Here is a 115,094-nt window from a genome sequence, read left to right on the forward strand (position 1 = left end):
AGCTCAGCAAGATTGAGATGGAAACGTGGAGGCTTGGAGTATCTCAGAAGTACTTTGTTACGTCCCTGTACTGTTATGTAGTACGGCGGAACCAGTAAAAGACAAGGACAATGCTTGCATTACATAATCATCTTTAGAACGTTTTCTCATATACAGAGAATGGTAAATGTGTGGAAGGATATCATTTTTATATTTAACTCTTTGATGCACGTTTTTTTTTTTTTTTTTTTTTTTTTTTACCCGTTCTGTGCACTTATTGAACTCATTGGCTGCCATTGAACGTTCACACGCCCCTCCTAGGCAAAAGGGATTGGAAATTTAGTGCCTTCAATGGGCACTGAAACTTGATCAATGGAATGCAATGAGTTAAATGCTACGAAACTTTAGAGCAGGAGTCTGGAACCAGTGACTCGCAAGTCAGGTTTGGCTCTTTTGACGGCTTTATCTGGCTCGCAGACAAGTCTTTAACTATTTAAAAAAAAAAAAAAAGTGTTGTTATACTCCTTTGCACATTGCGCGAAACCCCGGCGGTCACTGGCAACTAGAAAGCCGGTTCGTGGTAATTTTAGTGGGAAAGTGGGAAACATACATGTCGTTGTGTCTCCCTGTTTATCAATCGCATTGGCAATGCAGATGAGGCAGAGACACTGTTCAAGTGGGGTCGCCGTATTTTGCTGTCGGAAATAGCGGCCGATGGGCGCATGTGCATGAAGTAAACTTCCCTTATTTTTAGTTTCATGTTCCGCGTATGTCAGCTAATTTTAGAAACCCTTTTGAGAATATGGCAAAAAGAAAAAAAAAAAACGTAAAGTATCGTACTTTTCAGTAAGCTTGAGAACAATAAACCGATATCCGGTTTTACAGGTGAGAGATACAGGTGTATCGATAGTAAAGTTACAATTTGACAGTAATTAGCAATTAAATATTCAATGAACCGATGGTAGAGATAGAATTCGGCTATCACGAGCACAAGAATCGGCTTCTAGTGCCTAGTTTAATGCATTGCTTAATATGATAATAATTTAGCTTTTACTTCACATGCTGCGCTTGTCATTCACCACACAGCGCACTTAGATCGAGACCGCACGCATAATATAATATGGACATGCACTACTCACAGTCGTGGTTGCCTCAACTTCCCATGCATTTCGGCAGAACCCCTACTAGTTGCCGTCAATTCCCGATCGTCACGGGTGTGTCATAACAACGCGAGAGCTAACGAAACAACTGTGTAACGCACGCTCCGTAGCATTTTCTTCACAGCTCAAAACGAAACTAGTAGTGGCAACGAAGCAAAATGCTAAAACAATGGACAGTGTGATCACCGACGCCTGCGACGTGAAGCGATTTATTTATTATTTACCCAGGAAAACAAAAGTCAGACTTTGAAGGGAGCCAGATCTGTTCGCATGGGGCAGAGCTTGTGTGAAGTGTGGAGCGGTACAGAGATCGTGAGTTTTTAACCCTGAAAAATAACCCACTACAATGGTGGAAAGGGCGGCATATTGTTTCCACGAAACGCAGTCTACTTAAACATGAACATGTGGATTAGTTGATCTTCCTCAAGAAAAATCTGCCCTTCAAAAAAAGATATGGACAGTGATGAGGTATAAGAAATGAGAAAGCACAGGCATAAGTGAATGACTTTGCTGTGTATTAGGTTAAAGTAATGATTATTGACCTGTCTGTCTAAAACGCTATGTTTTTATTCCCCCAATTATACCAGTCGTAAAGCATAATTTATTATTTATTTATGATAACACTAGCAGGATTAATTCTTGTTTTTCTAGAGCTGCTGCATATAGTTAATATTTTTGGTTTGTAAGATGTTTACGGTGAAAGTTTGCACTTAAATTACTTACCTCTTGTGTTAAAACTTACCTCTTATGTTAAAAACACCAGGAAATACAGTAATTGAATTACTGCACTTTATTGTTGTCTGTCACTGGAGTTTTATTTTATTATCAATCCCATCCAACAAAATGACGGTCATATAGTAAGCCTTATTATTATTTTTTTTTCCTTAAAAAAATAAAACAACATTGGTATGAAATTTTGTTGTTTAATTTTGCTATATTAGAAATGTGGGCTTTTTATATGTTTAAAATACTGTAGAAACACACACAACAAATATTTACTATCGTATCGTTTTCACTCTATCGAACCGTATCGTCCTTACACTGTATCGAATCGTATCGAATCGCTCGGCCTTAAAAATGTATCGTTTTTTTAATCGAATCGTAACCTGTGTATCTAGATACATATCGAATCGGCTTCATGCCAGAGATTCCCAACCCACTTTTCAGCGGGAATGGACAGAGGAATTTGCCTTTGTGGAGAGAGCAGGTTCTGCGGTGTGTCTAATACAGTATGCAATGATACAATTTCATCTTTGAAAAGGTAAACTATAAAGCGGCACTTCAACACCCGCCATACTACATTTGCATCAAAATATGACTGATCGTCAACAGTTCTTGCCTCTGTCGGCAAGAACTGTTGACGATCGTACCATCATGATGTCAAATCAAGTTGAGGCAATGAAAGTGAAGGACATAAATGTGGCTCCGTTTTTTTTTCTCTTGCTTTGGATGAGTCAATAAACGAAAGCAATTTATCCCCGTTCAGCGTGATTGCAAGGTTTTGACTATGAAAGGGACAACAAGAGGGGAGGATTTATTCAAGTCCTTCACTGAGTTCGCGAAAGTAAAAAAGTCTACCGATGGATAAATTTGTTTCGGTGTGCACTGATGGTGTTCCGTGCGTGCTGGGGAAAAACAGGTTTCGTGGCGCTTTGTGAACATGAAAAGAGATGCATTCTAAATTTCCCAACGCCTGCATGAAGCTTAACCCCACCAAGTATCAACCAGACTACAAAGCCATCAGTAAAACCATGCAGCACCAGAAGTCGCTTTAATAGTAAGAAATACGCATCATTGATTAGCACCAGCGTAACAATGTAATTATGAAGAATTCAGAGACTTATTGTAGCTCTTAGTTTTAAACATATTGTATGGCTCTCACGGAATTACATTAAAAAATATGTGTAAGGGGAGAGCCAAAAAGGTTCCCGACCCCTGTTTTAGAGTGTCACTCTGTATGTATTTCTGTTTTTATTCATTACAATTTCATTAATTTAGCTTCTAATAACAATGAATTCATTTATAAATGTATTTATGATTATATAAAATAATGTAAGGAATATTTATTAATTTAATAATATATATAATAATTATTGCTAATATTTTTTATGACCAAAAATGGTCACTTCCACACTATATTAAAGCTCTTAAGTGTAAACTTTTGAATCGCTCTCCACTGGAGTGACCCGTATCCCTGAAAGGGTTAATATACAGCACCGATAAAAGACAAGAATACAGTATAAAATTTTGAAAATTACGCTCCATTCATTTAGTATATGTTGCTGACATCTACTGGCAAAATATACACACTACATTACAATATAGATGGGCGAGAAGGGGTAAATCTGTTGCGTTCTTAATTCAATAAAAGAAAATGAAAATGAGAACAAAAGAACTTTGATGTATTCTGTAGCACTGGACTCAAAATTGCAGTGGGATTTTACCTAGGGTGCGGTACTCTCACTCTCGAGTACATGTGCATACCCTTGTGTGGAAAGAAAACACTTTGATTAAAGTAAATATACTTATTCAGTAGAATGTTCATGGCTGGGCATTCGTGGATTTATCCATTTTCAGATTTAGTTCTTCATATCCAGCATTATTTGCGAAAAAAAACCACAATGGCTCATGCAAAGCCAAAACAAGTAGTGCTTTGGCGTCCTCTAGTGGCATCTTAGTAATAGGAAATAATGCTGACGTTAGTTAAGGAGCTTTTTTTTTTTTTTTTTTTTTTTTAATTTATTTATTTATTTTTAATTATTATTATACTATACAAAATTACGACTTTGTCACCATTTTACAGCGTCTTGGTGCAAAATAATTAGGTTGAAGTGAGATGAGGAGATGCATTTAAACCAGGGGTCTCCAAACCCGTCCTCAAGGGCCCCTGTGGGTCCTGGTTTTTGTTCCAACCGATCGAGTACCGACGATTAAACCAATGAAGTTTCTGCTAAAACAAGCAGCGCCTGAGTGCAATCAACTGATAACACTTGTAAGACACCAGATTGGTGCATAGGTGTTGTCTTGTATTGTTGGAATGAAATCCTGCACCAACTGCGGCCCTATGTAGAATATTTTGGAGACCACTGATACAGACAAAAGTAGTGCATTACCAATCTTTTATTGAAGAAACGATGTTGTAAAATGCTAAGAAAACGAACTACAAATTAACAGAGCAAAATTACTGCATGCGTGACATGTGACAGAATAGGCAGTAATGAAAACCTAATCAGTAATCACAATAGTAGGCAAGAATTATAAGTCAGGGTTCACCAAATCCGGACCTCGATGCCACCTATCCAGTCTTGTTTTCCATGTCTCGCTCCCCTAACACACCTGAATCAAATGATTATGTCATCAGCAAACTCTCCAGAAGCCTGATCATGAGCCTGATTATTTGATTCAGGTGTGTTGGAGGAGGAAGACATGGAAAACAACAGGAAAAGTGGCCCTGAAATCCGGATTTGTGCTTCTCATACATAGAGAGGATTAAACTAGTTTTAAACCAAACCAAAACAAGACCGTGACAGCTTTGCCACCATCTTGTGGCCTCTCTGTGGGTAATCATAAACTTTAAAGTGGAGTTCTTCAGATTTTTGCTCTTTTCCTAAAAGCCGTACTCAAGCACAAAAGAAAAATACCTGACAAATCTTTTTAGGTACAGTAATAAAGTATTTGTGACCCCAAGCCCAACAAGTTATTGCCTTGTATACCTGTTCTACACTGGTGAACATGCGTCCTTTTAAGTGTACTTCTACCCAAATTATTTTCCTTTCCTAAATGCAATTAACCTTTTTCAGACCTTGTTTTGACAGCACATCTTTAGAACAGCTGGCTACTGACCAACACATCCTGAAAATGTGACATTGGGCTCAAGCGTGTGGCCTATTCCAGCACCGCCCTGTCTCAACACAATGTGGCCTAGATCAGCCGCCGACAGGGTGAATGCGATCAAGTTGCAGCCATGGCCTGTGACAAGGCCTGGGCATCCTAATCCCACAGCACGGTCACACTTTGGGATTTGGGGGGGTGAGCGTGCGTCATGAAAATTTGCCACCAAGACACTGACTCGATGTTTGTTCTGACTGGTACGAGAACTATATGTTAAGAGTGAGTTGAAATTGTGAACTCCTTGATCACTGTACACCGCCAGTAGGCTACTAGTGACACTGCAAAATTCTACTACTGTAGTTGATGTATACAGAATGTCCTTTAAAGAAATAATGTACTCCCCTAGTCATGCGCTTCTATAATAATCTATATTAGTACTTCATACTAGAGTCAGCTGATAGGATGGTGACAAAGAGTTCCAGTACAGAGTGGTTTTCTCAGTAGGAAAACAAAATACTTCATGGGATGAAACCAAGTCATCTATATGCAATTAAAAATACTTTTTAAATTGTGACTTCAATATGATATAACTATACATTACTTTATGTTATGAAAAAAAATCATCACACAGGATTAAGTTGCTTCACTCACTCCCAAATTTGGATAATAAAGGGTTAAGTGTGCCTATTGTAAGTCATGACCAGGAACTCCATGTAAAACAAAAACAAAGATAAAACAAGAACATTGCGTACAGACAATACATGATACAAGAAAATAGCGACACATTTCTATGTTTTGTCTAGACATGTTGTAAAGCAAACCTTACTGTCAGTGAAACTCATGTTTAATCAAAAGCATGAGGAAAAATTCTCTGTGTCAAACAGCTGAACAGGACAGGTTAAAAAAAAAAAAAAAAAACATGAGGAAAAAGGACAGAACACGTTTCTATTTTTGATCAGAGACTGACAGGCAAGTGCAGATTTGGGCTGCTACATTCTATTCTATTCTATTCTATTCTATTCAGAATTTAGTTTTAAGGATTGCTTTATGTTTTGCTTTTATTACTTTTCGATGGGAAGTGGAGGAAGTGTTTCTTGCACATTTACACTTTGGAACGCGAATTCTCGAAAAAGTACAGTACAGTGCAGTACAGTATTACCTTTTGGTGAGGGAAATTACTTGGCTCCTTCTAGAGTTAGACACACCAGGATTCAAAACTGACAGTTGGAAAAGCATTTTGTGTGTGGGTGTAATTTTGTAATGCATCACAATTTGGATTTACAGCCTTAAATTCCAGGGAACAAAATCTGGATCTGAAAACCTCTATTGTTAGATGTACTTTTTTTACCATCATTATTATCATTATTATTATCATTATTGCTAACTCTCAACTATAAGCAGAGGACCAAACACACATGAAACCTAATTACTAACTCAATAAGAGAGTTGTCCATTTTCTACCCTCCTTGAAGCTAACAAAAATCCTCAAAATAGTTATCCACACCTCTTTTCTCTTTTTACACTACAGCAATTCTACCACTGGGAAAAAATTCACAAGACAAACAAAACAAAGAAAATGCAATGCCACGGGATTAAAACAAAAATCCCTCACTTGTCTCGAGAGCAAACTAGTTATCCATGTTTAGCTTCATCGGGACCAGTCTGAAGGAGTGAAATTGTTGTACGCTTTGAAGATAGACTGATGCAATGCAGCAGATCCCCCAGTATCAAACGGATATAAAAAGGTATCACAACCCGCTCAAATGCCAGTTTTGTTTTGTTTAATATACGTATATACTAGGGCTGTCAAAACTATCGCGTTAACGGGCGTTAATTAATTTTTTATATTAATCACGTTAAAATATTTGACGCAATTAACGCAGATGTCCCGCTCAGACCGATTTAAATGACAGTACATTGAAAAGCTCACTTGTTGTTATGGAGTTTTGCCGCCCTCTGCTGGCACTTGGGTGTGTCTGATTTTATAGGCTTCAGCCCCCATGAGCATTGTGTAAGTAATTATTGACATCAACAATGGTGGGCTACTAGTTTATTTTTTGATTGCAAATTTTACAAATTTTATTAAAGCGAAAACATTAAGAGGGGTTTTAATATAAAAATTCTATAACTTGTACTAACATTTTTCTTTTAAGAACTACTAGTCTTTCTATCCATGGATCGCTTTAACAGAATGTTAATAATGTTAATGCCATCTTGTTGATTTATTGTTATAATAAACAAATACAGTCCTTATGTAGCGTATGTTGAATGTATATATCCATCTTGTGTCTTATCTTTCCATTCCAACAATAATTTACAGAAAAATATGGCATATTTTGTAGATGGTTTGAATTGCGATTAATTGCGATTAATTAATTTTTAAGCTGTAATTGACTCGTTTAAAAAATTTTAATTGTTTGACAGCCCTAGTATATACACATTAGAGTATAGTGATACCACTAAATTAATGCTTTTATGAATTAGTTTTCTGGTCAATATAATAAGCAATTTTTGCTTTGTTTTGTTTTTATCAGTTTAAAAATTATATGTTGATTTTGAACCAATCCAGATTATATATAGTATGGGGCACTGTTGTGTGCTGTTATATTGTGTTACAGTAATGACAGTTTCTCTAATTGTGAATTAATAATGGAGGAGGTGTTAATTGGAGAAGTGGCCAGTTGAAATCCCAAATGTAGGGCAAGTATCAATTATTGTAAATTATACCTTACACAGAGCAAGCATTCACAGTTCAGCAAATGTCAAGTATCCCTCAAGTTTTTGACCATATGAATTATATATAATATTTCATTTTTTGCACCTCTTTTTCAAATAAATATACATGCAGTAATACAGTGGTATGAAAAAGTATCCGAACCTTTTGGAATTTCTCACATTTTTGCATAAAATCACCACCAAATGTGGTCCGATCTTTGTCAAAATCACACAGATGAAAAAACAGTGTATGCCTGAACTAAAACCACCCAAACATTTATAGGTTTCATATTTTAATGAGGATCGTATGCAAACAATGACAGAAAGGGGAAAAATAAGTAAGTGAACCATCAAATTTATTATTTTGTGGCAGCAATAATTTCAACCAGACGCTTCCTGTAGCTGCAGATCAGTCTGGCACATCGATCAGGACTAATCTTCTTCTCGACAAAACTGCTGTAGTTCAGTCAGATTCCTGGGATGTCTGGCATTATTCGCTGTCTTTTGGTCATGCCACAGCATGTCAACGGGGTTCAAGTCTGGACTTTGACTTGGCCACTCCAGAACGTGTATTTTGTTCTTCTTAAACCATTCTGAAGTTGATTTACTTCTGTGTATTGGATCATTGTTGCAGCATCCATCCTCTTTTTAGCTGTAAAGTGTGACAGACGGCCTCAGGTTTTCCTGCAAAACATCCTGATAAACTTTTGAATTTATTCTTCCATTAATGATTGAAAGTTGTCCAGGCCCTGAGGAAGCGAAGCAGCCCCAAATCATGATGCTCCCTCCACCATGCTTCAGGTGGGGATGAGGATGTTGATGTTGGTGAGCTGTTCCATTTTTCCTCCACACATAACGTTGTGTTACTCCCAAAAAATTCAACTTTGTCATTCATTCATCAGTCCACAAAATATTTTGCAAAGAGAACATTACTGCATACATGAAGCTTAAAGTGCGTATGACACCAAAAACCATGTTTATTTCATATTTCATGCTTCTGAATGAAATGGACCGTTTGGATGTGTGTGGAAGCTCGTTTTATATATTCAATTTTTGAATCCCGCGCCATGAAACTGAGTGACTTCCGGCTTCAGCGTCGGGTTTAGGATGAATGCGAATGTATCTCACAATACAGCATTGGTTTATAGGATGCAGAAGGACTGCTGATTCAGCTGATTTTGCGGATTAATTCGTTTATTTTTTGCATCACTCCAGCCAAACGGCTGAAGGCTTTTGTAGCTGCACCAGGCAGAGGCATTGGAGGCTTTTTGGGTTTCAGAAAGTTCCCGTTCACCCCGAGATCGGCCAAGACAAGTGTGCGACAACTGTGGGACCATTGGACTTACGAGGAAGTGAGTAAACATCGTGTTTTGTATTATGTTAAATACTGGGATCATGGCACACGTTTTAATACGGACCTGCCTTACATTTTGTGGCTGACAATGCTCCTTGTCCACCGAGAATGCCACTTGGCCGACGACCGGGGTCTTGCCACACACCCCCTCGCCGGGAGAGCACTGTACTCGGCTTATTGCCCTTTTCGTGTGCCCGATGTTTTTCAACCCCATCAGAAATGACAACTTTGTGTTAAAAATGGCCACGAATACAGCAATTACAAAATAAACACTACAAATTTTCTTTAAATAAAGGACTTTTTACTTACTTTGATCATAGAAGGACATGTAGAAAAGTTCTCCTCAGACACATCCTGCCATGTTAGCTGCACAACAACTGCAGCCGCTCTCATATGACCCTCTCACTGTTTACGTCTTCGCCGTGGAGTAAAGCATTATTTTACGCCATATCCGTGTTGACCATGTGGCAACTACGCGCTCCTCGGTCATCGGCCGGTTTGTCCGGCGGTCATTGTCCTGCTGCTTCCCCGCAAACAAGCCCTCTGCCCACAGCAGGGGAACGATGAGCTTTAACTTGCTCACCCCCAGGCGGGTTGCCGATCGGTGAAGACAATTGAAAACCGCGCCATTGTATGAAATGATCTAGGCTAGTTTTGTGTGATTTTTCGCTTCGAAGACTTTGAAACATCACTCGGTACGGGTTAGCATGTCGGCTAGGTGTCACTCCTCTTGGTTTGTTTCCCAGAAAGCAGACCGACATTGAAAAGATGTTGGATAAACAATCCGCAGTCGATCTTATATCGTTGAATCAACATCACTTTTGCACCCTCAATCAATGTTGTTTGAACGTTGAAATCCTTACAAAACGTAAACGTCATTTCGATTATTAATAATATTGGAACAACGCTGAATCATTGTTATGTTTTCGACCAAAATGCTCGCTCATCCATAATTCAATGACTTTTCAATCATATTTCCCGCTAATCATAAATTAAATTAATGATAAACTATTAGTCAACATTAGTTCATCAAGTATAAAACACTGTTAACCCAACCATCGCCTGACATGCCATAGAACAACATTGTTTCATTGTCACTTGACATTGAAAATTTTGACGTCAACCATACTGAAGATTTTGTTGGAAAATCAACGTTTATTCAATGTTGGTCTGCTATCTGGGTTACATTCTCCGAAGCCGGAGCAGGGAAACGACAAAAGCCCGACTAACTACGGTGGCATAAAATATCGTTCGGGAGGTGCGACAGTAAAGTTGAAGTTGACACTTTTGACCATTATGGAGTAATTTTGCTATTTCGTGCTGAATGAATGCATTTTTATTATTTCATATTCCATTAAACACAAGACTGTTATTTATCATGACCATACCATTTATTTAGCAAATTGGGGAAAAATGCTTCGATAAATAGAATATCCTGTAAAAATATTGGAGTAGAGGGACTGAAACAATGACATTTTCCGGCTCTCTTCGTCGCATTTTCCTCGTTCTGAATTAATTCTCCCTCAATGGGATGAATTCTAAATCCGATGAAACCATGACACTGCCGACGTCATCCTCCTGTTCGGGACGCTAGAGCCCTATAATGGTAGGCGTGGCTAAACGCAGAGGCGTAGCAAGGGTCCCTGGGGGCCCTAGGCAACAAGCAACATGGGGCCCTTCTGTGTCACGTGACACACATACATACTCGCGCAGTATAATGAACACAAAGGTGCGGGGGGTGTGAGTGCGCGCTGCGTGCACGTGCAATCATCTTGGCCATAAAAGTGGCGAAAACTAAGCACTTTACACTGACTTATATGGATGTACTTACATTCGTTCATGGATGCACACATTTTACTGGGGGCCGTCCTCTGCACAAAATGCGAACCTTACGCCTATTTGAGCTCCCAGAATACGCAGTGCTTATGACGTTGGACAATAACAGGACTGGTTGCTAAGGGAACGTACGCATACCCAAGGAACCTTGCTAAAAGGAGTATTAATCGTTTAGGATTATTTTAGATGCATATATGTTATATTTTTCTTATATAGTATTCAACGAAGAACACGATAGACCCATTAATAGACTTTTTTAGGAAAAATCACCATTTCTTTAAGTAGTCACATGAATAATGAGGTGGCCTGTGAAAATCAACGTAAAACAACCCGGCAAGGACTTTCCAGAGAGTACTTGGTAAGTCACACTTTAAACAATCATGTCGTTTTAATAGTTATTTGGACTTTCTTAAACATGCATAATCTACGTGACATGGTTAGTGCTGATTGGGATCGATAACAGAATCGTTAGATAATCTGCCAAATGATTCCATGGTATTGAAACAGTCCCTAAACTTGTCACTGCGTTAGTGCAGTAAAGCTGCGTGTGCTAAATCTGTTGGCCCTCTAGGGGCCCCTGCTGGCTGGGGGCCCTAGGCAATTGCCTGGTTTGCCTAATGGGACGTGACGCATCTGGCTAAACGCAATTCTAATTCAAATAATAATGCTATTTAAGACTTTTTTATTCTGTCGTATCCACTTTAATTTAGATGTCAAGAATATTTTTTTTAAAAAATCTGTGGCGAAGTGCATCAGTCCTTGTTGGTGCATTCAAAGTTCCCACGCCGCGTGGAGGACCACCCACCAGCTGCAAGAACGCGGCGCCCATTAGCTGCGCGCACCTCATTTGCATTAACGTCAGTAAAGGCTGTAGGTCAATCCTTGCGGGTGCTTTTATTGGATGTGCCGCTGTCAAGCAGCGGCGAAGAAATGGAAGGGCAAACGCCAGGCAAGGCAGGGAAAAGACAAGCCTAAAAACGAGCTCGATGTGGCGGCTTCATTCTCGCTCGTCCCCTTTAATCATCCCGCACCGAAAACTTGCCTAATAATACTGCCTTATTTTGTGAGGGGGCGGGGGAGCACTATCCAGACGGTGGTATGTTCGTCATTTTTACAATTTGACAGCTTCTAGATACATCCTCCTTTTTTCCTCCAACGCCACCGCCAGCGGAATGAGAGAACACCGAGGAGTCTGGCGACACTGCGCCCGGGTTGTGTTCATCCTAAAGCGGGTAGCGGATGCCTGAACGCCGGCTGTCCCCTCCGCGTCCTCCACTGGTCAATTCCATTCCGGAGCTGATACATGGGGAGTCGCGTTGGGTTCCACTGGGAATGCTTTGACACAAGTGTCCACATGAATGCCGTGCAGTGTGAATATTGCAGCCTGTTGAGGATGAGGAGGAGGATGATTGTCGGCTCAGGGTTGGAACAAAACGTGGTGACAACGCGTACCCGGGCCGCCCTCAGCTGAAGTGGGCCAGCAGATTCCTCACGATCAACCTTTAATTCGTATTTTTTGGATGGCGCCAGCGTGGATAATGACGACTACTAAGGCAAGATTGCAGAGCAGAAATGGATAAAACTGTTGCATGAGGCTGCACTATATGTGTGTTTGAATGTGTGTGTTTGGGGGGTGCGCGCGCGCGTGTTTGTGTGTGTGAATGTGTGCTCAGGCCTACTTGATGACTGAAGTTGAGCACAAAAAAGCAACATGAAAAATGGTGATGTGGTACGACCGACCAGAGGAGCCTTGAGGAATCTAACAAGGCCTGCTGAACTCTGACCTAACTTTTTCCCAGCCGCCATACGAGGACTCCTGCTTTGATACTAGACCACCAATTAAGTTCATGTGAACAACAAGAGGGAGGAAATCGGCTTCCTCATCTCCTGGAGGGGGCTGAGAGGAGAAAAGTGATTATTCATGCCTCTTTTTAGAGGAATTGCAAAACTGTCTGTGTTGTGGCCCAGATGACATATAACTATTTATATATTTAAAGAGAGACTGGACATTTTGTGTCACCAAAAACAAAAAGTGAGCAAATGACACTCTGGTGGCCCTCAAAGTAAAGCACTTGCACACACAAAAAGGAGAGAGAAAAGAAGGCTGAAGTGGACTGAAGCATGGGCTGTGCTTCAAGTATTCATATCTCTGATAGGGTGGTCTACCACAGTGGAAAAGAGTCTGAGGATTCCCACTCGCCCCAGCAGACGAACACCACTCAGCATCAAGGAAATCCTGTCTCGGGACTACCCCTCAAACCTCTGAGCTGCAAGGTGAGGGAACCCGCACTCGTGTTTTCTAAATGTTTGTTTGACATTGCAACAAAGGCCAAAGGTCATTTTGGTTTGACGATTGCACGCTTTATTTCAAATCGGTGAACTCGCTCTCTGTACGTCTTTAAGATGATCTAGGTCAGTGGTTCTCAAAGTGCGGGCTCATCCAGTGCGTAGTCAAACCCAGCAAAGTTTACTCAATGGATACCATTAATGGCAATAGACCAAAGGTCCTCAAATACAAATCTTGAAGGTTCACAATTATTTTTTTCATACAAGCATGGGTCCATTTAGGTCGAAGGTGGTAGTTTTCTTTTGACCAAACAAAAATACAATGTACATTCTGATTAAATAAAAATAAATTAACAAAACCTTTTTTGACAAAATAAAAATACAAAAAAAATAATTTAAAAAATGCAAGTACAATGTTTACACATGTACACTAAATAATCGACTAGATCTGTCATTAAGGCGCAAACAATAAATATTGACAGCACATTTTGTAAAAACACTGCTTGACAAAAAAGAAAACATGTGCAAGTAGTACAATATGTGTTCACTTGTGCAGAACATACTGTAAATGACAAGCTCTGTCATTAAGGTGCAAACATAAGAATTATTGGCAGTAATTAACTGTAAAACACTGCTCAAGAAGAGAAATGGCATCAGCCAGTACTTCAGTGAGTCTTGTGGTTGATAAATCTGAGAGTGTGATTTGATTTTTGTTGTCATTTCCTCCTTTTCTTTCCCTTTGAACATTGCTGTCATCACTTCAGTCATACTCTTATATTATTTCTCCATCAGAGAACGGCTTCTTATGTTTGGCCAACACCCACGACTCTCTGAGTGAGCAGTCCGTTGCAATTTGTTATAACAATAACCTTGTTTGACTCTTGATATGGATGCCTCAACCTGTTCATTTCTTGCCTTCTCAATTCTGATTTAGGAGGAAACTTCTCTTGAAAAGAGCTGTGCTCTTTAACAATAAAGGCGCTTCACATTTTCACTTTTTATCAGAGCAATTATCTTTCAGTAGATTAAGCACATAGGTTTGGTACTCGCAGTTGGTAAAATGGACGCATATTTGTCATTCCATTCCTCATTGAAACAGCGATTCTCGTTGTTCACTTTTCTTCTCTTGGTCAACTTTGAGCATGCCATTTTGTTACATTCCGGTCTTCTACTGGTGGCATGTGTGGTATTAGTGAACGTTGTGATCTCGAACGTTTCCCGCATGCAGTGAGAGTGCCGGGGTAACACGGGGAAATAAATAAATCACGTTTGCGCACAGTATGACTCACGTTCTTGAATGAAAAACAAAGTACACGACAACATGTACAAACAAATTGCAAAGTGCCGGGTGCAACTCGTGTTTAAGGTTGCTGACACTGCTGCGGTCCGTTCAGCTACCTAGTGGCATGCAGGCTCTCTCAGCCAATCAGCGCATCCATGCACACTCTCTCAGCATATTGGCGCATCCACGCAGGCTCTCTCGGCCAATCAGAGCAGAGTATTGTCATAGCAATGACCATAGAAGTCAGAACATGGAAGATATTTGACTAAAAATGAAACTAGATTTAGCGATAGAATAGTAGTGCAGAGTGTTAGGTCGGCGATTCATACAAATGATGTATGTTGAAAAAAAGGTTGTTGTTTTTTCTTGTTCGTCCGTGGGTCCGAAGAGAGGTGTGCCATGGTCCGGTTGTGGACCGCAGTCAGCTAATTGAGGACCCCGGTGGTTGACATTTACTCCATTTCAACTGGGAGGGCAGACAGTGCTCATTCACAGTCAAATCAGGTTGAATGTCTATTGCCTTCAATGGAAGTGAATTGGTTAATTTCAAACATTACCTTTTGGGGTCGATTTTAGATTTATTTATTCCAGTTTGATAAGAATCAGAAGGTTCTGTTCACTTGTGCATTGTTCATAAAACAAAACTCTTTGTTGAGTTGGAATCTGTGTCAAAGTTTTCACTCAACAGATTTGGCCTCTACTTCACCTTCCCACTGCCTCGTGTTAGACTCATTGAATTTAAGGAGGCACCGAACTTCTTCACAAAAATGTCCATATTTGACTTGAGGGCTGATGCCAGCATCAAGTGTGTTCTGAGTATGTTGCATCATCACAAATTCTAGCAGTCCCATTTGTCTATCGGACCACGAATAATTACAGTAAGAGTGGCATAATGAGATGTGCTGCTTGGACGCCTCGAAAAGAGATGTGCTTTCCCATCAACGGGATGATCAATTTCATCCTCATTTACATGTTGTGTAAGAGCTCACACATGTACGTTGGCGTGTTTGCTGCGCAGTGGGCCGAGATGAGTGAAAAAGCGGTTTTAGGGGTTTTAAGTAACATTTACAAATCAGTTTTGCCACTGCTACAGCTATATTTTGTCTTATAGTCTACACAAGATGTGCATTTAATCCTTTAAATTGAGGGGGGGGCAGAAAATGACTGTACTGAGTCTCTAACACAATGATCTTGCAAATAGTGCGCCTATGTGCCTGCATATGTACATTTTGTTTGGCAGACTCCACTCCATTTGAGGGCTTGTGTCAAGCTGAATTTTGTGACTAAATGTCACTACTGGATGCAGTGAGACGATGTCCTGACAGATGCCCCCACGTCAGGACGCCCACTGTGCCTTTGATTGAATTAGTTCCCTGATTTAGTTAGACTAATGGCGCACAAATCTCCTTCAGATGGAAATGCTTAATCCCGAATCTATAAGGTGTCATCTTTAACGTCCTCTGTAGATCATCGCAGTGGCTGGCGGAGTTCAATTGGCGTTTAATGTGGAGAAAAGCGCACTTTCTATGTTAGATGGAGGTCATGTGTTGGTGTTACTTTTGATTTGTGTATACTGCGGAGAGGAAATCAATAATAGCTATTGGTTGTGTTGAAAAATCGTGTGCATGCCACTCTTTTGAAGCCCCTTTTAACTACCAACGCACAAGTGTCATACCCACAGATTTTTTTTTAACAGCAGCACCAAATCCCAATAGGTGATGATAGGAAGTAGAGCTGAAACAATTAGTTGATTGAGCAACTTTATGCTGGACAGGAAATGAATTGGCAACCTGAGATATTTTTAATTCATGCCACATTTAAGAAATAAGTGTCAAGCATTCCTCATCCTTTTATACCCAAATATTTAAATTTTAACCTTCTTATTACCTCCAAATTTGCTAAAAAAAATTTTTTATGGTGGTGGTGGGGTCTGGGGGGGTCAATCTTAACTGGCAAATTAGATGAGATGTAGACAGCCATCAGGCCATCCAGTGTCACAACCAGTCTGAAACCAAAAAAGCACTTAATTTTGAAAATCGGGTCGCTGCATTTACAGAGAAGAAAAAAAATACTCCATCTTGACTCCTTATCTATCAAGAGATGATGCCTCCTTCTACTGTAAACTGAAAGTGCTTGATAAATGTAGCTAGCATACGATATAGGGCTGCAGCTATCGGATATTTTAGTAATCGAGTATTTTACTGAAGATTTCATAAAACAGATTTTTTTTTAAAAAAGGTAAAGAGGCATTATAAATATACATATGAAAAAAAAAGACATTTCATCTGATATTAAACCATTTTTGACAATGAATGTCTTTATTTTAGATGTACATTGTTGAAAATAGCCAACAATTGCATCTCGGATGTGATTGGGGAAAAAAATTCACTGCTTTTACTCAAAAAACTTAATATCCTATCAAATAAAATCGTATTTCTTTACCTAAAAATGTGATTTTGCTGGATAACACACATCACTTAAAAGCTAGGTGTTTTTCCCACGTATTTCCATTTGTGTCAAGCTATTTTTAGGTTCTAGTTAAAGTTTTAAGTTTAAGTTTAAATTAAGTTGCCCTGATAAGATTTAGAGTTTTTGCAGTGTTCAAAATAAATGTATGATACCTGCTGTATTGGAGCACATTAGGCACCAGTGCTACTTGGTGTTTTATCCATCAACGACTCCCACGTTAAAATTGACAGTTAGTGTTATTATGTTTTTATTTTACACCTTTATCACTCTACAGTGCTGTGTTTTACAGATTAAATAAAGCCCGTATGAAAGACATGTTAGTAAGACGGTCATAAATAATAGAAACCTAGCCTTATACAGGGCTAATGTTATGTTAGCAAGGTACAGTAACGTTAATCTAATTTTCTAGTGCGATGTTAACTTAATTTTACCATGTCCCGAGTATCGCTCCTCCGCTCTTGTGCATTCGGTGGAGCGGGGGCTAGGTGGTGGCGCCCAGCCCGGGTTTCGGGGGCGGTCGTCGGTCACGGGTTCCAACCGGGGCCGGGCGGGGGTAGTGTAATGCGAGTGCTGTCCTACAGTGAATACATGAAACCGTGTTCGCCTTGGTCTCCAGCTTGAAAAGCTCCCACACTTTTGACATTTTCTCCTTTTTTTTTTTTTTTGGTGCCTTTCCCCTCGCTTTCGTCGGCTTCTTCGTCGTTACAGTGGGGCAAATAAGTATTTAGTCAACCACCAATTGTGCAAGTTCTCCTACTTGAAAAGATTAGAGAGGCCTGTAATTGTCAACATGGGTAAACCTCAACCATGAGAGACAGAATGTGGGGAAAAAAACAGAAAATCACATTGTTTGGTTTTTAAAGAATTTATTTCCAAATTAGAGTGGAAAATAAGTATTTGGTCACCTACAAACAAGCAAGATTTCTGGCTGTCAAAGAGGTCTTCTTCTAACGAGATCTAACGAGGCTCCACTCGTTACCTGTATTAATAGCACCTGTTTTAACTCATTATCTGTATAAAAGACACCTGTCCACAATGTTAGTCAGTCACACTCCAAACTCCACTATGGCCAAGACCAAAGAGCTGTCGAAGGACACCAGAGACAAAATTGTAGACCTGCACCAGGCTGGGAAGACTGAATCTGCAATAGGTAAAACACTTGGTATAAAGAAATCAACTGTGGGAGCAATTATCAGAAAATGGGAGACATACAAGACCACTGATAATCTCCCTCGATCTGGGGCTCCATGCAAGATCTCACCCCGTGGCGTCAAAATGATAACAAGAAGGGTGAGCAAAAATCCCAGAACCACACGGTGGGACCTAGTGAATGATCTACAGAGAGCTGTGACCACAGTAACAAAGGCTACTATCAGTAACACAATGCGCCACCAGGGACTCAAGTCCTGCACTGCCGGACGTGTCCCCCTGCTGAAGAAAGTACACGTCCAGGGCCGTCTGCGGTTCGCTAGAGCAGGGGTCCCCATCTGCCGGGCCGCGGACCGGTACCGGTCCGTGGCGCATTTGCTACCGGGCCGCACAGAAATAATAATTTAATAACGACCGCATTCTGGCAGAATTAACCCTGTGCCCCTGCTGAACACACCAATATCCCTGTCTACTCTAGATATAATACTACGGGATAGATTAGAATGTCGTAATAGAAATCCATTGATTGGACTGCTAACAGTACATCTTGTTTGTGTATATAATATATCTATGTGCGCTTGTCCTCCATAATAACGTATTGCTAGGCCGCGGGCGCAGCACATTTGTTCCCGGAAATAATTAGCCCCCACATGAGCGAAGATGACTGGAAAACAGACGTCTTTGGAGATATTTTTACGGCGAAAAGGGCACCTGACGAGCCTACAACCTTGAAGACCCACGAACTGCGAAGGAGTGGATTCGTGACCCGTTTGTGAATAAACCGAGTGATTCGAGCATGTCTGTGCAACAGTAAGATCAAGTTGTAGAGAACGCAACTGACGGCGACCTTATTAAACGTACATTTGAGACAACAACTCTACCGAGGTTCTGGATTAAAGTCATTCTGGAATATCCTGACATCGCTACAAGAGCATCGAAAACCTTGCTACAATTTCCGACATCGTATCTTTGTGAAGCGGGCTTCTTAATTAATGTTTAACGACAAGGCGAAGTCGTTAATGGCGAGAGCGGTGTGAAGTTGTTGCGTGCAGCTTACATGGCAGGATGTATCTGAGGAGAACTTTTCTACAAGTCCTTCCATGATCAAACGTAAGTTAATATTCCTTTCTTTCAAGAAAGTTTGTAGTGTTTACTTTGGAATCGCTGCATTTGCGCATTTTGCAGCTATGTTTAACGTTACGCGCATGCGCAGAACTGCACCGTTGCAATTTTGATGGATTGCAAAATTTGTCAGAACACCGGTCCGTGGAAAAAAAGACCCAAATAACACCGGTCCGTGGTGCAAAAAAGGTTTGGGACCCCAGCGCTAGACAGCATTTGGATGATCCAGAAGAGGACTGGGAGAATGTGTTATGGTCAGATGAAACCAAAATAGAACTTTTTGGTAGGAAGACAGGTTCTCGTGTTTGGAGGAAAAAGAATACTGAATTGCATCCGAAGAACACCATACCCACTGTGAAGCATGGGGTTGGAAACATCATGCTTTGGGGCTGTTTTTCTGCAAAGGGACCAGGACGACTGATCTGTGTAAAGGAAAGAATGAATGTCGCCATGTATCGAGAGATTTTGAGTGAAAATCTCCTTCCATCAGCAAGGGCAGTGAAGATGAGACGTGGCTGGGTCTTTCAGCATGACAATGATCCCAAACACACAGCCAGGGCAACAAAGGAGTGGTTTCCTAAGAAGCATTCCAAGGTCCTGGAGTGGCCTAGCCAGTCTCTTCAAACCCATATAAAATCTGTGGAGGGAGTTGAAAGTCCGTGTTGCCCAACGACAGCCCCAAAACATCACTGCTCTAGAGGAGATCTGCATGGAGGAATGGGCCAAAATACCAGCAACAGTGTGTGAAAAAGCTTCTGAACAGTTACAGAAAACGTTTGGCCTCAGTTATTGCCAACAAAGGGTACATAACAAAATATTGAGAACTGTTGGTATTGACTAAATACCTATTTTTTCCACCATGATTTGCAAATAAATTCTTTCAAAACAAAACAATGTGATTTTCTTTTTTTTTTCTTTTTTCTCCACATTCTGTCTTTAATGGTTGAGGTTTACCCATGTTGACAATTACAAGCCTCTCTAATATTTTCAAGTGGGAGAACTTGCACAATTAGTGGTTGGCTAAATACAAGTAATCAGTCCAGCTCTAATACAGTAGCAGCTTTATGCAAGCACACTGTAGATACGTATTTGTACTCTTGAAACCTGTCTAACTACTGATGGTTAGTGTTAAACTATTCTTTTGTAATGGCCCCAAGAAGCAGACTGAGGGGCTGTTTACATAGTGACGATCCGAGAATACGGCATATTTCATGTTTGCATTTACATGGTTCCGTTTCCATTTGAACGATGTCGCAATTCTGTGTGAAAACGATGTAGTATTCATGCCAGGCTCTAGGGGGCATTGCAGTTTTACTAGGCGACAGCCAATGATGCACTTTCTTGACAAAAAACTTCCTCAGCTTGGAAGACATATACCCGTTTTTTTCTTTTGCTTCAAAAGGCACAAAAATGCAAACATTAAATATATTTAAATACAATATATTATAAAATGAGAGTAAATTAAAGCCGAAGTTCCGCCATGTTTGCTGTTTTGATTTTGTAGCACGGAGTGACATCGTTCCATTCGCAATCGATTCATTCCGCTTTGGAGGCCGGAATCAAAAGTTTGCGTCTTGCGTTGCAAGAAGCAACACAGTTGTTGCTTCTTGGTGTCTCGCCGTCACCATGTATACAGGTCCTGAGCCTCCTTCTACAATAAAATCCTCATCACATTTGGTTAGCTCAGCTAGCGGAAGCATCATTTTAGCATGCTATGGACATCCTTTTTATTATTTTTCAAATGGATATGATGCTGTGGGCTTTTAAGTTAAATGAATAAAAGAAACCTTTGCCTTTAAGCAAGTAAGCGTGATGCTCGTTTGCCTTTCAAAATCCGCAAATAAGCAGCAAAGGGAGAGAAAAATGTGGTTTATAGTCCAAAAAAGCACGAGTGTGTCCCATCACACTACAGGATGAAGGCTGTGCGAGCATCATAGGCAGAGTTTGACTTTTGGGGCAGGGGGGGCACATTATGTTGATGACCCAGAAATGCAGTGTCAGCAAAAAAATTAACATACAAGAATATTTATAATAATAAGTTGAAAATGGATGTCTTTTTCTTTTCCAACATTCTTTAGGGAAATTCCAAATCAGGCTGCTTAGGCTATACTTTTCGCCAAGATCGTCATCCATTGAATAAGGTACGCCCACCAGTGTCGTGCCAATGTAGTTACCCCAGTCAAAAAATCCCCTGGTCGGAGCGCTGCACTGATTTTTGTGTTTTAGTGATGTAGTTACCTGCAAGGTTTTAAAACATGGCCCACCCATATTTGTTTTTTTCTTTTTTTCTGTCGTATAACGTAACATACGTACTGAAAGTACTGAATGTAAGAAAGGCAATGTTTCACTGTTTTACTCATAGGATGACCTATAACTGTTATTACTGTAATTCAGGTCCTGTATGGAGTTTCTCCAGTTTAATAAACGTCCATGTCCAAAATATATAACTGTGGTTCTCTTCTGGCTTCAATTAATTGTTTAAGTTGACATAACTCATAACTAATGTGTGTGTGCGTGTGCGCTCCCGCGGCCAGGGCACACAATTTTTGAGGGGGGTAACTACATTGGCAAGACACCGGTGGTCGCTCAGTTGTACAATTAGCGTCTTTAGTGGGGCAAATTGAAACTCCGCTCACCATTTTTACGGTGGTCTCTAGCGTTTAATGGTCCACAATTTCAATCATTGCTTCGGTCCTCGGGTGGTTTTGGCTAAGCAAAGCAAATGACCGTCTGAGGTGCGAGTCACATGATCTGTTCGAAAAATAATTTTGACCCATTATAAAAAAAATTTTTTGGGGGTCGTTTCATTCATTTTTGTTTAATTGCCTTACAACTTTTATAGACAATATTTTACCAGAAAAGTCTTAATTTTAAAATCATATACTGTATAGGAAAGTCAATTGCAATCAATGACACTTTTCGGCCACCAGGGCCTCACCCCCCTGGCCCCCCTGAAAATCCGCTTATGGCGAGCATGTCCTCTTCCAGCTAACTCGTAACCTACAGGCAACACAGGCACCATAAGTCCATTTGCTGTGTGCGCATGCTCTCTATTCGATAACAAGTAACCTAGAGGAAAACCGGGCACCAATGAGTCCGCAATTAATTAAACAGCCCCGATGACAAAAAACAAATAAAAAATCGGGCTCCGTGGATCAATAGATGCTGGTCCATGGTAAAAAGGTACGTAGTTTCAAGACGATCGGTTCATGAATAATGAAGAAGGACTTCAAAGTTACATCCACAAGAGCAACAACAACCTGAGTGGCTACTTGACAAGCCTTCAGTCTGTAAAAATATAATAATCACACTAGGGGTGTGACAAAAAATCGAAATGGTGATATATCGTGATATTTTGTATCCCAAAAGATTATCGATATGCTCCTGCCAAGAATCGAGATATCGTTTTAAAAAGGTGTCAATATCTAGAAAAATAAAAAGGAACAAACAAGTTGCTACCAAAATCTTCCACCATAATCGTGTTTCAGTTAACACTAAGGCTGCATTGATGGTGCTCGACGCCCAATCCATTTAGACTAGGAATGTTCATTCATTCGAAACCAGAGGCTTCACAGTCATTCTGTCTGATTTTCAGGGCACTTACAGGTCAATTGCGGTTCCTTTGGGTCATTACCAGGTCACTTCCTGTTCTGTAACTCAAAATAAACAGGAAGTGACCCATAAAGTACAGCAAAATCAACAGGAAGTAACTGAAAATCAACAGGTAAATGACCTTAAATGGCCCAAAATTACCTCATTGCCTGGCATTGGCTGCCATTAATGGCCATGGACTTTCAATCCATTTGAAGTTCAAATGGATTGGACGTCTACTAGTGATAAACTAATTCCAATTCACAGCAGAAGCTTGTTTTTCTTTTTATTAGTTGTTTGTAGAATGTCCTATAATTTCCTGACCAATGTATCTATAATTGTTGTATCGTTAGATCGTTATCGTGAGCTTTGTATCGCAAATCTTATCGTATCGTGAGGTACCAAGAGGTTCCCACTCCTAAATCACACTCTAAGACGTATGCTCTCTTGTGTATCACTTTACTGCTGTACTTTTTTATTTCTTTTATTTTTATTTTTTTATATTAAATGTCTCCAAAATCATTCAGAATCAAATAATCTTGACATGAACAAAAATTTCCTTTTGGACAAAGTAAAGCGTACAAAATACTGTATCTGTTTTTAAATGAAAGGAGTAAGAGTAAAATGTCAGGAAAAATAAATACTCATGTCAAGTACAGATATCTTCAGTACATTTGTATTTTTATTTCATTCATTCCCACCACAGCAAGGAACTTTGAGAAATAGCACTCAGTTAATACTTGAGCCTCGAGAGCTGTTTTTATGGTTTTTGGTTGTATTCTAGTGAAGAGACAAGGGAGGTAATTTTGGCAATGCTAAAATAACTCCTGGTTCTAATGGTTACCTAGGATTCTGGCAGAGTACAGTACCTCTCCTGTGGAACTCGGACTGCCTGACCATAAAAACCCAATTCAGGAAATATTGTAAACTGTGAAATAATCAGTTGTCCTAGTGCAACATTTTCAATGTTGTTTTTTTCTCCTCGTCCCAATGTGCATGTGTTCCTTGGCTTGTGTCATTATGGTTGTGAGGATTGCGCGCACATTCATCCCTGTTAGGATGATAATTATCCTCTCCAACCACACGCAGCTGGTCGTAGCCACAGTGAAGTTTCGCCTCTTACAAAAACACAGTCAAACAAATGCGCGCTGTGTGTTCGGGGCACGGGCGACCGGGAGACGGCGCGCGGGCGTCCGTAGTGTGAGAAACATTCAATAGTGCTTTGGAAGTGTGACGTGAGGCTTTGTCAAGGGTACGGTGCCATCTGGGCTGCTCTGAGAATGATAAGGCTTCAAGTACAAGGTCCTGTGATAGTGGGCATTTTTCAGAGGCAAACAGACAGACGCGAGCATTGGCCAAACATGCCACCATTTGTCCGGCCTTGACTTTTCCAGCCGGGTTGCCCTATCTCCAGATTACTTAACCAAATATTATGAGTCAGATTTTTCAAAATTAAAAATCAGTACCTTATTTAACCCTGTATAGGGCACTTGTTTACCTCATTGCTTGCCACTGATGGCACAATACATCCAATCCATTTTGATTGAGAGAGGGAGTAGTGAATGATCCCTGCCAACCCTCCTACTCAAAATGGATTGAAATGTGAGGATTTGCAACCAGTTTAAGGTAAATGGACATCTTTTGTTGTCAAGGGCGTTGACATCACATGGTTACGCTGCTGGGCTTCCAGAGTATGACTCTAGCGACATAAACATGTCATCTGTTCTACCCTTTCAATTTGAACCTGTGAGGAACATTAATGGGCATGACAGCACTGTTGATGTTTTACAGAACGAGCAAAAATGAACAGGAAAGACGGGATGAGAGGAGACAAGAGTGGGGGGAAAAATGGTGTTCTGGAAAAATGTGCTACACTGGCGAAACGTGCTACAAGAGGCGAATTTGACACCCAAGTACTACCATGCACTTTCAACTTGTTTTGTTCAGATGCATACAGACAGAACATACTAAATAAGCCTTAAGAAAATACTTAAATGTAGTAATATCAAATAAGGGTGGTTTAAATATGCTACGTGACTAATGTGGTCAATAGATCAACAATTTATGCCCAGGTCTGTTTAATTATGTTGAATGTCATTTCAAAACGAACAGCTAATTTTGTTTGATTAATATTCTTAACAATATTGTTACCTCTGTAAGTTTCAAGTCATTTCAGTGACCTTTAGGTTGTTAATAAAGGTATCCACAGATAGAAAGCCTTTTAGTGCTTAAAAGATAAACGTTATTATGAGGTAAAATAATTTGATATTGAAACCGCTCTTGATGTTTTCGTTTTTATACAATTTGTAAAATTTGTTTAACTAGTAGGTCGCCATTGTTGTTGACGTTGCAGGGCGGTGACGTCACATGGTTACGCTGTCGGGCTTCCAGAGTAGGACTCTAGCAACATAAAAATGTCATCTGTTAAACTCTTTCAATTTGAACCCAATCGTAACATTAATGAGCATGACGGCACTGTCGACATTTCACAAAACGAGCAGCATAAGCAAAATGAACAGGAAGGACGGGATGAGACAAGACGAGAATAGGAAAAAAAAAGGTATTTTGCCAAAATGTGCTACACCGGCGAATTTGACACCCAAAGTAAAAGCGCTTTCAGCTTGTTTTGTTTAGATGCATACAGACAGAACATAGTAAAGATGCCTTAACAAAATACTTAAACGTAGTAATATCAAATAAGTGTGGTTTAAATATGCTACTTGACTAATGTGGTCAACAGATCAACAGTATGCTTTAAAGATACCAAAAGAAAACACAATGCTTAAAAGAATGAGAGGGAAACGCATGCAAAAAGTATTTTGAGGCAGTGAAAGTGTAATAAAAGACTCAATAAAAAAACAAATAATAAGTACTCGCCGCTTTTAACTGATGAGCGCATGTGTTGGACGTCTCGCCGCATAGAAGGAATTGCAGTAACCCGGTAGTATTGGTCGAGTGACAGTGACAATCTACGTCATCACCCCAATCGTCCTTTGCAGGTATAAAAATATAGCACCCTACGTAGGTCAAAACATGTACTAAATATTATAGATTTTTGAATCAATGGCAATATTTTATGTGTTTCTAATAACGTATTTTAGTAAAAGACAACAATTGTAGCTTATTAGAGCCTACAAGTCTTTAAGTCCAAGGTTCCCTTTAATCATTTAAAGATTTGATTCATAAAAATATATGACATATTTATTCATGACCAATTAATGTAGCCCCTACCCATGTGACACGCTGGACGGGCTCTGGGTTCAAATTTTTTAATGTAATTGGTGCGGTTTCTAAAATATAAAAAATATGGAAAAACAACTTAAATGGTTTGGTGCCTCCACTTAGTAGAATTTATAGTATATTTACCCTACTAAGAAATAATAATAACAAGGTTTCAGTCTTTCATTAACTTAAAAATGTGTATTTTGTTTTAACTCACACAACAGAAATACTTGGAACTTGTCATTCACTCATATATAAAGACACGTAATCAAAAAAATGTACAGAAAGAAAAGAAACTTCCCACCCAAAAAAACAAAAAACAAACTTGCAGGCCTGAGTCGATGCTCCTGAACGTTGAGGTCATAAACTTAGTGACCGTTTCACTTTAACAGCAAAAAAAAAAAAAAAAGTGCACTTTCGGTTTGTCTCAGTACTCACAGTGAGATGATGTTCTTGTGAGGGAGATAGGTGGAAAAGTTAGAAGATTCATAATATAGATTCATAATATACACAATATACTATATTCACAATTCATAACATAGAAGTGACGTCCACATATGTGGACATCACATTTTAGGTCACGAAAGCCACAACATTAACATTTAAAGTCTGTCCAACATGACCTAAAATGTGATGTCCTCATATGTGAACGCCAGGTTTTTATGAAGTAAAGTTTTTTGTTGTTTTTAATTACCAAAAATCGTCACGAGCTTTATAAAGGGTGAATGAGCTTGAATCAATCACATCTGCATATTGCATGTGCCCCTGCAGTCACGTTGGCAGTTTGGCAGTGCTGATTAGGATCTAAATGTATCCCATTCCTTGATATATATTTTTTTCTTTTTTTACACTTCCATGACGCATATGCAAAGTGCGCCACATGGGAGGGAAAATGTGGAATTGGGTCACTTGAACCATGTAGCCTAAATCCATTCTGAAATGTGAAATCTGCTTCTCCACCAATGAGAACAAGAAAGAACCCTTTCCATCATGTCAAACTATTACTTGAGGTATTACTTTAGTGGCTCATTGTGTTTTATTTTAAACATTATCGTCAACTACAGTTTGACCCCATCCTCCCTTCCTGTTCACCGGCCAGCTAGTGGTTTTCTCATTTATCACCTGTGGCACATGAGTTGAATATAAAAGTTGGCTCTGGCAAACCAACGTCTAAAACAAGGACCCACTATCTTACTGCTAATTACACACACCTTAGACCCATATCTCAAGGCACAACTACACAATTCTTGTAGAGAGAGGGCCTCATCGTTCCGAGTATGTTCTCTTATGATGTGTTGCCGAAGCAAAAGCAACCTCCCAGTGTATTAAAATAGCCTTTTACAAAGAAGGCCATAGTCAGTGCTCTCCCTTGAGAAGAATATGTTTGTGTCATAAGTTCAGCATGTGATAGTTTTGCTCGATTAGGAAATGTTACACAACAAAGGTCTACATGTTTACTGTGCTGTTAGTTCTGTTTAAAGAAGACCAACTTGGCGACATTCCACTGTTGTATTTTTTATACTGTGAGAATAGCATTTTCTGAATACCAATTTATTCCACATAAAGAGCCATTGTGCAGCCTTGAACTGAAAGTTGCAGCCAAATTCAAAAGGCCAATTTCAGATTTGTCAAACTTTTGTTTCCATGTTGAATTTCTTGTACCTAAACATCCATAACAGAGACGGCATCAATTAATTCATTTTCTTTAGAGAGGGGCTACTAAACCTTAGATTTGCTATTGACCGGCATACTCAAACCTGGTCAACCTTAAAAATTTTTTTTTTTTAATGCTAGTAAATTAACTTTTTTTTTTTTCTTGGCCAAAGTCCAACAGAGTTAAATCTGAGCCACTCACTATATTGTGAGGTTGTCATATTTTGTTTTGAAGTGTATTTGCAGTTTGAAGCAAGAATTTAGGCTTTAAATGAAAGAATATTAAATTATTCAGTACCAAATGTGTTTTTTGTCATTAAATATTTTTACATAGGAATCCCTAAGGTTGCTCTAGTTGATAGACAACGTTAACTTATTTGCATTGACAGCGATAGATGTCCAATCCATTGTGACTGGGAGGGCTCAAAATGGATTGGGCCTCTATCACCGTCAATTGCGCTGAAACATGATTATTTACTGCCAAAATTCCAAGTTCAAATATATTGGGCGCGTATTGCCCTGAATAGCAGGGAATTAGTCAAAGGGATCTACAGATAGAAAGACTTGTACTCAGGGGTCAAAGTGAGCCGGAACGCACCGGATCGGCGTTCCACCATCGTATTTCTTGGCGGAACGCCGATCCGGCATTCGGTGCTTTGAAATCCCAAAAATATGACGGCAACTGTCAAAACCCATTAAAAAAAAAAACTGCCACACTGCCACACACGCATCACCAATAAGAACAATCTACTAACGTCAGATGTACATCCACAAGTGTTAACAACAAGCCTAATAAAGAGATAAAGAGCTTGTTTAGGTAGTCCGTTTTCACTGATTTTTGTTATTCATTTATTCTACATAGTTCTTCCCAACATCTCAAACTGACAAGTCACGTTGCCTGTAGCCCTTTTCACACATATATCCAGGGAAATTCCCGTATCAGGTGACGCGGGATCTACTCTCGTCATTGCTTTCACATGAAAAGATGTCTCGAGAATGAAGCAGGTTGGACGCTTTCACAGACTTGTCCCGTGTTGCCTACTGGCGCTCTCTGTGCGTGGAGGGCTGCTGGCGCAATTTTATAACCTGGACATTACGTCATTTTTGGTCAGCATTGGTTGTCACAATGTTGGTCAAATCGTTTTTGTTCCGGAGGGAGCGTTCCCGACATGTAACTGCAACCAATTTAAGGTCATCAAGAGGTAAGATCGGGGCTGAAAAATCCAGCCCGACCCGACCCGGGTCCGCGGGTATTGTAGCCCGGCCCGAGCCCATTCAATTAACCGGATTTGCAGGCCCAAGCCCGAAAAAAACCCCCCAAATGTTATGTTTTATTTGTAGGCCTGAGCCCCGGAAAAATACCAAATGTTATATTTTATTTGTAGGCCCGAGCCCGATAAAAACCTCAAAATTCTATGTATTATTTGTGAGGAGGAGAAGGAGAGGGAAGGGAAGGGATGCGCCAGTCAGACATGGACAAAGCACTGCTTGCTGCTTGGAAAAACGGACTGGTTGCATTTTGTGTGATTACATTTGGTGACAATGCCTATGCATAAACACCTGTCTTTTGTAACGAATTCTCAGTTAGCAGAGAAAAAACGCAACTTTTCTTAATGTTGAAATAGACTAAATATTTTTATGATCATTATAAATACATTTACACAACGAAATAACGCTGGAAAAGTTGGCTAAATATTAATAAAGAGACGCGGTTTTGCCGTCTTGCAGAGGTGAATATTAAAAAGAGGGCGCGTGGCATGCTCTGGCTCTGCAATGAGCATACAGCGCCTTCTCTTTTTTCCAAATTATTTATTTGATAAGTATTCCTTAGTTAACATTCATACGTCGTTTTAGTATACCTATATAAATATATATTTATTTTAAAAAGTTAGCGAGAACCCTGGCCCAAACCGAACGTATAATTTCGTTATGTTTTCAGTTTAATTTAGCTATTTCCAGCTTGCCCTTTTTTCCTGTTTAGTTTAGCCCTGCTGTCACGCACACCAGGAGAAAACCAACGCAGGCGTGGTGAGAACATGCAAACCCCACACTGGAAGGTTGGAGCCCGTGATTGAACACTTGTTGATCTCAGAATTGTGAGGGGAACGTGCAAACCACTGTGAAACCTGTTGTTTTATTGTGTGTTATATTTGTAACTGTGCCAAAAGCAGTTTTAGCATTTCGGTGGTTTTAGGAGGGTCCACCCCCCCCCCCCCCCCCCCTTTCCGGCAAGAAATTCTAGGCACTTTCACCCCTGCTTGTACTTCTTAAAAGATCAACTTTATTATGAGTTAAAATAATTTGATAATGAAACCCCTCTTGATGTTTTCGTTTTTATACAATTTGTAAAATGTGTTTAACTAGTAGGTCGCCATTGTTGTTGACGTCGCAGGGCAGTGACGTTGCATGGTTATTACCGTAATTTTCCGAATATAAGTCGCACCCGTGTATAATGCGCACCCCAAATTTACTTGTAAAATCTAGGGGAAATTATTGTACCCGTTTATAATGCGCACCCTAATTTTAGCACCAATAAATAGAAGAATACAAGAAAACAGAGCTCGTGTACTGATACACAAATGTCATTTTACTGACTGGTGAAACACAGCACAAGCATAGTTCAAAACATTACCATAAACTGACAATATTTACGGTACTAATGTGATTTGACAACTTCTCCAACTTACCAGAATCTAGGAGAAAACAAAACAGATGTGACTTTTCTTTTAAAGGCTGTTGTATAACTTGCTCGTTTCATCATGATGAATAAATGTTTCTTCCATGGATTGATACGGTAAAATGAAAGTGAGAACGTAAGTCGGAAATCCGTGAGCGCTCATCGCTGTCAACACGACAGTAACAATAGGAACTATTGTTATTTGGCTTTGTTGCCCGAGGAACTTGTATAGTTGACGGACACAGGAAGTGTGTGCGCTTACGTTTGTTATGGTCCGAGTTGCGAAGCTGCAATAAACGTAGATTCAAATGAGTTCAAGAAACTAAATTCTGTGCTTAATGAAGAGTGGAAAAAAGCAGAATTTAACACAGACGAGATCATTCGGCCGATCAGAGTGAAGTATTACCAAAACCAAATGGTGACGTCACGTACAGTAATGGTCGGCAACGGGTCGCCGCATACGTTTCTTCAACACAACGTGGCCGTGTCAATAATAAAAAATCGGTTTATATACTGTATATATGTAATATATATATATTCTGTCTACATCCAGGTACCCGTTTATAATGCGCACCTTGATTTTGGGGAGAAAAAGTGCGCGTTATATTCGGGAAATTACGGTATTATTCCCATTTTGTAGTCATAATGTATTTCTTGGTATCTCTCTGTTAATGAAAGAAAACCCCACAATGGCCACTGAAATCTCTTGAAACTTTCAAAAGTAACAACAAATAAAACATTTCTTTTTTTTTTTAATAAAAGCTAATTTATGCCCAGGTCTGTTTAATTATGTTGAATGGCAATTCAAAAGGAACAGCTAATTTTGATTAGATTTTGACAAAATTTCTCAACAATATTTTTACTTTTGTTAGTGTCAAGTGATTTCAGTGACCTTTAGGATGTTGTTAAAGGATCCACAGTTATACTTTTAGCGCTTAAAAGATGAATGTTACTATGAGTTAAAAATCATTTGATATTGAAACCCCTCTTGATGTTTTCGTTTTTATACAATTTGTAAAATTTGTTTAACTAATTGGTCACCATTGTTGTTGACGTCCCAGGGCGTTGACATCACATGGTTACGCTGCCGGGCTTCCAGAGTATGACTCTAGCGACATAAACATGTCATCTGTTCAACCCTTTCAATTTGAATCCGGTAGCAACATTAATGAGTATGACAGCACTGTCGATATTTCACAAAACGAGCAGAAAAAGCAAAGTGAACAGGAGAGACGGGATGAGCTGAGACGAGAATAGGAAAAAAAAAGGTATTTTGCCAAAATGTGCTACACCAGCAAAATGTCCTACAAGAGGCGAATTTGACACCCAAAGTACTACCATGTGCTTTCAGCTTGTTTTCTTTGGACGCATACGGACAGAACATACTAAAGATGCCTTAACAAAATACTGAAAATGTAGTAATATCAAATACGTGACTAATGTGGTCAACAGATTAACAATCTGGTTTAAAGCTACAACTAGAAAACACAACGCTTAAAAGTATGAGAGGGGGAAACATGCAAAAAGTATTTTGAGGCAATGAAAAGGTAATAAAAGACTCAATAAAAACACAAATAGTAAGTACTCAGTGTGCATGTGTTGGACGTCTCGCCTTGTGGAAGGAATTGCAGTAACTTGGTAGTATTCGTCTAATGAGAGTGACAATCTACGTCATCACCCCGAGCGTCCATTGCGCACTTGAAACATGGTGCCCTCCGTAGGTCGAAACGTGCACTAAATCAGTGTTTTTCAACCTTTTCTGAGTCACGGCACGTTTTTACATTTGAAAATATTTTTCGGCACACCATAGACAAAAATGTTTCAAAATGAATTTCTGTACAGTAGATTTAATTATAAAATATTTTCTCAATATTTATACTTACTCAGTGTGAAAATTGAGCCTGCTTAGATAAACACAAAGCCTGGCAGGCATCATGTTTTGCGGGCAGGAAGTATTAATGTCTCTGCCACAGTGTAGGACTTTCTGGATTTACGACCTCTGTGTGCATCACAAGGAACTGGTTCTTGGTTGCATGCAGGTGAGCGAGGTATTGCTCGTGTCGCGTTCAACAGCTGCTTGGATTTCTCGCTATCAGCCACCTTGCTGTCCTCGACAATATTTTGGAATGAAACAGTGACGGTCGTCACATATGGATAAAATGGAAAAGACACTTTTGTGTATATCGACACTTGATGAGTTGAATCAAATGATGTACAGATGACGTGCCGGGGTCCACATTGTTGCGTGCCGGAGTCTAAATTGTTGCGGACAGCAAGGTGGCTGATGCCGAGAAATCCAAGCCGTCCTTGAAAGTGACACGAGCAATACCTCGCTCAACTGCACGCGACCAAGAACCTTCTACCTACTCCTTCCTTCCTACTGCAACTCCACTGGTTGAAAAACACTTCCCTAAATATTATAGATTTTTAAATAAATGGCAATATTTTATGCGTTTTTCTAATAACATATTTTAGTAAAAGAGAACACTTGTGGCTTATTGGAGCCTACAAGTCTTTCAGTGTGAGGTTCCTTTTAAAATAAAAACCCACTCAACTGTACAAAATGTTACCAAAAAATATTTGTATATTTCCCTCATTGTTATCCACTGTAGTTGAGGCCTTGATGGAATCACATCAAATTACTGTTACACTAAAATCTGTTGTTTTTTTTTTTTTCCTTTTCATGGACTCTGCAAATAGTACAGTGATGTCATGTGAGCTTTACTAAGATGGCTCAAAGTTGTTGAGTGGTTTTGAAAAGTACATCATGTACAGAACACGCCATCTCTGTTGTTTCAAAGGACCGCTTCATCTGAGATTCATCACTCGTGCATTGTGTCACAATGTCAGTGTCTCTGTTGGTGCCTTAAGTGTGTTTTCGGTCTTCACATGAGGAGAGCATGTGCAGCACATTGGTTAAGTTAAAGCCACGTTTGCACGATCTTGGTGGGCTTTTATATTTTAATTAGTTACATAATTGCGTGCCTCCAATGGTGTTTTTGCACTATGAAGAAATTAGAGACTGAAAAGTAGGAGTACATAAATTACTTTGATTCAAATATTAAATGTGATCTGACAACAACAATATGGCTTCTTAAAGTAATAGCTCTTTTTTACTGAAGACGACATGTAAACATCACAGTGTGGGCGGAGCTAGTATGTAAACATTTGGATTTGGTAAACGGTTTAGCCTCCTTTGACAGCAATGACCTCAACCTAATGTCGCCTATGTTCAAGAAGAGTTTTGAATCATTTATTTCTCTTTGCAAAGGTTTTGGGTGAGCGATAATTTGGGGTATTTCAAATTGACTTGCTTGACCTCAGGACACGATGTCTCTATAGGGTTGCATATTCTTTATATTATTTTTATTAGCTTCAAGTGGTTTTAAGCCATCATAAAGTTTGATCACGTTGTGTGAACTTGGAATTTATTTTTGTGGCCAGTCTCTGCATGGGCAAAGCAGTCCTAACCTATGACCCCATTCTACCATGCTTCCATTGTTGCCTTGTAGATTTCACTGCGTGTATACTCAAGTGCACCAGTGGAAAAAAAATGTCATAACTCTCTTCTTAAATGCAGTCAACACAGGCAAAGAGGTCATAACTTCAAAACAGAACAAAGCATTTAGGCCAATTTTTTTTCGAAATCTCAAACACTGCTGGAAACACAAAATTCAAGGTCCCTGCTGAATGCCTTCACACAAACAGTTCATGTAGCTCCCAAGCGCTGAGGAAAGCTTTGTACAGCACAGCACGCTATGTTGGATGACGCTTCCCTTGGCAAGACTTTCAAAGCCCCGCACGTTTAGATTTTGTTTTATAGTCATGAATCCAATGGACAATTCATTAAGAAAATTGGCTGCTGATCTGAAGCAAATTTGCAATGGAAAAATTCCCGAGGACTCGACTTCATTTTCACAGCCTTTCTTCATTTGAATAGGCACAAAGCAGAAAGGTACGTCACTGCGTGTAAGTGAACAGGACTAGTAAAGGTATCTATAGTAATAGAAATACAGTACATCTTAATAAATGGTTTGTGATTACAATGATCTGATCTAAATAGTGGAGAAGAAAGGGTATCATCTTTCAGCCAAACTAATCCTCACCGTAGGATAGTAGGCAATCGAATGATGTCATTGTGCAGTGAGAGTGTCGGTGTGGGGACCGGTGGGCGGGGGCGGGTCAGGGATGTGGACGCCTCACACAAACACCGGACTTTGGTGTGGGAGACCGCTGTTCATTTCCTGTTTGACACTCCCAGGCAAGACAGTGTTGTAAAGGCTGTCATTGTTCATTCTCTTAGCTTTGTGGGCCCAATGACCAACTATTACTGGGAAAACCCATAAAAATTGATGGTTCAATTATATTTGAAATTATTGGCTGCCATTGAAGGAAATAGGCATCCAATCCATTTCAACTGGGAGAGGCTGGTAGCGATCATTAGATGCCCATCATAACATGATAGCTATATAATAATGGGAATTGGTTAGTGCAACAAAAAATCAGTTGTGCAGCACATAATACATTTTTAAACAGATTGGTTTGTCTTGTTTCTTGATAAAGATGTATGAGAAATATAATATTGGAAAATCCCGTTATTTCAACAGTAACAAACCAAAAAAATCTTAAAAACTCTGGAATATTTTTGATGCTTTGTTATTTTTTAAAAATAGATGAAAGAATTTTTAATAACCAATCTTTTTGACCCAATTACAATCCTCTGAAAATGACATGGTAGGGCCTTATTTCGGTTCAGGGACAGCTTTATTTATGAGCTAAGTACATGTTTTAGGTGTTAAAACGGTTGATCATAGTTAATATAATGGACACATAACGGACTGATTTCTATCAATGTGCATTCGCAGAGCTTTTCCCCCGTCACTTGACTGACGCAGTATGTGTCTGCGTGTGTGAGTATGTCAAGTGAGGTTTGTATGCCAAGATCCCAGCCGGCACCGCGGCTCATGTCACTCACTGATCTCTCATGCAACGGTGACATCAGTGGCCCTGTTTTAGCAGGTGAACAAGACGGGGGGGAGGAAGTCCAGAGATTACATAATGCTTTTTCTCTCATAGCCCTTCTCAGATGTTGTCAAAAAACAAGCAAGTTGGAGAGGTGGAGCCCCGTCAAGTTGCACGTGGAGCGTGGCCGGCGGGGCTGAAGTGGGCGTATTGTTAATTCTAATCCTCTCCTCAGGCTGCAGTGCCAGCGGAGGCAATAAAGACAGTTGGTTATGGTTCTGGCAACATAACTTTATTGAAGAATTCTCTTTTGTACGCTGGCAGTCTTGATGACATGCTGGACAGGAGGAGGAGGAGGAGGAGCCTGCTGCAATGGAAAGGTTCCTGGTAAGATTACAGTAAAGTCTTGTGTCAGTGGACTGGCCGGCGTCCCACTTTGACTTTGCCAAGCTTCTTTATCTTTTCCTTTTGCTTTATTGACCTTTGACCTTACCTAGAATGCGAGGAAGGCGACCGCTGAGCGCCATGCCGCTCATGTTTCTGACGCTGACCTACAGCTAGATGTGGAGAAAATACAATTTTTGCAAAAATGCAGTGAATTTTAAGTAGTTTTGAGAGAAAAGGAACCCAAAATTTGCTTTTCTTGTGTTGGGAGAGACGAAAATGTAATGGGAAGTTGTACATAAAACTTTACTCTGGCAATGATGCTGGGGTCTGATAGAGAAGAAGAGGTTTTAGTAAGGGGCTGCACCTGACCGAGGCCTGCATGGCTTAGGATTGTCCAGGTCTTATGGGGATTTCACAGTAATCTGGATAAGGACAGAAATATCTTGAAGGTGAACATTGGAGAAAGTGCTCTGGTTCTTGTGCATCTGTTTACTGTTCAGCTGACTACACATCCGCTGCTGGTGAATCCTCAGAATTACGTTCAACTGCCTATGAAAGTAATTAGGAGATTCGTTTCTTAAGAATTCAGTTTTGGAGCTATACAGTAGAATTAAAACTGTCTTTCAACATTTAATTTTCCCTTTTTTTGGGCCAAAATGGCGCTCAGTGACAGTATTTTTGTAATTGTAGTAAGAAAGACAAGTAGCATCTACTGTATAGGTTTACGTTTTAAGAAATTTGAGAAAAGGGCTTGATTTTTAACCATTTTGAAGCCTCATTTTATTTACTGTACTTCTTGGCAGGTTTGTTGACAACTCTTCTCTGTGGTGGGTCATATATAGAAGGCATCATTTCCACTTTACTTAATTCATTTTATTTATGTTAATTTCATTTCCAAAATGTATCCTTATCTTGGTGCTAAGCCCTGCTTAGCCTGTTAAGACTTTGTTTTTCCACTTTCAAAATGACATGAATTACATTTCTTTGGCATTAAATCAACTTTCCATGCAAAAAAAAAAGAAATTTAACCTACAAATGCTGTAAAAAATGCATGAATTTGGAGAAAAATTGTTGAGCGAACTTAAAATTTCAAGTGAACCAATTTCACTTGAATTTTCTAGTTGTGATGGAAAACTAAAAACAAAAAAAATAAGTTAATGGTTAAAACTAAACGTAAAGAAAGTAAACAAGACTTCAGTTAAGTACAAAGTAGTTTGAACTTAACATTGTAAATAAACTGGAGTTTCTCCAAGCGGGAATCAAACCCAGATAGCCACCGAAGTAGCGAAGGCCACAGAGACACCTGAGCTAAACAACGTCACTAACTGTCCAGTTGCTAGTGCGCTTTCTCGAAAGCAATGTTAAGTTTACACAACATATCATTTCACTTTCTGTTTACCCAGAAATGTAGGTATTGCCCACAAATTTTGTCATGTAGGTTAATTCGGCTGATTTAATCAAGTTAATCATATCTTAACATCTGGGTTTCCCATACATACAGTATATAAGATTGTGGCGCACCGCCACACCAAAATAAATGAGATGGCTTTTTTTAAAGGCTGTTTCAAACTAGCAGCAGCCTAGTGTGAAGGGTTTAGCGGCAACCAATTCATTGTGTATTTTGGATCCAACTTTTCGGAGAAAGTGAGTGGTGGACGGCTGTCCTAAGCAGCGTGGCAAGTTTGAATTAATTTGTGCCGAGAGGCATGCCCAAAATAGAGCCACAAATATAAATTGTTGTTTAGACGCTTTATTTTGAAGATCACATTAGTTCTCCTGTTGCAAGCTTGTGCCCGACTTCGTTAGCTCGGAGTTGGAAATCGGGAGAAAATTCCACAGAAAGGTATTTCAAATTAATGAATGGGATTCTGGTTTAAGCCTATTAAAACGACCTGAACATTGACATAACGTTTAATTTCTGTATGGTGTGTGTTTGACCCGATTCGTCGCGTCCTAGCATGGCATTTGTTCGTTGCTGATGTCGCTGCTTGTAATTTCAGATGTGTATTTTGAGGTATTTAGAAAAGATTTAAGTTGTCAATGGATGAGGGTCCGTTAACAGAAGGACTATTATTGTTGTGGTAATGTAGTACGTATTAGGCCCAAAAAAAAAAGGACTATGAGCTGTAAGTCGTACTATTGCTACGAGAAAAAAGTTGTATTTTTACGCAGGGGTATTGTACGGTAGCAGTAATCAGCTATGCATTTTACGTAGATGTACTGGAGTTGTATTTCAAATAGATCTTTGTTATGTCTCCTTGGGAAAAAATCTCATTTGTCATTCCATGAAGCAATATCGCCGTGGCACGACATGTTGAGGCTGTCCGATTCTGATGCAGCCCACCACCACAGCTTCAAAAAAATCCTAGCGGAAACCCTTAACATGATAAAATGGGTTTGGAATGCTCAAAATAACATGTCTTAAGTCTACTCAAAATCTTTAGCTAGCATGACTAATAGGAAGTTTTATTTATTTATTAATTTATTTATTTTTACAATGCATGGTCTTTATTTATGTACCCGCATTTTCATATATATTATTTATTTATTTATAAGTCGCACCTGAGTATAATTCGCACCAGCCATAAAATGCCCAACGAAGAGGAAAAAAACATATATAAGTCGCACCGGAGTATAAGTGGCATTTTTGGGGAAAATTTACTTGATAAAATTCAACACATAGAACAGATATGTCATCTTGAAAGGCACAATACAATAGAGAAAAACATGCTGAATAAGTGTAAAGTATGATAATTAGAGATGTCCCGATCGATCGGGTTCGATCACGTCATTTTCAAAGTATCGGAATCGGCAAAAAAATATCAGCCATGCCTTTTTAAAATATATATACAGTATATATTTTAATTAAATCGTTTTCTAATTGTATTTAACGTTACAGACATAATATGTTACACTCATCCAGAGTCTTTAGTTTAGGCTTAAGGTAGGGTTATCAAATTTATCCCGATAACGGTGGCAATTAATTTATTAAAAAATGTGTCACGTTAAAATATTTAACGCAATTAATGTATGCGCTGCATGACCCTCTCACTCATTGTCGCGCTCAATCTGTAATAACGCCGTTTTACCTATATAGAGAGATAAAAAGCAGCGCAAAATGAGTACAGTGAACTTTGGCAGCCTTTGGAGCCTTTTTTTAATTGGCTAAAGCCTTGCAGTCCCTCTCCCTATGATTAGAAATATCATGGGAAGCAATGTGGGGAAGCAAGGTGACAGTTGATCTTTGTCTTAACACTTGTTATTTCCCAACGCAGAGAAGATATATCAATTGTTAGCACGACGTACAGTCATGGTTCCACTACCCATCATGCATTTGGGATGGCCACAGTATCATTTACTGAAAGCTCAACAAATACACTAGATGGCAATATTTAGTCACAATATACAAAGTCACAAGTCTTTCTATCCATGGATCCTTCTCACAGAAAGAATGTTAATAATGTAAATGCCATCTTGAGGACTTATTGTCATAATAAACAAATACAGTACTTATGTGCTGTATGTTGAATAAAACTCGGACAAATATATACATTCATTTTTTTCTTAATGCATTGCCAAAATGTATATGATCGGGAAAAATTATCAGGAATGATTGGAATTGAATCGGGAGCAAAAAAAAGCAATCGGATCGGGAAATATCGGGATCGGCAGATACTCAAACTAAAACGATCGGAATCTGATCGGGAGCAAAAAAACATGATCGGAACAACCCTAATGATAATGTTAAATGATGCCTGAACAACGAAATGCGAACTTGGCCGGTATGTTAACGTAACATAGATATTAAGAGTTATTCAGATAGCTATAACATAAAGAACATGCTAACAAGTTTACCGAATCATCAGTGTCACTCCAAAACACCAAAATAACATGTGAAATTATATAATAATGTGTTAATAATTTCACACATAAGTCGCTTCAGAATATAAGGCGCACCCCCAGCCAAACTATGAAAAAAAACTGCGACTTATAGTCCGAAAAATATGGTACAACTGCTTAGTGGCGCGTCCTGTTTAGCCAGTGAAGACTTTCAAAATGAAATGAAGTACAATTCATAAGCTTTCAGTTACTTTTCATGAAAAATGCATTTTAATTATTGATTTAATCAACGTAACCACTGAAGGCCAGTTTTTCGACATCAGTCTTGTCTGATGTTTCCCGAAATGACTTTAACTAGATGATCCATTCAGCCTTGTGACAATTATCGCAATGTTGCATTTTCTTCCCAAAGCCAATAGCTTGAGAGAGTGTTTGTTGAATTGAATCCGATTAGTGAGAGGAGACGGGAGAAACCCACCGCAGTGTGCGTGTGACCCCGTTAATGCATGATTAGTTTTTTGAAAGGCCCCCAAAATTCCACCTCAGATGCAGCAAGCATGCAGGCTTTTGTGTTCCTGTGTTCCATGTTTATGGAGTGTCTGTGGCTCATCTCATGTCCCTGTAGGCTAGTGGGTGAAGGATCTGAGCAGTCTCTTGCCCCCTCCCATCGGTCGGCCACTATGCTCGGCGTCAGCCGCTTACATACACACTGGCGCCACTATGGACACAGGGTATGCAGGCTGGCTTATAGGCCGCATCAGAAGCCCAGAGAGGACTTTTAATGTCACGTACGACGTATACAAGAGACGGTCACGCTGCTAAGATTACACCACAAACACTGTGTGCACGCTTTTGTGTTTAGGATCACCACATGCAGGTGTCTGATATTTTTCTTTTCCTTGATTTGCTCACATCAACAGTCTATTCATTGCAAAATTATGGGAATTTTTAAAGTTGGAAACATTCCTTAGGAACTGACGGGAATGAAGCAGTAACTTACTAAATTGAAGGTTGGCTCTTAATAAGGAACTTAAATACAGTTCAGTAAATACATTTTGGCATAATGCTGACTAAAACAAGCAGATTTAATGCAAGTACAGTGGTTCCTTGACTAGTTTAGTTTTCCAGTCACAAGATTAATCTTAGTATATTTGATGTATTCATTGACAAACAAAATGTATTTTAAGTGATTTTTAGAATGTAAAAAGGTAGCAATGAACTCATTGACTGCTGTGGATGGTTACATGTTTCAACTGTAAACCCATCGTTTAATGGCGCCAACGGCCAGGCATCAAGGCTCTCGTCCTGCTTGTCTGTTAAATGCTGGTTTGTAAATCACGATAGGAACCAACAGAATCCAAACGGATGTCAACACATTTTTTTGTTTGAGAGCAAAGCTTTTGTGTAGAAACTACAAACTAAGCATTGGCACCTTGGCGTGTCGTGACAAATACGAAGTAGAAAAACGTCAGGAAAATGTAATCCTTTACAGAGCAAGTGACTAATTTTGTTAATGTAGAAAAACCCTAACATACATGAACGTCACATTTTGGGTCATGTAGGCCACAACCACTTGGTACAGTGGGGAGAACAAGTATTTGATACACTGCCAATGGGAAAACCCATTGGCTGTGTATCAAATACTTGTTCTCCCCACTGTATATAAGTGTGGCTTGTATACCAAATCAATCAAATTTAAATAAAAACAAGATTAATAAGAGTAAAATTTGTAAAAACAAAAGACTTTATGGCCCTAATGACTGAGTTTTTTTCCTATAGTATTTAAAGAGTGCCCTATAAAGGATTATGTTCCTTACACTCAAATAGTATGTACTATATACAGTGAGGAGCAGAAGTATTTGCACACCTTGTGATTTAAGTTCACCCTCTTAGAAAATAGGTAGTGGTCTGAAATTTCAATCATAGATGCATTTTCTTTTTTATAGAGACATAATCTAAAAAAATCCTGAACTCGCATTGTATGATTTTTTAATAATTTATTTGTAATTTACTGGGGTTCATAAGTATTTGTATTTGATAAAATCTGTGCTAATATTTCATGCAGAAGCCTTTGTACAGAGGTCAGACGCTTTCTGTAGTTCTTCATTAGGTTTTCACATATGGAAACGAGGATTTTGGCCCATTCCTCCACACAAATCTTCTCTATATCTGTCAGGTTTCAGGGCTGTCGTTGAGAAACATGAAGTTTCAGCTCCATCCAAAGATTTTTTTATTTTTATTATTAGAATGAGGTCTGGAGACTGGCTAGGCCACTCTAGAACCTTCATATGCTTTTTACAAAGCCAATCCTTGATTATTCTGGCTGTCTGCTTCGGGCCATTGTCATGTTGGAAGACCCAGTCACGACCCATTTTCAATGCTCTAACTGAGGGAAGAAGGTCATTCCCAAAAATCTCACGATACATGGCACTGGTCATCCTCTCCTTAATACAGTGCAGCCGTCCAGTCCCATATACAGAAAAACACCCCCAAAGCATGATGCTACCAACACCATGGTTCACAGTAGGGATGGTGTTATTGGGATGGTACTCATCATTCTTCTTCCCCCAAAGACTATGAGTGGAATTAATACCAAAAAGTTCCATTTTGATCTCCTATGACCACATGACTTTGTCCCATGACTCCTCTGGATCATCCAAATAGTCATTGGCAAACTTAAAACAGACCTGGACATGTGATGGTTTTAGCAGGGGAACCTTCCGTGCCATGCATGATTTTTAACCATGATGTCTTAGTGTATTACAAACAGTAACGTTGGAAATGGTGGTCTCAGTTCCTTTCAGGTCATTGACCAGCTCATCCTGTGTAGTTCTTGGCTGATTCCTCACCTTTCATAAGATCATTGAAACACTACGAGGTAGATCTTGCTTGGAGCCCTAGTCCAAGACAGACTGACAGTAGTGCTTAGCTTCTTCCATTTTCAAATAATTGCTCCAACAGTGGATCTCATATCACCAAGCTGCTTGGCAATTGCCCCATAACCCTGTCCAGCCTTGTAGAGGTCTACAATTCTGTCTCTGGTGTCTTTGGACTGCTCTTTGGTCTTGCCCATGATAGCAGTTGGATTATGACTGACTGAATGGGGTGCACAGGTGAATATAATGAGCTCAAACGTGTGGTGGGTGGGTATTTACTCCTGGGACTCCGGTGGACTTACAAAATCACAAGGGGTGCAAATACTTCTGCTCCTCACCGTATGAATACAAACTGAGTATAAGGTTGAAAGAATGACACAATTCATGGTGTTACTGACAAACCCAATGTAAAAAAATAGAACACTAATCTTGGGTAAAATTGGTAATGCGGCGGGTCGCCGCTGCGCATGGCATATTTCATAGTTGCGTATATGCAAGTAACGATCAAAAGCCTTTCTTCAGTCTTGTTTTGGATTTACTCTTAAAATATTGACGTTTCTTTTCACAAATGTGTTTTCTGCTTTTTGAAGAAAAGTTTTTGAATTAAACTATCCTACATTCTACTGCTACAGTAATCAATTACAAAAAAGGGTACAAATAAACTATTAATAACCCAACATCTCAAAACTACTTCACAATCATATTTATATTTAGAAAAATGTATTTGAAATATTCTAACTCTTTGCGGCCCTAGTAATCTTACTATATAGTGTAAAACCATGCACAAAGAAGAGACATTGCCAATTTTCTGCAAGCTATGTACTTTAAAGCCTCAGACGTCATTCAAGGTCATACAAGAGTGAATTCCAAGCCAAGTTCAGTCTTCTGTGTGAGCGTGTTTATATTCATGTATGCTTGAATTGGGCTGCTATCTAGTGAGGGCAGAAAGATGTCGCCAAACATTATAAAGGTCATAGCAGATGCTGGAAACTAGTGTGCATATAAACATGTATGTTCATTCTTTAATGTGACTGATTACATAAAACACACAGTATTGTTGAAATGTTTGAAATCTTAACCGCGTTACATCCACAAGATATTTATTCATTTTGTAATTACGCCATAGAGGTCACATTTCATGGTGTAAAAACGCTCCACTTTTCGTATTACAGAAACCTGGCATGTCCAACGAGGGCAGAAAGTCTAATTACAGTTGCAGAAAATCTTTCTTTTATTTCCTATTTTCTCTTCTCTCAATACAAATGCTTTCCTTGATGTCATCAATTATAAGGGTGATGGAAAATGAATGAACGAATGAATGAATTAAAATTTGCCAGATATGGAGGGAAAGTCTCCATAAGCTTTAAAAAAAAAAAAAAAAAAACTCCAGGTTCTATAAATTGAATCTATGGGAAAACTGCAACCACTGTATTGAGAACATTGACACAGAAAGAGAGAGCAAAAAGCAAGGATGTTCAAGGACTAATTGAGCCACAGTGGCCTGGTTTCCCTCAGCCAGGCCAATGACTCACCGAAAGTCTTCTGCCTGGCTGACTGGGAGTCGCCATATAAATGACCTGCGGACCGATGCTGCCTTCATACTGAACATGCTGAAGGCAATTTTGCGTTATATGCAAATCTGCTCGATGTAACTGTAGACTCTGCATTTCGAGTCAATCGCACTGAAACATAATCATTCCCAGTTAAATTGTATTGGATTCCCAGTTAAATTATATTGGACGTCCTATATGTATATATATATAATATATATATATATATATATATATATATATATATATGTGTATATGTATGTATATGTATATGTATATCTATGTATATGTATATCTATGTGTATATATATATGTATATGTATATCTATGTGTATATATATATATGTATGTGTGTATATATATATGTATGTGTATATATATGTGTGTATATATATATGTATATGTATATATATGTGTGTGTATATATATGTGTGTATATATATATGTATATGTATATATATGTGTGTGTATATATATATGTATATGTATATATATGTGTGTATATGTGTATATATATGTATATATATGTATATGTATATATATGAGCTGTTGCTTGTGCGACCTTGGTGGAAGGGGGACGGGTCCCGATAAGCTTTGGCTTTTTTTCCGTTCCCTTTGTCATGTCTCTTTTCATCTTCTTGGAGAAACAATATTTTTTTTTTTTTTTAATCTTTTTTTCTTCCTTTCATTTCTTCCCTTATTACATGATTTAATGCTGATGATGATGATGTTGATGTGATGATGATGATGACAAATGACAATGACAATAAATTCAAATTCATATGTATATATATGTGTGTATATATATATGTGTATATGTGTATATATATGTATATATATGTGTATATATGTATATCTATGTATATATGTATATGTATATATGTATATATATGTGTATATATATATATATATTAGGCCTGAACGATATATCGTTTAAACATCGCCATCGCGATGTGCGCATGTGCAATAGTCCCATCGCAAGGACGTGCGATAGTTTTTTAATTTCATTTTTTTTAATCCACAAACGTTTGTTTTGAGGAAGGAGAGGGGAAAAAAAGCGCACAGCTTCTCTTTCTCTCCAGCAAGTCATCGGCTCCTCCCCCTCCCCCTGCAACAGCGGAGTGGAGGGAGGAGGGGCCGAACAGCAGAGCGGAGGGAGGAGGGCCCGTTCTCAAAGTGAAAGCAAGCAATCAACACGTTGGAGGAGCAAGGAAGACTGTATCCAAAAGGAGTTTTGGAAGTATTTTGGCAAGAACAAGACTATAAGGGACAAAAAACAGCCCTGTCGACAGTGCCTCGCCATGGTTGCCTCAACAAGAAGTAATCTGTCAAACATGTGGGACCATTTAAAACGCAGGTATCTATGCATTCCTGCTACGAGCTCCCCATCAGAGGCTTTTTAGCACAGGTGGGAACATTGCTACGTGCCAACGTTATTGTCTCAAGCCTGCTATAGTGGATAAACTAATAGTCTTGGCCAAAAACCTATGAGACCCAGTTGAGAATTGCTGAGCAAGGAAGGTGGACGATATGCAGACAAATACATAACACAGCTGAAGGAATGTCTTTTCTTCTTTTAATGTGACAGCTATCAGGAAGGCAGGAAATTTGGGAGTTAAAATGGTTCTGTTATTCATCACAGTTATTTGCAGTTATTCAGTTCAATTATTTACAAGTTCAATTGAGTTTGTTTCTTTTATATTTAAATTTATTGTAAACCGTATTTTTCAAATAACTATATATAGTACAGCTGCACATAAAGTTTTGATACTTAATATTTTTGTTGAAATATTTTTACAACTTTGTTGCCGTTTTGCAGTTTTATATTGTTATATTTTGTGTAAACAACTCAGGGGACTAATGCACTTGCACTTTTATTAGTCAGATTTAATATTTAAGTTCAAATATGTTGACAACTTTGTTGTTTAACTGAGGTTTTTATGTATTGTTATAGTTTGTGAACTCTTTTGTCATATTTAATATTTTTGTTCAAATATGTTGACAACTTTGTTGTTTTACTGAGGTTTTTATTTATTGTTATAGTTTGTGAACAACTCTTTTATTTGTCATATTTAATATTTTTGTTCAAATATGTTGACAACTTTGTTGTTATTTTACAGAAGTTTTTATTTGTTATATTTTGTCAAAAACTAAGGGGACTAATGCACCTGCTCTTTTATTTATCATTTAATGTATTTGCTGCTGTTGAAGTGTAAAATATTGTATTCAATAAATGATCTATTTTGTGCAGACATGACTTCCTGGATACCTTCATACAGAAATCTTCATCATTAACAAATTAGACGGTATTATATGAATACACTGTGGTCACGGTGTGTTATGTAAAGTATTTCCAAACAGCTATTCAAGTCATTTAGTGAAAATTTCTTTTAAAAAGATAGATCTTTTTTTTTTTAATATCGCAATATAATATCGCAATATATTGCAAACCTAAAAAAAATCGCGACAATAGTTTTTTCCAATATCGTTCAGGCCTAATATATATGTATATATATGTGTATATGTAAGCCTGTCGCAATATGCAATAACTCCATTTATCGCACGATAAATAAAAATGAAGGCGATAATTTTTCCGCTGCGATTTATCGCCTCGCGTGCACGTGCGTGCGCGCGTGCGGCTGACGTGCTGTTAAAAGTTCGGATTCTTTGTTACCAACTGCGCAAAATGCATCTTCGTTCCAGGTCCGGCAAAAAATAGCGCCGGAGCCAATCATTCTCATTATATCCTATTGTTCAACGTATACCGGCCGCATCCGTGCTCCAGATTGACTCCGGACCATCTCCAGCGTGCCGGTGCTGTTGACGTGTGGGCGCTCCCGTCAGGGGTGACATTTCACTTGGGGTGGCTATTTTTTGGCACAACACCGGATATTTACAACGAAGTCCGCCAAAACATTGTTACCAACAACCTCGCTTTGAAAACGGGCATGATGAACATTGAGTGGCAAATTAAGAGCGCTGTGCTTCAAACTCGTCCTGTTTATGAAAGTCGATTATCATATGCTGGTGTTGTGTAGTAATGAGCAGACGTGACTTCTGTGGCATTTGATAACTTTTTTAATGCGCACACACACTAGATATCATGAAATAGCAAACTAGATGTGCTACATCCTATGCCATTGGCTACGTGAGCCCAGAGTGATTATGGGACACGTAGTCCATATACTACATCGCTGAATTATAAACCGCTATGACTGAATGGAAGTTAAGAAGACCAAATCAATCAATACCAGTGACTATAAATAATGCTGCAAATATTGTTAATTAAGTACGTGACACAGATGGATTCGGACCACAAATAGGAAGTCTTGCTCATGTAGTAAACCTAACTGCTAAGAGAGCTGTAGCAATCAACAGTGTGCCCCGCCTCTTTTTACAAACAGTAAAGATTGTTCTCAGCACTTTTATACAAAATTTCTTCAGATCAGTAAGAAGCACATACACTAAAATGCATGTTTATATGATGGCAATTTAATTTTTGCTCGTGAGCAAAAAAAAAAAAAAAAAAAACTAAACAAAAAATACAATTGTTATTTTCTTTTCAGAGCATCAAATGTATTGTATCGAATCGAAAATCGTCTCCCCCGTATCGAAAATCGTACCGAACCGCGACTTAACTGTATCGTTGCATTAGCATGGAACAGAATAGCAGAAGCTATGAGGGGAAAAGTTTTCATTTGCCTAAATGCTTAAGTTATTAAGTGCAATTTTATTTATTTTTCTTGAAAAACAGATTTATTTTATTCTGTGTTTCTGTGCAGTATTAATATTGTTATCTTTTACTTAAGAGGCATGGTCTATTGTTTTTAAATGTGATTTCTTAAGAAGTATTTTTGAATTTAAGAGTAAATATTTATTGCGTTTATTGCGTGTACTTGATCTATTAATATACAGTGGGGAGAACAAGTATTTAACACAACACAAGTATCAAATACTTGTTCTCCCCACTGTATACTGTATTCTCACTGTGTTATTGTAAATTGGTTTTTAAAAAATGGGGGGGGGCGCAATAATATCGCATATCGCAATAATTTATTAGATAAATTATCGCACACTAAAAAATTTTATCGCGACAGGCCTATGTATATGTATGTATATATATATGTGTATATGTATGTATATATATATATATGTATGTATATATATATATATATATATGTATGTATATATATATGTATATGTGTATATATATATATGTATGTATATATATATATATGTATGTATATATATATGTATATGTGTATATATATATATGTATGTATATATGTGTATATGTATGTATATATATATATATATATACACTGTATGTGTATATATATATATGTGTATATGTGTATGTGTAGATGTAGATGTATATATATATATATATATATATATATAAAGACAGATTTTTTTATTTACATGGCCATGTTGTGATGAAGAAAACATATGCGGCGATCCATTGCCGACCATTACGGTACATGAAGTCACCATTTTGTTTCGGTAATACCACTGTTATTGCTCGAATTATTTCGTCCGTGTTAAATTCTGCTTTTTTCACTGTTCATAAAGCACATAATTTAGTTTTTCAACTCATTTGAGTCAACCTTTATTGCAACTCGGCAACTCGGACCATAACAAACGTAACACAACACAGACTTCCTGTATCCATCAACTATATCTGTCCCTCGGGAAACTCAAACCCAAATAACAATAGTTCCTCTTGTTAGTCGACAGCGATGCGCGCTTTCGGTTTTCCGACTTCTAGCCTCACTTTTATTTTACCATGTATATATTCATGGAAGAAACATTTATTCATCATGATGAAACGAGCAAGTTATACAGCAGCCTTTAAAAGAAAAGCCACATCCATTTTGTTTTCTCCTGGATTCTGGTAAGTTGGAGAAGTTGTCAAATCATATCATTACCGTACATATTGTCAGTTTACGGTAATGTTTTGAACTACCAATGTGCTATGCTTGTGCTGTGTTTCACCAGTCGGTAAAATGACATTTCTGTAGCCGTACACGAGCTCTTTTTTTCTTGTATTCTTCTATTTATTGGTGCTAAAATTAGGGTGCGCGTTATACACGGGTACGAAAATTTTCCCTACATTTTACAATTAAATTTGGGGTGCGCGTTATACACGGGTGCGCCTTATATTCGGGAAATTACAGTAATTTTTGTTTTTTCGGTCTGTTTGGCATACTGTCCTCATGAGTTAATGTTGCTAATCAATTTGAATTTGTTTATATTACTTTTTTTTTATATTAAAAATGACACAATGTTATGCAGATGTGTACTTATAATAATAACATTTTATAGAAAGGGGGGGCGTTTACGTTTTCTTGGGGGGGGTGTAACAGACAATAATTGAGAAGCACTGCTCTAAGATCAGTGGTCGCTTGCCTTTGTGCACATCATGTTTGAAGCCTCGCAATGGCGAGCTGCTGTTGATCAATTGTTAGGTATCGTCATGCTCTCATGATTTCAGATTATGAACAGCATCATAAAGACAACTACTGGATCAAAACATCTGTTTGATCATAGATCAAACACCCGTTTTAAAAATTTCTGTTCCAGTGGTTGTTGGAGAACAGCAGGTTGTGCAACAAGTACATCAATAGTGAACAGTTAGCTTTCAAAGGTTTACTGGTCAGATGAAGTTCATCTGGAAAGGTTAGAATGCACTTGTGGCTTGAAGCTTTTGAAAAGATTCTTTAATTTTTATAAGAATTTCTTTTTCTCTTGGAGAACTACAAATACAAATTAAACGAGTTATTTGTGTTCATGTGATGGACCTGAACATGACCATTGTCATGGATGCTTTCATAGCAAATATACAAAGTAAGTACCTGCACATGAAAGTGAATAATTCTGTTTGAGCAAACAGAAAGGCACACACGCCATGTGCCACGTGCGCTGCCATCCGAGTAGCTCCGCATGTGGCAAGGTTGATGTGTCGCACCGTGCCATTGCATTTTGCTTGTCGCGCACGGTGTGAGTGAGCATTCTGTCTTTCTGGTACATAGTGTCCGCCCCACACCTGTCGCCAGGACTGTTCCGCCTAATCATGCCTAATAAGGAACATTGATTCATCCATATTGGATTCACACTTTTCAACACGAGCACACACCAGTCACATCCCTTCACTTTTGCTGCAACTAACAGGGTTCAGGAGGCTACTAGTTCCTGACACATACCTACTGTTCGGGCTCAGTGGCCTACTAGAATAGTGTAGTGTTTAGTATGGGAGAACAAGGTTGGTTGTCACAATTTTTACTCTTTCATGAGTTTTCCCATCAGCACATCTTAGAATACTAATTCCTTTATTACAGGAAGCTTAATACCTTGGGTTGATTTGACATCTTTCATTCTTCGACATTTTCTTTTTAATACAATAATTTATTATCAATCAGAGACATCCTGACACTTTGTGATAACTATCCCCATTGTGGAGATGGTTGTCAAACACTATTGGGTTGGTTGTTACTTGTTATTTGAAATGGGATTTTCTTTAAAGAAAAAATATTTTTTTAAGATTGAATGATTTTTTTGTTTTTATTTTAATAAATGGCGAAGGTTAAAAAGAATAACTTCTTACATTGCCATTTAATTAGAACATGTTTACGATGTTGTTTTGACAGAACAGAATTCATGGTTTTTGGTTTTTTTTTTTTTGTTATTGTGAAAGTACAAGAACTCCAATCCAGAATTGAACATCATTTTGTCGGATAGCTATTCACTGTCTGAAATACTGTGTCTGTTTCCAAATGCACAGAGTTTTGCATTGTTGTGTTTTACTGCCTTGAATTATTTCATTTTCGAGTCTTTTTTTTTTTTTAATTAGAAAAAAAAAATAAGAAGCTACTGGAAAACAATTCAGCTGTGGCCTGTTAAGTGACAATAAAAATAATTTGAATCCTTTGAACTGTTGATGGTGTGAGAACCATCCCCATCTAAATTGCGACGACCAACCCCAACTTGTGTTTTTTTGCTAAGAGGCGCTACTAACGGCTAGCAAGCATTTGCCAAGCTAGACAATATCAATGAAAAGTGTAACTTTGTCCTCATACTATTAATGGTAACAGTTTCATAAATAGAAAACTTATTGTGTAAAATCTCATTTAAAAAAAAAAGTAATCGCCTCTTACCTCAAGGAGATGGGGACATGCTACAGTAAAAACAATGTACATTTTTTTCACGCCGTTCTGATCGTTTTAATTCCCTGTCCTCTGGTGGTCCATTTATAGCAAGTGTGACAACCAACTCCTGTGACAACCAAACTCGTTCAGCAACATAGGTTTTCCCGCACGTGCGGGGCGGCCATCCCAAGATTCCCAGCATCCTGGTACCATCTCCGGCTCGGAGGAAGCTGTTTACGCGTTCTATCTCTCACTGCTGACGTCGGCGCAGCGAACAATGTCATCCAATTTCCTGTTTTTCACTTTAGTGGAAAGCCGCTCTCCGAGCACGTGTGGTACAGTGTGTATGTGTGCGATGATGAGGTTGAGACTGAGATGAGGAGGAGAGGGATGCGGAAGAGGAGAAACATGAGGAGATCTGTTAGACCGGATACGCTGGGAGCAGGATATTGGGTCATGGGGAACTCTGCTATGTAAATACAGGCAGTGCATTCAGAGAGAAGTAACGGGAGATGGACGTGAGGAAATCTTGATGGTGATTGGAGCAACTTGGCAGTTTTGATGTCATCATCAGAGAGGGAAAAAGTACAGCTTGCATTTGTGTGTACAGGGGCTGTACAAAACTGGAAGTACAAGCTATTTTAATAAACATGGTGCTAGGACTGTTAAATATTTTGAGGAGAAATTATCCTATCCTTTTATTTTTTTGCTAAAGATTGCAAGAATCTGATCAAATTAGATTCTTCATTACAACGCACAGAATAGAAAAATTCTAGTAATTTTTAGACTATTATGCCCACCTAACAATAAGCTGCACCAACCAAATTTTCAAGAAAACGGTATTTGTTCACATAAAACTGCACTGGATTCGCCATAGGTGGCTACTAGGCATGTGCCTACATGACATTCTGACGGTATGATAACTTAAGCAAAAATATAAAAATATCAGGGTACCACGTAATCACGGTATTGTAATTACAGCTCTAAAATGTGTTATTTTGAGATGTCTGGGTTTTTTCCTTTGAACAGGATTGCTAATTTACAAAATAACAGCAAATTGGAACATAAGTACTAGTATAATATTAAATTTAAATAAATAAAAAGATCACCAAAATATTCTAAATAAAATTTAAATGAATGCAGTCCTTTAGGTGAGCCTAAACCCACAGCTCAACATTTTTAGCATCAGAAAAAAAAAAAATTGAATTATTTTCCATAAAATGTACGTGTGTATGACTGATATCATCTTTACATTATATAGGCTACATACTCACAACACATAGTCGCCAGAGAGAAAAAAATACCACAGACTGTATCATGAAAATGTTCTTTTGAATGAATGTTTACAATGGCAGAAGACTTGAACAAAAGCAGGCTAATATTAGAGAGTAAACTAGCTAGCCGTCTTGGCATGCTAATTAGCCATGTTATCAGCCTCCACTAACCAACTCTCGTAGCTAGTGGGAAACTTTCATGACAGCGTTTACTAACTTTTAATTTTCTATAAAGCGACGGGTAGTGTTCATGTCAGTTCGAAATCATATTGGAGGTATTGCCTCCTCTGGCAGCCACCCTCCGCAGACATGTTTTACATGTCGGTTGTCCCTCCTCTTCTAAGCCGCGGCCATCTGTAACTTTTCTGTAGCTGAAGTTATCCCATACCAGCGACTTCATTTTCTTCAATGGGGGAAAAAGTTCAGGTGCTACACCTCCTCAAGTCATCTAGCACAGCTGACATACTGTACTGCGCAACAACCGGAGGGGAGTGAGCTCTGCAGCTGTAAACGAGGGATTGCAAAATGCTGCATTTTTGGGACCAAAGGAACGGTATGATGGAAAATTTTAGTGGTTTTGTATCAGTGACATTTTCATATCACGGTATAGCTTGACACCGGTAATGGGCACATGTCTATTGTCCACACTGTATTTACATAAAGACATGCAGTATAATACCCTGTAAAAATCAATTCATAGCCCTCGCTGAAATATAAGCCAAAATCCGAAAATTACACAAAGGTAACAGACAATATTTTCCTACAAATAAATAACTGTGCATCTGCAAAATTAACCATTTACGTAGGGCTAACAATAGTACTAAAATATATACTGTGTACTGTATAGTCATTGGTTATAGACCCCAATCACCAACGTCACACAATCACGTGATCGCTGTATTGTGCCACCATATTGTCCGTCATTGTGTGTCCATATTGTCAATGGTCGTAGTTTCTAAAGGTGGATTCACTTGCAAATTATGGAAGCCCCGGTGCTTTCAGACACTGTAAACTCATTGGATGAGTTGCAGAAAAGCAGTTATTTGGAAAAGCCTCGGTCCATCCAGTCGCCAGATCCATATTTGATGCCCAAACCAATGTTTCCTCCCGTCCGGTCCCGTCCCGTGCGTCAGAGCTCGTCCTGAGACCACAAAATTTCCAGTCATACTCCAGTTTATATCACGATGAGGAGTCGGGTACCCAAAATCTGCACCGGCCCGAATATAAACCGACATTTGGTCAGCTGAGCGTCACCGTTGTCACGATTGTAAAATGAAACTTGATCGACAACGGGCCGGTGTGTGCCGAAAAATAGCTGCCCCGCGTAAAATGTCACCCCTGACGGGAGCGCTTCATTATAACGCTTTATTGACGTGAAAACATCAAAGGTTTTCATGGACGCATTACAGTAATGGATTTACGACTGTAAGATCAGTTTTAAATAATTAAATTTAACAAAATATTATTACTAGGGCTGTCAAACGAATAAAATGTTTAATCGAGTTAATTACAGCTTAAAAATTAATTAATCGTAATTAATCACAATTAATCACAATTCAAACCATCTATAAAATATGCCATATTTTTCTGTAAATTATATATATATTCTGTAAAATAAATTGTTGGAATGGAAAGATAAGACACAAGATGGATATATACATTCAACATACGGTACATAAGGACTCTAGTGGGCATTTCACTCTACTGTCATTTAAATCTGTCTATGCTGTCCTCACTCCGATGAGTCTACTTTTTCCAAAGCTGGACAGCTAGTGAACGACGCCTTAATAATCAGACTTCTTCCTTTTTCATCTGATTTATTAATAAAATGGCCTCAAACCATTGTCCTCTTTAGACTGTCGTAAAACTACAAAAAAAGTACACAAGCATTGCATTAGCAACAACGTTAGTTTAGCACGCTATACAGGTTCACTAAACATAAACAAAAAGCGTCTCATACAAAAAATATAACATTTCGCTTACTAACATAATATGTACATTCTTTACAACAACCATACTTACTGACAAATCTTGTCCAAAGATCATATAAGCACAACATTACAACGTAGCCGTCAGCCCGAGACGTCGTGCAGCCATATTGAACTGGCAAGAAAATAAACCATGTCGCAAAGCGGCCACAAGAGTTCGCTGTTAACAGCACAAAAAGCCTTGCTGTAAAACTTACCAAAAGGCAGAATACTGTCTGAGCGGGACATGTGCGTTAATCGCGTCAAATATTTTGACGTGATTAAATAAAAAAATTAATTACCGCGCGTTAACGCGATAATTTTGACAGCCCTAATTATTACTGTATTTTAGTAACAAATCGTGGTTTTCACGACCATATCCCAATGACAATCACACAGGTATGACATTTATTAGTTCAAGAAGAGTAAAATAATACATATTCACGGGACAAGAAAGTCGTTTCCGTGTGGGCGCTCCCGTCAAGGAGGACATTTCACGCAGGGCGGCTATTTTTCAGCACAACACCTGTTGTTGCGCTCACCCTCTTGCTGCGCGAACGTGGCGACGAGCTTCGTAGTCTCCGTCTGATGATGTCTGCGATCGTGTTGGCATCATATTGATGTTTTCGCCGCTGTCTAACGACTGTCGACACAAACCCATCATGGACCGAGATAAACCAACCGTGCTGCTTTAGAGATTTGCCCTTTTGGCACACAGCAACTACTAAAATGACCGTTTATCTTCTCTGTTACTGCAACCATCCGCCACACATGCCTTCACCATTTTGATTAATCAATGTTAACGATAGTCAGGAAGGTTTATGGGTTCGTTTACTAGGCGGTGATTCCTTAGACAAGCAGAAAAACACGCAGTAATAGGAGGAATGTACGTAGCTGTAATATGTAAACACGATGAGCTGACGGACAATATGGCGGCACCAGTCGGGGGGGCGGAGTTGTGATGTCACGTGATTGGGGTTTATATAAGGATCATATGAACACAGGAGAATCTTGGTCACATTTATTGTTTTTGTTTCCTTTAAAAAGTATTGATTTATTTATTAGAAAACAACCTGATGAAAAAGATCCAGCCATGAAGCAGTGCACTAACCTGCCCACAAAGAGAGTGGCCTGATCGGCCACAAATGCCCTGACTGCCAGCTGGAAGTGGCCTGGTGGATGGATGAATTGTGGGGTGGGGGGTGGGGGGGTCAAGCCAGGGACAAGATTTTTAGATTTTTAGACCTATTTTTTTGTAGTCGACCTTTCCATTATGCTTAATTTTTCCCCCCAAGCTCTGGTTTTATTTTATTGGATTCATTTTTTTTTTCTACCCTTTCATTATGTTTTATCCCACAAATGCAATACAGTATATTTATATGGACTAGTAAGTACTTTTCTCGCACTCCAGTTGTTCCTGCGCATGCATTAGCATTGGTCACGTGCTCAGTGTTACCCATATAAAGTCGCATGGCACTCGCCATGTTTGGACTGCTTGCCCGCCGGCCAACACACTCACTCACGTCCTATGCCTTGTTTGTCAATGCTCGAGTGCCGGCGTGTTTACGGGATGCAAACGTTTGGCTGATTCATTGCACAGTGCTGCACTACACACAGCATTTGTGTACAGTCTACATGTTTCGGGGGGAATTTGGGGAGGCACACAGCAGCTGCAGTTGTAATGGTGCTGTCAGTGCCTGTTTGAGAGGGAAGTCTCTTTTGGATGGAGAAAGAGCATTTGCACTCGGCTCCAGGCGGAGTGGCCAAACTCCTCACGTCAAGGCCTTAACCTCAGCTAATTCCCTACCAATCACCATCAGAGGGGAAAAAATGGATTTTGAGGGAGGGAGGGAGTTTGTCTTCCATCAGGGACATTTAGCCAGCGGTCGCATGTTCAGGAGAGAATGTTCTGATTCACATCTCCAGGAAAAATGAATGGCCCGTTGGAATCTTTAGTCATAGTTCATAAAGCTGATGGCAGAGTTATTTGTTCTGACACACATGGTCAACGTCATTGAAATCAAATGCGACAACAGGGAAAGTACAGCCTCTATTTCGACCTCTACGACCACAATGAACAGCCTAATGTGGTTTCCACTGCATACGGGATCGGGACTGATGAAAAGTGCGTGGGTATAACTGGATGTTGTGGTGATCATTTGAAACGAAATTTCTAAATTTCGCAGATTTGTTGATAATAAACTTTTTCCACAGTTGTATTACAGCATTATTCTAATATTGTGCACCCTATAATGATTGTGTTTTTGGTAAATGCTCATTTTGTTTTTTATTCTATGTTCTCATCTTCTTAAAATGTATGTAATGATTTTTACCCTCCTCTGTTTAAATGGAGCATTCAAATATAAATACCTCTCTTTACAATTTATAGGTCATTTAACTCATTGGCTGTCATTGTCATTTGGTAAACAAGTGTTCTCTAAATCAGTGGTCCCCAACCTTTATTGCACAACGGACCGGTGTAATGCGGGCCTTTTTTTCCACAGACCGGCAATGTATGGCAGAAAATGACAGGAAATATAAAATAACACGTCGAGGCTAAAAACGAATAATAAGTGCAGGGAAAATGTCACTCACCATACACTGAATCAAACCTTTTTTAACAGCGGCCTCTGCTAAACCTTTTCGGCAAATATCTGTGGTCGCAAGCATAATGAGTTCTTCTCCAATCGTGAAAGGTTTTTTTATATTATGCAGAATGGACTTGGTTGTAGGCTCCTCTTCTGGACTTGGTTGTAGGCTCCTCTTCTGGCTGAGCAGGCCTTTTCCCTGTAAAAAAGCTGTCCAAAGACGCCGCCGCACACAGCCAATAGCAGCTAGCAAGTTACAGTTTACATTGACTGACGCTGGGCTGCTATAGGTGTTTAAACACCCCAGGAATTGCGGCCAACCACTTGATGGTGACCTATGCAAATCTTTTCTTATCCCTTTAACACCGAACGTGTTGGTGGCGACCTGTTTACGCATATCCTCTTTGAAGCCTCGTCACGCTGTAATTACATCACCCACGTGCCGCTGTTTGCTCTCGTTTGAAAGTGCGGAAGTTGATGTTAACACCAGTTTTTATTTGAAGTCAATCGACCAAGTAAAAGGGGAGATAATGACATTTGAGTTTTACAGATTTATTGCACTCATAAATCAGCATTAAAACACTGCATGGACCATGTGTTTATCTCCATAATTCCATCATTTCTTGTCCTTTTTCAAAACCGAAAGCAGCACAAAAGACTACACATCCCAACAGCCGTTGTGAGGTCAAGAAGGACGAACCTAATGTGAACATTTTTAATAAATTGCCGAGCGAGGCACCACCTAAGGAAAGGGAGGCATGCAAAGCGAGCACCGGCCGGTTGGATTGAGCGAGCGACTTTGAAACGTGCGGAATTTATCGAAAACTAAATTTAGCGCAAGCTAATGCATTATTTCATGAACTCAAGGAAGAGGGTGGGACGTTTTTGTCGTTGTTTTCCTCGGATGAGTCAGCGTCTCGGCGAGTAGAAGTGACAGCGCGCAAACGGCGGAAGAGTGGGCGGTGCAACGTGTGTGAGACGTAGCTCCGTGTCCTGTTCAAGAGGAAACTTTATTGAGTCGCAAAAAAAGGGAAAAAAAATTATTAAGTCGCTTGTCTGAAAAAATTGAACTGAACTACTTGTCATTATTTTTAAAAATAATTTTTCAAGGTTCTATTTGATTTTTTTTCTTTATTATCAATCTTTTCAATTTGTTTACAGATGTGTGTGTTCGAGAAGCTTGATTGCATGTATATACTTTTGATACGGTGATGGTGGGTACAATACCTAACCTCACAAAGAGATATCCTCTAAACCCTTTTTGTGTTTTATATATATATATATATATATTTTTTTTTTTTTTTTTTTTTTTTTTAAATTTCTCACTATTTTGCACTGTATATAACTTGTTTTGACTGTAGTATGCGTAAAGGCCAAAAACGCCTATGACCATACCTGCTGTTTGTGTTGAATTGACAAACATAAAACTATTCAGTCTTATCTTTTCCTGTTGAATGTTTATGCTAACAAGTTGAATAAATATTATCAAGCTTCAAAACGGTTGGTCGAGCATGTTTGGTTGTCAATGGGACATCAACATGACAAATTTGGAAAAAAAAATTTGGGATTTTTTTTTGTCTTTTTGGGTCCAAAATGTTGATTATAATTGGTCAGTGAAGAAAACAGATTGGACGTGGAGGTTATGGTATCCTGAAAAAAGGGACCCAACCTGGCCATTGTAAACAATTTTTTCTTTGAAATATAAAGGCAACATCAAAGGCATGCAAATTTGGCCAAAATAGGCTTAGGTGTTAAAGGGTTAACTAAGGGGCCATTTACATGGTGACTCTCCGAGAATACGAAAACTGTCAAATTTGCAGTCTCCATTTGAACAATGTCGCGATTCCTCATGAAAACGATGTAGTATTCATGCCAGGCCCTAGGGGGCAGTGCAGATTTACTGGGCGACAGAGAATGATGCACTTTGACCCCACCAAGCTCCCTCAGCCCGGGAAAAAAATATGCCCGCCCACTCGAAGCAATGTCATTTTTCTTTTGTTCAAAAAGGCAGAAAAATTGAAACGTTCAACATATTTAAAAATATTATTAAAACAGTAAATTAAAACCGACATTCCGCCATATTTGCTATTTTTAATGTTTAGTAGCACCGCTGCGCACGCCCAATGTGACGTGTACGAGTGCTGACGTTAACGATGCGGTCTCGCGCCGCAGGAGCCTTTGATATGCATGCCGAGGAAGCCCCCCTCAACCCCCCGCAATCGGATTCTTCCACTTTGGAGGCAGGATTCAGAATTTTTCGTCTTTGCCTTCCGTCTTCACCGACACCATATGCACGCGAGGCGAATCCGCAACTCAGTCATTGCGTCTTTGTGTCACAGAGTCGCCATGTAAACTGCCCCTTAGTCTATAGAGTAGACAGGGCCAGATTGCAGTCGTTAATAAATTATTTATTTCTCTGCGGCTTAGTAGCAAATGCACCACGGACCGGTACCAGTCTGCGGCCCGGTGGTTGGGGACCACTGCTCTACTTGACCCAAAATGTGATGTCTATGTACAGTATGTGGTGGATGCCAGGTCTTTAAAGGGTTACGTTCAATGTTAATGTTATTTGTCTTTGGTTTAGCTTTAGAGGTAAATTGAATACTACTTCCATTGTTTCAATGTCAAAAACTTCTCAAGCAGGATGCAATGAAAACCAATCAATCAATCTTTATGGATTTTCACCATTTACAATGCAAAAGAAAGGAGCCCATCTCTTTCACGACCTCTGTGACCCAATTGCAACTTAAGTACAAGGAAATGTATACAAAACAGGCGAATATACCCACACACACATGCATTGTTCTTGTTCATGAGCTGGTCATGTGGCCTCTGTCCTCGTGTCTGTGAGGGATCAGATAATCACAGGGCATCACTTTGCTCGCCCAACGTCATACTACTCGAACGCCAACAAACGGCCCAGTGTCAGAATGACGTCAGCGGTGCTACACCGAAGGCTAATCAGCTTTGTTCCCCCTTTGTTGTGTCATTGAGTCCGCAGAAGGCTTACAGTTGAGCGAGAAGTGATTTACGGCCGGCCGGCGTGCTCTGAAATTCCTCCCTCTCTTCTTTTCCACATGTGTAGATTGTTTACGAAGAAGAGGAATTCTAGTGGGATCGCCGTCCACAAGGGGCTCGGTTGCTATGGTTACTAACCCCTGAGCTGGGTTCCATTTAGTAGAAAGGAAGTGAAATTTGTTGCAGACAAAGATTGTCTTCTAACTAGGTTAAGTGTAGTGAATGGAATCCTTTCCAGAAGTTTTCAATTGACGATAAAAGGCAATATCAATATCTTATCTGTTTATCTTGCACAATGAAGTGACTTGAGAGTCTTTAGCTAAAGAAATATTGTGCTTTGCTAGTTTCTCGTGGCATCATTGGTGACATACTGTCCATGCAAAAGAAGGCCTCATAGCACCTGAAAGATTACCTGAATGTGATTCTGAAAGTAAATATGATCCTGTTTTTCCTGTTGTTTCAGACTACATTAACAGAGGTGCAATTTGGACCAATGAAGTTATTTAAAGACCCACTTCAGGTAATGTACAATTACATTAAATGTCTGGGTTCCACTTACACCATGTGATTTAATGTGTTTTACTTTCTACGGACCAATTGAAGTGTCTTCATTTGATTAGATTTTTTTTCTTGACTCATTGGCTGCCATTGACGGTGATAGACGTCCAATTTGACTGGAAGGTTTGGCAGTAACTGATCACTGCCAACCCTCCTACTTCAAATGGGTTGGACATCTATCACCGCCAATGTCTCTGAAACATTCATTGCCATCCCTCCAATTAAAATTGATTGGATATCTATAGCCATCAATGCTAGAAAATGAGTTAATGATTGGACTGCGTGCAATGCAACGTTCGGTTGTCAAGGCAACAAGGTCAAACGTTTATGCCCAAGTTCATACCATAATGAACAATGCATGTTGTGGAAAAAGACAGAGAGTCGGTTGAACTTTAGGGGCCAATGTTTTGTGTGTGTTGAATTCCTCAATGTACACGCTGGGGAATTTGACTTTAACGGTTCTACTGTATTAAGAGACAGACGACTTACTGTATTGATAGTAATTTTGATTGGTTCTGCTCAGTCTACAAAATTCCAGAAGGAGGAAAAATTAAGCATTTCACAATGGCACTCGAGCGTCTCTGAAGCACAATCATAATTTATGATCCCATCATAAAAAAAGACAAACCAGAATAAGACACAACTAGTAATTACAAAAAAAAATTGGGGGGCACTTAATAGTCAAAATAGCCGAGTGCATTTTGGGTGGACCACTATCCTGCGACAAAGTTTCCGTTGTATAATTTAGTGCAATGTTGCACCAGAATTATGTAGATTAAAAAAATCTAAATTGAGCAAAAATAAAATTTTAACCAGATTCTAAGATTTGTTTGATAATTCTGTGCTGTGAAGCCAGAGTGACTGAATGAAAAGTAATGAATTGCACGTACTGTAATTTAAAATGGGTGTGCACAAAGTATCTTGTACTGTCTGATGCGCTCCAGTAGGAAAACAAGGGAGAGATAACTCCTTCCTGTTTTTGTCAGTCCCATCTGATCTCTGCTCCTCCTCCTCTTGTGGCTCACAAAATTTGGCGAGCTTCTTGTTCTTTCAACATGAAAAAAAAAAAGACTCCAATGTCCACCATTTCTCAAAACCTTCCAATGTGGAATTCTGTTCTAAATTTGTGCAAACTGCATGTCAGTAGTGACATATTTACGAGTTTCTGGTACATGTACTGAAACTGTTCAATTGCTAAATATGGTTTGCATTAGTAACACTCTTCTAAGGTTTAGAGCGGCCTGCCTTTTGGCTTCAAGCCGTGTTTTGTTACTTTAGACCTGAACCAATTGTCCCGATGAATCAAACTTGTCAAAACATCCAACTTTGCACAAACAAAAGCGGCTCTATTTTTCTCCATAACGTCTGGTCTTTGTATGCTAACTTGATTGAACACGCAATATACAATTGCGGAACCAAACTTTTCCCCTCTCCACATTGAGTCTGTTCCCAGCCAACATTCAGAGGTGACGTCTGTTTGAGAGGGTGACTCATGAATTTGCTCTTATGCAGCGCTGGTCTTGGAGGGGGGCCCGGTTCGCTAGTCCAGTATTTACGCAACTAAGAGGTTCTATGGAAGCCTGCTGGCAAAGGCCAAGTGGCCTCTCAATGACAGTTTTGACGATATAGGCAGCACTTTGGACTCGGACGTCTGTTAACACCTCAACTAATCATGTCATAGATCATAGCAATGGGTAAATCAAACCATTGATAGTGATACACCCTTGTAATATATAATATAGAGAGACCCTTAAAAAAATGATATATACATTTTATATATATATATATATATATACATATGTATATATGTATATATATGTATATATATATATATATGTATATATATGTATATGTATGTATATGTGTGTGTATATGTATGTATGTATGGCAGAAAACACTCAGGTGACTTGAAGTTCCGCTCTGAGACCCCTGATTTGGCCAACTTTCAAAATTGTCCGATATGCACGTGTGATACATCATTGGAAAGCTTAAAATCTCAATTTTATCGGGGAAAAAATTTTTGAACAGGAGGGCTTTTTTTTTTTTTTTTTTTTTTTTTTTTTTTTTAATATATTTTTTAAACAGCAAAACCCTATCTGGAGGTGAGAGCACGTGAGAGCAGAATTACAGACGCCATTACTTTAACGAGATATTATTACATACTTACCTTGTTTCGATCCAAAAATTCCATGTAGCATGTATCACTGAGTGTTAAGAAACAGCTGTGAATGGTCACAGCTGGACTTTTTGGGGATTTTATGGGTGAAACATGGTAATATAAAAAGGGTTGCGATGCAGAAATCGCAGACATTAAGGAGTGGTCAAGATTTTCTTTTTCACATATTTACCTTTTTAAACGTTTTTCTTTGTTTAGATCGATTATTTATCATCCAACATATCGAATAAGATGTGACAGTAACAAAAAAAATGCAATTAAGCGATAGTTATGAGGTAGATATCCGTGACTTTTTTACAGACGCCATTTTTTTCATTGTGACGTAATTTGTTTAAAAGTTAAAATATGTGAGTGAATAATTTGTCTTTTTTTTTATTTTTTTTTTTTAAACGAAATATTAGACCAATTAATTATTTTAAGCTAAAAATGACAGACATTTTGAATAATAAATATTAATTAATTACCTTCGTTATATGGCTGGGTTGAAACAAAAGCGAAAACGTCTGTAAATGAGGGTTTTCAGGGTAAAACGGACAAATTTAAAATAGTTCGGGGGCTTAATGCGCCATGAATCTGCTATAGCAGCATATAGACATATTGTTCCATGAAACACAACAGTTGTTTTGGCTTAAAATACAGCAGTTTCTTTTAAAGAGGAGTGCAAGGGCAGAAACTGCTTTTTCAGTCTTGTCTGTGTTTTCCGCCATATATATATATATATAATTAGGTATGTGCCGGTATGAGATTTTGACGGTATGATAACCTTAAGCAAAAATACCGGGGTTTCACGGTATCATGGTATTGCAATTATAGCTCTAAATGTGTTATTTTGAAGTGTATGGTTAAAAAAAAAAAAAAAAAACTAAATAACATTTCCATTGAACATTTTATTTTTCAGAACATCTTTGCAAATTATAACATCAACATGAATATAATGTTAAAATAAGTAATACATAAAATAAAGAACATATTTTGTATAAAATTAAAATAAATAAAACTTAGACTAAACCCGCTGCCACAGCTCAAGTTGATCAAATTTCTCAGTCCAAGTTAGGATGCAAGAATGTGAGCATGTTCACCTTTTCTGGGTTAAGTTTTGAGCGGTGAGGTGAGAGGATGTGTTCACTATTACATTAATATTTATTAGTTGAATATTAATGGGAACGAGATCGAGAAGAGGACTGACAGCAATCATTCGCTGTCAGATCTCCCAGTCAAGATGGACTGGACGTCTAGCGCCATCAATGGCAGCTGATGATTTAAAGTACGGCCTGATGGTAATGCTTGGAAAGTTAAATATTCTTTGAGGTGATACTGTAAAATGCTTACGAACCACTGGTCTACAGTGTACCAGTCAGTCACCTACGATCGGCTCCAGCACAGAGAAAATGAATGAAGAGGTTATTATTAGCGTAAAGTAGGCATAGTGACATTGCATAAGGTCAGAGAGCCGAGCCACCCAATGAGTCACAAGGCTAGATGTGCTGAGTAATCTCTTGTGTTGCAGGTACTTTTAGTTTTTGCCAAAGAGGACAGTCAGAGTAATGGCTTCTGCTGGGCTTGTGAGAAGGCCAACTACAGGTGCAGCATGGCACGCACGCCTGAGTCGGCACTCGAATGCTTCGCCGAGAAGCTCCACGACCTCGTCATCATTGACCACAGACATTCCAGACACTTTGACGCTGAAGCACTATGCCGGTAGGGCACTTTTCTTTGTTGGTTTACTAATAGCATCCATTTTCTTTCTTTTCCGTGTTTTAAATTGATTGACTTGCTACACTCTATGTATTTCAATGTGTTAAGTAGGTATTTTAAAGTGTATTTTATTTGTGTGTTTGACTGTTTGTCCTGCTCCACAATTAATTCAAAGTGGATCAGTGACCATTGCTCACTTTTTTGTACTAATGGCGTACAATCATGAACTGGCTTGTAATTCAAATTTACGAAGCAAAAATTCAACAGCGTCGGCCCATAAATTTAAAAAAATGTTGGGGCAATGTTTGCTCTGGATTGACTATTTTTATTGATTTACGGTATTTCAATAACATGGCTTTTCCCACTGCAAATATACACTCCCAAGTTTAGCAATACATCTAATGAGATCCAATACGAGAACATTACCAAGAATTCTGCTTAAGAATGATAATGTTGCATGATATTGAACCTGTCAAGGAGAAATATAACATGTTTATTAGTGTAGTTGTAGAACTGCAATGTATCACTGAGTGGTATCTAATTTATTAACAGTCTGATGTAACTAAGCAATTTGTAAGTACGGTTTGACATGTATAAACTACCTAGTTCACCTAGATTAGATAGTTACCTACCTAGACAGTTTACTACCTATTATTTTACTGTTTTTGTGTGGACGTTTGTTTTGTCAGTCTAAAAGGTGTTTTCTTGTCGTTTATGTAAATTCTTACTGTAGGGCTGCAATCGAATATTGTAGTAGTCGATTAATCGATGGACCAGTTAGTTTGAATAATCAAGTAATCGGATAAGGGACACGAAAAATTAACATACCTGATCAGAGCCTGAAATGGTATAAAAAATAATAATAATAAATGAGGATCTATGTACAACAAAAGAACAATTGGCTAACTTACATAGAAAAAGTCCGCTAGCTTAAATGCTATAAAATGCTAAAGTTTTTTTTTTTTTTTTTTTTTTTTAACAATGCTCTTAACAAATGGTTCAGACACATATTCCCACGAAAACAGCCAAATATAGCTATAAACTAAATTAAGAATACATTAAAAAAACATTAGCTCAAACAAAAACTTAGCTTACATTGGTCTAAACAGGGAGCAGGTGGATTCAGCCATGTAAAAAGAGGCAGACCAGAGGGCAGTGTATCCACCTTCATCAATAAAACTAAATGAAAACACTTTGAAAATAAACCATTACAATGCCACTTTAATTAAAAGAATACTCGAAGCAACAACATGTAGTTTGAATATATTTTTCTAATTGAATAATCGAGTTAATCGATTAATCGTTACAGCACTACCTTATGGACCATAAAACATTTTTTTTTTTTTTTTTTACACAAACTGTTCTTTAGAACTAAAGTAGAATAACCTCGATTATTTTTAGTATCAATTACTTGTAACACTTATTTTGATAACTTCACCCATTGAAAATAGTAGTTTACCTCTAAAATAATCTAATTTGTAATGCTGGCTAACAACAAAATATGAATTATCTAATAAAAAGTGAAAAATACAACAGTTTTTTTGTGTGCTAGAAGCTGGTGTTTTTATAAAATGGAGCAAAACAAAACACATTCGTAGTATTTGTGATTTGCTACCTCCCACTAATAGCATCTATGTACATTTGGTAGTGTTTTGGGGATTAATTGTCCAATGCTGAGTTCCCCGGTTTTTAGCTCTTTTTTTTTTTTTTTTTTTTTTTGGATCATGTTAACTATCAGTGCTAAATAAATGAGAAATGAGCCGTGTCTGTCCATACCGCTTTTCTATGCTTAGCATCCGGCCAAACCAAAAGCGCATTTACAAACATTCATTTGCCCTGGCCGGCGTGTATGTTAACTCTATTCATTTTGCCCGCTCCATATGTTCAGTGTACACGCTCGGGCTCAGGCGGGGAAACTAAAGGGCCTTTATGACCGCTGGCCGGGGCAAACCACAGGCGGATGAGCGGACCCGTACACTGCATTCTTTCAGAGGCCTCTGCTCGCTCGCGGAGCTCCGTCATTGGAGCGGCTCGCGAGAATCGGAGCGTGAAAAACTGACAAATAAATTGATTTGATGCCACGGGCTTCTCAGTCAGTCGGACAGTCGGCTAAAGGGCTCTCTCTGTTTACATTCAGGTCAATGAGAGCGGTCAGCTCTTCAGAAAACACTGTGATAGTCGCTGTTGTCAAGAGGTGAGTACAACTCGGTGACCCCTTCTCAAAGCAAAATTTCCAACAAGTGCTACAGTTCAACTCTGCGTGGTCCACATTTCAATCAGGCAGACTTGTCCACAACATCCCACTGTGTGGTGTATCAAATTTACAAGACTGATTAGTTTCACTTTACAGGGATATTTACTCAATTTGGTTGCCATCAGTGTTATTTTGAAGAGTCAATTCAAACTGTTGTACAAGTTGTGATGTGGACTGACTTCGTTTAAAGGGACCATTGATTGGGTTCAACATTACCACTTACATTATAGTTCTAAATGTAAAAACATATGTCAGCCATAAAATTTAACCCACTAAAAACACAAGTTGTTGATTTTAGAAGTATTTTTGTGACACTTTCAGCACATTCTGGAATGCCCCCATCTTTTTGGGTAAATACCGTACAGCTTTTTTAAAAATCTCGTCTACTATTAATTCTCATGATGTAAAACCTGTGCTTTCCGAATGAACTGGGAATGTTCAAGAAATTATGCCTGTGAGTGGGAGTAGCAACAAAAGAATGAAAAAAAGAAGGATCAACCTGTATGAAGTCCAAAGGATGAGGAAATGCAGAAACTTTGGATCTCTCAGGTGAAATAGAATCATAGGCAGCACATGACTGATGCTGATGAATGATTCCAAGACTGATTGTCACCAGTGTTGTTTATGCCAGCCATTTTAATTTTCGTCTTAGTCTTAGTCTTTCGGACGAAAATACTTATTAGTCTTAGTCATATTTTGTTCATTTCAAAATGTGTTCGTCTTCGTCTAATTATAGTCAACGAAAACTCAGACAAATTTCGTCTAGTTTTAGTTGAAAATTTTCAAAATGTTTTCGACTATAAACTTCAAAGGTTTTGGTCCATGAATAAATGAATAAATAAAAGGTTTCCAACAATTCTGAATTAGCGTGACAGACGAGCACGTAACTGTTGAGTCCACAAGGACATCAACATTTTCATGATGATAATACACACTCAGCGGGAAAACTGCACATTATTTGCAATTAAACTCACCTGGACGCCAAGAACTACAGTATATAAAATGTTTTCCAAGAGTTTAAGAAGACACTGAATCGCCGCGCTAAATGCTACTGCTAACAGGAACGCTATGCTAACGCTACAAGTTAGTTTAGTGTGTGATGATCATTCAGCACAGACATTTAAAGGCTAAAGCAACATGGCAAGCTAAGATAAGAACACAAAACCTGCCAAGCAGCACCCGACAAAACTTACAAAAGGAGCCTGCAATGGGCACATGCTAGCGTGTGTGTGGGGCAGGAAGGAGGCGCAGCACGTCACATGAGTGACACGACCAAACACTGCTAAATGCGTGCTAATTACACTTACAATAAGAAATGATTACACATTGTGAATTTAGGACGGAAACTATGGCGAATTTTCATCTCGTTCTCGTGTCATCAGACAACTGATATCCATCTCGTTCTGCTTTAGTCCCCCAAGATACGTTTTCAGCGCATCATCGTGACATCATCGTCATGAAAAAAAAAATACGTTGACAAAATATTTTCGTTCATCAACAACACTGATTGTCACCAAAATTCATGTGCAAATATCTACGCATTCCCACTTCAATCTCTGAAAATATCCATACTGGAACCTAGCCAAGAAGCAGTATACCCAAAGTTACTACTAGGTACTACAGTTGTAAGTAAAGTTGCCCGATATTATTGGTCGATAAAAGCATTTCAAAATGACGTCGGATAATATTGACATTGGTTTTTCATTTTCGCTTTTGGGTTAATATGCAAGTTGCCTTCAATGGTAATGTAGAAGCCTTTTGTCTGTGCAGTTAAACACAGCAGTTATGCTTATAGACCATTAGATGTCTCCAAACTAATATGGTAATGTAGAAGCCTTTTGTCTGTGCAGTTTAGCACAGCAGTTATGCTTATAGACCATTAGATGTCTCCAAACTAAGATGCTTGGGATTTGTTATGTGAGCAGACCATTTGCATTCATGGTGCAAAAATTAAATGCACAACAAAAAATTGAAAAATAATATGTTAAGTCCACGACCGCATATATTTGTATTGGTTTGATATCTGTATCAGATTTTTGGAGTTGGACAATATCAGTCAACTGTTAAAAAGTCATTATCGGACGACAACTAATGCTAAGAACCCCGTATGACCGCCTAAGTCAGTAACCCGCGGCTCTAGAGGCACATGCGGCTCTTTAGCCTAGTGGCTCCCTGGGGCTTTTAAAAAAATTTTAGAAAATGGAAAAAGATGTGGGAGGGAATTTTTTTTTTGTTTTAATATGGTTTCTGTATGATTACAAACATGACACAAACATTCTTCTAATTCATTAATATTGCTATGAAATTAAACTTCATCGTACAACAGAGCAGTCACGTGGTGCGTCATTCTCTATACACTGCAGGGAAAATGAATTTCATCATGAAGGCTCATTATGTATTTGCAGCCAGTTGATAGTAGGCTAATATAGCTAATATAGATACATACATGATACATGTGTTGCCTTCATTATAAGGCTTGTATAAGGCTTTTAACTTTTTGGGGCTCCAGATATATTTGGTTTTTTTTTGTGTATATGGCACTTTCAACATTTTGGGTTGTTGACCCCTGGCCTAAGTGTTCTGTTACTCAGAATCCTCATGCTCACGCTAGAAGGTTCTTTTGGGACTGGACCTGTGATAACACTGGAACTTACATATACATGTTCCGTGGGCCAAGCAGAGGTCAAAGGGGACTTTTTTGGTACACATACTCACACTGCACATGGGCGAATGGATCATTCAGTGCTTTCAGCACCGCCCTTTGGCAGTCAGTGGGGATAAGATTGAACAAAGGTTTATCTACCGTGACGATTACTCGCAGTTTTCGGACGTGATAAGCTACGCAAACTATGCCTTACCAAATGTAAGAATTGCTGACGTCACACCACTGGATCAAAAAACTTGTTGGTATGTGTTAGTTTTGTCGAAGAGTCGGCATTTTGATGGCCAGGAATTATTTAAAGATTACATATCATTAGAAAGAAGAGATAAGAATAATAAAAATAAATAAGATTAGTTACTTTGTCAATGGACCATCTTGCCCAGTAGGTCCTTGAAATGGTAGAAAGTGTCATGAAAAGACAAACACTGCTCCAAAGACAGATCTGTCAGGCTGATGTTCAATGTTCTGCTATGTTCTCTTTTTCAGGCCAGACAGGGAAGAAGCCTCTGTGTTGCCCTTGATTAACGCCGGCTTTAATAGGGTGAGAGCCCATTGTGTGTTTGTGTATGTCCTCTACCTATATTTGGATTACTCCTATGAAATATTTTCATAGCGCTTCTGTCAACACTATATATAAGACAGGGGTATAGATTGTAAATCTGTGTTTGCTCAGGAGACACACGCATAGAGATTCTTATGGCTTTGTGGTGTGAACTGTACATTTACATCAACAAGCTCGTTTAAAATGGAACTTTGGATGATCATATTTTGCGCTGTTGAATTCTGACCCTCAGAGATATGTGGAGAATGCCAATATGATGGCCTGCTATAATGAGCTGCTGCAGCTGGAGCACGGAGAGGTGCTTGCACAGTTCAAACTGAGGTGAGTTGGGCAACTTTGTGTTTGTCTTTTAGAGAGATTATACAAAACTGCATGGTGCGTGAATTAATAAATATAATGGGCGAAAGTATTGGACAACTAGACTACTAATAAAATGTCAAAGGTGATTGATTTTGGGGTCAAATTTCAGGTTGAACATAAAATTGAATAGGATAGAATAGAATCCACCTTCTAAAATCAAAATTCATTCGCTGGCAGTGACAGCGATAAATGTCTAATCCATTTTATTCAAATATCCCAGTTTGTGAATGGATTTGACGTCTACATTTCCTTACATACATTTTCTTTTGTACATTTGTCATTTTGTTCATATGGCAACAATGAGCAATTGTTTTTTTTCTTGCCAAGGGCTGGAAATGCTATTTTCACAGCCCTAGAACAAAGCCAAGAGGCCATAGAGATCACGTCTGAAGATCAAGTAATTCAGGTATGTTTTCATTAACTTTGCCGCAGTTTTTTTTAATATACATATACATTTATTGCCAAATTTATTGCCAGTTAGTTCTAAGTGTTTGATTTTTGGAAGGTGTATAGAAATGTTATACGTTCACTGTTAATGCTCTTATTCTTTTTAAAGCTATCAAGTGCCAATATATCTATCAATCTGAATTTTAAAAGGGAAGTCAATCAGCTTTCAAATAATTTATTTTGTTACTGTCTGTTTCAATCTTCTTTAGCACATTAACCTTCACCTGACAGTACTGGGCCATTGCATACAAATCCAGTCATGTGTCTCTAGCAAGACTTTTTTTTTTTTTTTTTTTTTTTAATTGTCTTTGCCAAAATTTTCCTGTATGAAACCTTATTCTTTCCACAGTATGTAAATCCTGCCTACGAGTCCATCATGGGCTACCAACAAGGTGAGCTCATAGGAAAGGAAATAATAGAAGTGCCTAAAAGTGAGAAGAATAAGCCTGATCTCCTTGAAACAATAAACTCCTGCATCCGGAAAGGGAAGGTAAAAACAAATCTAATTTTCTTAACTTTGCAGAATGTTTTTAATGGGATCGGCACCAGAATTTTTATAAAATGTTGTTGTTTTTTTATTCGGGGGGGTGGGGGGTTAGCGTGGTGGGGAAAAAAAAAAAAAAAAAAAAAAATCCAATACACGTTGTGAGTGTAGCATTTGTTTTTGTCAAATTGGGCCCATGAAACCCTTTAAGATTCTGTTGTGAAATAAATGTGGCTTGACTTGATGTCATATATTTTATATTATTAGAGATATTAAACATGATAAACATATATTCCAATATAATACAAGTTTATTATTACAGTACAGTGATCCCTCATTTTTCGCAGTTAATGGGGACCATAACCTGCCGTGATTAGTGAAAAATCACCAAAAAAAAAAAAATCCAATACACGTTGTGAGTGTAGCATTTGTTTTTGTCAAATTGGGCTCATGAAACCCTTTAAGATTCTGTTGTGAAATAAATGTGGCTTGACTTGATGTCATATATTTTATATTATTAGAGATATTAAACATGATAAACATATATTCCAATCAGTGTTGTTAATAACGGCATTACAATATAACGGCGTTACTAACGGCGTTATTTTTTTCAGTAGTGGGTAATCTAATTAATTACTTTTCTCATCTTGGCAACGCCGTTACCGTTACTGAGGACGGAAAGGCATGCGTTACTATGCGTTACTATATTGGTCGAAAAGTCTGAGGGAGACGGACTCACCGAGACGACAGAGCAGAGCAGGAGCGGGGAGGAGGCAAGAAAGTTGTGACGCCGAGCAAACGCGATGCTAGGTAGCTCCAATAATACATGTTGCAGCCGATAGCCGGACAAACTACGCCCGCATGTTATGGTAGATGTGGTAGACATGGTAGATATCACATGTACTGTATATAGATATAACTAGATGCAAAATGACAGCCGCCATCTTAAAGCAGTAGGCTTTTTAGGACGGCTCTGTTGTAGAGAAGAACCTCGCGAACCTAAGTAACTTTTTATCTAAAATACTTCTAAATCGGCAAAATCTTGACTTCAATCTTTCTTTAAATGATGAAACAGTTTTAAAAACTTTCATATGTCGAAAGTAGAGAGAAGGGAACTAATGCAATAATGGGAGCAATTTTAACAACTTTTAACAGTTGATTCAGGGTAAAGGGTAAATTAGGGTAAAGAATTGGGCTCGGGCCAATTGTACCAAAAACCTCCACAAAAAACTTCACATAGTGTGGCCAATGTTTTTTTTTTTTTTTTTTTTTTTTTTTTTTTTTTTTTGAGGGAAAAAAAAAAAAAAAGTTATTATCACCAATTACTTTGCCAAGTAACTGATTACTCTTACATACAGGTAATTGAGTTAGTAACGCAATTACTTTTTGGGAGAAGTAATTTGTAACTATAATTAATTACTTTTTTTCAGTAAGCTTAACAACACTGATTCCAATATAATACAAGTTTATTATTACAGTACAGTGATCCCTCATTTTTCGCAGTTAATGGGGACCATAACCTGCCGTGATTAGTGAAAAATCACAAATTAGTGCAACCCCCCCAAAAAATGTGTTTTTGTGTGTGTGTGTGTTAAATGTATTTATTCGGACACGCATCCGACAAAATGGGCGGAGCTGGGCCTGACGTCAACAGCCCAGTTGCTTATTCACGGTTTTAACACCAGTGAACATGGACAAAGAATGTTTCATCATGGAGGTGGAAAGTCACAAAGTGATTTGCGATGCAGCAGATCGCTATTAGGACAGCATTAAAAAGGAAGCTGCAAGGTGTCCTATTATGTGTGTTTTTCTGGCAATGATATCAAACACAAGACGTGCTGACAACTTTGAGCGAAAAAAATGCAGCGTATCTGGAAGTGGTTCAACTGCAGAAATTCTCGTGCACACACAATGTCAGTTTGTATACAGAGTCGAGGGGGAAAAGTACGAAAGAGAATAAAGAGACACCCACAAGTTTTGACCAGGTGATCTATTCAAGACGTTTCTTTTTTTTATTTCCTACATTTTACTTGACTTTTCATAGAAAAACCATCAGTTTGCGCTGGGCACATGAATCTGCAGTGATTAGACACTGAAGACACCGATTCCAAGTACGCAGTTTTTTTGTTCGTGTAGTATAGCATTCGCTATCCATTTTACAACTAGTACAGATTATTTAACAGTTGTTTATAACAGCTCTGTGAGATGTTATGTGTCATAAATTTTAAATGTGCGCAGACATAAGCCCACCGACACAACCAAGGGCATAATAGGCCCCGCCCCCCCAAGTCCCCACACACGGAGCCCTGGTCTCAACATGATGCAGTCAACCTGGAATTAAGAGACAAAGACACAACTAAAATATCAATATGGAAAAAAAAATGTGCTCTCTCTATGCTTCTCTGATGAGTAAAGACTCCGTGTGTTTGTCGTTGTTTTAAATGCCACATTATCACGCGCAACGGTGCGCAGCCGGTATGATTTGCTTGTTTTTGTCGTACTGCGTGGCACGCGCTCAACACTGAACCGGACCGGAACCGCAACAATCATTTGGTGTATTTGGGCCCGAAGACTACGCGATCGGCTCGGGACAGCTAATCTGTATTTTTTATTTATTTATTTTAGGGCTGTCAAAATTATCGCGTTAACGCGCGGTAATTAATTTTTTAAATTAATCACGTTAAAATATTTAACGCAATTAACGCACATGTCCCGCTCAGACAGTATTCTGCCTTTTGGTAAGTTTTACAGCAGGCTTTTTGTGCTGTCTAACAGCGAACTCTTGTGGTCGCTTTGCGACATGGTTTATTTTTTTTCTTGCCAGTTCAATATGGCTGCACGACGTCTCGGGCTGACGCCTACGTTGTAATGTTGTGCTTATATGATCCTTGGACAAGATTTGTCCGTAAGTATGGTTGTTGTAAAGAATGTATATATTATGTTAGTAAGCGAAATGTTCTATTTTTTGTATGAGACGCTTTTTGTGTATGTTTAGTGAACCTGTATAGCGTGCTAAGCTAATGTTGTTGCTAATGCAATGCTTGTGTACTTTTTTTGTAGTTTTACGACGGTCTAAAGTGGACAATGGTTTGAGGCTATTTTATTAATAAATCAGATGAAAAAGGGAGAAGTCTGATTATTAAGGCGTCGTTCACTAGCTGTCTAGCTTTGGAAAAAGTAGACGCTTCGGAGTGAGGACAGCATAGACAGATTTAAATGACAGTAGAGTGAAATGCCCACTACAGTCCTTATGTACCGTATGTTGAATGTACAGTGGGGAGAACAAGTATTTGGGTTTCCCCATTGGCAGTGTATCAAATACTTGTTCTCCCCACTGTATATATCCATCTTGTGTCTTATCTTTCCATTCCAACAATTTATTTTACAGAATATATATATAATTTACAGAAAAATATGGCATATTTTATAGATGGTTTGAATTGCGATTAATTGCGATTAATTACGATTAATTAATTTTTAAGCTGTAATTAACTCGATTAAAAAATTTAATCGTTTGACAGCCCTAATTTATTATTTATTTATTTATTTTTAATGCGATGGTCTGAGGGCGCGAAGTTTGAAGCGCGAAGTAGCGAGGGAGCACTGTATTCAGATTAGAGATGTTTCAAATCGGTGTAAATTTTACTTTTTTCTTAGGAGTACATGCTACTTATGTGAGCCACTATGCTCATAAGGGCAATCTATACATTGGCACTATAGCTACATTCTAAAAAAAGGAAATATATATATAACTTTTTCTGATAATGTGCTGGTTTCAATGGCTGCACCAAAAATATGAAAAATAGGAGATTTCCATAGGTGTGTGATGGTCAGAGCAATTAGCTTGAATATGTCATTTTTGGAGCGTTATTCAGCTGCTGTTTATATTACAGTGCCTTGCAAAAGTATTCGGCCCCCTTGAATCTTGCAACCTTTCGCCACATTTCAGGCTTCAAACATAAAGATATGAAATGTAATTTTTTTGTCAAGAATCAACAACAAGTGGGACACAATCGTGAAGTGGAACAACATTTATTGGATAATTCAAACTTTTTTAACAAATAAAAAACTGAAAAGTGGGGTGTGCAATATTATTCGGCCCCTTTACTTTCAGTGCAGCAAACTCACTCCAGAAGTTCAGTGAGGATCTCTGAATCATCCAATGTTGTCCTAAATGACCGATGATGATAAAAAGAATCCACCTGTGTGTAATCAAGTCTCCGTATAAATGCACCTGCTCTGTGATAGTCTCAGGGTTCTGTTTAAAGTGCAGAGAGCATTATGAAAACCAAGGAACACACCAGGCAGGTCCGAGATACTGTTGTGGAGAAGTTTAAAGCCGGATTTGGATACAAAAAGATTTCCCAAGCTTTAAACATCTCAAGGAGCACTGTGCAAGCCATCATATTGAAATGGAAGGAGCATCAGACCACTGCAGATCTACCAAGACCCGGCCGTCCTTCCAAACTTTCTTCTCAAACAAGGAGAAAACTGATCAGAGATGCAGCCAAGAGGCCCATGATCACTCTGGATGAACTGCAGAGATCTACAGCTGAGGAGGGAGAGTCTGTCCATAGGACAACAATCAGTCGTACACTGCACAAATCTGGCCTTTATGGAAGAGTGGCAAGAAGAAAGCCATTTCTCAAAGATATCCATAAAGAGTCTCGTTTAAAGTTTGCCACAAGCCACCTGGGAGACACACCAAACATGTGGAAGAAGGTGCTCTGGTCAGATGAAACCAAAATTGAACTTTTTGGCCACAATGCAAAACGATATGTTTGGCGTAAAAGCAACACAGCTCATCACCCTGAACACACCATCCCCACTGTCAAACATGGTGGTGGCAGCATCATGGTTTGGGCCTGCTTTTCTTCAACAGGGACAGGGAAGATGGTTAAAATTGACGGGAAGATGGATGCAGCCAAATACAGGAACATTCTGGAAGAAAACCTGTTGGTATCTGCACAAGACCTGAGACTGGGACGGAAATTTATCTTCCAACAGGACAATGATCCAAAACATAAAGCAAAATCTACAATGGAATGGTTAAAAAATAAACGTATCCAGGTGTTAGAATGGCCAAGTCAAAGTCCAGACCTGAATCCAATCGTGAATCTGTGGAAAGAGGTGAAGACTGCTGTTCACAAACACTCTCCATCCAACCTCACTGAGCTCGAGCTGTTTTGCAAGGAAGAATGGGCAAGAATGTCAGTCTCTTGATGTGCAAAACTGATAGAAACATACCCCTAGTGACTTGCAGCTGTAATTGGAGCAAAAGGTGGCGCTACAAAGTATTAACGCAAGGGGGCCGAATAATATTGCACGCCCCACTTTTCAGTTTTTTATTTGTTAAAAAAGTTTAAATTATCCAATAATTTTTGTTCCACTTCACGATTGTGTCCCACTTGTTGTTGATTCTTGACAAAAAATTAAAATTTTTATATCTTTATGTTTGAAGCCTGAAATGTGGCCAAAGGTTGCAAGGTTCAAGGGGGCCGAATACTTTTGCAAGGCACTGTACATTACAACTTCAGAACATAAAATGATTACCACTATTTAAAATGTGTCTGTGATAGAATGAAGTGTTTAAAGAATTACAAGACAATGTATTATTCTTATTGTTTTAATTTTATGTTATATTTAGGACTTACTATTACAACAGCTTCAGTTATTATTTTTTTCTCAGAACAACTATCATTTACATAACAAGTGTTCAGTATTTTAGTTTGAAATTTCATGTGTGGGACAGAAAATGTCTGGAATGAACACTTGATTGTAGGTTAGTGTGATTTTTGAGAAATGTCATCATACATGCACCAGAGTGAGCAGTCTTTCTGCACTACCACTCACACCGTTGATGTGTTTCATGTACCCGAGAACAGCAGCTGATGGCTGTGCTGTAATCTTACTACACAGAGAGCAAAGGTCAATCACAGAGCTGCAAACAGCAGGAAGGCTCTTTTTAAGCAGCCAAAGCAGTGCGTAGGTAGATGGGGAGGAAAGGAGGGCTCGTGTACACAGTGAAGAAAATAAGTATTTGAACACCCTGCTATTTTGCAAGTTCTCCCACTTAGAAATCATGGAGGGCTCTGAAATCTTCATTGTCCATCTTTAAAGAAAATCCAGAAATCAAAATGTATGATTTTTTTAAAACAATTTATTCGTGTGATACAGCTGCAAATAAGGATTTGAACACCTGAGAAAATGAATGACAGATCTACTCTAGATTAGTCAGGTTTCTGGGCTGTCACTGAGAAACCTCCAAATGTTTTCTATTGGGTTTAGGTCTGGAGACTGGCTAGGCAATGCTAGAACCTTGATATGCTTCTTACGGAGCTATTCCTTGGTTTTCCTAGCTCTGTGCTTCGGGTAATTGTCATGTTGGAAGACCCAGCCAAGACCCATCTTCAATGCTCTGATTGTGGGAAGGTGGCTGTTTCCCAAAATTTCACAATACAGGGTCCCATGCACAGAAAAACACCCCCAAAACATGACGCTACCACTTCACAGTAGAGATGGTGTTCTTGGGATAGTACTCATCACTCTTCTTCCTCCAAGCACGGTTTGTGGCGTTACAACCAAAAAGTTCTATTTTGCTCTCATCTGGCCACAAAACTTGTTCCCATGACTCCTCTCCATCATCCAAATGGTCATAGGCAAACCTAAGACGGGCCTTTACATGTACTGCATTAAGCAGGGGAACCTTCTGTGCCATGCATGATTTCAAACCTTGACGTCTTAGTGTATTACCAACAGTAACCTTGCAAACGGTGGTCCCAGTTCTTTTTATGTCATTGACCAACTCCTGTCCTGTAGTTCGGGGCTGATTCTTCATCATTTTTAAAGTCATTGAGGACCCACGAGGATGTATCTCACATGGGGCCCCACTCCGATTGAGATTTACCATCATGTTTAGCTTCTTCCATTTTCTAATTATTGCGCCAACAGTAGACCTTATTTCACCAAGCTGCTTGGTAATTGCTCCGTAGCCCTTTCCAGCCTTGTGGAGGTGTACAATTTTATCTCTGGTGTGTTCGGACAGCTCTTTGGTCTTGGCCATGTTACAAGTTTGATTTTTACTGGTTGTATGGGGTGAACAGGTGTCTTTATGCAGCTAATGACCTCAAAGAAGTGCATCCGATTCAGGATAGTACATGAAGTGTAGGTGGACTTTTAATAGGCGGACTAACAGGTCTTTCAGGGTAAGAATTCTAGCGGATAGACAGGTGTTCAAATACATATTTGCAGCTGTATCACACAAATAAATTGTTAAAAAAATCATCAATTGTGATTTCTGGATTTTTTTTTTCTAGATAGACAGTGGACATGCACATAGTATGAAAATTTCTGACTCCTCCATCATTTCTAAGTGGGAGAACTTGCAAATTAGCAGGGTGTTCAAATACTTATTTTCTTCACTGTACATGAATCAGCCGCTGTGGAGTTGAGGAGCAAACCTTCTCCCTTTAAACGTGACTTAGTTCCCTTGGAAATACTTGAAATATGAATGTATGTTTTTTTTACGCAACTCCGGCTGCTTTTAGCATTTTTCATTGTTTATGCGATTGATGCTTTCTAGGAGTGGCAGGGGATTTATTATGCCAAAAAGAAAAATGGAGACAGCATCCAGCAAAATGTGAAGATCACACCTGTAACTGGACAGGGAGGGTGAGTGTCAGAATGCGAAATGTGTATTTGCACTTCATGAATGATTTTACAGACTTTCCTTACAATAATAACAATAAGCATCTACAATTTGCAGAAAAATAAGACACTACGTGTCTATCAACAGGCCTTTAAATGATAATAATAAGGTGAGACAAGATTGCCGCTTTGCTCAGTAGTTGATAGATTTATTTACCTGATGTACTTATTTTTCTTTGTGTCAATCTAGACTGATAAATCAAGTGAACGAGTGCAAGCAGAGTCGCAAACAGGTAATAGCGTCTTTAGATTCTTTATAAACGCACATGAACCTTAGTATTTAAATCATTGGCTGCTTTTGATGGCAGTAGACTTCAAATCTATTGACCACCAAGTCAAAATTGATTTTACCTACATCGCTGTCGGTTGTGCCATTTATCATCTTTTTGTCCCACTTTTGGTTCATCCAGTTTGTTGGGTGGGGTTTAATGTTTCTTTTTGCAGTTTTACTCAAGACGTTGTTGGTTTTTTTTTACCCCCAGACATCCAATCCAGTAAGCACAAAGACCGAAGGAAAGGCTCTCTGGATGTGAGATCCACAACATCTCGGGGGAGCGACGGTAAGAGTGATAGATGGAAACTAACACCCTTATGAAACCTCGCCCGTTGTCTGTTTGTATCAAGTGTTGATTAGGCCCATGCAAACACTCAGGAGAGAGTAAGAATGTAGTTTTTTCCTTAAAGTTGGGATAAGATGACTAATTTTTTTTTTTTCTTGGTCAGGGAGCTCACAGCGAAGGCACTCCTCAATGGCCAGAATCCACTCCATGACGATAGAGGCTCCCATCACTAAGGTGGTGCCTCAGACTTGGGTCATGTGACCACCAGTGTGTGCAGATGCTTCCAATCTCATGACAACACTGCCATTATAAAAACCACCAGCACCGCCACGAGCCCTTTTTGTACATCCACCAGAAATAGATCCAATTTTCTAGAGGCCACGCAAGCATGTCAAGAGCGGACTGTGATAAAAAGCCACATTTCATGCACGCCGTGCCAGGCTGATCTGCTGTTTCTGTTCTTGATCTAGTCTGAAGGTTGGACTGCAACAACGGAAACATAGAAAGTCCGCGGGGAGGGGTCATATGACATACTACAGTTTCTCTGCTGTATCATTTCACTGTGTAGGCAGTCCCCCTGGGCCTCATCCTCTCTAGAATAAAGTACTGTTAGATATTAGAAGGCCTACTATCACATGGCTTAGCATATGACTGTTTTAGGATAAAGTGTAATTGCGAAACCACTGCAATAGATGGCAGTGACTATCATTGTCAGAGTTTGCGTAGGGAGTAAGTGCCTGTGTTGGCTTTTTTTTTATGCGCCTAGCTTGCACACACACAGCACAGAGCTGGATATAAAATGCAGTGAATAAACCTTCAAGAGACACAATACAAAAATATTTAACAAGGATAGTAAAGACAGAGGTAATTAAACAAGTCTCCTGAAAGCTTAAGACCATAAAATATGACTTGAATGTAGGAGTTTGCTTCATTGTGACTATGGTAGGAGATTAGGAAAGGCAGTTGTGTTTATTGTGTCTAAAATATTGGCAGCAGACAGAATGAACAAGGTAAATACAGTGGGGCAAATAAGTATTTAGTCGACCACTAATTGTGCAAGTTCTCCCACTTGAAAATACTGGAGAGGCCTGTAATTGTCAACATGGATAAACCTCAACCATGAGAGACAGAATCTGGGGGGGGGGGGGTTGGGGGGGGAACAGAAAATCACATTGTTTGTTTTTTAAAGAATTTATTTGCAAATCATGGTGGAAAATAAGTATTTACATAGTCAATAACAAAGGTTCATCTCAATACTTTGTTATGTACCATTTATTGGCAACTACGGAGGCCAAACGTTTTCTGTAACTCTTCACAGCTTTTCACACACTGTTGCTGGTATTTTGGCCCATTCCTCCATGCAGATCTCCTCTAGAGCAGTGATGTTTTTGGGCTGTCATTGGGCAACACGGACTCTCAACTCCCTCCACAGATTTTCTTTGGGGTTGAGATCTGGAGACTGGCTAGGCCACTCCAGGACCTTGAAATGCTTCTTACGAAGCCACTCCTTTGTTGCCGTGGCTGTGTGTTTGGGATTATTGTCATGCTGAAAGACCCAGCCACTTCTCATCTTCAATGCCCTTGTTGGTGGAAGGAGATTTTCACTCAAAATCTCTCGATACATGGCCCCATTCATTATTTCCTTTACACATATCAGTCGTTCTGGTCCCTTAGCAGAAAACCAGCCCCAAAGCATAATGTTTCCACCCCCATGCTTCACAGTGGGTATGGTGTTCTTCGGATGCAATTCAGTATTCTTTCTCCTCCAAACACGAGAACCTGTGTTTCTACCAAAAACTTCTATTTTGGTTTCATCTGACCATAACACATTTTCCCAGTCCTCTTCTGGATCATCCAAATGCTCTCTAGCGAACCACAGAAGGGCCTGGACGTGTACTTTCATCTGCAGGGGGACACGTCTGGCAGTGCAGGATTTGAGTCCCTGGCGGCGCATTGTGTTACTGATAGTAGCCTTTGTTACTGTAGTCCCAGCTATCTGTAGGTCATTCACTAGGTCCCCCTGTGTGGTTCTGGGATTTTTGCTCACCGTTCTTGTTATCATTTTGACGCCACAGGGTGAGATCTTGCATGGAGCCCCAGATCGAGGGAGATTATCAGTGGTCTTGTATGTCTTCCATTTTCTAATAATTGCTCCCACAGTTGATTTCTTAACACCAAGCGTTTCACCTATTGCAGATTCAGTCTTCCCAGCCTGGTGCAGGTTTACAATTTTGTCTCTGGTGTCCTTCGACAGTTCTAGGTCTTGGTCGTAGTGGAGTTTGGAGTGTGACTGACTGAGTTGTGGACAGGTGTCTTTTATACCGATAATGAGTTAAAACAGTTATTAATACAGGTAACGAGTAGAGCCTCGTTAGACCTCATTAGAAGAAGTTAGACCTCTTTGACAGCCAGAAATCTTGCTTGTTTGTTGGTGACCAAATACTTATTTTCCACTCAAATTTGGAAATAAATTCTTTAAAAATCAAACAATGTGATTTTCTGTTTTTTTTCCACATTCTGCCTATCATGGTTGAGGTTTACCCATGTTGACAATTACGGGCATCTCTAATCTTTTCAAGTAGGAGAACTTGCACAATTGGTGGTTGACTAAATACTTATTTGCCCCACTGTATATGGTGTGACTTATTGCAATTGCCCCCACCTATCGTGCTCATGAACTGCTGAAACCTGAACTGAAACCATTTATACATGGGGCAGAGAGTTAGATGGGGCGTATTGAAATATTTCACTCTTCTTTGGGGAGGCGCGTAACAGAAAGTAATTGAGAAACACTGCCATAGAAGGACCAATCTGAAATTTTAGTGGTTTGAAATAAAGCTGTCGCCCTTGAGGCCATGATGATCCGGTTCATTATTATTTCATAAATTCACACTTTTTTAGCTTTTGAGTGCAGTATTGAGAACAAATTAAATTTGTAATTCGAGGTAACACTGCACTGTAACACTGTATGACTTATGTTGTTCATGCAACCAACCTAGTTAACAGAGTATTAATAGCCTGTTGAGCGCCTATAATTATTGTAGTAATTTCATTGTCCAGGTGATAAACATCATCAACGCAGCACAGGAGAGTAGCCCCATGCCTGTTGCAGAGGCCTTGGATCGGGTACTGGAGATCCTACGGACAACAGAGCTCTACTCCCCACAGCTGGGCACCAAGGATGAAGACCCCCACACAAATGACCTTGTTGGAGGACTGATGACGGTAAGCGCTGCTACTGTAGACCTAACATTTCAAAACCGTGTCCTCCAAAACTGAGAAAATTAACTTGTTCAGAATTTCTGTTGATCTACTTGTGAGCTCATAGACCAGAAGCTCAAAAATTGCTTCTCTGAACGAACCATATGTTTTGATGATTGTTGTTTCTAGTAGCAATGCACCCATCCACATTTTACCACTTCCAATCCGATACCGAAATCAGTATATATATCTGCCAATACCGATACAATTCCGATAACAGATCGCCATTAAAAGAAAGCAGATGTTTCCATGGACTTATAGAGGCACGAAATTTGGCACACTTGGTTGAATTGGCCCAATTAGAAGATTCATTCTGGTTTTGAATAAGTGCGTAGCTACACAGCTCAGGAGCACCTCCTTTTTTGTAGGACCCTCTTCAAAAGTGTTTTTTTCTCCTAGGTGTGTGAATGTATTTCTGATCCCCCCCAAAAAAGAGGCGAGTTTCGGGCAAGTTAGGTTCTCTTGAAATAAGAGTGGGACAATCTGCTACTACCCTGACCTGCGTGTCATCCGAGTTTGCGTGACGTCCGAGTTGCGCCAAACTGTGAGGGCCCGTTCAGTCCTGCTTGCAGGCCTAGTTATTATTATTATTGTCCAGGCCTCGCCAGTTAAAAATATCCAGGAGCGCTATTGATATTTCTCCTGAGTATGTCTAGGGGAGCAATTTACTTTCCATCGTCGGCACGGTGGTTGTCGAAAATAGTGTGCCTTGGGCGGCAATGAGAGTGGTGCAAAGTACCTGGGGATCCGAAATTGTATTTCCACCTAAAAATGCTAACAAAATTAAGACTGCAACAAGCGGTCAGGTGGGTTCACGTTTGTCACCATGCCTCAACGTGCCCTATTTTGGCCATTAAAACCTAAAATTAAATTTCGATTGAAAAGTATGATTTCACCCTGACTCTCTGGGCCAATGTGGACGAAAGTAGTTTGCCTCTGGCAGCCAAGTGAGTGGCGCGCAATGCCTGGAGATCCGAAGGTATACTTTCATCCAAAAATGACAATAATGGGTCACGCTGAGCAGCTAGGAGGGTTCACACTTGACTACATGCCCCATATTGGAAATTAAAGCCCAAAATGAAGTTTCCTGGGCAACGCTGTAAAGGTGCTCCCCAAGTCACATTTTGGCAGCGCATGGCGTGCAAACACATTCATGCACCTTGAATGAAGAGACCTGAGGTATTGCTCATTGATCGAAAATTTTCACAGCTTGCCTCTAACTGTTCAGTGAATTTAAAAACTGTATTGGAACTCAGTACCGATACTGGATCGAATCGGCCCCATCACTAGTTTCTGATTTTTTCAAACTAATGACTCTTCTATGCCACATTACCTGCAGTCATTTTTCATATGCAAACATGCAAATGTTTTTGCATGTCTGTCTCATTGGGGATAGTTAGAACAATGTTCTCGTCGAAAGAGGTGGATTTAAACAAATAAAAAATACTTTTAGAGAGTCAGCGAGTGACATTACCAGGAGGCGATGGTGAAGTTCAGAAGTAGGCCAAGTGCCAAGTTGGCAGTCTTGGCATCGACCCCACAGGAAGTGTTAAATTGTCCTTTGTGCTCCTGGAGGCTGCAGAAAAGAGCCCGCCTTCTCTTCCACTCCCCCACTCCCACTCCCCCCTGTGTCCCTGCACAGTAACGCTCACATGTACCTCTTTTCTCTTGCTCGTGCAGGCTTGGAAACATCCTGTTCTTCTTTAGATCAGATGAATAAGCAGGACTTGACTCAGAAATGCACAATGTGGATTCATAAGAGGATGGGAGGGGTTCAGTGTGCAGTTGACCCTCCATGTAAAAGATGTGTTCTTTGAAAGGTCATGATGAAAACCGCTATAAATTCATTATCATGGATTATTTCTGGAATCCGGTTGTAATTATTTAATCTACGGGCCTCATTGCGGTCAGACTCAACTCAAACTCTGTTGCCATTTCGAGAGGAGTTGTCATCTTCCTGATGAGAAAGTCTTAAAATAGCCAGTGTGTACAGAGGCAGTGCCACCACTAGACAATGCTCAGGTCAAAGATGAGCTTGTCTCCTCTTCCTTTTTCACTTGTTAAGTAAACATTTCAATCGGCAACACACGCCCATGTATGCTTAAAATATACTTTACATACGATAGATCATAATTGCTTTTTAATAATGTAGCTGTAATGAGGTGGAAAGTCTATTTTATGCCATGATGTAATTATGTTATGTAACAAGATGACATGTTGTTTTTGGGGCCGGAAATTTAACAAGTTCCAGTTATTCATATTAACTCATTCAATCTCCATTTTCAGGACGGTCTACGCAGATTGTCAGGAAATGAATACATCTTCTCCACAAAACGTGAGTTGCAATGCGTTCCTTGCGAAGTAATTAACAATATTGTCGCCTTTAAAATATGTTTTTGGTGTCTCTGTTGTCATTTAGATCCCCATCACATCCCTAGTCACTTGGCCACTCCTCTTTCGTTAAATGACATCCCTCCTCGGATAGCTCAGACCATGGAGAGTGAGGACTCTTGGGACTTTGACATTTTCAACTTAGAAGCTGCAACCATAAAACGGTGGGGTGGCCCTTTGTTAAACCTTATGTCTAATGCTGAGGATCGCTCAAATATTGTGTTCTCCCTCCAGGCCTTTGACTTTCTTGGGTCTAAAGATCTTCTCCCGTTTTGGGGTTTGTGAGTACCTCAACTGCGCCGAGGCCACTTTGCGTTCCTGGCTGCAAGTGGTTGAAGCCAACTACCACTCTAGTAACTCCTACCACAACTCTTCCCACGCGGCCGACGTCCTGCATGCAACTGCATATTTCCTGTGCAAGGAGAGAGTTAAGGTCGGTTCACAAGCCAGAAAACAAGACTGATTATTTATGGCCACAAGTTAGAAAACAAGACTGATAATATATGGCCATCCTCAACACATGCACAATCTCGAGCAGTCAAGTATGTGTTTAACCATATGCTTAGGCTAGTATTTGTTAGCTAGTTGGGGTGTAATGATACCAGGGATGTCCCAATTACATATTGTTGCATGTAAGTCTGAGCCATCGGATTTGAGGATCTACTGATACTGAGTCCTGATTCAATCCCTCAGAAATCTAAGAAGAGGTGGGGGGAAGCATATCCCAAATTTGAACAAATTTATCCCAATATTATAGCCATATAAATGAGCACAACAGTGGTTTCATCCATCCATCCATCATCTTCCGCTTGCTCCGGGGTCGGGTCGCGGGGGCAGCAGCTTTAACAGGGAAGCCCAGACATCCCGCTCCCCAGCCACTTCAACCAGCTCCTCTCGCGGGATCCCAAGGCGTTCCCAGGCCAGCCGAGAGACGTAGTCTCTCCAGCGTGTCTTGGGTCGTCTCTGGGGCCTCCCGCTGGTGGGACATGCCTAGAACACTTCTCAAGGGAGGCATCCCAACCAGATGCCCGAGCCACCTCAGCTGGCTCCTCTCAACGCGGAGGAGTAGCGGCTCGCCGCCGAGTTCCTCCCGTATGACTGAGCTTCTCACCCCATCTCTAAGGTAGAGCCTAGACACCGTGCGGAGGAAACTCATTTCGGCCGCTTGTATCCGGGATCTTGTTCTTTCGGTCACAACCCACTCGTGACCATAGGTGAGGGTAGGAATATAGATCGACTGGTAAATTGAGAGTTTCGCCTTTCGGCTCATCTCCTTCTACACCACAGCGAACCAGTGCAGAGTCTGCATTACTGCAGACGCTGCACCGATCCGCCTGTCGATCTCCCGCTCCCTCCTACCCTCACTCGTGAAGAAGACCCCAAGATACTTGAACTCCTCCACTTGGGACAGTGGTTTCAAAAAATATCTAAATATTGTTTAAATATTATATTTTACATAAATACCCTGAAATAAACTGAACTGATTTTCTAGACTTTTTTGCTTTTGCTAGATATTTTCTCATTGTTCTGAACAGTGTTGTTTTCGTCAACAGTGACTGTAACATAAGTATATCGTCGACGAACAATTTTTTCGACAACGATAACGAGCTAAAAACGAGTCGTGGGAGATTAAAACATAACAACGCAAATGCCCGTTTTTGTCTGACAAGACGAGAATGAGCCGAAAATGCGCCAGTTTCCGTCACATGTGTGACATTTATGTGTAGTGAGCCTGCATCGTAGCAGTGTCTGGTTGTGTCACTCATGTGACGTGCTGCAACCACCCAACACACCCACTAGTGTCCTCTCCAGTCTCCCCATTGCTTGTTTTGAGACACACACGGTATGATTTGTATTCTTATCTTGGCAAGAGAGAATACTGTATGCAATGTTGCTTTCACCTTTAAAGGTCTGTGCTGAGTGATCATCACACACACACACACTTAATGTGGCGTCAGCATAGCGTTCACGTTAGAATAAGGCTATTCTAACGGCCAGCGTCCTCTTAAACTTTTTTTTTGTACTTACAGTTCATAGCGTCCAGGTTAGTACAATTAATTTAAAATAATGTACTGTTATCCTGCTGAGTGTGTACCATTACTTGTTAGATATGTAGATGCTTGCAAATGCTACAATATGTCCTAATCCAGGGGTGGGCAAACTATTCCACAAAGGGCCGCAGTGGGTGCGGGTTTTTGTTGCAACCCATTAAGAGGACACCTTTTCACCAATCTGCTGTTTTGCAAGTGCAATCAGTCGATTGCAGTCAGGTGCTTCTCATTTCTGCTGAAACCGTATTGGTTAAACTATCTGTGCTGGGTCAGTTGGAACAAAGACCAGGACCCACTGCGGCCCTCGAGGACCGGTTTGCCCACCCCTGTCCTAATCAGTCAATGTTCATTCGAAATAATTGGAAACCTTTCTTTATTTATTCATTTTTGGAGTGAAACTTTTCAAATTTTACAGACGACAATACTGCGTAAAAATAGAAAAACTTAGTCTTGCGTTTTCGTCTATAAAACTTAGACGAAGACTAACACATTTTGAAATGACAAAAATAGGACGAAAACTAATGAGTATTATCATCCAAAAGTCTAAGACGAAGACGAAAATTGAAAGGGCTGCCAAAAACAACACTGGTTCTGAAAGGTTTCAATAGAGTAAATATAAATATATAAAATATACTTTATATAGACATATACAAAAATGTTTACATTTTTTGCAATATCTTTATACATCTGAATCTTTTGCTTGTAGCCCTTAACTCAATCAGTGCAATTGACAGTTCATTCATTCATTTTTCATGCCGCTTATCCTCACGAGCGTCGCGGAGGTGCTGGAGCCTATCCCAGCTAACTACGGGTAGTAGGCGGGGTACACCCTGAATCGGTTGCCAGCCAATCCCAATATGAGCCATACAACCATTCACGCACACACTCATACCTATGGACAATTTAGAGTGTTCAATCAGCCTACCACGCATGTTTTTGGAATGTAGGAGGAAACCTGAGTCCCCAGAGACAACCCACGCAGGAGAACATGCAAACTCCACAGAGCCACTGTGTCCCTCTATTGACAGTTATAGACTTAAAATCCATTTAAATTAGGAAGGATGGCATTGAGCGATCATGTTTCACTGCTATTGACAGTGATAGATGTCCAATCCAATTTGACTGGAGGACTGGAAGTCAAAATGGATTGAACATCTATCGCCTTCAATGGCAGCCAATGATTTAATATCTAAATATAAAAATGAATATATTTTTAAAACCCAATGTTTTGTTTACCGATCTTCTGAAAATCATTTCAACAGGCCTGATTCCGATCACATGGTCTGATCTGGAACATCCCTAAATGTTACGGTTCTCAAATGTAATATCCTTTGTGTTTCCTCCGCTTTTCACACTTCTCCCTTTAACAGCAAAGTTTAGATCCCATCGACGAAGTTGCCGCATTGATAGCCGCCACCGTGCACGATGTGGACCACCCGGGCCGCACCAACAGCTTCTTGTGCAACGCGGGAAGTGAGCTGGCCATCCTGTACAACGACACTGCCGTGCTGGAGAGCCACCACGCGGCGCTCGCTTTCCAGATCACAACCCGGGATGATAAGTGCAACATATTTAAAAACATGGAAAGGTACAATTTGTGTCCAGCATGACTTAGCATGACAAGTCAAAGATATACACTATCTGCAGCCAGTTCAAATGACTGTATGTAAATATGAAAAAAAAAAAAAAAAACTTTTGACAAGAACATTTGACAAGTTTTTACCTCAAAACAAATGACCAATGAGCTTCTTTTAATTGAGCTTTTTTTCTAAACTTACAATTGAACTGGTGTTAATCTGTAAATGGCAATATTTGAATTTAACAAATGAGTATAGTGCAGAGGTTATTATTATTGCCTAATATGGAATGCTCACACTGCGTGAAAAAAGTCTGATATGTGTCACATATACAGTGGGGAGAACAGAAAACCCATTTGCATTATCAAGTATTTGATACACTGCCAATGGGAAAACCCATTGGCATTATCAAATACTTGTTCTCCCTACTGTATATGGGCAAAGAAATCAGAATTGCAGTGGGAACATAGCAGAACATAGTAGTTAAAAATAAATTTTAAAAAAATGGCCATCTCTATTTTAGATTAATAACACTGTTCGTTACGTCATCAATTTTTGGGTGCAGAATCCAAAACTGCTACTGCAGTTTTTCTTTATCATGTCACATTTTTTAACTATAGAATCCCATTTTCTTAAGAAATATTACAAATATAGGAATCTATTTTATAACAATAATAGAGTATTGCTAACTACTCTTAAACTACAGTCAATCATTCATCTTGGTGATTTTAAATCTCTTTTGTCTGATGTTTTTACTGATTATTTTAACTGTTTCCGTTAGTGTATTTTGTGTTGTTTGATATTTGTGAATGTTTCTTTGTACTCAGGCCTCTCTTGTAAAAGAGATACAGTATTAATCTCAATGAGACTGCCTGATAAAATGAAGATAAAATAAAATAAAAATAGTATATAAGTAAAATAAAAACGTTCAACTATTGACATTGAATGAAATATGAAAGAAGTGTGCTTGACTGTTAATGTTTATTTAACACTTATGTTTTTACAAAGGACATGGCTACTTCAATTACAATTGTTTGAAAGTATTTAAGATGATTTATGACTCTGGAGTGTTCAACTTTCTATCGTGTTTGCTGCTCAATAAATGGAAATTTGCTTGTTTGAGGGGTACAAAAAAAATTGAGGTGCTTGGGGGGGAAAAAAAAAAAAAAAAAAAAAAGCAATTTTTGAACGAGCATGGCAATTTTAGTTTTAATCACTAGAAAAATTTTAACTCAACTGAATTTTTTTCCTCCAAAACCCTACACCGTAAACTTTAGACTTTAAGCGCACCTGACTTACTTTATTTGACAGCGGTGTCATGAGACTGTCTTAAGGCCATCATAATATGACATGACTTTGTCATGAGCATTAATGAATGCATTACTGTCAGATGTCATTTAGTGTCATCCAGCAAATTATGTCACTTTTGAATGGATGTGAAAGATGTAAATGGAGTTAGTGACATAATTTGCCAGATGACAATTAATGACATCTGTCATAAGCATTCATTAATGCCCATGACAGTATCAGGTCGTAATTATGATGGTCTTATGACTGTCTTATGACAGTCTTATGACGTTGCTGGCAAATAAAATGTTACCTATTTACCCAAATAAATCAACAACCAAGCCGCACTGAACTAAAAGCTGCAGGATTGATTCAAAATGAGGAAAAAGTAAAGCGGCTTATTGTCCGGAAATTACAGTACTTATCAATACTTTAATCAATGCTTTAATCAATATGCTACTACTTTTAACAGTGACCATTTTGACTTGAATTTAACTCATTAGCAGAAGTAGGTAGTAACGCGTTACATTTACTCAGTTACATTTACTGGAGTAACTTTTTGAGAAAAATGTACTTCTTAGAGTAGTTTTATCACGCAATACTTTTTACTTGAGTAGATTTGTGAAGAAACACTACTCTTCCTCCACTACTTTGGACTACACAAGAGTCATTACATTTTTCATTTTTATTCGACATATTGACTTTATTATTGCCAGAGATGCCAACAATGGCCGTCCCAGTTTCACCAATGAGACGGTGAAACAATAACCACATAACTCCATTTTGCCAATCAGAGTTAACAATGTTTTTTCTCCACTAGATGGTACTTATGCTCTTTGGACAGGTGATGTTTCATATTGTTGTTCTGGTCTGAATTTGATGATATTTGTGGCATTATTTTGGCCTAATATGGTATAATACTTATAATACAGTATAATAATAACAGTTTATATCGATGAAGTTTGCTGAAAAAACCCCAAAACATTTTAAGCAGTTACTCACAATGTTACTCATTACTTGACTATTCTTTTTAACGAACACTTTTTTACTTGTACTTGTGTACATTTTTTATGACTACTTTTACTTTTGTAATATTAGAATTAACATTACTCTTACTTGAGTAATTTTTTTAGCTACTCTACCCACCTCTGCTCATTAGTTACCATTGACGGCGATAGAAGTGCAATCCATTTGAACTGGGAACTGGGGGTTGCAGTGAGAATTCCGAGGTCAAATGGATAAGACATCTATCGCAGCCGATGATTTAAGTTATATAGTATGGCATAAAAAGTTATCAATAAAAATAATGTTCTCCATACTAGTGAAGTGGCAGTGATTTAAGAATAGGTTGTCAAATGAATGTTTTTTAGAATTTTTTCAGTTGCGGTGTAAACTTTCATTTCAAAAAATAATTTTTGTACTGTAAATTGTAAAGTAATAGTGATGGCGATTGATGGTTTCACAAACACGGCGCCCCCATGAGAGGGGCAGGGTTGTGTGAGAACAAAGCATCCATTCATTGGCGCAGTCACTGCAGTCACATCACATCGTTCGCGTTCCGTTTTACTTCCTAATCTGTGAATCCTACCTTCCTCTCTCCACAGGAATGAGTATCGAACACTACGGCAGGCGATCATTGACATGGTGCTCGCCACAGAGATGACCAAACATTTTGAACACGTCAACAAATTTGTCAACAGCATCAACAAGCCACTGGCTGCTCTGGAGGAGAATGGGGTGAGACTACTAGAGTAGAATCAAACTAATGCATTCAGAAACAGAGTTGTAATCGGCGTTGCCATGGACACGTATATCTGTGCGGGGAGAGAATTTTACAACTTGGTACCATCTTTGGCGTCTTAGTGTGGAATGCCCCGTGCAGACTTTTAAAGCTTCTCCTGTTTTTTTTTTTTTTTTTAAGGTAATAAAGATATTAGTAAATAATAAAGGGCTTACTTTTCATTCAACATATGCAGATTGATAGTAATAGAGATGACAAATTGTTAAATTCTATATCATTTCATGGACATCATAAATTTAGGCCACAATAAAGCCTCTGTTGTTCACATCAGTAAAATCTTGCTTTTGTAAAAAGTTGTCATAAGGAGTCACATAAAATTGGTTTAATTGCAACCATTTGTCTCTTTATAGGGAAATAATGACGAGGAGTCTGTGAAGAGCATTTTGACGTCACCTGAGAATCGCATCCTTGTCAAGCGAATGCTTATTAAATGTGCCGATATCTCCAATCCGTGCAGGCCTCTGGAGCTATATATAGAATGGGCCGGACGCATTTCAGAAGAGTATTTTGCACAGGTGATTTGAAAAATATACTTTAACCAATTTGCTGTCTATTGCTGTCACTGGCAGTGAATGAGTAAACATTTCCAATGAAATGATTCTTACTCTGGCAAGATTTTGAAGGGAATTTTGGACTTGTAGACTCTAATAAGCCACAGTTGTCCTCTTTTACTAAACACCAAGCAAAAAGTATGGAATCACCAGTCTCGGACGAGCGCTCACTCAGACATTTTATTATGTAGAACAAACTGATAAAAAGCTTGAAAAAATAATGAATTAGTTCAAAAGTGCAACGCTTTAGCATTTAGAAACACTAAAAGAAATGAATAAAAAAACATTGTGGTGGTCAGTAAATGTTACTTTCATAGAGCAAGTGCAGGGAAATGAATATAGAATCACTCCACTCTGAGGAAAAATATATGGAATCATGAGAAACAAACACAGAAATAACAATCAAAACACATCTTTAGTAATTAGTTGCACCACCTCTGGCTTTTATGACAGCTTGCAGTCTCCAGGCATGGACCTGATGAGTGACCAACAGTATTCTTCATCAGTTTGGTGCCAACTCTTTGATTGCAGTTGCCAGATCATCCTTACAGGTCGAAGCCTTGCTGTAGACCATTTTTTTCAATTTCCACCACAGGTTTTCAATAGGGTTGAGATCTGGGCTATGCAGGCCATGACATTGACTGGATGAGTCTTTCTCAAAGGAATGCTTTAACAGTTTTAGCTCTGTGGCATGATGCATTGTCATCTTGGAAAATGACAAACATATTTTCAATTGAAGGGATAAGAAAGCTGTCTAAATTTTCAATGTAAACTTGTGCATTTATTGAAGATTTAACCACAGCCATCTCCCCAGTGCCTTTGCCTGACATGCAGCCCCATATCATCGAGGACTGAGGGATTTTTTTTTGTTTTTTGTTTTTTTTTATGTCTTCTTCAGGCAGTCATCTTTGTAAATCTCACTGGAACGGCACCAAACAAAAGTTCAGCATCATCACCTTGTCCAATGCAGATTCTTGACTCATAACTGAAAATAACCCTCATCCAGTCATTCACAGTCCATGATTGCCTCGCCTTAGCCCATTACATTCGTGTTCTTTTCTGTTTAAATGTCAATGATGGTTTCCTTTTAGCTTTCCTGTATGAAAATCCTATTTCCTTTGGGTGATTTTGCACAGTTCTGTCACATACCTTGACTCCAGCTTCCTCCCATTTCTTCTATATTTGTCTTGTTGTACATCTTCTGTTTTCAAGACATATGGCCTTTAGTTGTTTGTCATGGCGTTTGGATGCCTTCCTCGGTCTACCAGTACGCTTAACTTTAACAACCTTGTTGAGTTTGATAATCCTCTCCTTGGTCTCAAGAGACATCTCTCTTGTTGGAGCCATGATTCTTGTAAATCCACTTGGTCCAGCAGCCCTCCAAGGTGTGATAACTGCACTGTTTTGAACTGCTGACTAACAAGCAGATCTAATCTGAGGCAGGGGCCCAATTAAGGAAAAGAAATTGACTGGGTGTGTCTGTATTTTCTACTCAAAATGGAGTGATTCCATATTTTTTTCTTCATAATGGAGCGATTCTATATTTATTTCCCAGCACTTGCTCTATAAAAGTAACATTTACTGACCACCACACTATTTTAATCATTTATTTTAGTGTTTCTGAATGCCAAGGAGTTGCACTTTTGAACTAATTCATTATTTTTTTCAAGCTTTTCATCTGAATTTGTTCTACATCATAAAATGTCTGATCGAGCGCTTTTCCGAGACTGGTGATTCCATATTTTTTGCTAGGGGTTGTAGAAGCACATAAAATATTGCAATTGATTTAAAAATCTATAATATTTAGTACATGTTTTGACAGAGGGTGCCATGTTTTAAGCGAGCAATGGACACTCGGGGTAATGACGTAGATTGTCACTGTCACTCGATCAACACTATCGGTCTACTGCAGTTCCTTCTACACGGTGAGACGTCCAACACATACGTTCATCGGTTAAAAGCAGCGAGTACTTACTATTTATGTTTTTATTGAGTCTTTTATTACCTTTTCATTGCCTCAAAATACTTTTTGCATGTGTCTCCCTCTCATACTTTTAAGCATTGTGTTTTTTTGTGGTAGCTTTAAAGCAGATTGATGATCTGTTGACCACATTAGTCACGTAACATATTTAAACCACCCTTATTTGATATTACTACGTTTAAGTATTTACTTAAGGCCTCTTTAGTATGTTCTGTCTGTATGCCTCTTTAAAAAAAAGCTGAAAGCGCACTGTAGTACTTTGGGTGTCAATATGCTTCTTGAAGACGTTTCGCCGGGGTAGCACATTTTGGCAGAACACCGGTTTTGTCATACTCTCGTCTCGTCTCATCCCGTCTTTCCTGTTAATTTTGCCTATCCTGCTCGTTTTGTGAAATATCAACAGTGCTGTCATGCTCATTAATGTTCCTCTCAGGTTCAAGTTTAAAGGGGTGAACCCATGACATGTTTATGTCGCTAGAGGTATACTCTGGAAGCCTGGCAGCGTAACAATGTGACGTCACCACCCTGCGACGTCAACAACAATGGCGACTTACTAGTTGAGCTAATTTTACAAACTGTATAAGAATGAAAACATCAAGAGGGGTTTCAATATGAAATTATTTTCATTCATAATAACGTTTATTTTTTAAGAACTACAACTACTACTACTTGCTTTGTGGAGATTCAATTGCAATTTGCACGTGTGTGACTTTGTCCTATATCTTTTTTAATGCATTGTTTCATTAAATAGGCATTGTAATTAGCCATAAAACCCTGTATTCTTCAATGGACTGTGAAATTGTCCCATTTCTGAGAAAAGGATCTGACCATGAAATGGTGATGAGTTTTAATTTGAATGTGCGGGAACAGCGTGATGATTCAGCTGTTGTCTTTGTTACAGACGGACGAGGAGAAGAGGCAAGGCCTTCCAGTGGTCATGCCTGTCTTTGACAGAAACACTTGTAGCATCCCAAAGTCCCAGATTTCTTTTATAGACTACTTCATCACGGACATGTTTGATGCTTGGGACGGTAAGACAGGGAATATTGAAATGGGGTGGATATCATGAATACTGTACATTGCAATATTTTTTGATAGAATGGTGCTTTAACTCATTCACTGCCGTTGACAGTGGTAGAAATTGAATCTATTTTAACTGGAAACACTTGCATTGCGGTTGCAGGGGCTGCAACGCTCAAACGATCAGCCATTGAGTTCATTTATCAAATAAAATTAACATTGAAGCTGTTCCAATAGTAGGAAACCTGTTGATGTGCCTCCCTATTTTCAGTGTTTTAAGTGGTAACATGTCAGTTAATGTGTGGTTTGTGTAAAAACAGTTCATTTTTAGAGCAACTTTGGTGCGTCTATTACTTTCAATGGCAGTCAATGGTTTATCAAGCTATGTAGCCGGTATTTTGTCTTTGACTTGCGAGCAAAAATTTAAGAGATGAGCGCCGAATGGTAGCAGAAAAACCAAATAACTTCAGTGAGGGAATGATACAGGCTTACCGCAAGGAGTAGTATCATATAGTTCTTTACAATCTTGCTACATCGACACTGCATTTTAAAAAAAATATAAAATACATTAATATCGAGTGTGATTTCCCAGCTTCCTTAAACCATTCACTTCCATTTATGGAAATGGGCAGCGAATGATTATAGACTGATTCCAGTTCAAATGGATTGAACGTCTACCACAGTGAGTGACACCAAATGACTGAATAAATACTTGAACAGATAATTGGCCTTTCCTTTCAATTTATTCGGTAAAGATGATTTAAGATCAAAATATTTTAAGTTGTGAGCGTGGTCAGGAAATTAATAGTTATTGGTATATTTGGGACTGTAAGGCACACTTAAAATCATTTCATTTTCCCCCAAAATTGACAGTGCACCCTGTAATCCTGTGAGCCATACGTATGAATTTTGGTTTTGCCTAATGACTTTTAACCTATTTTTTTGGCGCTGTATTATAATCCTCCATTTAAGAGCACAAGACGCACATTCATCATTCATCAAACCGGTAAATTAAAAAAAAATGAATAGAATAATCAATAAAACAATAATTAATGTTAAAATATTCAAGACAAATCCTGTGTATTGAGCCACTCATGCACCATATAAAGTGGGACAAAAAAGTATTTAGTCAGCCACCAACTGTGCAAGGTCTCCCACTGTAATTTTCATCATAGGTATACCTCAACGATGAGAGACAGAGTAAGGGGAAAAAATCCAGAATATAACTTTGTCTGATTTTTAAAGAATTTATTTGCAGATTATGGTGAAAAATAAGTATTTGGTCAAGAACAAAAGTTATTGTCAGTACTTTGTTTTATTCCTTTTGTTGGCAATGACAGAGGTCAAAACATTTTCTGTAAGTCTTCACAAGGCTTTCACACACTGTTGCTGGTATTTTGGCCCATTCCACCATGCAGATCTCCTCGAGAGCAGTGATGTTTTTATGGCTGTTGTTGGGCAACACAGACTTTCAACTCCCTCCCAAGATTTTCTATGGGGTTGAGAGCTGGAGATTGGCTAGACCACTCCAAAACCTTGAAATGCTTCTTACGAAGCCACTCCTTTGTTTACCAGACAGTGTGTTTGGGATCATTGTCATGCTGAAAGACCCGGCCACATTTCATCTTCAATGCCCTTGCTGATGGAAGGAGCTTTTCACTCAAAATCTCACGATACTTGGCCCCATGTATCCGTTCCTTTACACAGATCGGGCGTCCAGGTCCCTTTGCAAAAAAAAAAAAAAAAAATTTAATTAATTAATTAAAAAAAGCCATAAAGCATGATGTTTCCACCCCCTTACTTCACAGTAGATATGGTGTTATTTGGATGCAAATCATCATTCTTTCTTCTCCAAGCACTAGAAGTTGTGTTTCTACCAAAAAGTTACATTTTTGGTTTCATCTGACTATATGACATTCTCCCAGTCCTCTTGTGGATCATCCACTTGATCTCTAGCAAACTTCAGATGGGCCTGGACGTATACTGACTTAAGCAGGGGGACACGTCTGGCACTGCAGGATGTCAGTACTTGGTGGCGTAGTGTATTACGGACAGTGTTGTGAATAACGCCGTTATAAATAACGCCGTTACATATCAGCGTTATTTTTTCAGTAACGGGATAATCTAAATACTTTTTCCGCCGTTACAACGCCGTTAGAGTTACTGACGGTCAAAAGCGGTCCGTTACTTACTCTGAATAAAATGAAGAAACTACCAGCCGACAGCCGTAGCGAGTCTACTCTGTTCTGTTTATTTGTCATCCAAGACTTGGGGTGCGTTCAGGTTCGAGAATAGCGCACGTACTTCTTGTGACTCCAGGCTGTTTGTCCCTGCTCATTCAATTAGAAAATGCTTTCCGTTTCTGTGTTTGCTACACCTGAATGCTTGCCTCGTTCCCATCCCCCACTGTCAGTCAGCAAGAATGCTGCTTCCACCTTGAGGACGGCAGATGCTTGGAGGGTGACTTGAAGTGTAGGGGAACGAGCCTACCTGAATGCACCCCCTGGATAAAGGCAATGGAAGTGATTGTGATTGGCTGAGGGTTAGAGTCATGTGTCGTTGTAAGCCAATCAGAGCCGGTGTTTTCACACGCAAATCGAAACAGCGCATGCGGCAAACACACGCAAAACAGATGCACAGGGTCGGGATGGCAGAGCATTCAGAGGAAAATTTGTCCTTTACGAGGTGGAGATATAAACACTATTTCAAGTTGGTCGAAATTAAAGGAAAGAACGTGCATGTAAATGTCATTCATGTCCCAGGGCAAAGCTTTTGTCGACATCTGTAGTAAGCAACTCACTTTATATTGTTTTACTATTGACTTTTGTTAACAAAATACTTGAAGTACAGTAGGCTATGTCTACTTGACCAGTTGTCTCAGGTTGTGAGAGTTAGATTTAATTGATTAACCTCACTTTATATTGTTTACTGCTGATTGTTATTATATTATATTGTTTACTGTTTATTTTTGTTGCACTTCAAGTGTAGGATAAATCTGTTGCTTGTGAGGTGCAATAAATATTACAAGGTTCTATAACACATCTACCTGTCTGTTCTTCTCTATTCAACTGACTCGAATACTGCTCAGAAAATTTCAAATTCTTTGACATACAACTTCTTTTTAAAGTAACGGAAATAGTTACTTTCCCTGGTAACTAATTACTTTTACTATAGAGTAATTCAGTTACTAACTCAGTTACTTTTTGGAAGAAGTAGTGAGTAAATATAACTAATTACTTTTTTAAAGTAACGTGCCCAACACTGATTACGGATAGTAGCCTTTGTTACTTTGGTCCCAGCTCTCTGCAGGTCATTCACAAGGTCGCCCTGTGTGATTCTGGGAATTTTGCTCACTGTTCTTGAGATCACTGGACCCCACAGGGTGAGATCTTGCATGGAGCCCCAGATCGAGGGACATTATCAGCGGTGTAATATATTTTTCATTTTGTAATAGTTGCTCCCACAGTTCATTAGTTCACGCCAAGCTGCTTACCTATTGCAGATTCAGTCTTCCCAGCTAGGTGCAGGGTACAATTTTGTTTCAAGTGTCCTTCGACAGCTCTTTGGTCTTGGCGATAGTGGAGTTTGGAGTGTGACTGTTTGAGGTTGTGGACAGGTGTCATTTATACTGAGAATGAGTTCAAACACGTGCCAATAATACAGGTAATGAGTGGAGATGAGTCAGATGACAGAGGAGCAGTGTTGGGAGTAACGCCGTTATAAATAACACCGCGTTGTTTTTTCAGTAACAGGGTAATCTAACTAATTACTTTTTCCGCCGTTACAACGCCGTTACCTTTACTGACGGTCAAAAGCGGTGCGTTACTTACTCTGAATAAATTGAAGAAACTACCAGCCGTGTCGAGTCGACTCTCTGCTCTGTTTATTTGTCATCCAGGACTTGGGGTGCGTTCAGGTTCGAGAATAGCGCACGTACTTCTGACTCCAAGCTGTTTGTCCATGCTCATTCAATTAGACAATGCTTTCCAAAGTTTGGTAACGTTTCTGTGTTTGCTACACCTGATGCTAGCCTCGTTCCCATCTCCCACTGTCAGCCAGCAATAATTCTGCTTCCATCTTGAGGACGGCAGACGCTTTGAAGGTGACGTGAATTGTCGTGAAATGAGCCTACCTGAATGCAGCCCCTCGAGAGATGCGATGGAAGTGATTGTGATTGACTGAGGGTTACAGTCATGTGTCGTGGTAAGCCAATCAGAGCCGGTGATTTCACCAGCAAACCGGAACAGCGTGTGCGGCAAACACACACACGCAAAACAGATGCACAGGGTCAGGATGGCAGAGCATTCAGAAGAAAAATTGTCCTTTAAGAGGTGGAGATATAGACACTATTTCAAGTTTGTCGAAATTAAAGGAAAGAACCTGCATGTAATGTGTAATTTATGTCCCGGGGCAAAGCTTTGGTCGACATCTGTGGTAAGCAATTCAAATCTGCTGAAGCACCTAACAAGTTAACTACCTGTCTGTTCTTCTCTATTCCACTGACTCGAATACTGCTCAGAAAATTTCAATTTCTTTGACATACAAAAGTTCTTTTTAAAGTAACGGAAATAGTTACTTTCCCTGGTAACTAGTTACTATTACTATAGAGTAATTCAGTTACTAAATCAGTTACTTTTTGGAAGAAGTAGTGAGTAATGTAACTAATTCCTTTTTTAAAGTAACGTGCCCAACACTGGAGATGACAGAGGAGCCTCTTAAAGAAGTTTACAGCTCTGTAAGGGCCAGAAATCTTGCTTGTTTGTAGGTGACCAAATACTTATTTTCCACCATAATTTGCAATTAAATTCTTTAAAAATAGGACAAAGTGATTTTCTGGATTTTTTTCCTCATTGTCTCTCATAGTTGAGGTAAACAAATGATAACAATTACAGGCCTCTTTCATCTTTTTAAGTGGGGGAACTTGCACAATTGGTGGCTGACTAATTAACTTTTTGCCCCACTGTAATAGGTGTACCTTATGTATGAAAATCAACACGCTCATTGATAGTGTGCGTTATAGTTCAAAGAACACAGTAGTATTTGAATTTTACAAATGCCGAACTGTATATCATGGATGTTAACTGTACTCTATGAAAAATACTGTACATGAATTTAAAAAAAATACTATAATTGTGTTCAGCTTTTGCAGACCTCCCCAACCTTATGCAGCACTTGGACAACAACTTCAAGTACTGGAAAGGCCTGGATGAACGAAAGCTGCACAGCCTGCGACCGCCTCCAGAGTAGGCACTGCCCTCCCCACTGTTCATGTTGTATACGTGCGTACAGAAAACGCAGTCCTCCACAGTGACGTTCTGACCGGCGGCTGCAGCACCGACATTGTCCGAGGAGAACTGTGGAGAAAAACAAAAACAGACACTGACACACAAAAGCCCCCTCTGGAACTCGTCACGCCTCCCGGGCATTTTGCAGCGTAGCCAGTCACGACTGGAGAAGGGTTACGAACAGGGCTCTTGGATGGGCCTCCGTTCCATATGTACCACTCGGGCTCTTCTGCCAGCCTTTGAAGCTGACCTTGCTGTTTGAGGAGAAACTGCTTGCTTACTGAAGGAGGCAGCAACACTGGAGAAGAGAATGGAAACGTGGTGCGAATATTGGAAAGTGTTCAGTACGAGTCAGGTCATAGAATCGCCTTTATCATTCACTCAACAAGGCAGGACTGCTCATTCTGCCCCTGATGTATAAGAAATAACACTTTTTCTTTCCCTCAGTAATTGTCTATGTATTTCCATGTGTCCTACAACAAGACATCAAAGTGGCATACACTAAGTGGCACGTGGGAGGAGACATTGCGATCCTAAACGAAAGCGAAATGTTAGGTTAAACAGTACCTTACTTGTTTAGACGTTTCCAAATTAAATATTCTAATTGAACGTGTTGGTAAATGAGAGAAAAAAGCCAAAGCTAATAAATTCAGATACTACTATAGCACTCACTATTATTCATATGAAGCATTTACCGTATTAAAAATGTTTATTTTCTTATCAAAAGTACAGTACCAGTTCAAGACTTTTGTATTGCACTGTAAACCATATTCCAAGTCCACATCTCGACGGGTGGGTTGTTGCATTGAAGAATAAGCTCTTCTCGTTGATCATCAGGAATTGTGGTGCGGACGCAATCGTCGTTGCAACAATCCCTCACGCTTGGCTTCATGCTGTAAACCGCTTGACATTTTACAACAGCAGAAATATGTGACACATTTAGGACTTGAATTTTTTTTTTTCTCACTGAAGTTTTTGTATCTGGTTTATCCTACTGAAAAGACTGCCTTATTTTATACAATATTTATACAGTACATCCCACTGTGCAACTGCAAGAGACATCTGGAGTTTTTATTATAACATAGTCAGGTTATGTTCAAATAAATCTCAATATTTTTATAGACTTTTACACTGGATTTGCAGCAAATGAGATCAAGCATTAAAGCGGTCTGAGTACCTGTGAATTTGGTGGTCACGCAGAGGATGTGTATAGAAAACGAAATCACACAATTGTCTATCACTGTTTTGGAGCAGCTCACATTGATTTCAATCAGCGTCATTCTATTTTGGTCACTTGTCCAACATCCTCCTGAGCAGATTTCAACTTCAAGGTCGGGTTCAGATTGATTACTAATAATAATATGTCAAAAAGATTGTTGCTGATGAAGAATATTTCCTTGTTAAACAGTATATAAATGCCATAGACAAATAATGGTTTGTCAGAAAAATGCAGTTAACTTTGTATGTTAGTTTATCTCTAATGACACAACTGTACACTCAATCAGGAGACCTGTTTCTTCCTTCTGATTTACATCATGGTTTGAGGGCACGGAGGAGAAAAAAATAGAATTTATTCAATGAAAAATAAAAAAATATTCAACATCTGTGCCTCTTCCCACTCATGTTATTGCCTCTTCCAGTTATAATTTGCCGGAAGTTATTTCTGTGACAGCAAACTTATTGTCAGGAGACAGACCTCAAATTTTCACGCTGGGACACGAGGCACAAATGTTTCTCTCATGACTCTGACTTTAAATACCAAATGCTGATCACCAGATCTTCAGTGATGATGGAATGACCCATTGCACAGCTGCAAAAGGTCGAAATCTGAATGAGGTATCACCAGTCGTTAATATCTATGCGTGCTGGTAGTCGGGGCGTAATGAGATTTGTGCGCGTCCATGGTATTCTTCCAAATAGCTCACTTTCACAAAACGATGCAATTTATTCTCAACTTGGGTCACATTATGAAAAGAGCCATTGTTCATGGTAAAAATACAGCTATGCTAGTGGCAATTTATGTGGTCTGGGGTCAAGGTTGTCGTAGGTTTGGTCTCAACATTGTCGTAGGTTTGGTCTCAACATTGGTAGAGACGATCTAACAGCATAACCTGCATTTACACTTTTTCCTGGGGACAGGACATTAATAAGACCAAACAGATTATTGAACGGGAGTCAGGACTACATTTCTCACAAATATGAACCTAATTAATTGATGGACTAAATAATCAATGCAAAATAAATAGATTGACTTGTACCAACTTTCATGTGTATTGGTTCAGTTGATACAATGTTTGATTTAAACCTTAAAAAAAAAAAAAACATTTTGAAAAGCAAAGTCCTTTTATTAGAAAAAAATGTGGAGCTATCAAAGAATGGTCCACTTCTGGGGGACACCGGAACGCCCTAGACTCAAACTACAGTATTGAATTGGGAAGTGATTTGGGGAAAAAAATTATTGAAAAACAAATCTGAGATATCCAAGGACCGATCTACATCTGAGGCATACTAAACTACCCTAAGACTCGAACCAAAGTACTCTCATGAAATTCTGATGCGTGATTACATTTCACAGATTTTTTATTCATGTCTGTTCATGTCAGTGCCGCCCTGAATTGGACCCATTCTTGGATTCAATTCAATTTTATTTGTATAGCCCTATATCACAACAAGGTTGTCTCAAAGGGCTTTGCAGAGGCAATATGATACACAGTCAGAAACAGCAGATGAAACAAATGAAGTTCAAGTCCTGGGCATCCCCCATCCTTAGACCCTCCATGTCGGCAAGGAAAAACTCCAAAAACTCTTTGGGGAAAAAATGAGAAACCGTGGGGAGTACCACAGTCAGGAAGTCAGTCAATCCACTCCCAGGACGGATAGACAAGATGCACCAGGATTGCTAATGGGAATTAGACGGAGTTACAGTTTGTAAAGATGCAATAGAGTAAGGGAAGAAGAGGTCCATCTAGCCAGATGAGAAGGGAGGACAATGAGGACATCCATCCAGCCAGGGGTCCGGATAGTCAGGAGGCTGCAGCTGGAAAATAGCCCCTCCCCAGAGGGAATGGGATAGCTCCCCATTCTTTTTTTTTTTAATAAAGGGACTTGCACTCTGAAGCCATCGCATTGCACTACCGTAATGCACATAAAATGCAAACAATGATCCAAATGAGGGACTGATAGCTTGACTTCGTTGTTCCTTGTGGACCCTGGTCTGACCGCACTACCGTAATGCACATAAAATGCAAACAATGATCCAAATGAGGGACTGCTAGCTTGACTTCCACAACACTGACGTCTTTTTACATTACTGAAAGTGGCTACTGCTGGCTGGAAAAAAACTTCAAATATCCCTTTTCTTTGAAGGGGGTGGAGGAGGCGACATGTCCACATGAATCTGTCAGGGCTGTGTGAGTGTGTGTCTGGTCCCCCCACCAGACACAAGTCATCAGCCAAACGTGGGTTTGAGGGGAAAAAATGGACTGGCACATTCAGCAAGTGAAAACTGATAATATAACTCTGAACATAATAAAAATAATTCCCTTAATAACGGTAGGGTCTATTCTTTCCCTACAACATGTGGGAAGACAATCTAAATATAACTGAACTCGGCTCATCAAATAAAGGGAACACTAACGTAACACATTGTAGATATAAATGAATGAAATATTTTATCAAATACTTTGTTCCGTAGTTGAATGTGCTGACAACAAAATCACACAAAAATGATCAATTGAAATCAAATGTATCAACCCATGGAGGTCTGGATTTGGAGTTATACCGTATTTTTCAGACTATAAGTCGCAGTTTTTTTCATAGTTTGGCTGGGGGTGCGACTTATACTCTGGAGCGACTTATGTGTGAAATTATTAAAGGGCAACTGAAGACCTTTCCGGATTTTGGTGTAATTTTACGAATATAAACTTTGGACGAGTTCGTCAAAACAACCATGACATTATCAACACGTAATTGCAAGGATAATTTGCGTTTTTTTTAGTTTTTTTGCACTCCGTTAATGGTCCCTTCGCAAACCCGGAAGTATGATGTAGGCAACAGAAGACTACCCACAGCTAGCATAGCAGCAACAACGATGTTAGTGATATTTCCACCAAAGGTAACCATTCAGGATCGCTCTTTCGTGACACTACCGGTGGCAAAGGCTCCCAAGAAAGATGAACTACAATTAATCCCTACATGTTTTAACCTGAGGCGTCAGATGACGGCGATTTAGTTGACACAGCAGATGGCGTCATGACGCCAATTGACAGCTCGACACTTCACGAACGGGAGAGTGAGTGGTAAGCCTAAATCCAGCATCGTGATTTTTTTATTAGAGAGAATGCGATTACATGGTTGAATATTTTTCCATGCTCTCCACATAGCTAAAACTGGATATTAGGTAATAGGACAGCTCCTACCGATCTAAATATGATGAAGCTAGCCCAAATGTGGCTAAATGAATGATATATTATCGATTTTTCTAAATAAATGACAAAACGATTTAATTTTCCAGGTGTTGCTGTAAGCCGTCAAGTAATTACCCTTCCAAGAGTATGTGTGTCGTCAGGAGATCCCAGACTTGAGAGCCAAACTTGAGGAGGCTGAAGCACTGACAGGGGCATGAATTACATTAAAAAAAATAAAACCATAAATTGTAAACAACATTGACACATTTTGTTGACTGTTTAATGTCTTCTATTGGTATATAATATATTGTAATTATATTACATTCTGAAAAAATATTCACTAGGCCACAATAATAAATGATACCAGATTTATTTTGAATCAGCATCAGTTTTCGCTGTCAGATTGTGACACAACCTATAAGCTAAGTTATACCAAGCACACAATGGCACACATCAAAGAACATAAATTTAGTAAGCAACTCAAAGTTAGGATAGAAACGGACTAGCGCAACATTGAAAAATGATAATGGCAGTGGGAAATATGTATTTACTCTTTTCTGTAGCATAAAGTGTTCTCTATACAAAGACAAATCATTATCATTCAAATATGAAGGTAACTAGATTTTTCTTTTAAAAAATGTGTACTGTATATATGACTAGTTTATGATTTCATGTCATCAAAATTTGCTACATTTATTTCTACTAAGTCATCGTCATCTGATGTCGCAGACGGAAGAAATTCAGCATCTGGCAGGCCTCATAGGATCTCTTCAGTCGTAATCGCAGGACACCGCATCACTTGGGTCATCATTTGACTCGACCCACTCTCTCTTGATTTTGGGAAACTGGGTGGCGACTGACTTGCAACGCTTTTTTCATCGTGTTCAGGGTTTCCGCTGCTTAATTTTTTATGTTTGGCTTCCTGGAGAAAAAAAAAATCACAGCAGCATGAAAATATTGGATGAATCCTAATTTTAATTTAATAATAATTTCTTGGTGATCAAATGATAATGCCCCAGTCAAAGCAGCATCTATTTGATGCTATTGTTCTCTCTTCAAATAGGCAGACCTTGATGTTGATGTGTAGTACAATAGTTATTGTTTTATTGAGATGTATTTGATACATTAGGGCCTGGCAGGTGGATTGTTTTATAAATAGACTTTATATTTACCCTGCGACAGGCCAAAAACAACGAGCCAAGGACCTATTTGGTGCTGGGGACATTTGAATTTACATAATACCAATTGATATAGTTATAAAATCACATGAGTAGACACATTATTTTGGTGTTTTGGAGTAACACTGATGGTTTGGTAAACTTGTTAGCATGTTCTTTATGCAAATTTATCTGAATAACTCTTAATAGCTGTGTTACGTTAGCATAACGCCACGTTTACACTTTGTTGTTCGTTTATCATGTAACATTATCATACTGTACACTTATTCAGCATGTTGTCCTCTATTGTATTTTTATTTTAAATTGCCTTTCAAGATGACATATTTGTTCTATGTTTTGGATTTTATCAAGTAAATTTCCCCCATAAATGTGACTTATACTCCGGTGCGACTCATATATGTTTTTTACCTCTTCGTTGGGCATTTTATGGCTGGTGCGACTTATACTGAGGTGCGACTTATAGTCCGAAAAATACGGTACTCAAAATGAAAGTGAAAAAATAAACTACAGGCTGATTCAACTTTCATGTAAACAAGTCAAAATGAGGCATAGTAGTGTGTGTGGCCTCCAAGTGCCTGGATGACCTCGCTACAATGCCTGGGCATGCTGCTGATGAGACGATGGAGGGTGTCCTAGGGAATCTCCTCCCAGATCTGGACCAGGGCATCACTGAACTCCTGGACAGTCTGAGGAGCAACCTGGCTTTGCCAGATGGACTTAAACACGATGTCCCAGAGGTGTTGGCGAGGTGGGGCCAGTCAAGGTTACCAATTCCTTCTTCCTTCAGGAACTGTTGCATACTACAGCCACATGAAGTTGGGCATTGTCGTGGACAAGGAGGAACCCAGGTCCCACTGCACAAGTGTAGCTTATGCCAATAAGTCCAAGGATTTCATCCCGATACCTAATATCAGTCAGGGTGCCATCATCTAAACTGTAGAGGTCTGTGTGTCCTTCCAGGAATATGCCTCCCCTGATCATCACTGACCCACCAGCACACCGGTCATGCTGAATGATGTTGCAGGCAGCATAACGTTCTCCATGCGATCTCCGGACCCTTTCATGTCTGTCGCATGCGCTCAGGTTGAACCTGCTTTAATTGGTGATTCTGCCAGTGGCATAGTTGCAAATTCTGGTGGTCTATGGCAAATGCCTCTTAAGCTCTACGGTGGTTGTCAGTAAGCACAGGGCTCTCTACAGGATGTCAGGCCCTCAGACCATCCTCATGGAGCCCATTTCTGATTGTTTGGTCAGAAACATTCACACCAGTGGCCTGCTGGAGGTCATTTTGTAGGGCTCTGGCAGTGTTCATCCTATCCCTCCTTGAACAAAGGAGTGGATACCGATCCTGCTGAGGGTTTAAGGATCTTCTAAGGCCCTGTCCAGCTCTCCTGGAGTAACTACCGGTCTCCTGGAATCTCCTACAAGACGACAGGTTGGTCCTCAGACTGTCCAGGAACTCAGTGATGTGCTGGTCCAAATCCCTCAGGAGAACATCCGCCACCTCATCAGGAGCATGCCCAGGCTTTGCAGGGAGGTCATACAAGCATGCAGAGGCCAAACACACTACTAAGCTTCATTTTGATTTGTTTAAAGCAGGGGTCCCCAACCTTTTTTGCACCACGGACCAGTGTTATTTGGGTCTTTTTTTTCACAGACCGGTGTTCTGTCAAATTTTGCACTATTATAAAATTTTGCTCCCAAAGGTTTTGTGTCGGTGCAAAAGCCCTATCTTATATTCAGTTGTTCTCTTTTCTACATGTCCATCCATGATCAAATGTAAGTTAATATTCCTTTCTTTAAAGAAAGTTTGTAGTGTTTACTTTGGAATCGCTGCATTCGGTGCCATTTTTAACGTTGCGCGCATGCAAAATTTGTCAGAACACCGGCAATGTGCGGCAGAAAAATACAGCAAATATAAAATAACATTTGTTTTTAGCCACATCGTGTTAAGTGCAGGGAAAATATAAGTCACCTGCTGAATCAGTGGGAGGACTGAGCTTGTTTCGTTGAGACGAGATGGTCCCGAGATGGGAGAGTGAGAGAAGCCCGCTTCACAAAGACACAATGTTGGAAATTGTAGCACTGTTTTCAGTGCTCTCGTAGTGATGTCATGTCAGGATATTCCGGAATGACTTGACATGACTTCAAAGTTGGATCAGCCTGTAGTCTGTTTTTCCACCTTCATATTGAGTATAAATCCAAATCCCGACCTCCATGGGTTGATACATTTCGTTTTCATGGATTATTTTTGTCTGACTTTGTTGTCAGCACGTTCAACTATGGAAAGAACAAAGTATATTTCATTAATTCAGATCTACAACGTGTGGTGTTGGTGTTCCCTTTATTTTTTTGAGCAGTATATAATGCAAATAATGTTGCTTAAAGGTTGGTGGGGACAATTTGAGCTCCCTGAAAAGTTGGTAGTGTTATGTCCCTACCTTCCCTATGCAAACCTACACCCTTGTCTGGGGTGAAGTTCTAGTTCAAACTGTTCACAATTTCTTTCACCTTGTCTAAAGCCACAGTTCCAGTTGAAGGAAAACAGCCCTAAAGCATGATGCTGCTTTAGGTATAGGGGTACTTTTTAGTGTTTAGTGCCAAACTAGCTTTTGAAATTGTGGCCTTAATGTTCAACCTTGGTTTAATGGGAACATAAAATCACCCACATCTGGGAAAAGGGATTTTATAGCATAATTCTATTAAAACTGATGTGGGCGCATTCGGCTACACAAACGTGATAGTTTACCTTTCTAAAACGTGAAAAATGAAGTGAAATGTTGCTATATTTTGTACACTTTTGATGTGTTATTGTTTGTGATATTGTACATGGCACCTTGCCAATGTAAGGATGGGTAAATAATAGCTATGCCAGAAAATATGGAATGTTTCCAAAGACTATCTAAGCAATATATTATTTTATTATCAACTTAATAATCAGTGGCCTATTAGGAAAATATGGGTCCTCATGTAACGGCAGTTCATCTGTAAAATTTATAAGTTCATTTTTCTGTACTTTTTCATGCAGCATCGGATATGCAGTTTATCTATGCATATATGTGATTTGGTACTCACAAATTCCCCTCTTTACATTTTTTTGAAATTCTTTTATTTTTCTATTTGGCCATTATTTGCCAAAAACCCACTTTTTGCTATGTTTGCGATCCGGCCAAAACCTTGTCTCATACAAAAGTATTGCTTTGGCGCCATCACCTGGCATTTTCCTGCTAATGAACTAAGTTGAAGTGATTTGAAGGGCCTCATTAACAGTGACATATGGTGATACAGTATTTTTCCCCAGGCTCTCCATTGCTTTTTCAGTGACCATCTGTTGTTCACTTCTTTTCAAGAGTCCTTGTGGAATACCTTGAGGGATGGACATCTGGGAACTTAGTTGTGTACATCCTGGTCTTTTGTAAACTAGCGACCTGAAACTGGTGAAAACAAACAGGGCTTCTGTGTTGTGTATGTACACATTGCAGTAGCTGATCGCAATGTTCATTGTTGAACTATTTAATCCTTTTCCTACAAATGGGAGTAAAGGTTGTGTCCTGGTTGGCAGTAAGAATAAAAGAGGATGGCCAATATGAAATATGATGGCGTAAATTTGTTTCAAATCTGAAACTGATAATTGTGAAACTGTCGATTTGCACTGCAACGATGACACTTATCAGCCAACTCCAACATCTGAGCCCTTCAGATGAGCAGTTTCCACAACCTATCTCAAGTATGCCCCAAATTGACACTGATGCCAATGTGCAGCGACTAATTCAGGAGCAGAAGAAACTCTATGGCCAACTTTATGCTCTTCTTGCAGCACCACAATATAATAATTATCTGGCAAGGGAAGAAGCAAGTCATCTCAGAAAAGAGATGCAGAGTATCTTTATCAATATCAAGCCATAGACTTCATAATGTATTGACGGGACATGGGGTGCGGGGCCGATTAATAGGGGGCCTATTTTCGTCATAGCTGACTGAGTGGAAACACAGACAAAGAATCCCTGAATTCTTTATAGATATGGACGTAAAACAGTCTCGATTTGTGGTTAAAAGCAAAAACAAAACAGACAGTTAGCATTTCTTTTATGTAAATATGTCAAATGTGCTACTAGTCTTTAAGCCACTGTGGCGCCGCCTTATCACCACAAAGAGCTTTTTACGTTGAAATTCTTGTGAACAAATGCTTACATCCTTTCTTACATTCTTCATAGATACGGACGCAAAACAGTCTCAATTCTTGGTTAAAAGAAAAAGAAAACGGGCAGTTAACATTTATTTTAGGTAAATATTGTGAAGTATAACAGCAATGCTGTTCATTCATTCATTTTCCATGCCGCTTTTCCTCACGAGGGTCGCGGAGGTGCTGGAGCCTATCCCAGCTAACTACGGGCGGTAGGCAGGGGACACCCTGAACTGGTTGCCAGTCAATCGCAGGGCACAAGGAGACATACAACCATTCACGCACACACTCCTACGGACAATTTAGAGTGTTCAATCAGCCTACCATGCATGTTTTTGGGATGTGGGAGGAAACCCACGCAGGCACGGGGAGAACATGCAAACTCCACACAGGAAGGCCGAAGCCGGGGATTGAAACCTTGATCTCAGCCATGCTAACCACTCAGCCACCGTGCCGCTAACAGCAATGCTGTAGCGGCTAATTTCTCCCATTGATTTTTTCACAACGTTTCAAAATGCATGCATGGTACGAAAAATATAATAATTACCTTGAATCCTCAATCACTCCTGAGACCATCCTTCCTGTTTGTATGCGTACAGCTTTCGTACAACTGAAGCGAAGAGTGGGACGGACCCCTATGAAAAGGCGTACTGCAGTGTCTGGGGAATCTCTCCCGTCAATATAATTATGAAGTCTATGATCAAGCATAAGGGGAGAAAGTAAGGTTGTTCCGATCATGTTTTTTTGCTCCCGATCCGATCCCGATCGTTTTAGTTTGAGTATCTGCCGATCTCGATATTTCCCGATCTGATTGCTTTTTTTTTTTGCTCCCGATTCAATTCCAATCATTCCCGATAATTTTTCCCGATCATATACATTTTGGCAATGCATTAAGAAAAAAATGAATAAAACTCGGACGAATATATACATTCAACATACAGTACATAAGTACTGTATTTGTTTATTATGACAATAAATCCTCAAGATGGCATTTACATTATTAACATTCTTCATGTGAGAGGGATCCAGGATAGAAAGACTTGTAATTCTTAAAGGATAAACGTGACTTTGTATATTGTGACTAAATATTGCCATCTAGTGTATTTGTTGAGCTTTCAGTAAATGATACTGCAGCCATTTAACTTCTGCACAAATGCATGATGGGAAGTGCAACCATGACTGTGCGTAGGGGCACCAATTGATATATCTTCTCTGCGTTGGGAAAGAACAAAGGGTGTTAAGAAAATGCTCAACTACTATCTTTCTTCCCCACATTACCTTGCACGTTATTGTAATTGCTGAGAGAGGTATTGTAAAGCTTTAGCCACATAAAAGATGGCTCCAAAGGCTGTCAAAGTTCTCTCTACTTATTATACACTGCCTTTTAGCGCTATCTATAGGTAAAACGACGTCTTTATAGATTGAACGTGACAATGCGTGAGTGGGTCGTGCAGCGCATGCGTTAATTACTTAACATGATTAATTTTTAAAAATTAACTACCGCCGTTAACGCAATAAATTTGATGGCCCTACTTTAAGCCAAAACTACTCTGGATGAGTGTAAGACATTTTGTCTATAACGTTAAATACAATTAGAAAACGATTTAAATAAAAAATATATATATATTTAAAAAAGGCATGTCCAATGTTTTTTTGCCGATTCCGATACTTTGAAAATGACGTGATCGGACATCTTTAGGAGAAAGCATACAGTACGTTGTAAATTTCACACTTGGTCCTCATAGACAGTTTACTCCATCACATCCAGCAGTTTTGTGCTACACTGGCACCGAAACAAGCCCGGTGCAATTTCCTCCCCAACTAAACTCCATCACTGCAAAATTTGATGTCTGATCAGAGTTGACTCCACTTTTGATGTGAAAATGTTGTTCGACTCGGATAGTTTACCAGTACAAGTCATGGTTGTGACGCTAAGCCGAAATGACGCCACGATCTTAACATCAATACAGCAACATGGGAGCATGGCTTGCCAAGTCTGATGGGAAAAAAAAGAACAAGTCATTGTACAATTATATATCTTTCATTAAAACAAAAATAGTCGGACTCATTAACTCACCTTCAAGGGTGGATTTTTTTATTGTTTGGTTACAAACTTAATTGAGCAAAAGTTGAATTTAATTTCTGACTTGTTATGTCACAGTTTATTCAGAACATCGACATTGAAAAATATTTTACGAGCCCAAAAAAATTTTATAATCAAAAATTGTCACCGGTTTCCCTTCCATGCAAGTTCAATGCCTCGCAAGAACTTTTCAATCTTTGTTTGTACCTGCCCATGGTTGATGGCTGGGATCATTCGCTCTTTGCGGTGGTCGCACCTCTGCCCGAAATACCACAGAATTATTGGCAGTTGTGTGGTGGCCAACAAATCCTGCAGTAAAGTACCGATGTGCTTTCAACGACCTGTAATTCTTCATGGCATGATGTGTGTAGGCCAAATGAAACATTTTTTTATAAAGCGCTTTTTATAGTAAAAATTAAAAGCAAACAAAAAATCACATTAAACAAAAAAGAACAATTTGAAAAACTTTTAAGACATCATGAAGATGATACATGTTGTATCATGATTACGATACATCGTAATTTGCACAGTCGACTGTATGATTGGCACACGCACCATAATGCTGCATTCAAGTGTTTTTGGAGTAATCGGAAAAAAAAAAAGAATCTCCATTAATTGGTGTCTATAAAGGTGCCAAACCGTTACTCAACTTGTGGTATATCGTCGGAGCATTTAAACAGGCTGCCCTTCTTTGTAGCAACCATGGTTTTATCCCACATTACGACTTTACAATACATCATAACGATTTTCCAAATTGGGAACTCAGATGTCCCTATACAAATGAAAACAGCATATCTCCCGAAAGTGCTCCGCAGAAGTATAAACTCATATGCCTATCACAGCCAAAGTTATGTGCATAAATTACCATATTAATATTAGGGACCCTTGTGCAGATTGTGTATATGGAATGAAAAGAGTAATACGACCATATGTAGGCTTCAAACTACAAAGTACTTTATTCATTTATTTATTAAATTTTACCGGCGAAATTTATACCGGGGCACTGCAGATATTTTGGGGCACGTGCCCCAATGAAATATGTCAGGTGACGCCCATGGTCAAACGTACAGGTAAATTTTAAGGTAACATTCAAAAGAGTTCAGAGAAGGTGAGAACATAGCGAACAAAACCGTATCAGAGTTTAGAGCAGGGGCATTACCGGGGGGGGGGGGGCTCGGGGTTTGGGGAGGGGGCTCGGGGTTTGGGGCAGTGCCCACCCACTGACATGCTCTGCCCACTCAAAGAAAACTGGATGTAGTACAAGTGGCAGTCTGGGCACCGCATATGGTATCCCATTCATATAGTCCTGATGTGTTCTAAGCTTTAACCTTGCGTTATTACCTCCGCTTTCAACTTAATAAAAAAAACATGTTTTTGGTTTTGTTGCTTGGGGGCGCTACACACATTTACGCATGTATATATATTTTTTAATTTATTTATTTTATTTTTTTACACTTTATCAAAGTTTTCACCAGTGTTCACCTGGCTGTTGAGTTTGGTGAGTTTTGAAGCATTCTGATGGGGTCAAAGTAGGGCTCAAAGCGTCGGCGGGACAAAGAATGACTGCTAGGGGGCGCTACATAGTGTATTTGGAATTTGTCTTTACACGGTATCAAAGATTGCACCTGTCTTGACCTGCCTGCTGATTTTGGTGCATTTTGAAGCATTCTAAGGGTGTCAAATTGAGCTCAAAGGGGCTGCAGAACAAAGAATAACTACAGTGGGGCAAATAAGTATTTAATCAACCACCAATTGTGCAAGTTCTCCTACTTGAAAAGATTAGAGAGGCCTGTAATTTTCAACATGGGTAAACCTCAACCATGAGAGACAGCATATGGAAAAAAACAGAAAATCACATTATCTGATTTTTAAAGAATTTATTTCCAAATTAGAGTGGAAAATAAGTATTTGGTCACCTACAAACAAGCAAGATTTCTGGCTGTCAAAGAGGTCTAACTTCTTCGAATGAGGTCTAAAGAGGTCTAACGAGGCTCCACTCGTTACCTGTATTAATGGCACCTGTTTTAACTCATTATCAGTATAAAAGACACCTGTCCACAACCTCAGTCAGTCACACTCCAAACTCCACTATGGCCAAGACCAAGGAGCTGTCAATGGACACCAGAGACAAAATTGTAGACCTGTACCAGGCTGGGAAGACTGAATCTGCAATAAGTAAAACGCTTGGTGTAAAGAAATCAACTGTGGGAGCAATTATTAGAAAATGGAAGACATACAAGACCACTTATAATCTCCCTCGATCTGGGGCTCCATGCAAGATCTCACCCTGTGGCGTCAAAATGATAACAAGAACGGTGAGCAAAAATCCCAGAACCACACAGGGGGACCTAGTGAATCACCTACAGAAAGCTGGGACCACAGTAACAAAGGCTACTATCAGTAACACAATGCGCCGCGAAGGGACTCAAATCCTGCACTGCCAGATGTGTCCCCCTGCTGAAGAAAGTACACGTCCAGGTCCGTCTGCGGTTCGCTAAAGAGCATTTGGATGATCCAGAAGCGGACTGGGAGAATGTGTTATGGTCAGATGAAACCAAAATAGAACTTTTTGGTAGAAACACAGGTTCTCGTGTTTGGAGGAGAAAGAATACTGAATTGCATCCGAAGAACACCATACCCA

At 39.2% G+C, this 115,094-nt stretch overlaps 1 protein-coding gene and 1 long non-coding RNA gene across 4 annotated transcripts in view; one reads left to right on the forward strand and one right to left on the reverse strand.

Annotated features, from left to right (window-relative positions):
- LOC130920605 (uncharacterized) overlaps positions 1 to 4,476 on the reverse strand; it is a 10,468-nt gene extending 5,992 nt beyond the window's left edge. Inside the window, exon 1 of the long non-coding RNA XR_009064192.1 lies at positions 4,424 to 4,476. This is a non-coding gene — a long non-coding RNA (uncharacterized LOC130920605). The remainder of the gene's footprint in view (positions 1 to 4,423) is intronic.
- Positions 4,477 to 11,729: 7,253 nt separating this feature from the next.
- Positions 11,730 to 102,378, forward strand: pde8a (phosphodiesterase 8A). Of its 3 annotated transcripts, none has more exons than XM_057829194.1 (22): positions 11,730 to 13,149; positions 60,397 to 60,453; positions 64,175 to 64,365; positions 66,500 to 66,556; positions 69,765 to 69,819; positions 70,073 to 70,161; positions 70,528 to 70,606; positions 70,997 to 71,137; positions 78,714 to 78,802; positions 78,897 to 78,948; positions 79,029 to 79,071; positions 79,321 to 79,398; positions 79,562 to 79,632; positions 82,459 to 82,623; positions 84,946 to 84,994; positions 85,079 to 85,214; positions 85,285 to 85,483; positions 88,472 to 88,689; positions 91,570 to 91,702; positions 92,117 to 92,281; positions 95,200 to 95,329; positions 100,459 to 102,377. In XM_057829194.1, exons 1-22 carry the CDS (start codon positions 12,997 to 12,999, stop codon positions 100,563 to 100,565), a joined length of 2,457 nt encoding a protein of 818 aa, XP_057685177.1. In that variant the 5' UTR covers positions 11,730 to 12,996; the 3' UTR covers positions 100,566 to 102,377. The 3 variants fall into 3 exon arrangements, with proteins under 3 accessions (XP_057685177.1, XP_057685215.1, XP_057685231.1); XM_057829232.1 differs by lacking the exon at positions 11,730 to 13,149 and adding an exon at positions 35,510 to 35,675; XM_057829248.1 differs by lacking the exon at positions 11,730 to 13,149 and adding an exon at positions 48,418 to 48,835 and having other exon boundaries at positions 100,459 to 102,378.
- The last annotated feature ends 12,716 nt before the right edge of the window (positions 102,379 to 115,094 follow it).

The sequence above is a fragment of the Corythoichthys intestinalis genome, chromosome 1 (genome assembly GCF_030265065.1).
Source record: "Corythoichthys intestinalis isolate RoL2023-P3 chromosome 1, ASM3026506v1, whole genome shotgun sequence".
Taxonomy (NCBI): domain Eukaryota; kingdom Metazoa; phylum Chordata; class Actinopteri; order Syngnathiformes; family Syngnathidae; genus Corythoichthys; species Corythoichthys intestinalis.

Bases quoted from the DNA above. Each gene is read 5' to 3' on its own strand.
- pde8a (XM_057829194.1), top strand. From the start codon at position 12,997: ATGGGCTGTGCTTCAAGTATTCATATCTCTGATAGGGTGGTCTACCAC. The intron at 66,557-69,764 runs GTGAGTACAACT...TCTCTTTTTCAG, and splicing joins ATAGTCGCTGTTGTCAAGAG to GCCAGACAGGGAAGAAGCCT. The intron at 78,949-79,028 runs GTGAGACAAGAT...GTGTCAATCTAG, and splicing joins CTTTAAATGATAATAATAAG to ACTGATAAATCAAGTGAACG.